The sequence below is a fragment of the Brachycentrus maculatus genome, unplaced genomic scaffold (genome assembly GCF_059751285.1).
Source record: "Brachycentrus maculatus isolate JH-2025_06_01 unplaced genomic scaffold, ASM5975128v1 h1tg000322l, whole genome shotgun sequence".
In the NCBI taxonomy this organism is placed as follows: domain Eukaryota; kingdom Metazoa; phylum Arthropoda; class Insecta; order Trichoptera; family Brachycentridae; genus Brachycentrus; species Brachycentrus maculatus.
In genome coordinates this window covers 911226-1040000 of record NW_028281071.1, presented here as the reverse complement: position 1 = coordinate 1040000, position 128775 = coordinate 911226, and the positions used below count along the sequence as shown (strand labels likewise).

Sequence of the window (128775 nt, the reverse complement as noted above, 5' to 3'; positions counted from 1 at the left end):
TTTCCTGATTTAAGTCGCAATGAATTTCTAGAAAATGGGGTGAATGGTGGTTCACCCTGTGAATAAAATGTAAGCGAGTCCTGGGCAGGATTAGTTGTTGCAAAATAATGAGTGACATTACTTTAGACGACTGAAATCCTGACTGAAATCCTATTAGACGTCCGCAATTTATAAGAAAAATATAAAATATAATTAGCGAAAGTCCCTTTTCTCTGTAATTCTTCCTAATTGGTAACAAAAGAGGATTAAAAGCATTTTTATTCGGATAAATGAAAGTACAAAAGAATTTTTTTATAAAATTACGAATAAATCCATTAATCTTAATTTTTCCCACATTTTTTTCTAACCACCCTTATCACCATATACAAGTATGTTTTTTACAGAATCCTGTTACCTGTCATAGGACTGAAGATGCGTTTTCTCTGTTTATTAATACAATTTGAAATAAAATACACTTTCTAATTTGAATATTTTATTAAATGTAAGTAAACTGAATACATGTATGTACTTTCTTATAGTATATAAAAGTAGACTGAAGGCAGTCGAAATCCTAAATGCTGGGCTGAGATAAGCATCATCAATTCAACTAAGAACGGTGTGTTGAGTTGGTACATTTGACACGAATGAGTGAGGAAAGAACGGTAAACCAAATTTATGAGGTGAATATAGTAGGAAATAGCAGTAGAGGAAGACTGGGGAAAATTTGGCATGATCAAGTTTGTCAAATAATTCAATGTAGTCAGGTCAGGAGTCGAAATAATCAACGGGTATGTTTGGGGAGATACACGAATGTGAAAGAGATGACAAATGTTTGCAAAGATAGAATGGTGTGATGTGTCTTTTCTTTCTGTCTATTAGCTAGTTTATATCTTATATGTAAAACTCTTTAACTCTAGCAAAAAAAAATAATTACTTTACCGGAAGACGATTTGAAAATGTTACTTCTTTTTTTTTTATAAGCAGGTTATTTTTTTTATTTGGGTGGTTATCAGACATTTGGTACAATGTACATATACTAACGTGTATTTCTTCTTTGCCGCCATCTGTCAATCAGTCTTATAGCAATAATTATAGGATTAATGTCTTGTAAATTGTAAATTAATTGTCAGTAAGGAATTAAAATTTGATTCATGTTTGTTCTAATGAATGCATTTTTGACGATGTTTTTTGTGATAAATTTAATTCATGCGTTTATTTTATACTTATCGTATTTTTTTGGTAAAAAATATTTCCTTCGCAGTTTTCTCATTTGGTAATTATTTGAAAAATCGTTATTTTATATTTGTTAATTTCATACTTCCAAAAAACCAATTTTATAAATCCTTCTTTAAATATTGCAGTAGCGTTGTAATATTAGTTTATTTAATTTAGATAAATTTTTTTAGATCAAACTTCGTAATTGTACAATAATTTATCATGCATATAAAACATGTACGAAATTTTGATGGCCTCCAATTTTTACACACGTTCTAATAAGAATATATAGAGTTAGTATTTTACGATGGTGCAATATAATCATCATTATTATCTAAAATTATTATTATTTTCAATCCTTTTAAACTTAAATCTTTTAATATAAATATGTACATACAAACATATATACATTCATATACATATATACATATTTGTCAATTAATAACCAAGAAGCCTGGAATATTATTTCATGCTGACTTCATTCACATTTTTTAATGTTTCCACATCCCAAGTAACCATATTCTGGTTTTAAACCAGTAGGATTGTTATGAAGATATTTTCGGTACTCGTGTACTTAACTAAGATGTAGATAAATACAAAATATTCTATTATCAATATTTATATATATATATATATATATATATATATATATATATATATATATATATATATATAAATATATTTATATAAATATATATATATATATATATATATATATATATATATATATATATATATATATATATATATATATATATATATATATATATATATATATTATATATATATATATATATAACGTGGTAATATTTTCCTTTTGAAAATTAAGTGTAAATAATATGTAAAGTGGGTGTATAATAATAAAATAAACAATGTGTTGCTTTGTAATTAAAGTTTATTCTTAATTTATCTTTATAATAATTTTTATATCTATCTATCTATCTATCTATCTGATTCTGACAGTTAATAATATTATCGGAAGTCTTTTGTTTAATTCTGAGCGACGCATGCGGCATCTGGTGGTAGAACTGTTTTATGTAGGTACTTTTTGTAAGTACTTAATAAAATGTATAGGTAGGTACCTAGTTATTTTATTACATCTCCCCCCTTGGGGATGAAAATTCATAGTAAAATTTTCACTCGTCCTCCGGATCATCTTCTTGTATAAGTTTAGTGATATGATAAAGTTTTTTTTTTTTTTCTTTCTTTCTTTTTTCCTTCTTTTTTTTCTTTCTTGTTTTTTTTCTTTCTTCCTTTTTTTTCCTTTTTTTTTCGTTCTTTTTTTTTTCTTTTTTTTTTGTATTTTTTTTTTTCTTGACCCTTTTAAAGTAGACACAGTTTTTCTCAATCCATTTGTTTTTTTCTTTTGAATTCCTTCATTTTTATTCAGATCTCTTAAAGTATCTTCTAATATAACCAAATGTACAACTTTTAATTGTTCATCTGCATTTTTATTCGATTCTAAAACTGGATTCCGGCTTAGACAATCTACTTCTAAATTCTTCTTTCCTGGAGTATATTTTATTTCATCTTTCGTAGAAGTTTTTTCTACTTTATTTTTATTTTCATTTTTCAAGCACTGTTTCTGTGTTATTTGTATGTCTTCATTTTTATTCTGATCTTTTGAAATATCTTCTAATTTAACCAAATTTACAACTTTTAATTGTTCATCTGCATTTTCATTCGATTTTAATACTGGATTCCTGCTTAGACAATCTACTTCTAAATTCTTCTTTCCTGGAGTATATTTTATTTTATCTTTCGTAGAAGCTTTTTCTACTTTATTTTTATTTTCATTTTTCAAGCACTGTTTCTGTGTTATTTGTATGTCTTCATTTTTATTCTGATCTTTTAAAATATCTTCTAATTTAACCAAATTTACAACTTTTAATTGTTCATTTGCATTTTCCTTCGATTCTAATACTGGATTCCTGCTCATACAATCTGCTTCGAAATTCTTCTTTTCTGGAGTATATTTTATTTTATATTTTGTAGAAATTTTTTCCACATTATTTTTATTTTCATTCTTCAAGCACTGTTTCTGTGTGATTTGTAAATCTTCATTTTTATTATTAATCTTATCATCGTCCTTTGTTTTAAACCAGCATGTTGCTTCAGGGTGATATCGAGTTCCCTTATTTAATTTTTCACAAATCTTACATGGACTTTTATCTTTAATTTTATCACTAGTTCTTAGATTTCCACGTCTTCTTTGATTATCTTCTAATCGTTTTCTTTGATCATCTTCTAATTTTTCTCTCTCACTCCGAACATATTGTAGTAATTGTTTAATACATCTAATGTTTCATAATCCATTTCCATTTAACAAAATTGTCGTTTTATAACGTGGTAATATTTTCCTTTTGAAAATTAAGTGTAAATAATATGTAAAGTGGGTGTATAATAATAAAATAAACAATGTGTTGCTTTGTAATTAAAGTTTATTCTTAATTTATCTTTATAATAATTTTTATATCTATCTATCTATCTATCTATCTGATTCTGACAGTTAATAATATTATCGGAAGTCTTTTGTTTAATTCTGAGCGACGCATGCGGCATCTGGTGGTAGAACTGTTTTATGTAGGTACTTTTTGTAAGTACTTAATAAAATGTATAGGTAGGTACCTAGTTATTTTATTACATATATATATATATATATATATATATATATATATATATATATATATATATATATATATATATATATATATATATATATATATATATATATATATATATATATATATATATATATATATATATATATATATATATATATATATATATATATATATATATATATATATATATATATATATATAAAATATATATATATATATAAATATATATACATATTTATATATATATATATATATATATATATATATATATATATATATATATATATATATATATATATATATATATATATATAAATATATATATATATATATATATATAATATATATATATATATATATATATATATATATAAATATATAATATATATATATATATAGATATATATATATATATATATATATATATATATATATATATATATATATATATATATATATATATATATATATATATATTTATATATATATATAAATATATTTATATATATATATATATATATATATTTATATATATATATATAAATATATAAATATATATATATATATATATATATATATATATATATATATATATTATATATAATATATATATATATATATATATATATATATATATATATATATATATATATATATATATATATATATATATATACATATATATATATATACATTAATATATACATATATATATATATATATATATATATTATATATATATATATATATATATATATATATATATAATATATATATATATATAATATATATATATATATATATATATATATATATATATATATATATATATATATTTATATATATAAATATATATATATATATATATATATATATATATATATATATACATATATATATACATATCAATAAGTCGGGCAAATTATCACAATCATATGCAAGGATTAAACTCATTACTTTTATTAAATTAACTTTATTTTATTTTTTTATGTATTATGTATTCTGTATTAAGAAAGGTGTGTTGAGGTGGTTTGGATATGTAGAACGAATGAGTTAGGAAAGAACGGTAAAACAAATGTATGAGGTGAATGTAATAGGAAAAAGGAGCAGAGAAAGACAAGTGTGCCAAATACTTGAAAGTGGTCAGGTTAGTGGTCGTTATAATCGTCGGGTATGTATGAGGAAATGTTTGCAAAGACAGAGTGATGTGGCGTTCCATTCTCTCTGCCTACCCCTGCGGAGAGGTGGCGTGATGGTTAGTTAGTTTTTTTTTTATAAATTCCGAGCTGGTAAATAGATATTTATTTGAAAAACATTTCCTCGGTGTTATTTGCCTTAAACCTTTCTCCCTATATTGCGTAGGAAGTTTATTGGTTTCACAGGCATTGGGCGGAGATATTGGCAATAAAGAAACGATACGGTTTTTTCAATTTGAAAATCTATGCTAAGGCGATTACCATGATACGATAGAACTCTCGTTTCGAGTAAAAGTTCGAATAAAAGTCTCGTTTCGATTTGTTGGTTTAGTAATAATATTTATCATTTAGCTGTGACAAAGATATATGGTATATTATAATTGTACCAACAAACACATGGGATATTTTATTTCCGTACGAAAAAAGATATTTGAAGTCTGAACGCCCCAAAGCGTGTGACCTACCAATGGCTGGCTTGAGTATCAATATATTATTTATTGATTTTTTTTATTTATTTCACACTTGTATTATACCACTTAATGAGTACTTAGTTTTACATTTCACATGTATATGAAAACGTCTATTTGTTTTCGAATCTAGTCGTGTGTAATGAAACCAAACTCATTAAGTGGCATTACACAAGTGTTTAATTAAAAAAAAAAGAGTGATCACTTGTACAACGATCACAATTGTTTATGCTCCATAAAGCAGTAATTTTAAAAAGCTGTATATGTATATATATATATATATATATATATATATATATATATATATATATATATATATATATATATATATATATATATATATATATATTTATTTATTTATATATATATATATATATATACATATAAATATATATATATATATATATATATAAATATATATATATATATATATATATATATATATATATATATATATATATATATATGCGCAGTGATGTAAGAATGCCCGCCTCCGTGGTGTAATGGTCAGCTTGTTTAGCTACCGTGCTGGAGGTCCCGGGATCGATTCCCAAGGGGGGTGAAAACAAATATTAGTGATTTTACCCTGTAATATTTATTTAATATTACCCTGGACTGGTTCCTGAAGCGCAAGAGTAATCACCTTGCCTTCGTGTAAGATAACAACAAGATAACACTGCGTCAATTCAATGCAGTGCCCTATGCACCATTGGGTGCTGATAAGGGTTATAAGTAAGTAAGTAAGTTGTAAGAATACCATTCACCTATTTTTTTGGATTTCGAAAGATGTTGTTGCCATAAGTTAAGACATTTTTTAAAATTAAATAGCTCTCTATTATTGAACAAAGTTGAGAATCCTGTCCAATTATGTCACATATAATTTGGAAGAGAGTCTGAAATAACGTTGCAATTTAAAAGGGAAGATATTTATCCTTAGAAATAATACAAAATTACATGTTATATTTACACTTTTTATTAAATACCCGCGAAGCTAATATTTTTAAGGTTCTTCTGCAAGTAGAATAGTAAGAAATGGAAAGGTAGATGTGTAAGATATTTCACAAAAATCCATAATAAAAAATTCTTAAATTCATTATTTAATTAGTGGGCATCGAACCCGCGACGCCAGTTTTAAAGTTAATCGTCTGCGTCACGACGCCTGTCACTTGTTTATTTTTAATCTATAGTGAAAAGAAGTATAGTTTTTTTATAATTCCATTAAGTTTTATTTAAATATAATGCAGTGTGTTCTTAAGAGTATAAAGGATTCTAACCTAGAAGTATGTAACCTTTTTTAATCAGAAAAACGAGAATTCAACGTTACTTACATAGTAATAGAGTGATCGAATAGCCCTGCATAGATAATGATAAAACTTATAGGGGTTTAATATGCCGCTAACCGGATATTAGCTTCTTGTTGTAAGCAATGTCGGGGCTGTGTAGGTTTACTTAGCACAGGCGCCAAGAGATTTGATAACAAGGGAGAAAATAATAATATGTTAGTAATAACTAACAAACTTGCATATTTCGTCCCTTTTTATTATGTGGCGTGGTTCTAGAACTGTCGCTGGTCGCAGGTACACATGATATAAAAGTAAACGTTTTGTCGACAATTTATTTGCATACAAAATGGTTAAATAATTAATATACATGATTATTTTTAAAAATATATATATGCCTTATCATGCCAAGTTTCTAGAAGCCATCTTCCATCTTCCTTTATTTCTACTACTTTCGTCTCATAAATTTGTTTTACCGTTCTTTCCTCGCTCATTCATTCCACATTATATGTAAAATATTATAACGTCATTGCACTAAATCATATAATTAATTACTTAAAAGTGCATAGAAAAAATACATATGTACATCAAATATACTACATTCATGCAAGTTTATACTACATTCATGCAAGTTTTACTACATTCATGCAAGTTTCGCAATTCGCATCCGTATGGAAGAGAAACATTGGCTGGGGTTAGTTTGTGAACACATTAAACAGGATTTAGTAAGGAACAATAAGGTTTCACTACGTCAGTAGAAATACGTAGCTGTCCAAGTGATCACTGGTTCCCAACATGTTATGTAGTAAAATAAAGATAAAATTAAAATTAAAGTGCATTTTCATCAGTTAGTTCCTTGTAGCCTAACAACATCACAAATACGAAATATATCATTTATAAAAATATCACAGATAATATTTTATTCATTAAAATACTGTATGTATAAATATTTATAAAAAAATATTACCTTCAATAATAATTTTATATTTACTACTCTATTGCTTTGGTGAGGGACTATCTTAATGCTGTTCTCGGTAACCAAATCAAGTGGCCCTTTTAACAAATATTTCGATTACTCAAAAAATAAAATTAATATTTTCAATATTTTTTTTGCTTAGATGATCATTGGAGTGTCCCTTGAAGCCTGGAGTGAAACCTGGGTGTAACTGATATCAATAGTAAGGTAGAGAAAAGGCAATTGAGATGGTATGGGCACATAGAACGTATCGAACCTAAACACATTGTAAACCAGGCGATCGCCAGGAATCTTGGAAGACCAAAAAATGTATGGATGTTATACACACCGAAAGATAACATGATTCGAAGGCATGTCCTAGGAGACGTTGTATATGATAGAAGGACCTACAACGTGAGGACGAGGAGAGCTGATCCTAAGAGTCTACAAAGATGATAATTTGGGATGGAGCAAAGAAGAATATATATATATATATATATATATATATATATATATATATATATATATATATATATATATATATATATATATATATATATATATATATATATATATATTTTTTTTACGCAATTATTTGTAGAAAATGGTATTTTTTAAATATTTGAGTTATTTAGTTGAGTTAGTTGTTAATATTACATTACAGTAAATATTTACAACATTTTGAGTGTGTCCGAATACTTGTTCACAAATCAAACATGGTCTCTAAGATGAAGAAGAATATGGAAATATTTATATAGAAATATTGAATATGAATAATATTTATTTTTATTATTTTTTGACATCTCATCAAAGATGAAGAAGAATATGGAAATCTGGGCATTTATGGGGCTGACGACCGTCATAGGCTGGTTTAAGTGATCACTTTACACACGTGTAACATAATATGAAAATAACTCCTGTAATTGGAGATAATCCAGATTTTGTGAACAAGTATTTGGACACACTCAAAATGTTGTGGATAATATTTATTTATTTTATATAGATAAAATAATAAGACAAAAATGAGTACCTAACTCAAATGACATATTTTACAGTCACTGATTTAAAAAAACATGTGCATTCTCTTAATATTTCTGCTATCGTATGTGAAACGTCTAAATATTTGCAGTAGGTGATATTATAGATAACAATAAATACACAATGTGTAGATATTTTTCACGAGATTTTATGTAATATTTTGGCGTCGCGTACCTTACATTAGAATTAGCAGTAAAATCACACATCGTTATCTCCATTTTAATATTTACTTCACAATATTATACCAAAGACACGCAAACCTGTCCATCTGAGAGGCTTTGCGAGACATTCAGCAGTAAATTTTCTTTACGTGACATGTTGATTCTTACGAAAATAGATACTTGCGTACCTACCGTTTCATATTTTTATAAAGGTATCTCATTTTTTTTATCAAAAGTAAATAAATCTAAAAATCCAGTATGTTCTGCATTCGCCATTCCACGGTTGTCACGTCGTATGGGTGTGCTATAACGGGGTAGGACAATAACTCACCCTAAATGTAAGTTTACTTTTATTTAAAACATTTTTGGGAGTATCCAAATCATTATTCACAAATCTGGGTTTCTTCACTCAGGAGTTATTTTACATTTTTGATATTTCGTTATGTTGAAGTCCGGGTATTTACATGGTTTATGACCTGTTTGTTATAGGCTGGTAAAATTATCACCTTTCATACATTCACCATTCTGCCCATGATATGAGTGACAACTACACTTTTCGTTTTTTTAAACCAATACATATATCATTAATCTCATGACGCTTTATGATTGTGTTCACGGGAGCCATCTGTGGTTGGTTTAAGAAAGCTTTTATTTTAGTTCCAAAAATTGAGTAGTCCCGTAGGACTTAAGTGCCCTGGAAACCGTCAGTAAAATTGTCAATGTTTAATAATTACCATTTATTGATTTTTAATGATTTTTAAATGATTATGATTATGAATGACGTAAATATTGATATTTTAAGTAATTTACTGAAGATTTCTTCGTAACGTTCAGTAAACATAAATTTAAAAATAAGACTTTACCTGGCAGAAACATTCTCTCACTGAGTGACTGCCAATTAAAATTATAAAACAAAAAAAACAAAAACATTTAATGTAATTGATTTTTTTCATAAAACTTCGTTTTTGTATTTTAAAAACAAGTTTATCTTTCAAATAAATATATGACTTTGAATAGAAAAGGGCAATTAAAAGATACTTACTTATAACCCTTATCCGCACCCAATGGTGCATAGGGCACTGCATCGAATTGACGCAGTGTTATCTTGATCATTACTTACATGAAGGCAAGATCAAGGCCATCAGTCTGGCGCTTAAAAGATAGAGAGTGTATAAAAAAATCTACAATATAAAATTTCAAAATATGTATATATTTTTTAAACTGTGCCTTGAGACACGTCCGGCTTCTTGCTCAGCCTATTGATTTCTGAATTGCATGTCTGCGAGCTCCACCTTAAATAATTTTTATTTTATTTTCAAAACAAATATTTGACAGTTTTTGAACAAGTGATATACTTAAGCCTGTATACGGCAGCCATGGTGTCGATACATGCGTTTCGTCGTGTACGTATTCCTTCATTGGAAGATACCCCTATGTGTGGTGTGTGCGTGGGGTGAGACCCAATGAGAAAGTAAATACTCGGCACAAATCGATGTTCGTGAGATGGAGATAAACAGAATTCATGATTGCGTATTATTGGGAAAAAAAATGTTTACTTATATTTCGTTAACCCTTCGGGAAGTAGGGAATACATACACTATGTAGAGTCTAGTGACTAGACTGTCCCTTATGTTTCAACTTGATTATTTTTAAATGCATTGAAATCACCTCCTTTGAAATAAAATCGTAAAAAGTGCCATACTCGCATACACAGAATTCAATCAGCAGCCGACCGCCGGAGACGTAACATCCCTTCAGGCACGATTTTTCAAAGAATTTACATTGGATTTTTATTTTATTTTTTTAGACCTTTTTTTCTTTAATTAGCTAATATTACACTAATATAAACTATTATTTACAGTTAAGTAACATCATATATATATATATATATATATATATATATATATATATATATATATATATATATATATATATATATATATATATATATATATATATATATATATATATATATATATATATATATATATATATATATATATATATATATATATTTACATCTTCTTAGAGTAAGAAAAACATTTAGTTTTAAATTTTTTCTGATTTTTTTTTCATTCTTCATACATTCAGGCATCTCATCATACATTTTCAAACCCTAATACATTAAACAATTTTGTGACTTGGTTTTTTATTATAAACATTTATATATAAATTTATATTTGAAGAAAAAATATTTTAATATATTTTTCAAACTCCTTACCTCTCAATAACTCTTTTCTTTACAAAACCGTATTATTATTTCTATGAAAAACAATTTTTTTGATACAAAAACGGTGTTTTAAGAAAAAAATCAATTACTTAAAATGTTACAAAGATTAAAGGAAAATAAAGTTGGGACTTATCGGATACTGGAACCTAAGGATTTAAGAGACTTCTAGGATTATTTTTTGCTAAGATTTCGAACCACTGAAATCCTTATGGTGCAATTTTTCATGTCCGTGTCTAATATTTCCCGCGATATAACTAAGGACTGTGGTTTGTAAATATGGTCCCATCTACAAAATAAAAACATAATTAGATAAAGTAGGTAGAAAAAAGTGTTGTTACTTTTATTGTGGGATGATAAATAAAAAGATCTATAGGTGAATCACTAATAGATGTCTCTAAAAAGGGTCTAGTGATTCAACGTTTCGAAATTGGTTCATATACATATATGGAACTTCCAAGAATTTGAGTGGTGTGGTTGTCAATAATGGGTAGAATTGGTGAACGTTACACGTGTGTAAAGTGATCACTTAAACCAGCCAATGACGGTTGTCAGCCCCGTAAATGCCCAGTCTTTCATATTCTTCATCATCTTTCCTCATCGGTCTAAGAGACCACGATGACCCTAACTCGCATTTAACGACATAGTCAGTTCTTACATTAGACCCATGAAATAATGTTGTCTTTAAATATTTTTATCCATTTAAGAATTTTTTGACATCGAAAAAATGGAATTATAAATGACAGTTTATTTATATTCTTATAAGGGCGTATAATGAATATCACGTTCAATGTCACAGTTATAATATCATATTTGTATAGTTTACACGGGCTTCTTTTGTACCTACTGGGTACGGTAATAATGCGACGTCACACACTTTTACCTCGCCATTGAAGGGTTAAATCAAGGCAAAGTGCAAGGGACGCGTTGCAACACACCGGGCGGTCAAGGGTTAAGAGGCTTCGACGGGTTATACGTATTATTAGATTTACTGACGTTGCTTGTTGCACATTGCCACGTAAGGTCATAGACCTTGAAACACTAATTTGTCATTTATAAAATACTAGCTGTGGCTCAGTCTGGTTAAATGGAAAAGAAAGAAAAATCATTGCTCATATTTTTATAAATATTTTTTTGATTTGGCGTTTAATTTGTAGAACGCAAGTGTATCAAGTAGCTTGATAAAATGCCCTAACGCGGCGAAACAATTGTCACGACGAATTTTAATTTTTATATATATATTTTTTAAATAAAATAGATAACTTATTAGACCCATAAAATCATAAATAATTTTATAATGAATCAACGAAGATACTGAACGCAATAATGCTATCGAAAACATTGAGTGTGCTGACGGTAAATGACAAGAAACACGCTGTCCTTAAGAGCAGTGATTAATATTACGTGTGTGTCACTTTTACTTTCAACAGATGGCGCTGCCATTGAGGTAAAAACGTTTTACAAATCAATTTGTTTTTACTTGACATGGTATATAAAAACGTATTTAAATGCGATGTTGTATCAAAATTTTAAATTTTTGACGAATAGTTTTAAAAATTTGATACTGAGGATATCGTGAGGTGGGGACGACAGCGAAGGCGATACTGGAATGAGCATATAAACAGTATGTCAAAAGACAGACTTCCACGTAAACTTCCTTCCCTCCAAGGAAACCCTGAAGGACGCAGACCCCCAGACAGACCTTCAAAAAGGTGGAAAAATAGCAGTCAACATCCCAAGAGCGACAGGCGGAGGCACAAACAGATCCTTAGGATCTGAAGAAGAAGAAAATGAATAGTTAAACATTTTGAAAACCTTTGGATATTTAAGATTTTGAACAAATGAAAATTGTTATATATGTAGATAATGATACATTTATTCACTTCAGTGTAGTGGAAATCGTTTATATTATATATTGAAAAAAAAAGTGTTATAAATTAATAAAATGCAAGACATTTATAAAAATGTGATTTGATCTATTATATGTAGTGATAAATCACTCTTATTTTTTTATATTTATCGTAAATCAAGTAAGCATGTTGCCTTCATCAGATTAATAGTTATTATCACAGTGATGTAAAAGAATTGGAAAAACCAAATAATTTGTGGAATTTTCGCGGATGATATTTTTTTCACATTATCGTGTAAAAATATTGTTTTTTATATGTTTAATAATTGTCGGATGATATCAGAGTGACGATTTGTATTAAATCTTTGCACACTTTAAATACCAGCTCATTAAATCATATTAGTCATTTGTAATTTCTATGTACTCAACGTTGCAAAGATTAAAGAAAAACACTTGTTTTTTACCACTTGAGTTTTATTATAGACTACATGTTTCAGAAGTTAAACTTCCATCATTCAGGTCTATATAATAACTGAATGATGGAAGTTTAACTTCTGAAACATGTAGTCTATAATAAAACTCACATGGTAAAAAACAAGTGTTTTTCTTTAATCTTTGTAACATGTCTTACCACAAAGTTAATGCCGAAACAATAAATAAAATACTCAACGTTGCATATGAATAGGCGCATATTTTTTCTCTATAAATAAAAATAAAAATATTCTCTTACCCTTTCAATACGATTTTTTTTATTTCAATAATTCATGTAATATTTATAGCACAAAATATTTATTGCGAATTTAGTACGACGGGAAGAACAAATATTAAAATAAATGATCACATTATTTATCGATTATTTCAAAATAATAATTCAAAATAATTATTTCAAAATAATAATAATTCAAAATATTAATTAAAATAGTCTTAATAATATTGGTGAGTGGGTCGTATGTGTCCCAACAGTATTTAATACTAAAATAGTAGTAATTATAGTAAAATAGTGGGGCATATAAAATATATGTTGAACTAAAAAGAAAAAAAGACAGGTTTGGACTAGTTTACGAGCATGACCATACAGTACTAAAATCCCAGATCCCAATGCATTTGTAAGCAATTAAATTATTTTATTAATTATTAGAAATTCTCTGGGACGATATGCCCCTACAGTATTGAAAGGGTTAAATATTCTAAATATCCTTAAGAAATTCACCGATTGCATTGAAATTTCGGTACAACGCAAATACGTGCGTATTTTTTATATACACACACTTGTTACAAATATTTTTTACTGTGATAGTTAAACACGAGTTTTTTAAGCAGTTTTTTGACACAATGGCAGCCCCGTCTGTTGAACATAACAGCCACATACGCAATACTAAACATTACCTATGGCTGATAGCGTGCTTCTTGATTACTGCTGTCACTTACTGATTCAGCATTATAAATATTTTCGATTGCATCGTTGTTTCATACATTTATCATACATATTTGCATTGCTTCTCAAGGATTTTGAAATTAAACAAATTAGAAATGTGTGTTTTCAATTTTCTTTATTTTCTATTAAACTACAGCAACTCGTGCTTGGGTATATGTAGCAAATATAATCATATTTTCTTTCCATTTTGTGAATGAAGAAATTCCATTAAAAGCACCCATTTAGAATGAAAAATCTGGCTGAGAGTTAATTTATCAGCGCTAAAGAAAACCAGATGATGTTCATTTAGAAAATACTTAGCGTACCATTTAATATATTTCCCTTCGGACATTATTGTGACGCAATTCGTGATAAATTCCTTTTTATGACCATTTGCGAGCTTCTAAACAAGCAATTATTTCCAACAAACCAATATTAAATTATCATTCTTCGGATCAATTGCAAAAATACCTTAAAGTAACGCATTGTATAAAATCAGGAATGGATTTTCGTCACGATGTTGGTTTAGTGGCTAATAAAGTAATATGTAAAATCACAAGACTACCCATGTACCAAAATGATAAATTGTGTATCAATGTTCTACGTTATAAAGGACTGACATTTTAATAATTGAGTTCAAAATTAAAATAAAACAGTTCATGTTAGAATAGGTCTCATTATTTAAATTACTTGCACATAAGGGCAGTAACGAAGTTAATCCGCAAGCAACAGAGCGAAAATTCATTGAGTTTTTTTTTAGAAACTAGAAATGTGTAGGGTGACACAAAATTGGCAGATGAAAATATATTTTTTAAAACGAAATTCTGGTGATTATAATTTTTAATGAAAAATGCAAATATATGTTTGACATGCAATTTAAAATCGTGAAAATAAACTATTGTTTTTTTCGTTTGTGATCGTTAGAGAGCGTCGTTAATAGTCTTAATCTAGGTATCAAGGACTCCAACCAAGTATTGAGGAAGTCAATAGTAACTTTTTCTTATACCTGGATTCTTCATTAGATTTTTCTAAAATGTGAGCACAATACGTCGTATAGTTTATTTTCAGCAGCAGTTTGAAAAAGGCAGGTGGGTTTAATTTTCGCAACTCATCTTCTTTTTTAAATTAAAAAGCTTAATCACGCCATCCATAAATAACCTATTAAAAACTGCACATTTTTCATTAAAATTAGAGTTTGTTAGATCAAAGTCCACCATAATGACAAAAGCAAACATCCTGTCATTTTGTGCTTATATTTTCGGTAAAAACACCAATGAAGAAATCTATCACAAGAAAATGGCTATTTTCACTGGGGAGAAAATCGTTTTTCATTTAAACTTCACAAATTGTTTGTTTATATCATCAAAAATAAGAAATTTTAAAGTTCATGCCTTTTCAGATTTCAAAAAGAACTGTACTGGTTGTATTGTAATTTATTTTACAAGATTCCGACCACACATACAAACGAAAGAGTTTATGCTTAATAAAAGCCTTCCTCATCCCAACATAGATGTCTCTAGAAACTTTCGCACACTGTGTTTCGAGGTTGATCAATATATCTAGAAGTTTCAAGAATTTGAGTAATGTGGTTGTCAATTATGGGTAGAATTGGTGAATTTTATACTGTGTAAAGTGATCACTTAAACCAGACTATGATAGTCGTAAGCCCTGTAAATGCCCAGACTTCCTACATTATTTATGTCGAGATGGCCAAAATAATGTTATTTATTTTCTTATAAAAATAAGCGTGACAAAAGCTCATGGCTGTACTTACCTATAAATATCACTTATACAGGCTTTTTGAAATCCACCTGTATAAAGTCTATTCTATACTCGATAATCCTAATTACTTATTGCATTATCATATCGTCTCAATAGTATTTTTTTGTAATACCGCGTATATGTAAAGTACCCATAGATACTACGTTATAAGGCTATAGGGTGAATTGTATAAGTACCTACTACATATACTCGTATTACATCGCGTAGACATGGAAGCCAACAGGTTTTCCGGCAAGTAGGGGATGTTTCGATTTTCTTTCAGTACCCCTAACGAATTCGTTGAGATAGGAAGTGTACTCTTCAAACTTAGTTACGCTATAAACAGTTTTTATGTTCTAAGTCAAAAGAATAATAACAATTTAATATTAAATTATTTTAGTGGCGAATTATTTTAACAGTTTTTTTGGAGACTAAGATTTGAGAGAGGTAAGATAAATTAATTTTATATTTAAATAAAAATACTCTTTCATGCTTTTAATTTCTTTGTACTTTTGGAATATTGTTTGTTTGTTTGTTTTTTTTTTGTTTTATTTGTTCGGGAAATGTACAGCTTTACATTTTAAAAAATATAATAAAAAATAGTTACATTAACAATAATAGCATTACATTACATTAACAAAAATAGTTACGTTAATAAAAATAAAGCCAATTAAATAATTCCACATTTATGTAATAATAACGATTAAAACACTAAGAGATAGAATAATTACTCTTTTAAATAATCAAAAGATATGACAGTTAAAAATAATCAAAATATATATTTTTTAAATTTTTTATGGTCAGATAAAAACTTTAAATTTGATTAAAGCTTTTAAAATACTTATCCTCTTAATAAAAATTGTCTTTTGCGTTTTCCATCAATCGATTCAGTACCAATTATTATATTCGCGTTTGAATACATAGATTTTTTAAATTTAAAATATTCAATTTACCTATCTGCTTATTTTAATAAATAAATATTTTTTTAAGTAGTTATCGAATAAATTAAAATATGTAATAATTATTTGCAGTCTTAAGTTAATCATTTTAAGTGTGCCTTCATTATAATAAAAGTTATGCTAGAAACATGATTTTTACAGTAGATTAACTTTTTAATCCGCGCAAAAATCGTTAAAGCATTATGCTTTAACGATTAATAATAATTTTGGAAACTACAGAGCAATTTCAGTGAAATATTTACATACTATCTAACTAACATATGCATAGTTTTTATATTACATTTTACGTTATTTCTTGTTACAGCTTTTAATGTTATTTGAGAAATAAAGAAGGAATTTTGCTAATTTTAGATTAAAAAATTTTCGGGAAATCATTTTTATTGAAATGATACGTTTTACAAAAATTTACAGTATTCTTCAGATTTAGTCCAAACGATCATCCTGTAGTATAAAAATAAATAATTGAATAAAAATAATTAATAATAATTTTGGACAGTTTATATCGTACCTTTTTCGTCAAATAATACCTTAAGGGTGTTTAAACAGTGTGTTTAAACACTTTATAGTTCTACTATGATATTGTCAATTTATGGAATTAATGAATATTGAATCTTTTTTTTTTAAAACTCACATACATACTTAAATATATATTACCTTCGACAGAAATGGTATTGAACGATTATAGTGCACCTTAGATTATTCCAAGCTCCTATGAGCACATCGTGATTTGAAATAAAGGACCGTTTTGTATGAAAACCACCTATGTGGGTACCTTGTATCCACGTTTCTACGTTCGTGTCAAAATTGTCAACCTCGCACCCTTATAAAATGTCAAAGTCAAGCGTTTAATTAAAATGAACATTTTATAATGTAATAAAATATTGATATTGAATTTACATAGGAAACCCCATACTCATTTATGTATTCGTGTATGTATGATATGCACAGTATGTAATTTACGAAGTCAAAATGATCCCGTAGTTTATTTTTTTTTTAAATAACACTTGAATATACCACTTATTGAGTTTTATTTATATATACGACTAGTTTCGAAAACTTACAGATGTTTTCATCTTCTGGTAAAAATTAAAACATCTGTATGTTTTCGAAACTAGTCGTAAATATAAATAAAACTCAATAAATGGTATTATCAAGTGTTTATTTATTTTTTTAATAGTCTACATGTCATTCCATAAAGTTAATGCCGAATCAATAAATAATATCTCTTCATTTTTTTAGTTTCATTGATTGAATTGGCAGTCACTTTGTAGTAATATCTCTTCTTCTCCGTCTTATTCCTCATTGCTGAGGGTTGTGACCCTTGCAGAAGCAATGACTCTTCTCCAGTTATCCCTTGACTACGCTGCACGTAGCGCTCCAACCACTAAGGTGCCTGCTGCTGCCTTAAATGATCGGTCCATCGTGTGGGGATCTTCCTCTCCCTCTCTTTCCCTCCAGGCTACCGATCACAACTAGTCGTTCCAGGCTATCCTCGTTGCCACGCACAACGTGTCCAATGAACTGGAGAATCCGTCGGGTACAGATATTGGCCAGAGTCAAGCCATCCAAGCGTAGTTCTAAAGTTCTCTGATAAATAAATATCATCCATTGATGGAACACAGGCAGCTTTTGACTCAGAGAAGTTTAATTCATTTGACAAATTTTGTGGGAATCCCATTACCTACATACATCGCTTTATCCATTCTTAGCATTTAATCTTTTGCATTTCCATGGCTTCCTTTTCAGCACCTACATAAAAAATAAAGAAGTATATTTCTATTGTAATATTGTCTCGTAATCGACAATCAAATGGATCAAATGGTTTTTAATTTAAGTTTTACTTGGTAAATTCCACGTTTGTTTCAAAATTTTCACGTTTAACATTTTTCTCGTATCAATTATATTATATTTCGTATATTACTCCTGTGTTGTGTTTTTGAAACTTGCTTCTTTAGCTTTAGAATATCCCTCACTCCTTTCAAGAACGTCATAAATCAAAAATCGTCAATTTTCAGCTGTGCATGTTTTCGGAATGCCCAGAAAATGTAATATATCCCAGTAAAAGAGGCATATTTTTACTTAATATTTACCCCCTACAAGGCAGAAAGTGTTGTTTTTGCATTTTGAAGAAAAGGTATTGTTCAATCATTTTTTTAAATATACTAAATATTTTTCAAATGGAGAAAACACCTTCAGATTTTACCTAAAAAGATCTGTTGCACAGTAAAAAGTTCAATAAGTGGCTTGATATTTATTTTTAATACATTGTACTATATTTTTAAACTTTAAAAACGTTCTCCTGAAAAAATCAAGTTTTTTGATTTATGACGTTCTTGAAAGGAGTGAGCGATATGCTAATTCATTACCAAATATTCCTTTACGTCCTCTTATCCAATCCAGCCGTACAGTTTGATTTCTTGCCTCTATTTTTTTTAATCAATGGTTTTTTCTCACGATGTTTTTTAGAAATTTATTAGCTAATAAATTCACATGAAAAATCACAATACTATCGATAACATTCTTATTGAAATATGTAGATAATTAATGGAGATATGAAGATTTTAACTTAAGATATTTTAATAAAACGGACACCGCTATACGTCATCAAATTTTACCTCATCGGGTGTGTTATGGGACACATCCCTTTATGTATTTGCTTTAGAGAGCTGTAATAGTAGTAGTGTGGATACGTTTCTGTAACGTCATTCTTTGCTAACTTACAAAAATAACGTATTTACGAAGGCGAATTTTGTAAAAGAAAATGATGAATGAAAAAATTGATTAAGTGATGTAGGTACTACCAAGTGGTACGCGAGCCAAAAAAGGTTGAGAAACGCTGTGTTAAATGAAGGGATTTAGTTTTAGCTATGGTGGACAAGTTGCACGAATATGAGGGGTGGGCGGGCCGCGCGCACGCGTGGCGCGAGAGCACGCGCGAGCACTGGCGCGAGATGAAGCCGCACTGCCTAACCCTTCAGGGAATTCGCGATAGGTTGAGGGGTCGACCACAGCCCCCGGAAAACATATCGGATGGAGAAAACGGAGCGAACGCGAATAATGACTATTTCCACATATACAGGTAAGAGAAAACATTTTTTCATTAATTGAATGAGCAGTTACTTTGTGGTAAAATCTATCCATGTGTCTGAAAAAGTTCTCCGAAGCGGGATTCTTCTACACCTTTAGCAAAGTTTCTTGCATATTTTAGATTTTTCTATGTATTTAATGTATACGCTTTAAATTTTTTTAGTTTGTAATTTATATGTATATATTTCGTCCGCCTCCGTAGTGTAATGGTCAGCGCCCTCGGCTACCGTTCTGGAGGTCCCGAGTTCAACACGTCTCATAAAAAAATCAACACGTCTGACCCCTAGCGTGGCTAGTTGCGTCCTGTAAATGTGGATTTGAGATCTCACCCTTAATGTTTGTTATTTAAAATATTCCTATGTTTTATTCTAGAAAGAAAAGCAGAAAAGAGCTCGTACGAATCTCCGCTGCTGTGATGGGTATAGAGTTTTCCTACGCTGGAGAAACTGCCTTTGTGTCACCAACGCTACTGAAGATAGGAGTGGCCCACCAACACATGACCCTGGTGTGGGCCCTTTCACCTCTAGTCGGGTTCTTCCTGACTCCCATTCTGGGATCTCTGAGTGACAGATGCAGATCTGTGTTCGGAAGGAGAAGGCCATTCATTGTTCTCCTGTCCGTCGGGGTACTACTAGGTAAGGTCAGGTTAGGGTAACTTAGGTTGGATTATGATCCAGTGCATCCCGCAATTGTGTATATACCAGCATAGTCTGGCAAGCTCTGGCATTCTAGATTTGTCTCTCTTAGAAACCAGTCACTCACTTAGAGCTACTTAATAACTTACATAAAGAATAAACCAAAGTCAAAGAACCAGGAATCTTTTACTGATAATCTTCCACCACCTAACCACACAACAGATAACAAGAACTATTAGTTGATATGCGTGTCGCTCATTCTTTTCAAGAACGTCATATATCAAAAATCGACAATTTTCAGTTGTGCATGTCTTCGGAATGCCCAGAAAATGTACTTCATCCCAGCAAAAGAGGCATATTTTTAACTTAATATTTACCCGCTACAGGGCAGAAAGTGTTGTTTTTGCATTTTGAAGAAAAGGTATTGTTTTATTATTTTTTTAAATATACTAAATATTTTTCAAATGGAGAAGAAACCTTCAGGTTTTACCTTAGAAGATCTGTTGCACTGTGAAAAGTTCAATAAATGGTTTGATATTTATTTTTAATACATTGTATTATATTTTTAAACTTTAAAAACGTTCTCATGAAAATTCAAGTTTTTTTATTTATGACGTTCTTGAAAGGAGTGAGCCATGTATGTAGCTTAGACATCTATGAAGCCTGGGGTTATATTCAACATTAGGTATAAAATGCATTACTGATGTCAAAATACCATAGATGATCTAGTCTGCCTCCCTGCATAGCGGTTAAAGCGTTTCGCTGCAGGACTTGAGATCCCGGGTTCAATTCCCAGGGGAGTTAAAATAAATTGTCACACATTGTTCGATGCATTCCACATAATTTTCAAACACAGCATGTGAAACTTAATCTAAATTGGTGGTTTTTAATTTATATGAGTACCATAGAACGGGGCTACTTGATATCATGACAAAAGTGTCACCTGTCAGGGAAATAATGAATCATGCCGATACATTCATTATTGTAGACCAAATACAGATCTAAATATTTTTTTGTACTGGGCTCAAATAACACATCAAAGTTCAAGTAGCCCCGTTCTACGGTACCGCAAGAAAAAATCTCTGAATATATTTGTTTTATCATTTCAAAGCATTTTCCTGATTTTTTATAGGATTGCTATTGGTTCCTAATGGAGAAGATATTGGCTATGCTATGGGAGATTACTATCCGTACGATGACAATACTTCTCAATTACTTCTGCCTGTCCTCCCTCACAGAATTTCAGCTAATAAATTTGAAACATTAGATGCTAATCTAACCAGTATATTGGAGTCAGATGAACCAATTCCTATTACTCCTCATCCTTGGGGTGTGTTCTTTACTATACTAGGAACGGTATTATTGGACTTTGATGCAGACGCTTGCCAAAGCCCATCAAGGGCTTATCTTTTGGATGTAACATTACCAGGTAGGAGAAATTGACACCATTATACATGTGTATACAACTAACTTTTGTCACTTTACAGAGATGATTTAAAATCTCAAATGGCAAAAGTAATTCACTCTCAAATGCTACATAGTGTATGCAGCTGAATGATAGAACTTTAAATTCTATATTCGGGTATGCAATAACCAATGTAACTTTTATAGTTGCAAAAGTGGCTTAAAATGTTCTTTGTGACCATTTCGGCCACACAGTGCCGTTAAATCTTTCAATGTTTAAATCTCTATAGACAAATATTGGATTAGCCCACAAAAGGATGTTTTAAAGATCACTTTGACTATTGATAGGTAGAAAGCCCTACATTACATACACTTCCATATGGTCTTCCCATTTGAATAACTTAATCATCTCTATTGAGATATTGATAATTATTTATTGTTTTCCCAGAGGACCATGCTAGAGGACTTAGTACATTCACAATAATGGCAGGTTTAGGAGGATTCTTTGGATATGGTCTTGGAGGGATTAATTGGGATGCAACGGCAATAGGTAAAGTTAAGAAACATCTTCAATTATTTACCATAAGAATTTCAATAATATTTAACTAAAATAAATTCCTTTCTGTAGGTATATTATTTGGTGGACATGTTAGAGCTGTCTTTTCACTGATAACAATCATTTTTATAATCTGTGTGAGCTATACAATAACGAGTTTTAGTGAAATACCATTAGACATACTCGAAGATGATCTCCGCATTAAAGATATTATTCACATGTCAAACATTCAGAATGAGGAATCTCTGATTAATAAAAAAGATGAGGAAAAATCTTACGGTACCACAGTCTCAACTGATGGAGGAGTTCCGCCAACAAATGTAAGTGCTTTCATACAAATTCAATTCATTTCATTGGTTGAAATTATTTAAATAATATACTTTTTTTACATCAAAGTAGACATGGCTTATTCATGAAGGACAATTCAGTGATTGGATCCCAAGTTTTAGTGAATCTCATTCACAAATACTGACCCATTCACTAATTTATTCATTCAATAACTCATTAATTTAATGATATTTTTCAGATTTTATACGATTAGCTCTTCCCCCACCAATGTCAGATATTTCTGGACAAAGAGCTAGGTTTTATTATAACAAAATTTTCCCAATTACCTTTTTTTTCTTTTGTTGCTGTGGTGTATAAGATTCTCCCCCCTCGCCATTACAAAAGATCTATTTTCTAATTGATCCTGTCTTAATGACGATATAGACCCACGAGAAGTGATATAAACCAACTGATGGGGATCTTCTAAATGACTAGATCTTACCCACCCTACATCAAAGTTTTTCCAGACATTAATATAAGTGAATATGCTGTACCATTATGATGAAATCATTCATTAGTCTTATTTGCATAACTTTTGGTTGACTTCACACTTTTTCACACATAATTTTGGACAAAGCTAACAAGTTGTAAATGTTATAAGACTATGACTTAAATGTTATAAGACTAAGACATTTTAATTTATAAATACGATATTTTAAATCTTATTTTTATATTTCTAGACGAATCCATTTAGGAATCCTGAACTCCTCAAAGAAGAATATAAGGAGGCAGAAACTGAGCCTCAAACTAACTCAAATACTGATGAAACTAATGACATCAAACAAATAGAGATTGAAGTAGAACAGATTTCCTTGAAGCATTATCTAATGTCCATATTGATAATGCCATTTTCATTACGGATTGTATGCATTACTAACTTATTCTCCTGGATGGCGCATGTTTGTTACTCTTTATATTTCACTGACTTTGTAGGAGAAGCTGTTTTCTTGGGAAACCCAGCAGTGAGTATTTTAAATTTATTTTCTGTAATTGTCATTAAGTTAGTGTTAGATAACAAAACTGAAGTATAATTGAGTGGTATTTATAAAAAGTAGGACAATACATTTTTTACACATTCATCATAAACATGGATCATTCTTGAATGACAGGATCTTAATGACCCTTTTATTAACATTAAATGAGTGACTAGATACCAATTTAGAGTGAATTTTATTCACTAACAATTACCTGTTTTATGGTTTACTAAATAACAGATTCGTCGATATCTTGTGGATCCAGAAACTACAAATAAAAACATATTGATAGCCAAATATTCCATCGACCATAATATGACTTATCCAACGAAAGATCCATTGGATCATTTAAATGATACAGATCCACAGATACTGATCTTCTGGGTGAATGGATCTTTCTCACCTCTAATTCATAAGGCAAAAATGCTTTAAATTTCACAAAGAAATCACTAATAGAGTAAATAATTACAACAATATGAGGCAATTATATAGAAAAGATTAACTAGGTAGAGTTTGGTCAAGAATACAATAGTGGTTGTAAAATTATTACATTCAATAGGGAATCATTAATTTCCCGACTACAGACTCCAGCGGAGGTGACATCCAAAAGTCCCAAGTTTTAGTCCCAGCTGAGGAGTAGGCAGTTACATTATTTTAAGATATGATGATTTCAAATGTAGTAACAATTTCCTCCATTATTTAAGAAGTATATTTACAGCATTAAGAGTAGATTTTTAGAAACCTAACTGTAGAATAGAAAGTAAGATTATTGAAAATAAGGATTAATAATAAATGATAATACTATTCTTTTTATTACGCAGGCACCAGAGGGAAGCTCATCAAGAGATCTGTATGAAGAAGGAGTTAGATTTGGTTGCTGGGGAATGTCAATGTACTCACTTTCATGCGCTTGCTACTCACTAATTATTGAAAAACTGATAAAACGCTATGGGTATGCATGTAATCACGTATTACAGTTACATATTAATACAGCTTATTAATCAAAAACTGTTTATTCTGGTCTATTTCAATCCTCGAATATGGTAAATGGTTTAAAAAAATCAATCAGTTCTTAACTGTGACCTATCATTAGAAGATTATCCTTCAAATCTATAATATAATATTATATAAACCTTGGCACCTTCATTGTCATTGCTATATACCGCTTGCTAGGTCAACAATGTATGGCTTCCCTTCGGGTGTGACGGTGATTTAATATGAGGCATCGTCCACTAAGAACACAATATTATATTTTTTCAAACGCATAATCTACGTGGCTTTATACTTGCTGTAAGGTTAGTGAGTCAACTAAGTGAGTCTATTTACCTACAAGTTCAAGACAAAAATCGATTGATAGTAAGATAATAACTTTTTCTTTTTAAACTCAACATAGAAAATACCACTTATTATTTTACTATACTTTGACATAAGTTTCGATGATTGCATCATCTTTATCAATATTAAAGTGTTTGATAAAAATGTTAAGGGCATATATCACTCACTCCTTTCAAGAACGTCATAAATCAAAAAACTTGATTTTTCGGGAGAACGTTTTTAAAGTTTAAAAATATTTTACAATGCATTAAAAATAAATATCAAGCCACTTACTGAACTTTTTACCGTGTAACATATCTTTTAGGTAAAACCTGAAGGTTTTTTCTCCATTTGAAAAATATTTAGTATATTTAAAAAAAATAATTAAAAAATACCTTTTCTTCAAAATGCAAAAACAACACTTTCTGCCCTGTAGCGGGTAAATATTAAGTTAAAAATATGCCGCTTTTGCTGGGATATAGTACATTTTCTGAGCATTCCGAAAACATGCACAACTGAAAATTGACAATTTTTTATTTATGACGTTCTTCAAATGAGTGAGCGATATATAAAAATTAGAAGTATTTATCAAATAAAATGGATATATATTAACACAATGTTACTCTTGAATAAATTAATTAAATTCGAAACTTGTCTGTGATAAATATCACTTATTGACATTTTCAGGACATACATGACATTTATAAAAATACAGTAATTATCTTAAAATAATTAAATAATTAAAATAATTCTCTATGACCTACTTCAAGGATGAACATTATTATTTTGTTTTATTTTTAGTATTAATTTTCAAATGAAATAACTTTTAGGGCCAGAAAAGTTTATGTTGGAGGCTTATTGACTAACAGTTTAGGAATGATGCTCATGGCTTTGACTAAACACAAGGCTGGAGTTATAATATTTAGTTGGACCGCCGGAGTGATGTATTCAACTCTATTTACTATGCCATACCTACTTGTGGCACATTATCACGCACAAGGAAAAGTAAGTTTTCTAATCAAGTATGAATTTTCTGTAAGATGTTTATCTTCTTTTACAAATGAAAATGAGTAAAGTCCAAAGGGATGTTATACTAATGAAAAGTCATGGTATTAAAAGATTAATGACATTATATGTTCATACCTTTCCAAATTTTGACAGAAATCAAAAGTCCTGAATTACAAACCATTAATTTTTTAAACAAACGAAATACAGTCGAACCTTGATATAAGAGACTTAACATAAATGAAACCTATTTTAAAGAGATCTGGCTTAAAGTCCTGTTGATTTACCCTCTGTAAAAAAAAGCCCAGTCCAGGGTAATATTGAATAAATATTAGAGCGAAAAAAATCACTTATATTTATTTGACTCCCCCTGGGAATCGAACCCAGGACCTCCAATACGGTAGCACAGCGTGTTGATTAATACACTACGGAGGCGGACTGGTACCTGAAGTGGAAGGCTGATCACCTTTCCTTCATGTGTTAACTATCAATATACTCTGTGCACAATTGGGTGCGGATAACGGTTTAATAATAAAAAATTAAAAAAAATAAAGCATGGTTAAAATAGGGACCTCTTTATAAGAGAAAATGTCCCGGTCCCTTGAGCTCTCTTATATCCAGGTCCGACTGTATAATTACTTCTCCCTCATAGTGATTTTACTTTGGTTGAATTAAAAATGAACTCATCAATAATTATCACCATCTTAAAAGAAGACAAACATCCTCAGCTAATTGACCCAATAAATTAAATTCTCATTTTTAGTTTGAAGTAACCCCTGATGGAGAAGGAAGACATGGCACCCAACTCCGAGGGCTTGGAACCGATGTGGCTATAGTGAGCAGTATGGTCTTTTTGGCACAGTTTATACTGTCCATGTGCATGGGATCAATAGTTACATACTCTGGAACTACGACAGCTGTTGTATCGGTAGCAAGCTGCCTGGCTTTCTTCAGTGCCGTCGCTGCAACCCAGATCATGTATCTTGAGCTTTAAAATGACTTCAAACAGTCAGTCTTCACAAGTAACAATTTCTTTACCTATTTACAGTTGACTTAGATCTATGAAAACTTTAAAACATAAATTGAGACATAACCACTGATGAAGGAGTATGTCCGATCCTACTTTTTATGTATTATTTTAAAATGATATTTAGTCCTCAACTATTGCACATAATCGATTCCTGAAATGTGTACAAGAGTTGAGTTGTAGTAAAGTAGAGCGATGTAAAAATAAACACTGAAAAGCATTTTAAAAATATTAAATTAATAATATAGGCAATATTTGATATAGGTACATTTTGCAAATGTGTATTAGTATTTCGTGTTTTTATTGTGAATTCATTTCAAGATATGAAAATTATTTAATTTTCTTATACTACTTTAATTTTCTATTCTTGCTGTTTCTGAAACACACCACGATTTTTATCTATCTTTCATCATACGTGAGATATAAGCAATCTCATCATTGAGATGACATTCTTCCTTGGACATTTCTTCATTGGATAAAAGAAATCAAGATGCATGAAAGCTTTGTCCATATTTTTCTTCATTGATAGGTCCATTATTTGTTGATAGACTTTTAAAATATGATAGGTTTAATAATAATTCTTTATTCTGACACTAAGAGGTAGATGCAATACAAGTCTTTCATATTTTGATTGCAAATATACAAAATAATATATCGCATTTCTTGACATTATTTCTTTTTTAATTCAAGTACTGTTTTGTTCTAATAAAATTAACTACTAGACAGATTAAACACGCTGCAATATGATATAAAACGTCACCAAGAAGTGGTATCTAAATGATTTTGGAATATTTATATATCTTTTTTTTTAAACAATTTGTTCATTATAATAGCACAAATTATAATATGTATTGTATTTAATTTAGTGTAGATATTAGTAGATTAATTTTAATACTCATAGCAAAGAAAAAAAATATACATTTATGAGGTAGAGGATACGAAGGATATTTAATGCTTATGTAATTTAGGTAGATATATAATATTTTGATTATATATCTACCTATGATATGAATGTATTTAAAAATGTATGTAAATACAATAATTAATAAACTGCTTATACTGAAAGTTCGTAATAACATTATAAGTGACAATGAAACTACATAAGTTAGAGTAATACTCCATTAAATGATAATAAATTAATCACTATAGTAACTGTCTAACCAGAAATTAATTGAAAAAAAATACTAACTGAAAACTATATTAGAAGATACAGTATTATTAAGTCCTAAATGTTTTTTATATTAAAGAAATCTGATTCTATAGCGAGATTAATGATTACCATAGTTCAAAAAGAGCAGTCGTATTGATAGAACACTTTTTAACCATATGCTTGGACCATGGAAGGGCGAAGATGCTGCCTTAGCTAAGAAATTGTTAGTTTTATCTATTTGAGGAATTAGTCAAGGGAACCTTGAGGAATTGATGACTGTTGACAGTTATCTGAAAGAATTTTTCGGTGCCATTGATTGAATTCCACCCAATTGTTTTCCTCTAATAAATCTTATAATCGTCTTTGAATAAAATCATTGTTACTTTTGTATTTAGGAAATGTTATTTTTGTCTGACTTGTTGATTTGTTTGATGTCATAAATATATTATTATGTATTTCTGTATATTAGTCATATATCAAAATGTGATTCACACTAGAGATTAAGTCAAGTTTTGTATGCAGACCACTCTTAGATAATACAGTTGAAAACATTCTCTTTCATACTGTAATTAAATGTTGCATTCATTTGTTTCTCTTGTTAATTTTTTGAATCAATAATATGTACACATTTTTATATATCATATGATTCATATACACTTTACATCGTAGCTAGTTAAAAATAGATTATCATTGATGAAAAATACAATATTTATTTAAGTATGAAATAAAACAATGTACATATTATATAACAACGTATAACATTATATATTTAAATATTAAATATTTATCTATTTACAAAAATATGGCATGTTTTATTTTGAATTCATACTTATATTCTACGAAATCTAGTTCTCAATTTTGAGTTTTGAGAACTTTCCCTTATGAGTTTCAATGTAATTTTGAAGATATTCACACTTGATTGCAACCGAATAGTCATTTTTCACAGCATGTGAAAAAGCTTCCTGGAAATTATAAATAAAACAGTTACAATTATTATTCATATCAAATCAATACAATTATCGTGAGAATATGTTGTTGGCAGAATGGTATATTGACATAACTGTCACCATCCTTAGTATTAAAAAGAAAAAATATTGAATATTGTTTTAAAAAAAAACAAACAAACAAAAAATATTTTTTATACAATCTTACAAATAAGTCCAAAATGTAGATTTAGCTGGGACGTATTCTGATCAAATCAGGAAAATCCTGGCCATATTGGCATACATATTCACAAAGTATACTACGGCCAAGCTCACAGCCGTGGTTCGTATTGTGTTAAGGGCAACACATTGTTTGCGGGTAACGCTTAAAAGTGTCTTTTAACTGTTGATCGAGAGCGGGAGACACTTATAAGCGTTCTATTTGCTTACTTTTGGCGCAAGACGCTAAAAAACATTATACAGATCGGAATAGGGTTTGCGGTTACTTGTGATCAGTATACGACCCTAATTAATATACTAATTAGGGTTGGGGTTGTTGAAAAAACCGCCAGACAAAAGTATTTTGCGCATTTTTTTATGAAAAGAAAGAATGTTTGAAAAAAAATGTTAATAAACCATTTCATATACAAGCATATACTGCTTTAGGCCTGCTTAAAAAAATTGCAGTAGGTAGACAAACATGAAAATATACATATGTTTACTATCACAAAAACCACTACTTTTTTCTTACCTCAGCTAGAACTTTTCCTACACCTTTCCCACGGAAAACTTCTGGAACCTCTGTATGTAAAAAAGTCAACTTTCGTCCATGAACATCGTAGTCAACAGTTGCAAATTCTAAAAGGAATCAATCAAACAATCAGTGATATTATCCAGCATCAGCATTGAGCTGTGGCATTCTCAACACTTGTAATTATTACGTACCCTATTTTTGCATTCAAATGAAAGAATATAGAAACGTCATACTTTTTAAATGCGTTCAATGCGTATAAAATAATGTGAAAATTCATAAATTTTTGAAAACCCATAACATTGCCCAAAATCAAATTCTACTTTTTATTTCTTCTTCAAACCCTCATTCACACCCGATGGTGCATAGGGCACTGCATCATATAAACAAAGTGTTATCATGATCGTTAACACATGAAGGAAAGGTGATCAGCCCTCCGCTTCAGGTACTAGTCATGGGTAATATTAAATATGACAGTGAAAAAATCACTTATATTTATTTCAACCCCTGGGAATCGAACCCCGGACCTCCAGTACGGTAGCCGAGCATGCTGACCATTACACTATGGAGGCGGACATGAATAACTTTTAGTTTAAACATCATAAATAAGTGTATTGTGTTTTCAAAATACAAAAACCAGCTACGAATCCTTATCTTTATTCAACACGACTCCTGTCAACGCATGGCTACTATATTTGTACGAACACGAGAGCCGTGTCCAACGCACAGAATGTGTTAATGGGCACATACTGTCAAATGAGTATTTCCAGGAAACCAAAGTAGACATCCAAGTTAAATTAAAAACCAATCTACATTATACTTACCACCATTCATTTCAATATAAAATTGCTGTTTTGATGAATCGTGAGATACTTTAAGACAAGATGTGGAGAAATTGGCAAGTTGAGAACGAGTAAGCATTTTGGACTGTGCTAATACATTAGACAGTTTGCCTAAATTCATAGCTTTTTTAGATTTCAAGACTGAAATAAAAACAAATTGTTACATATTTTATTATATTAAAAATAAAATCGAATAAATTAAACATAACGTATGTTTTGAGCATTCCGCCAATCCTTAAGATGCTAATTCAATAATTCTTAAAGCCATTGATGAATAGCTGTAATAATAATAATAATAAGAATATTCGTTACGAGCTTCAGAGGCCGAAATCACTGAAGAAATCTGAGTATGAGTAACAGAGAATTTTGAATGGTGACTTCAACAATGTTTAGAAAAACGTGGTGGCCAGCCATTTGAAAGATATTTTTTCCAAAAAATATATTTTGTTGTAAAACTAAATTATATTTATAATAAAAATGTACATTTTTGAGCTAAGTCGTATTGTATCTATAATAACAAAACCGTCAATTCCCATTGCAGTACCCTGTACCAAAGAGTAACTCATTTGCATCCCTGTACAAATAAACCGATACTGATGAATAGTAATAATTATATTAAATAAGTTCAATCATTGTATTTAAAATTCAGTTGAATACCTTAAAAAACTGGTTCACAGATTCATCTTTCCCGACACAAAAAACACACAAGTTTGACAGTTCGAAGTAGAGATTTTTGATTTAGTGTTTTCTATGGAAAAATATTATCGCACACGATCTTATAGAACAAAATAAATTTCCTACTGCATATTCAAGCCGAAATAAAATTATCATCATATGTAGATATTCTTAACTAACTCTGAGTGATAATACAGTAAGCCCCCCTACAACGATGAGATCGGTCCCTTGTTATCTGAGAGAATGTTATAGGGGCCATAAGTTTTTTATGTGTCGGGTTGTGGTCCCGTGGTTAGCTGTCGCGGACTCTTTAAGTCAGAGTTTCTCGGTTCGAACCCACTCTACCACAATTTGATACTTATTTCTTATAATGAGCCGCTTAGGCTCACAGAAATAGTATGATATTGAAAATTTTGTGTTAATAATAAAAACACAAATATTTCTCTTTTTTAATAAAAAATAATGAAAATGAATCATAATAGTGATTTCCACTTGTTGAAAAGTAAAAATACCATTTTAAACATTAACTCCTTATAATGTTCCCTCCGATAACGCGGTACCTATCTTAATGTTATAGGGGGGTTTACTGTACTCCATGCCGAATTCCGAATCTAAAAACTGTAAAACAAAAAATTACCCGTGTGCAATAGCCTTATCTATTTTTTTGAAACTTCAAAATTAGCGTTACCATAGTAACCACTAGTATATAACTTTGGTAACCACACGAAACATTTATGGCAGCACATATAATAACAACAGTGACGCTATCCTAAATTGTGATTCAAGTCATTTATGTTATTAAATTATTATAAACAGCACGTCATATAAGGAAAGCTTAAAAATAGGTGTATAAAAAATAACAACTATAATTGATAAGGAAGTAAAACGTAATGATTCAACATTATCCTGAAATTTGTGTGATCAAATTTCAAAATGGAGATGGATTCTGCGAATGGTGAACTATTTTATTACTGTAAGGAAAAATACTTTGGCAAATTCCAAGATATTATCAAGGAATGTCTTAAAAAGTATCCCGATGAACCGACATATTTAATGCTAAGTGGATTTGCTCTTATCTTCAATGGCAGATATCTCGAGGGAATCCGAGAGTTAAATGTACTTCAATCCCACGAAGATGTAGCGCTCGCTGCAATAATGTGCTCAATTCATGCGCATAAAAAGTGTTCGACTATTGACCGGGAAGCTATTGAACACCTCGAAGTTCGTCTCAAGGAACGAAGGAAGAATGCTTCGAGTTTATCCCTTTACCACGCCGCTGCATTTCTTTTGTTCACCGAAAGATTTGAAAAGGCCTCTGACTTCATAACAAAAGCTTTTAAAATGGATCCATCTAATTCTCAAATCACAATATTGAAAGGCTGGATAGAAATGTCTAAAAATGAAATCAATCCTTCATACAAAATTGCTGAATATTTTGAGGCTGCTCATGTTATAGAAAATTTTGCCGCCAAACTGGGTCTAGCAAAACTAAAATATTTACAAAAAGAGCACTCGGAAGCAATCAGTTTATTGGATAAAATAATTGATCAGAATCCCAAATCCGAAATTGCGTTCATTGAAAAAATAAAAAATGAGCTTTCACTTTATAACTGGGATCGTGTTTTAGACATCAGTAACCAAGTTTTAACAACTAATGATGAAAACCTCTCCACTTTGAAATACAAAATATTGGTGATTTTATGCAAAAAGGGAGATTGCATAGAAGCCGCCGATTTGCTTAACAAATATTATGATATTTTAGAGAAAAAAGAATCTAAGAATTCTTATTTATTTCACGATGCTTCACAATTATTTTCGAGAGTGTGCGGAAGGTCTAATACCATTTTGACACAAGTTTACAGGTTTTCTAAACACGCAGCGGAACTCAATCCGTTGAATACAAAATACCTGACTGAATTAGGGTATCAGTGTTACATGCAAGGTAAAATTGCCGATGCGAATCACTTCTTCAAATCTGCTACTAAGGTGGACGATAATTCCATCGAAGCTCTTTGTGGACTCACATTATGTCAAATGAGTGAAAGCGGCTTCACGGAACAAATAGAACAGCAAATTGAGTTGTTGAACGAATTAATGGGCAGTAGCAAAAAAGATCCTTTGTTGCTGTTCATGACAGCTAAGTTAGAAAAAATACCGGAAAAAGCAATGAATCTTTTGAATGATGCAACCGACATACTCCTTAAAACCAGTCTCTCTGTTCCTTATGGCGCTGAATCCTTAAAAACCATGAATCCTGATTTGATACTTTCAATCAATAAAGAATATATAAAGTTTATACCCAAAAAGCCCTCAGTTGTTATTGATTCGCTGGTTTTTAATTTTGAAGAACTATTACCGGTTGCTGTGAATCGAAGCTTGTATTTACTAGAAGCTGTTATAAAGGCTTGTCCAGGATTGGTGTCGGCTGTTTATCATCTAGCCAAACTACAATTCTTCTTTGGAAAGATCCCTCAATCTCAAAACAACATTTCTAATCTATTAGAGAACATCGACCAGACGTATGCGAATGCGCATTTGTTACTCTCCCAAATATACATTCAACAGCATATGTTCGAAAGAGCTCAACAAAGCTTGGAAGCTTGTCTCAGTTATAATTTTAAAGTCCGAGACAATCCTCTCTACCATTTGCTCCATGGTGTTATTTTTAAGCACCAACGGAAATTCAAGGAAGCTCTATCCTGTTTTGTTTCTGCAATCAATTTACTAGACTCTAAACATCCTGGTTCTATGAGAGCTAAAGGGAATGCCGAATCCGAACTTAGTCTCCCGGATAAAGCTACACTGTACTTAGAACTGATCAATGTCTATACAGAACTCGGACAACATGCTGATGCCACCAAGACTATGCAGGTAATTAAAAAATTGACATTGCAAAAATATCACCGTCCTTGAAAATTTCAATTATTTTACTGGACTTTTACAGGATGCTATAGAAGAATTTTCATACACGAGTGAAGAGTCACGACTTGCGATTTTAAATGCAGATCTGGCTCTTAGAAAATCAGATGTAGATCATGCTATCGAACTGCTTTCTGATATTAAACCGGGACAGCCGTACTATCTTCAGGTTTGAAATTGTATTTTTTTTGCTTTCTGCTTGGTTATAATTTGACTGCATAGTTTATATAATTGAATTTATATAATACTAACATACTTATCTCAAGCAATATTTTTCTTAAACATTAACATCTATATTTTTTAGGCTCATACAAAGTTGGCTAATATATACTTGAAAGAGAAAAATGACCGTGCAATGTTTGCCACATGCTTCAGAGAAATAGTTGCCAACCATCCCGGTTCTGATGGGCACACAATGCTTGGCGATGCTTACATGTCAATCCTCGGTATGTCTTTAGAAAACCCGATGAAGTATTTTACAAAGAGTTCTCAACATATCTCAACATTTTGGTTTTCCCTTTTCAGAGCCGACGCTTGCTGTGGAGGCTTACGAAAAGGCAATACAACAGAGTCCTCAAGACTTGGCTCTGGTCGAGAAATTGGGTATTGCATTAGTAAAAATGCACCACTATGAAAAGGCAATAAGACATTACAAAGATAGTATAAGAATACTAAATAATCAAAAGTTAAAACTTGATTTGGCAAAACTTTTTATAAAGGTGAGGAGCTTTTATTCAGTATGTCACTCTCAATTGTTATTGACACTTCATACGATATTAAGGTGGAGACTGACCAGAGCATTTTGTCGTAACATAGCGTCGTAAAATCGCTCGCGGCGAGCATCCGAAACTATGTATAAACTCGCATCGTAACATGTTACGTTACGACGAAATACTCCAGTCAGTCTTCACCCTTAGAGTTCAGCTTAGACATGATGCACAACATATTAACCCAGAATAATAACTTAATACATACATATCGCTCACTCCTTTCAAGAACGTCATAAATCAAAATACTTGATTTTTCAGGAGAACGATTTTAAAGTTTAAAAATATAACACAATGTATTCAAAATAAATATCAAGCCACTTATTGAACTTTTTACTGTGCAACAGATCTTTTTAGGTAAAACCTGAAGGTTTTTTCTCCATTTGAAAAATATTTAATTTATTTATAAAAATAATTAGATAATACATTTTCTTCAAAATGCAAAAACAACATTTTCTGCCCTGTAGCGGGTAAATATTAAGTTAAAAATATGCCGCTTTTGCTGGGATATAGTACATTTTCTGGGCATTCCAAAAACATGCACAAGTGAAAATTGACGATTTTTTATTTATGACGTTCTTGAAAGGAGTGAGCGATATGTCAAAACAGCTAAAAAAATCTAATATCGATCCTGTGGTTAATGTGGTTTCTAGATGTTTACCTACTATAGGGTCCGCCATCTAAAGTTTTTTTTTTCAACTAGTGCTTATTTCGTGAATGGTTACACTTAGCTCATGTCTGATTTGACAGATAATTAGTTTTATCCTTCCGCTGAGCGAATATGGTTGTGTATACGCTTGAACAACGCTGGGAAATATTGCGACATTACTTTGAAAATCATGGTAATGTTGCAGAATGTGTGCGAAAATTGCGTACGGTTTTTGGAAGAAGAGAAGCACCGTCAGCTCCGTATGTTCGTTATCTTGTGAAAAAAGTGAAAGAAACTGGCATCCTCATCGATAAACCAAAGCGTGAAAAGCCAAAAACAGTGCGTACACCCGAGAATATCGATGTTGTGGCAGAAAGTGTGCGTGAAGCGCCATCAACATCAATTCACCGTCGTTCTCAACAATTGAACATTTCGGAGACATCATTGAGACGAATTTTGCATAAAGACCTTGGTATGACGCCATACAAAGTCCAATTGGTTCAGGAGTTGAAGCCAACTGACCATCCAATGCGTTTTCGCTTCGCTGAGTGGGCCTGCGATCGACTTACAGAAGATGCCGATTTTGCCAAAAAAATCATCTTTTCGGATGAAGCTCATTTTGATCTTGGCGGGTATGTAAACAAGCAAAATTGTCGTATTTGGGGCACAGAAAACCCGCACGCATACATTGAAAAGCCGGTACACCCAAAACGAGTCACTGTTTGGTGCGGATTTTGGTCCAGAGGCATAATTGGGCCATTTTTCTTTGAAAATGAGCAAGGAGTGGCCGTTACAGTCAATGGCGATCGTTATCGGGCCATGTTGAACGGATTTTTGTTCACAAAAATTGAAGAGGAGGATATTGGCAACATTTGGTTTCAACAGGACGGCGCTACGTGCCACACAGCCGAAGCTACGAAGTTTTTTTTTTATAGCATTTTCAAAAAAAAAAAGTTATTTGGCGGACCCTTTATATCATACCTTTATCCATATTTGTAATAACAGGCAAATTAAGCCTACAAAAATAGTACTAGTAGCCTACAAATACAGTTGAAGTTTTTGTTTGTGTAATAAGAGTATAAGTGCTCATCTTTTCACATTTTCATTTCAGCTGAAACAATATGATAATGCGGAAGAAGAGCTCGGTAAAGAACTGCGTGAATCGAATTCTCAAAATGTATCAGATTACATTTCTATGAAGTTTCTCAGCAAAATCCTAATGTTGCTAGCTAATGTAAGGGAGCAAAGGGGATTGACTGATGTCAATTCTCGTGCGACTATCTCGACACTTAAAGAAGCCAAAGATAATCAAACAAGACTAGTCAAACGCGCTATTTTAGAGTCACACGGTAATTTTATTTTTAATTATAAAATACATTTATTGTTATACAACTTGGACTGATCAAACAAAGAAGAGAATTAGCGAGTTCCTATTATTCTTTCAACTACAACAACTATGACATGTCAAAATTTTCTGTGCCTACGACATTATTAACATTATTATTAACTTGACAAATTTCCGTGGTTGAATGTACGACTTTCCTATTAATTTTACTAATGAACATTATGTGTTTTTATTGTTTCTATATTGAAACATGCAGAGACATCTTGTGTGTAATTATGACACTCTAAGATATGACATTCAGGGACATCTCTTGGGACAATCATGACATACAGTAAATTCCGCTTAATTATGACACAAAGGGCCCAGAACATTAGGCCCAATAGTTTGGCTCCCATACTTAACTGAAGGGAGAATATAAGAATAATGAAGGGAGATGAATATACTTATTTAAATATGTATATTTTATATTATTTTTTGACATCTCATCAAAGATGAAGAAGAATATGGAAGTCTGGGCATTTACGGGGCTTACGACCGTCATAGGCTGGTTTAAGTGATCACTTTACACATGTGTAACATTCACCAATTCTACCCATTATTGACAACCACACTACTCAAATTCTTGGAAGTTCTATATATATGAACCAATTTAGAAACCTTGTTCATGAATCACTAGAACTTCACTAGAGACATCTATTGGTGAGATGTAAAGAAGCTTTTTATTAAGCAGAAACTCTTGTATTAGTATGTGAGATCCGAAACCTGGATTATAATCACATACATGAGAAACGCCAGAAAATACCATTTTCATTTTTATCATTAAGCTTATAATTTGACCAGATAATTTATTTACAACATTTTGAGTGTGTCCAAATACTTGTTCACAAAATCTGGATAATCTCCAATTACAGGAGTTATTTTCATATTATTTTTTGACATCTCATCAAAGATGAAGAAGAATATGGAAGTCTGGGCATTTACGGGTTTACGATTCATGAACAAGGTTTCTAAATTGGTTCATATATATAGAACTTCCAAGAATTTGAGTAGTGTGGTTGTCAATAATGGGTAGAATTGGTGAATGTTACACGTGTGTAAAGTGATCACTTAAACCAGCCTATGACGGTCGTAAGCCCCGTAAATGCCCAGACTTCCATATTCTTCTTCATCTTTGATGAGATGTCAAAAAATAATATGAAAATAACTCCTGTAATTGGAGATAATCCAGATTTTGTGAACAAGTATTTGGACACACTCAAAATGTTGTAAATGTATATTTTATGTTTTATTAAATTCGTGCACAAAAACGCAAACTGTAGGAAAATAATAGACTTAAAATACAAGTTTGCCCTTTCCTCAAATACGTTAAATCTCACATTCATGTAAGAAAATTATTTTAAAATATATTACATCTGCAATGTAGTGTAGTGCCTTGATGACAATAAATATGCATCTTCTTCAAACTTTAAACCCTCATACGCACCCTTTGCTGCATAGGGCACTGCATCACATAAACGTAGTTTTATCTTGATCGCTGAAACACATGAAGGAAAGGTGATTAGCCCTCCGCTTCAGGTTCCAGTCCAGGGTAATATTGAATAAATATTAGAGTGAAAAAATCAATTTATTTAACCCCCCCCTGGGAATCGAACCCGGGACCCCCAGAACGGTAGCCAAACATTCTGATTATTACACTACGGATGCAGGCATAATAATAGGACAGGCGTAATATGCATATCGCCCTAAAATGACGGTAAACATTGGAATTCGTGAACAAACATTAGGACGCACTCAAAAATTTGTATTTTGTATGTGTTTAATTTATTTTATTTTTGATAGAGGATATTGACGAGGAAAAGAAGATTTTATCGGAAATATGTTTTTCTTTGGCTACGCATTATGCATCTGGCAAATCTACAGACTTGGCCATACAGACTTACAAAGAAGCATTACAGTATGATTCTCAAAGCCCCGTCGTTCTTCTCGCCCTTGCCAAACTCTATATGCAGGTATCTATGGTCAAATAATCATATGTATGTTTAAAATATAAAATTAAATAATATGCATAATTTATGGAGTGCATTTTTGTAAAATATTATTTCATGCACACTTCATTAATTTAATGTAAAGAAAAGCAGATTTGTTTTTATTTTGTTCAAAATTAAGTTGTTTTGTTCTTCAACTGGTTTTCTCTTGTGGCGCAAAGGCATACTCCCAAATTTATTACATTGGTTGTGAATCAATAAGATATATTTACCTTACCATTATACATAATGTGCGGCTTTTTTATAGATTCTCTTAAACAGTATTATTCATGACAAAGTTTACATTCTACAATAAATTTTCAGATGCAGCAGAGTAATATAACTGAATGAATATCTTGATATATATTTATATACAATATTAAATTCCCTTAAATGATTAAATAATATTTTGCTGTTTCAGGTAAATGAGGCAGATCTTTGTCAACAAACTTGTTCCATATTATTGAATACGGATCCAGAAAATGAAGCTGCATCTGTTATGATGGCCGACTTGGCTTTTAGAAAGGTATTATGCCTTTATTATGAATAATAAAAATGTATGACTTTTGGGGTGCTGAATTTAAGGAAAAAACTAAATCAGTATTTATTTTTCTTTTATGTGTGAATAGGTGGACTTTGAAACAGCTGCCTATCACCTGAAGCAACTTCTAACATCCCAACCCACATATTGGACCGCTTTGGAACGATTGATTGATGTCCAGAGAAGACTGGGTAGCCTCGAAGATGTGACTCCCTTTCTTAATAAGGTTTTGGAAACCGGACACATACATGAACCAGGTATCTTTAGTAAAGTCGGTTTTCTGCTAATAATCAAGTATTTCTCCTAATAAAACCCGGCCATTAAGCTGATTGGTAAACATAACCAATTTCAGAAATTTGCTATATGAATGGTCTCCTTTTCCGAACTTTGTATGTATAATGATTCAAAAGGTTTCAGCATTGCAACTGGGATATCATAATCGCTTTTGCTTATAACCTCATACAACAAATTAAATGAGGCACATTACAAACAAGTATTTTTAAGCATGTCAAAATATACATATATTTCTTTTACATTTTATTACGGCATTGTTTTATGGATCTAATGAAGATATTAAATCCAAAAAACATCTTTCAAATTGATTACATAAATCAAAAGACCATTTAAAAAAACTAAATTTGTATGGACAGTTCCCAAAATTATCATAGTCACATATTTTATAACTTTATTAAGGGATTGTTCTCTTCATGATTATTTTGAATACTATTCAAAATAATCTTTTTTTTTCAAAATATTCAAACTAGCAGCATTTTAGCCCTAAACCCATCACAATCTCAATATTTATTTCTTAGATCTATAATCACACGTACGTTATAATCACATCAAATGCATTTGTAGATTTCGTTAATATTTCAGTTAGGTTTGTCACTGTTAACACACTTAGGACGGGAAGGGTATTTCTACCCATTCGGTTGATTGATGCTTAAGGACGGAAAGGGTATTTTTACCTTCTACCCCGCCTCATTTCAAAGTCAGAAAAGAAGGAATTATTTAATGTTTTTATATGAATATGTATAATGTACCAATCTCTTTGTTAAGGTCTAAATTATATTTGCACAATTATCAAATCCCGTCGCCAGCGGTCCGCAGGCGTAAAAACACCTGTCCGAAATGTTTAAGAGATTAAAATTATGATTTTTACATGGCACACATTTCCAAAATATGTACACTATCTTTGAACATATTATGTATAATTATCTATCTTTCTATCTATTTGTTTAGGATTCCTTTATTGCTTGGGCTTAAAGGCTCGCCACAGTGGCGACCCAAATGCGGCTTTGCGTCAGTGGGGGAAGGCTCGTAGTGCACGGGGCTCGTGGGGGCGCATGGCAGCCCTCGGGGTGGTCAGGGTGTGCCTGGCCCCCGGAGGAGAGGCCATGCCACCACCGCTCAACGACGAGGGCAATTCCGAATCACCAGAGGATGTGGAATACAGGTAAAATAAAATAAAAGTGATAGAGAAGATAAAAGAAATACAACTATACTTAAGTTTGATACATTAACCTTTCCCATGCTGATCATCCAAAAATTCCGCATGATCCGAAGCGAGATATCAAAATATCCCAGTTCATATTTCTAAAAATTATAGTACTGAGCTTGTAACTCGAGTCATAGATTCCACGTCCTCTTCAGCGCGCCGCCAAGCGCCAATTGGTGGCGGCCATCCGATAAGCGGGAGGCTTAAAACGAAAGCAGATTTATCTAATTGTCTCGCTCTCTCCTTGTGGTAATACCACATTTATTAGAGTGAAAGAAATAACATGTCATTAAAATTGACATTCTGATATATAAGTACATAGAACTTGCAGTACCTACTGACTTACTGCGCTTTTTAACGAAAACAATATTTTGAAACATTTAACGATTTGAAAATGTAAAAATAAAAAATGGAAATTCTTCTTTAATATTATTGTTAAGATAACGAAAAATAAGTAGCTCTTGTAATACTAAAGTTATAAAAATAAAATTCGTATATGGGGGATTAAATCATTTCCACCATAATATTTTCCCCAATTCATTCACAGTGAAGCGCCCTTGAGGTAATATTTTACGAAAATGGCGCTATATAAGTTATCCAAATTTATTATTATTATTATTATTGCAATACCCCTGTTCGAGCCGGCTATGTTAAAAAGGGAATTGGCCGCCCTGTTTATACTGATTATTTATGTTAGAAGTTCTAAAGTATATATCAGTTCAAAGAATATTTTTCCTATTCAGGGACACTCGATCCTTTGCATTGGGTATGGCAGAACGACTCCTCGGGGAACTGAAGAAGGAGGGACCAAAGGATCCGGCTGATGCCTTAGAGCTGAAGTTGCTGGAGGCGAGACTCGCCCTCGCTGGAAGGAAGAAGTCTGCTGCTGAAGCCGCCCTCAAGAACCTGCTCCAACTAGCTTCCGAGGAAGGAGGAGCCGATGACGTCGGTGTGGCTGTCACTTTAGCTACAGCGTAAGCAAACTTTGCTAATGTCATATTTATATTTCAATGCTTATCAAAACTTCACCACCATAAAATCTTAAATGCCCTGAAGTTTGAAAGAGTCGAAAAAAAATAAATTATGTTTTACTTGGTAAATACCACTATTTCTTAAAATCTTTTGTGACACATGTTTTTAAAAATTATGCGGAATGGATTGAAATACGTGTCACAATAGATTATAAGAAATAGCGGTATTTGCCAAGTAAAACATAAATTAAAAATGGATAGATATTACCACAAAGTGACTGCTGAATCAATTAATGAAAGTTTTATTTTGAAATATCTTATATTTGCTTCTAGTTGGCGGTGTGTTCAAGATCAGTTTTGACTCAAAATACATACAAAATACATTAACGACGCCCATTAGTGTAGACGCTCTCTTCCTCCGAGAGTCCTTTAATTTTTAATTTTTTTTTGAAAATTAACAGAACAGTTACATAAATACATGTACATTAATGAGTAATAAATAATAGGTATTTGTAACATTCCAGTTACAAAATTTCATATATATTTAATTTAATATAAAAACCTGGAAGAGGGACGGGAGGGAAGAAAGGGAAAGATCAAAGCTCAAGTCCAAGACAAATTATGCGAAAATTGGGACACACCTTGATATGAATATCGACATACTTTGTAAGCGATCTCACTACTGACAATGTCGAGTAAAACAAAATTCTCATATTCATCGTTGACCAATTTTGATGAACGATAAATATGGGAACCTTGAACATTCCACGTCTTCCTGTTTCAGTTATCTGGTGTTGAAACAACCGCAGCGGGCCAGGAACGCCCTAAAGAGAGTATCCCGAGCGTCTTGGACTCCTGAAGGGGCAGACTGGCTGGAGAGGTGCTGGCTACTCCTCGCCGACTGCCTCATAAGCGCCGGAGGCAGCAACACCGACGCTGCTAAGGAGCTTCTGGACAAGACGCTGCGTCACAACAAGTCCTGCGCTCCGGCATATGAGTACCTGGGTATGTGCGATGGTGGTCATATTTTTGCAGTTACTTATACAGTTTTCATTCAATTCAATTTATTCAATAAAAAAATAATATATACATAACAAGCAATATTCAAAGCGTATATATTAAAAGTAAAAGTAAGCAAGAAGACTTAAAGGTGTAGAAGAATCCCGCTTCGGAAAACTCCTTCGGACACATGGAACAGATCAATATTCAATGTGATATTGTACAACATAGCGTTAGCTCTTCCTACAGGCATAACCATCGGCAGGTTGGTCCTGTGTATAGGAATGTGAAACAATCTATGCCGACGCTGTCTTAGGTAACTATCGGGAACATACAGACCAATGCTCCGGATAATTTCAGGATTATCGATCAAAAATGCGTACTTAAATACACATTCCTTCTAGTCTCTAAACTATTGTAGCCAAGCATACCCTGGAGAAACTGGGTCGGGTAGAGCCAAGGATAATAGCCGTACTCTCTCATGTAGAGATACCTCAAAAACTTCTTTTGGACTTTCTCTACCATAAGAGAGTACTTAAGCTTCATACTGCTGTGAAGTTCATCTTGTCACAGGATATGTCTTATATACAGTCGAAGTCGGTTATTACGCGCAAGAATATAGCGAGATTAAGTATTATTTTTTTAATGTATTAATGTAATACAGTTTTGTTTTTAATTGAATTAATTTTCTAGACATTTCTACTTTACAATCATAAAATTAATTACGTTGTTCTCTCCAATAAAGAGACCAAGCTCTTGTGCTTGGAGAGGGACTTACACTTTTTTATTGTTCATGTTAGTGGGTTTGTTGTATCTTTGAATTATGAATATCTGGAATTGTTGTATCTTTTTACTGTTTTTTTTATGTTTTTTTTTCTTTCGATCATATGAAGAACCATATTAGTTTATTATTTTTTCTTACATATTTTCACTTTAATAACTAGCTACTTCTTGGGTATATCGAGCAAAAATATTGGAAAAAAATCTTGAAACTGGTAATGTGTCGTGTGTTTAATTCGACGGTAATGTGTTTTAATTCGACTGGGCAGTTAACTAATGCCGCCGGGATCGGATTACGTTTATGACAATGGTTAAAATACTTAGTACCTTATTGGAGTTTACCCTAACAACATTGAAAAAGTATCAACGCAAAAGATTAAAATTGCATATAAAACATTCAACCTTTATGAAGTCAGTAGGTACCATATATGTAGCTATAAAAAAATGTGTATGCAAATAGACATTTCTCCAAATGTTAGTAGTAGTAAAGTATTGTAGGTGTCCATACCCTGAAGGAATGTGGTTGGAAAAAGGTTAGAAAAAAGGATATTAACAGTTTTATCTCAAGTAAAGTCTATCATCATAACTTTTTTAAACTTCTTTTAGCTGCACTGTCCGAGAAAGAGCAGTCATATAAACAAGCTGCCAAGTATTATGAAAATGCCTGGGAATATGGAGGTCATGGGAATGCATCTGTTGGGTACAAATATGCGTACAATCTACTGAAAGCTAAGAAGTAAGTAGGGAATTGATTTACCCTTTTATTCATATTTTTATAATCTTACAACAATCACCCGTTTATAGTTTAGATAGTAAAAATTTCTTGTAAATTATAATGAAGAATATTTTATTTCCATAAATATATATTGGTTCAATTAAAATGTGCGTTCAATGGTTACCGCATTTAGTTACCATGCTGGAGGCTCAGGTTTCGATTCCCAAGGGAGTAAAAATAAATTTAATTGTTTTACCTCTTTAATATTTATTTAAATTACCCTAGACTGGTACCTTAACCGTAAGACTGATCACCCTACCTTTATATAATTAACGATCAAATCATTGCATCAATTTGATGCAGTGTTCCATGTACCGTTAGATGCGGATAACATTCAGTAGTAGTATTTGGCTTCATTGGTTGAAGTTCTCCTAGCATTTTCTTGCTTCAAGTCATCAGTATCATTTCTAAATTATCTTCTTTCATATGTCACTTAGACATATGTACATGTGATTGAATAGTATTTTTTATATTTACGCAAATTGCAGATTTTTTCAAGCTCTGAATTTCCCAAGGTAGACCAGTTCATCTATGACGAACGATCAACAGGGAGGAATTTACATGTTTTATGGGTACTTCAATAAAAAAAACCTTTATATTTTGTTGTTAGACATCCATGTAAACGTGAAGAGGTTGCAGCCACATTTCATAAACACCGTTTTTATTATTATTATCATAAATGATTTTTCTACTGACCCGCTGGAATAATTTATTCATGTATCAATTGAATGCTATGCCCTATGCACCAGTGAGTGGGGACAATGGTAAGACGAAGAAAAACATGCACCTCTCATGGTGGTATATTTTTCAAGTTTAATTTTTACTATAAGTCAACCATGTTCTTGAATCACTAGAACTTCACTAGAGACATCTATTGGTGAGATGTAAAGAAGCTTTTTATTAAGCAGAAACTCTTATATTAGTATGTGAGGTCCAATTCCTGGATTATAATCACACACATGAGAAACGCCAGAAAATACCATTTTCATTTTTATTATTAAACTTATAATTTCACCAGATAATTTATTTACAACATTTTGAGTGTGTCCAAATACTTGTTCACAAAATCTGGATTATCTCCAATTACAGGAGTTATTTTCATATTATTTTTTGACATCTCATCAAAGAAGAAGAATATGAAAGTCTGGGCATTTTGGGCATTAATGCCCAGACTTCCATATTCTTCTTCATCTTTGATGAGATGTCAAATAATAAAATGTGGTAAATAAATTATGTGGTCAAATAATAAGCTTAATAATAAAAATTAAAATGGTATTTTCTGGCGTTTCTCATGTGTGTGATTATAATCCAGGATTCGGACCTCACATACTAATATAAGAGTTTCTGCTCAGTAAAAAGCTTCTTTACATCTCACCAATAAGTCATCCATTTATAAAATTATTTATTGTGATAAACAAATGATAAGGAATATGACTCGATGTTTCAGATATCCTGAAGCAATAGCTGCTAGCAGGAACGTTCTGATTGCCCATCCTGACTGCCCAAAAATAAGAAAAGAGGTGTTTGAGAAAGCCGCTAATCACTTACGCTGTTAGTTATTTTTAAAAGTATTTCCAAAATACTCTGTAACTGCCATTGAATTTCGATTTCACGTACTTTTATTTAACTGACTTATATGATAAGAGATCCGTTTTTCACGATTTAGCTGTTGAATCAATGTTTTACTGTAATCTTAATTCCGTCCAGTATATTATACGCATAATACATGTGAATTTGTAAGAGCCATTGTGATTTTAACAATTTGTATTCTACATTCTGTCATATTAAAATAAAATGAAATGAAATTAAAGGCTTATTTTCTTTTTTTATATTAGTATAGAGTTTGACAATGCAAAATAGATATGTACATACATACAAAACAGATATATACGTAGGGAATGTGATTCGTGATAAATACATACTGATGATTATTGATAGAATACCATTGAGCATTTGCATATAGTACTGTTTGGGCATATACAAAACATTCCATCTATCATTGGCTGGATTTAGTGATATACTGCATTCACCATTCAACCTTTCATAAAAAAGATTATTTTTTATGCTGAAGTATTTATTATTATTAATATAGTAAAAAGAAAAGATAAAAAAATGCACTTCGATTTTTTATGATGATAATATATTTAGTAATAAATGTAATAAATAATTTAATTTTAATAACATACAATAAATATTAAGTAACAAATAATCACCATGGAAAATAATAAAATAAATTAGGTTAATACATATATTTAATTTCTTATTAATTTTGTGTATATTGAATTATATTTGTAATATAAACATATTAAAGTATCTAATTAATCTTATTAACGAAACAACTATAATATGAACAATTAATCTATAATTTTATTAAATAAATAATTAATGGTCCAACATGACTTGCATTGCAATAATCACAAATAAAAATATAAACAATGAAAATTTAAAACGGTATAAAAGCAAAAAGAAAGTTTATCCATTAATGTGATAGGACATAAATTTATTATTTGAATAAAGTAAAAATAAAATATTTACAATTTTTCAAAGTTAAAAAATAATTTGGGTAATCCTTTCGTTTTTTTATTTTTTTTTATTAATTTATCAAATTTTTTGCATTCTTGACGTTTCCTGCATTTTAAATTTCCATTAGCGGTAAAATATAAACTTCACAACATAATTAATAACAATACACTAAGTATAGACCTTCTATAAATAATATTAATAATTTAATAAAATGAATCCTATTACATTATAGGAATGGCTTCGGTGTTTCTCGAACTGATGAATTTTGAAAGAAATTTGGATCGATGTAAATCTGTAAAAATATTTACAAAAATATAATAATAATAATAATAAAGCCCTTATCCGCACCCCAATGGTGCATAGGGCACTGTGTCATATTAACGCAGTGTTATCTTGATCGTTTACACATGAAGGAAAGGTGATCAGCCCTCCGCTTCAGGTACCAGTGCATGGTAATATTGAATAAATATTACAGTGAAAAAATCACTAATATTTATTTTACCCCCCTTGGGAGTCGAACCCAGGACCTCCAGAACGGTAGCCGAGCGTGCTGACCATTACACTACGGAGGCGGACAAAAATATAAATAAAATTATTATTCTATACTGTTTTGATATATAAACGGATGCTTTTTAGGAAGTTAAAGTTGTTGGATATATACAGATCAGTATCACATTGACATCTTGTCACCCAGTGGCTTGCACAGTGTTTTTAACCTTCCCCTCCCGGTGATATATATATATTTACTACAACTGGACTTTTAAAATGATAATATCAATATAAAATATAATAGAAACGGGCTCAGAATTTTTGTATTCCTCCGTAAAATGATCACATAAAATAATGTATTATGTGAAAGTATAATATAAAGTAATATAAAATTATTCATTTGCAGCGACGGAAATAAATAATTTGTAAAAAATCAGGGATAAAATCACCATTACACGCCGAAGTTTTTTAGCACCGTAAGGGAAAAGTTAATCAGGGTATCCAGTAGGGTTGGGTTAGGATAAGGCATAGTAAGTACTGGTTGTGTTTCTATATGAAACACGAGGAATCCAGAGTAGGCACTGCTTTTCTGTTTATATGTACGCCTCTGCTGTCACCTCGTTTATGTTGGCGTGCATTCAATGAATTTTGGTTAGTGGTTAATTGTAAAAATGAGCACATTTTAGGCTACGCCTCAGCTTACATTGCATAAAATGTCTGTCATAACCATGGAGCTTAACAAAGAATAAGAAAAAGGGAGGAAACGGGGAAAATAAATTATTGGGAAAGTGAGGGAATCAGAAACCGTGCAATAATGCGCAGTATGGTAATGGTTAAATATACACTTGAGATTCCTATCCAAGCTCTTCTAATTGCCATATCTAGTAATAATTAGCCTCTAGGAAGAAGCTGTTTAAAAAGGCGTTTAGTGATCTTTTAATATTTTTTGAAGTTATTATAGAAAAATATTTAAGTGCAGAACGCCCAACTGTGGCACCCTACGTCTTCAAGCTCTAGTGTATTTCTGAATGTGATTTAGATAGGAATGGAAATACATACTGTTAAAAATGTCCAAAGTAATATTTGATGATTATAGTTACCACAGAGTGCTCTCTTCATTGACTGTTGTAACTTTCCTCGTTTCTGAGAACCTGATGAGCCACTTCTCTACGTCTTCCATTTTATTTCTCCGCCACTGGATTCTCAATACTGCTTGTTCCAAATGTTTCATTATCAACTCTGACACATTTTTCAGATCTTTCTTGTTACTGGAGATGAATCTCTTGAACTGTTCAACATTCCACATATAAACATCAATACTATATTGCAAATTATCAATCAAAATAATGTGAATATGGAAAGAAGTGTATACTGTTTTTGGGTGTAATTACTGTGCATTAATACAGATACGGTAGAGACTTTATATATCGAAACATCCAGTAATCCAACATTAGTTCAAAAAACCTAAAAATCTACTTCAAGAAGTGTGTGGGTAATGATCTGTCGGTTGCAAATTTCTGATAACTCGTTGCTGAGCTATGCATTGTGATTTTGATGTCTAGCTGTATAGTAAACTGTACTGTGTAATTAATAAGTAGAACAATTTGTGAACTTTATAAAAATAAATAAAATGCACACATTGTTTTTAATCACTCATTTTGATGCTTTATTTCCAACCGGTTTTAACAAATACCTCCTCTTAAGAAATGGATAGATACTTATAAATATAGACCAAAATAAAAGTGATTGAAAGTAAAGTTTGTGTTTTATTTATTCTTGTAAACTTTATAAAAAGCCACAAGTATCAGCTAAAAAAAATCCAAAAAACAAATTTATTTTATAAATTGTATTATGATTGTTTATATTTTACATTCAAAACATATTATGGTAACTTTTTTCTAAATGTTTGATAAAACAAATGTTTAGTAAAATTAATGCGTTTTAAAATAAATGTAATTGTACCTGTCTCAACTCGGTTTCGGTTGATATTCCACGGAAAGCTCCATCTACTACGGATTGCAACATCTGTTCTTCCATCAGGGCATATTTGGCATTCACTTTTTCCCAGTGAAATACTATAAATCTGAATGCTATTTGTGATGTTACATCGCTTTCAACTCCGCTCCAAAACGCCGGTGTAAGATGGGTCTGCATCGTTGTTATAGAGTAATCAAACAGCCTTAAAAATAATGAAGTATTAGTGAAGAAATACTTGACCTAATGGCATTAACCAGCCCGCTTTTGCTATGTCAATGAAATATGTATGAATAAGTAAAGAGTATGAACATACAGTTCATTTTAGTCTATTTAACAGCAAGTTATTTTTATATTTTTCAAAATATTTTTATAACAGTTATTTTTTAATCTCATATTATTTGATGTAAACTGTATTCAGCGGAGCATTATTGTGGCTCACCATGGTAAAATAAAAAATAAAAATAGAAACTGCACATTTGTTATATGTATGTATTTTTTTTTAAAGGAATAATTCGCGAAGCCTCTGTATTCAGAGGCTTGTCTGCAAGTAGGATAGTAAGGATAGGGAAGCTTAATGTGAAAAATACATCACAAACACCCAGACCATTTGTAAATAAATCTTTCTTGAATTTATATTACACTTGGCGGGAATGGAACCCGCGGCGCCAGTTTCGCAGTCGAGCGTCTACCCAACTATGCCATGGCGCCTGCCTTAGTGTAGATTTAATTTCCATAGTTTCTTACTTACAATTAGAAGCAACAACTCTTGACTTTTCATGAAATTATATACTGTTTTATAAGTTAATTTTTTTAATAACTTAAAAATATGCACTTACGGATATAAAAGCCAACTGTTTCTAGAAGATGGTAGAGCTCTAAGTATTTCCATTTGTACCTCAGGATCATTTGAGTTTTGGTATCTCTTGTACATGAAATCATATTCTTTCTTACTACCGAGTTGAATAATAGTTTTATAAACAGTGTACCGAATACTGAACCTGATTCTGAAATATTAAAAAATTGCGATTCATTATTTCTGAAAGATTGGGGTTATATTATGAATGCTGATGATCTATCATCTATTTTATTTATTATTTAATGTTGTCAGTTCATTTAAATAGGCAAGCTTTTTGTAATATGAATGCTAACCATTTTTTTAAAATAATATATTGTTAATTTCATACTGTTAATTTTATTTGCTATACACCATTTGAGATTATGTGTATCAAAATGTAGTGTTGCCATGTATTATGACCTGAGAAAGAGAGAGAACAAACTCCCTAAGGCAATATTGCCAGTAGGAAAAACAAAGCAAAACTATTCCTTTTCTTACTGAAAAGTTAATTATATGATTTTTTTAATTCTGTGGAAAGCGTTTAAAATATTACTTACGGATTAACTTTGTCAGGATCTGTTTGGTTCACCCAGCTATTATACTGCTTCCACGCCCAGTCAACACATTCCTGTACTTCCATAAGGCAAGCCCACTCTATAAGCTTATCTCTCAACATGACGTCTTGAGTAGTCTCATTTCCACTCGGTTGGTAACTGAATTCTGTCAGTGTAGGCATTATGAGCCTTGTAATGTAATCCTGTAAATATATAACTTCGTCATTACGATACCACTCATGCTTAAATTATAAGATAACCTTTTGTTAGAAGATCTTTTTCTACCGGTATCCATATCTAGTGGTGCAAAGATCATTCTATTGCATTAATGCAATGTATCTTGATAATTTATTGCGTGAAAGTAAAGTGATTAGTCCTGTGCTTCTAGTGCCAGTCCAGGGCGAATTTATTACATAAAATAATTATAAGGGTGTGAAAAATCACAAGTATCCTCCTGCAATACCCAAATGTGCTAACCTTATACTACTGATACTGGTCAAAGTTTGAACCTTATATAGCCGTTTAAAATTAGAGAGTAGATATATTTAGAGTTTGTGAAAATATCAGTTAAAGGCTGTTTTTTTTATGAAAATTTAAATTATGGGAATTACTCTTTTATTTTACCTGGAACAAATAGTAGTACTTGCTTCTCTGCATAACCTGGTTTAAAAATGATAAATTGTCTAATATTGCTTCCCAAGGAAGAATTTCAGTCTCTTCCCCGATCATGTATTTGGAGATATCGAATGGAACGCTATAATTCAATTGGCCCGCTCTTGCTAAGTTAAATGCATCATCCAATATTTGCGCTCTCGCTATTGTTGGGAATTCCTTGAATCCATCATCCAAAGCATACTGCAATCTCTTCCAATTGGTAATATCATAGTTGACTCTATAATGCCCTGAAAATAATATTATTTTAGTTATTTACTACCTTCTAATACTTGGAGAAATGGCAACATCTTTTGGGTAATAAATCAACTAAATAAATAAAAGGACTACAGCATTACTTTATTTGTACAATATGTAGTTGCTTCACCTTTTAAGAAAGTTGTAATCTCATAGTTATTATCGTTTGCTCTTACCTATCCCCAATACGTTGAAGTAAACCCAGGTATCATTAGCACTCTCCGGTAACTCAATAGTCTTGTGATCCTTTAAAAGCCATTCTTTGGCAGTCGTCTCCCATGTCTCAGAGTCGGTGTTTCCTATCGCATATGATATAGGAACATACCACATCTCTTTTGTCATTCCTTTTTGTGGATTGGATAGGTAAAATCGATTCTGTAATATATTTTTACTGAATTAAACCATTGGTTATAATTATAAGAAACCAACATGTTCAAAATATCACTTGGATCTTGAAAACTAAATATGGCATTTTTATTTAAAACAATTTAAAATTTGTTGAATATTTTAATTAAATTAGACAACTGTTTTGGTAACAACATAATAACAATACTTATAAAAGTAATTAACTTTATTTTTTTATAGATTTCCAGGTACTTTGTATGAAAATGTATTTTATATGCAGTGATTGTATTAAGGTTTTAAACTTTTTTTTAAAAATATTTCTTCATTAAACGATTTAAATATGCACCACTATCCCATCATAGGAACACCTGATTACCAATTACATACTTGACATATTATAACATATATCTTAATATGTATATTGAATATATACACATTACTTATTAGTACCTGTGTTAAAGACACCGTTCCATTGACATAATTTCTTGTCGCGTTTATAACAGGGTAACCTGACTGCAATGTCCATGTTTTCATTAAATCTGATATGCTAATCTTTTCTGGGAGAGTTGAAGTATCGTTAGCAGCGTCAGTAAATGCCATCCACAAATCATTCTGCTCTGCATTTTTGAATTGCCTATAAAAAAATTTAACATTTGGTATATACTAAGCGTATAAATTCTCTCAGTTCTATAAAGCCTTTCGAATTCCACAGCGTAGAAAGACAAATTAATATTTCTAAAGCCTATACAGGCACATAAATATCCGAATCTTAGAATTTGGTCAATCATTTCACCAAAGTTTATCAAGAATTTATTTATTTATTAAAACCATATCCGCTCTCTAGGTGGAGCATATGGAGTTCACAAACTATCTCCAGGCTTTTCTGTCGGCTGCCAGCTCCCTTGCATACTCCCAAGTCAGATCCGCGTCCCGAAGTTCTGATGAGAACTGCCGACGAATTGTCAGCAGTGGTCGTCCTGGGCGGCGTGAACCTGATGCCTTGTAAAAGAGGCAAGCTTGATTAAGGCTCTCAGGAGGCATGCGGAGTACATGGCCAAGCCAACTGAATCACCTTTTCTTGATGACAGTTGTGACCAAGATTTGCTGCGTCCTACGCCTTATCTCTTCATTCCTTACAAAATCAAACCACCGCATGCCTAAACTTCTCCACAGACACCTATTCTCAAAGCTTAGTACACGGCTGCTCTGGGCCCTTATAAGGTGCCATGTTTCACAGCCGTATAAGAGAACAGGAGCAAAAAGCTGTCAAGAATTTACTTGACTGTTAAAAATTAACTTACATATTACATTAAAAACCTATCCACTATACGATAACTGTTTGGGAAAAGAGAAGTGGAGGGAAGAGATGGTGAGGGATAGGAAAGGTGTTGCTATCCTGAACTGAAAATTTTCCCCAAAGCGGAATAGAATAAATACTTAACAGACAATACATAAACAAGCATGCAAGTATTTAAAAAGATATTGGTAATAATTCTTACCATTTTTCCATGTACTGAACCAAACCTTCATGAAAAGCTTCTTCAGTCAGAATATGATTCAACATTCGCAATAAACTCGCAGCTAAAAATTACAAATTACATTTAATATTCATTAAAATATTCCCGGGTCCAACTGTGGTGGCATCCATATGTATCCCACCATGTTTTAACCCTTATTTGCACTCAAAGGTGCCTAGAGCACTGCATTGTATCGGCGCAGTCTTATCTTAATTGTTGATTACATGAAGGCAATTTCAGTCCTGCACTTAAGTACCGATCCAGAACAATAAAAAAAAAATCACTAGTATCTATATTTAGTCTCCAGGGAATTGAACCCGAAACATCCAAAACAGTACGGCTGTCCAAATTTAAAACACAGTAAGGGACATTTTTTTTGTAGTACGTTTTTATTGCATTTGCATATTGACTAAGTAGAATCTACTTAGTCCAAAAATGCAAAAAAAACGTACTACAAAAAAATGTCCCTTACTGTGTTTTGAGTTTGGACAGCCGAGTATCTTAAAGCACTAATCACCATACTACATAGGTGAACAAAAGCATTTAAACATAACTTTTTTCCATTCTTAGTACTGAGTATTCTCAAATATAAATGAATAATTAAAATGACTGGAACCAAAAAAAAAACAGGGTTTCATTAACCATCTTTTAATATAATTTCCTTTTTTTTTTAATTATTGTGTTGAAGGAAACAAAAAAAGTGTAACGTTCCAGAGTCAATTTTCTAGTTAAAATATTGTTATTTTATCTGTATTACCTTTAATATATGAGATATCATCAAATATTTGCCCAATTTGTGTTTCATCATTAACTAATGCGGACACTGGCCGTGTTGTCTCTAAGCAATCAGATACCATCGTTTGCATTCTATCTAAAGTGAATTGTTCCAACATGCCCCAGCTTGGCTCAATCTGAAATTTGAGGGTTGTTATGCCAAATTCTATATATTGTGAAAATAAATGTGTCGGGTTGTGGTCCCATGGTTAGTGTCGCGGACTCTTAAGTCTAAGTTTCTCGGTTCGAACCTACTCTAACACAATGTTATACCTATTTCTAATAATGAGCCGCTTAAGCTCACAGAAATAGCATGAAATTGAAATATTTGTGTAAATAATAAAAACACAAATAATTCTTTTTTTTTAAACAACATCTGAGTTGTTTCAGTAAACTTAATTTTTTCTTATTCTATGTTAATTTAAAGATTAAACCCATTGGTTTATATGTTCGATAATATTATGAACACCCAATAATTAATAGAACACAGAGAAATCTAAGGAATGTCACTTCAGGATGAAGTGACATCCATTCTATATAAATACATATATGGATTTTTTTTATCTGTACAGACAATAATTTTAAAAAAACACTTCGTTTTTTACCACTTGAGTTTTATTATAGACTACATGTTTCAGAAGCTAAACTTCCATCATTTAGGTCTGTATAATAACTATTATAATAGTTATTATACAGACCTGAATGATGGAAGTTTAGCTTCTGAAACATGTAGTCTATAATAAAACTCAAGTGGTAAAAAACGAAGTGTTTTCTTTAATTATTGTAACATGTCTTACCACAAAGTTAATGCCGAAACAATAAATAAAATATCTGTACAGACCATGAGATTTTCAAAAATAGCAAGCATCTTACTAATTTGTTTATACTCCTTGTGCATTTATATTTAAAAGAAATTATGTGCGGTTACAACTGTTATATGGATATTTTGGAAATACACGCATAGAACTCTACAGGATATAAGGATGATTTTAAAGTATTTTAAATTAAAATTTCGCCTGGTAAATACCACTATATTTCAAAATTCATTGTGATATATGTTCAATTCAATTAAATTAAATTCAATTTATACAAAAAATTAATATATACATTACAAACAAACATTTAAGGTGTTTTGATGCATTCATTGATACAGTGTTTGAAAATTATGCAGAATGCATCAAAACAATTTTGATAAATTGTGGTATTTACCATGTGAAACTTAAATTAAAAATGGATAGATATTATGACGAAGTGACTGACAAATTGATTAATTAAATTAACTTTTTGTGTTTTTTATCCATCCATAATTTCAAAGTCATTTCTGTTTACCGTTTATTGGCTGCAAGTCAGTAAACAAAGTTACAAGGTTTGTTAATGAGTCAAATTGGGGGTGAAAATGTAGCAGAAAAGTTTTTATAATTAATATATATAAGATATGATAGATGCTTCTCTAGCCAGTGAATCATACACCTAAGTAACTTCACTGCTAACTTAGAATCAATGAAATGTATAAACTTATGCCTCTAGCGAGATAGCGAGTGTTTTTGCCTAGAATTTTCACTCATAAATTACATTAATTTATAGTAACTTTAAACATAAAGAGTAAATCCACTCACGAGAAGGGATAGGCTATGAAACTTATAAAGTTGAATCCTGAGTAGGGTCATAATAAACGGTTGTGATAAACATTGTCATTTGTCTATTAATTAAGTGGGGATTTGGCTAAAAAAACTCTCTAGGAATTGAATTTATGAAATTATTTACCGCATTTACTCCAATGTATTCCAGGTAAGTAGCAAACCCTTCATTAAGCCACAAATCATTCCACCACTTCATTGTTACGAGATTACCAAACCATTGGTGAGATAGTTCATGGGCCAACATCGTAGCGATAATCTTCTTTGATCTTGTTGAATCTGAATCTGGATCTAGTAGTAAACTTGGCTCACTAAAAATTAATACTCATCATATAATAATAAAAATAGCAGATAATATTCAACAATCACCGATTGCTATATACCAGTCTCCATAAACAATCAACCAAGAGTATTTTACAATATTGAAATAAGTTAAATATTCACATCCATAAGCTTTCATGTCTCATTGAATTATCAATTATTTTGTTTTCTTCTTCCCTCATCCGCACCCAATGATGCATAGGGCACTGCATCAAATTAGTTCATTTTAAGTTGATTATTAATTAAATGAAAGCAAGGTTATTATAAGTCTTACGCTTCGTATACCAAAACAATGTGTACCCTTTTACTCCTACCCACACACACACATACACACACACACACACGCACACACGCACACACACATACGCTCACACACACCCACCCTATCTTCTCTTTTATCTCTCAAACAAATGCGTTCATAATATTTATGTGGAATTATTTAATTGACTTTTATCACTGTCAATCTAACTAAAAAAAATATGTACAAGCTGTATACTTCCCAAACAAATCAAATAAAATAAATCCGGCAAATGCCCTGTCTTTCGTTTTCTTCCTCATCTACATATCGTAGTCATACACGAGAAAGTGACCAAATGCAATTTTTACTAAAACGTGATCATTGACTATTTGATATGTTACTGGCTTAATATTGCCCTGAAAAAATTCCCAAAGGATTTTAAACTTGGAAGTATAATATATTGACTTGTTAAAAATAACTAACTGCATTGATGTTTATTTTCTTGCCAAGCAAATGTGACTTAAATGGCCCTCCTGAACATTTTGCGTTTTCTTAGTTAGTCACTTTCTCCTGTACGACTACGATATGTTGAGACATCAATTTAAAAAATTGAGTTAGAGAATGTTTTGTACTGTGGGACATCATTATCTTACCTAAACGTTAACATCCCCCAGTTCTCCATCGCTCCAGACGCAAAATCAGGAATCCCAAGAATGTCGATCTTAGGCAAAGCGTACGGAACACCGAAATATTTCATGTAAAATTTGAAGATCTTTGGTCCGATCTCGGTGGCATACTTGCTCTGGGCGAGTAACTCCTTCCTCGCCCAGACTCTGAAAGGTATTGGCGTACCTCCCACCAGAACAGGTTTAGTTTCCAGGTACTCCAGGCTGGACACGGAATAGGCCACCAAGTACGGAGACATTGGAATGGACCTCTGGAAATGGTTCCACACCATGTCTTCGTCTTCGCTGTAAAAGCAATAATATTTATGTATATTTATAATAGAAATATTTGTACTACATTTTTGAGAATATTTTTTTAGCGCAACTGGTCAAATAATGCATGTACTATTTCAGAGGTGGCCAAACTTTTTGTGCGGGTGACTTTTTTTAATTTATGGGCTGCGGTCTAACAGCATTGTATGTAGACATGGGCAATATTTTTTATTATTATTTCAAACTCGACTCTTTAAAAAAAGTCGTCATATTATTCTGTTTTTTTAATTTCGACCATTTAAAGCTCATCACGCCAGTCGGTTCTCAAAACTGATTGCGTATTAATTACTTCCGAACTGAGAAAAAATAACAATACCATTATTACGGGGCTCGGGTATAGGTAATAAATAATAACTCGTAATTAGGATGCAGTCGGTTTATTCAACAGGTCGCCATGACAGTACAATGACAAGTGTGTGCAGTCTTCCCTGCCTCAATCTCATAAGGGATAACGTAAACATTCCCCGCGTACACCCCGCCCTGCCCCTAGCGGGCGCTTGGGGTCATAGTTCATGTTGCTAGAATTATTGCGCCGTAACACCATCGTAATCAGATAACAGATACGAAAGAATATCACTTACCCATTTGTCACATCTCTAAAGTATGAATGATCGTAAGAAAAGTAGTAATTAAAAACAAAAAACAAGTTTAAAATTAAAATAAATGTCGATAATACGAAAACATATCGTAGTCGTAGAGGAGAAATTGACCAACTAACAAAACGTTAACTGTTCAAAAGGGCAATTTGAGTCACTTTTGCTGGGCAAGATAATAAACATCAAAGCAGTTAGTCATTTTTAACACTTTATATTTAAATTACACTTCCAAGTTTAAAATCGCTTTGGGATTTTTTCAGGGTAGTAAGATATCAAATAGTAAATAATCACGTTTTTGTAAAAAATGCACTTGGTCACTTTCTCTTGTATGACTACAATATTTGCAAGAGAATAATAATTCCTTCATTTAAACCTATGTATTAGTTTATAAACAAAGCAATATCTTCTATTATTTTCGAATTATTAACAACGTTAACGAAAATACATATGAACTTTTTTCCCTTTATTAACAGTCGTAGCCAATTTGTACATAATATATTACATGTATACTTTACGATAAAATAAAATATTTTCTCTTTTTTAGTATATCATTGATTCGAAAAGTACTTATCGAAACAAGGATGAATATAAAAAACAAGGAATTATGCATAAGCCTTAAATATTGTAATTTTTATTGCTTTATAGTTCGGAAGTGACATATTCCGGATATCGATATGCTCCGCGAAATCATTACCGAGGTTTATTTCATACAAAAAGATGCGCTGGAAACATGACATTGCGTATTTTCAGGAAGCTTTTCATATTGTATATTTCATATTTTATATACAGGCGGACGACTAGAAATAGTAACGCGTTCGACTCTTTGGCTACCCCTGTAGTATGTGAACAAACATCAACAAAACTGATACATTAATTTGTGAACACTGTGAAACAGGTGAAGAGGGTATGCAAATCATCGGAAAATAAATATGAATCCGACATTTATGTATATCTTTGGGAGTTCTGTTTAGTGCATTCATTTAATAAAACAACATCTTATCATTCGAACAACTATACACTGAACTCCATTTTTACACGGTTTGTTATACGATTTCAAAATAACACGGTGCATAAAAAAGAGAGAAAAAAATCGAACAATCATTTAGTAATGCGTAACAGTAATTTGGAATTTTCTACATCCCTTGCATGTATTGTAAATACTACTTAGTACTTCTGTACGCAGAGATATCGCTCACTCCTTTCAACAACGTCATATATTTAAAAAAAACTTGAGTTTTTAGGAGATCGTTTTTAAAGTTTAAGAATATAATGAAATGTATTAAAAATAAATATCATGCCACTTATTAAACTTTTTACTGTGCAACAGATCTTTTTATGTAAAACCTGAAGGTTTTTTCTCCATTGGAAAAATATTTAGTACATTTAAAAAAAAATTAAACAATACCTTTTCTTCAAAATGCAAAATCAGTACTTTCTGCCCTGTAGCGGGTAAATATTAAGATAAAAATATGCCGCTTTTGCTAGGATATACTGCATTTTCTGGGCACATAAAAAACATGAAAAACTGAAAATTGTCGATTTTTTATATATGACGTTGAAAGGAGTGAGCGATATATGCTGAAGGCAGTTAGGAGAATATTTTTATTACCTTTGATTTTTTTAAACATTTAATAAAAATCAAGGTTCAATAAGTAATAATATATTTTATTTCTTGATATATTTAGAATTGATTTTTATACAAGGAAACCTATCCACCATAATTTATATTTATTTTAGTTTACTTTTTTACACGGTATCGCGTGGAACTTATCTGCCGTGTAAATGGGAAAATCAGTGTTACTCGATTTTCGCCTATAAATTGCTCACGGCGGACATCTTGCTGATTGACAGACAGCTCATGTCATTTAGAATTTTCAATGTTTTCGATTGTGTTGTTGATCCACTGCAACGTGTGGGTGCATACAACTAGTTTTAAATAAATATGTTTTGTTTTTACTGCTCAAACATGAATCAGAATTTGTTAAAGCTGTAGGTCTGTGGATCACTTGATGGGCTTCGAATAAATTTATCAATTAATTAATTATTGAAAGCATATTAATTTAGCATACTCACATGGGTTCTTCCGCCATGAGTGGCATATTTGAATGAGCGGTCATGTTGGTTGGTGTTGCAATACTTATCTCAAACATTGCTTTGAAATTTGGTTCGTCGAAACATGGGAAAGCTTTTCTCGCGGATGTTGGCTCAAATTGTGTCACAAGCAATGTTCTGAAATTAAACCAATTGAGATCATAACATATGAATTTTCCTCTAACCCTTATCTTCAAGCAATGCTGCAAAGAGCCCTGCATTGTATGGAAGCAGTGCTATCTTGACCGTTAATTATAATACAAGGCTATCAGTCCTGCCCTTCAGGTACCAGTCTAGGGTGATCGAATCTGGGGCCTCCAGCACAATAGACAAACATGCTGACCACTACACTATGAAGGCGGACGATATATAAATAGATATAATTATATATTATAAATACATTTTTTACATAGATATACTTAATTATAAATATTTTTTTTGTTTTCTGTTAAAATCAAATATTTGAAGTTTATATTAGCACTTTCAATATATTTATATTTTTAATATCTATTGTATTCTCTCGAGTTCCCAATATTATAACCTAAAATAAATTATATACCCACACACAGGCCATGCCTGTGTGGGATTTTTCTTGTATTAATATAACTAAAAAAAATTGTACTTGTAATGTAATATATTGTTAAATGCAAAAAAAAATAAAGAAAAAATATTAAGACCCCACTTGACGCGGGGGATACTTTCTGATTAGTTAAGCGCTAAACAAGATCATCTTAACACGTAAATAATTGTACATCAAACACGTACTGTTATGATATTAAACGCGCTACGATCATTACGAAGCAATAAAATCATTCGCGGTTTTAGGGAATCTGCCTAATACTACTGCAAAATCAGTATTTTTTAGTAAAAAGCGTTAAGCGGGGTTTTACTTTATGACAAAAAAAGAGAATTTTGCCTTACTCTTGGGTATTATTGTTCAGAAAATCGCTCCTATAAAATCCGGTCAAAGAGTCGTCTATCACTCCTGAGAATGAAATTTCTAGCGTGTAGTTCACATTCGGTTTCAAGTGAGATTCCAGTGTGAAGATGAGTCTATCGATGGATGGATTTAACTCTTTGGAAAGTATCTTCATACGTCTGTTCTTCGTCTGCGACAGGAAGTGAGTTTCATTCAGGGGATGTTCGCCGTGTGAATCGTTGGAAGGAGTAAGAGAAAGGTTGAATCTCGGCGCTTCTTGTTCCGAAGATTCATCGTAATCCACTATCACATTAGCTTCAGTTGTGCTTTCGGTGTCGTTACCTACGCCTTCGGAATTTGAGCTACTCATGGCTCTGATCATGTTCTCTTCTTCTAGTGTCGTGCTAGGTAATTCTGACGATTCTCCATTTGGCGTTTCGGTGAACGTCGAGGTTTCGCCCTCATCTGGACCGGTTGATCGACGAGTTCTATCGGTAGTTTGATTGGCAACCCTTATAGGAGTGCTGATTAGCTGTTGTTCTGTTAAAACTGTGTTATTTCGGATTTCTAGATATTTTGCGTGTAACGATATATGTTTGATATTAGTTTTGCGCGTGAATAGAGTGATCGAAACATTTCCTTCGAATGTGAAGGTTGTATAATTTGGTTTTATTCTTAATCTGTAATAAGTTGGTATGACATTTTCGAGAAGGCGAACCTTATCGTCGACATTTCTCACGTGAATTTTTCCGATGTTCCATAAATCGTCATCTTCAACCACTGCCTTTTCCTGGAATGGGAATAATATCATAATAGTTTGATCGTCATGAAGAAATAGTTGGTTTTACAAAGAATCCTTTGAATATTACCTCATCTTTGCGCGGGACATAGAAGTGAACTAAAACGCCGACAATGGCGGCCAGCGCGATTGCAGCCAATATGATGGCCACTAACCCCTTGAACGTGACAAAGAATCCACCTTTTCTCGTGTAAGTTAGCGTGTCTCCGTGTGCCGAAAGGAACTCCTGTCTGCTTCCATTGAAATTCATCTCTGAAAAAATAATCATTATTCAAAAATGATAATTTATCAAGGCCTCCAATCAACGGAAATGAAACAGCTTTATTCTGAGCAGTACACAAAATGCAGACTATGAAATTCAGGACAGAACAAACACAGCTGGTATTAGGTTCGGCAAGATTTAGTCATTCATTAACAGGTGCTGAATTCGATTATTTTCTAAGATTTCTGCGTGTCACTTTATGGAATTTGATGAAATAACTAGGTTTACGATTTTAAATATTTTAAAATTCACAACCTTTTATGCTACTTTTTGTTGTTACCTACAGGGCCGCCCTTAGATGTGAGATAATTGGGTCGCACAGGGCTATGCGTTTAATATTTAACATTTGTTCTGTTGTGGTTTGTTTATTTATCTAACCATAGAAATATTTTTTTAAATTCAAATTTAACTTAGTAAATACCACTCTTGTATTTACTTTAATTAAACTTTAATTAAAAATGTATAGATTTTACCACATAGTGACTGCCGAATCAATTAATGAAATCATAAAAATGATGTTGGGATTAACTTTATAATAGCCTAAATCAACTGCTAGGAAATTGAGCAATTAAGAGAAATGGATAGATGTTAAGGAACAGTTTTTTGGAAATTTAATTTCGCTTATTCTTTATACCCTTTTAAAACGTGAATTATTTAGTAAAATAATCTCAAATTATCAACATAAAGACAGGCAACCCTTCGATAAGCAACTAAATTAGTTATCGGCAGACTATCGGAGCCTTAACGTCGTACCAACACTAATTTCGGTGATAGGGCCTTCGCCGTTGATCTATCCAAAATTCTGTCGAATTAAGATCCAAACTCGAGAACCACTTTTTCTGGATTTCTTATCCATAGTAATTACTCTAAATTGTAAAGCGCCCTTGAAATGATTTCGCACAAAAACGGCGCTATATAAATTGGCATTTTTTTATTTATTATTTTTTTATAAAAAAAAAAGATAAATATTTGTGTTTTTATTATTTTCACAAATATTTTAATTTCATTCTATTTCTGTGAGCCTAAGCGGCTCATTATTAGAAATAGGTATCAAATTGTGGTAGAGTGGATTCAAACCGAGAAATTCAGACTCAAGAGTCCGCGACACTAACCACGGGATTAGAACCCTAAACTTTTTATAATTCTGAACAAAAATTATTATTATTCTGTATTTTCTTTCACCTGCGTCTTGGTGGAATATGGCCACACTCTTCTTCTTCTTCTGAGGGGTGGAAGTTAGCTCGATCTCCCGGAAGTGGTTGCTGCACAACGACGGCTGTTCCGGCTGTCGCCCCCGGCAGTCGCAGTTTTCTATTTCACTCTGCATGGGTCATTTGTTGCCATCATGAGACGGCTAAACTGCGAACGTAATGTTAGAGCATCATATATAACTATCAATAGTAAAATTTTGTTGTAAAACAATGAAAGGATTGATTGGCTATGTTGACTTAAAAATCGCTTAATATTTTTTAATAAAATTTGCTTATAAGCATGTGGTTTTTGACGTCCTAGTTAGGCAGTTACACAGTGAAAATTAATTTACATGGGTATTTACGAATATAGATTCGAAAACGATTATTCGATCATTTGACTAGATCGAGGAAAAAATACTGTTTTTAATTTAAGATTTACTTAGTACATTTTGTTAAAATCTATTGGGACGCGTGTTTTGAAGTATTCCGCATAATTTTCAAACACCGTAAGTGAAGCGATGGTTTACAACATTTTGAGTGTGTTCAAACACTTGTTATTGTTATTTTCAAACACCATATGCGGAATGATGATGAAAATGATGCGGAATGCATCGAAACGCGTGTCACTATAGATTTTTTTTTAAATACTGGTATTTAACAAGTGAAACTATAATTAAAATGAATAGATATTACTAAAAAGTGACCGCCGAATCAATTAACAAAAATCAGTCGCCCGGTTAAGTAATCGAATTAAGGTGTAAAATTTTATGATGGTGAAATTTCTTTCCATATATAAATATAGAATCCATTTATAAAAAAACCGCAGTTTTTCAAATACTAAAGGGTGACAACTATTTAAATCTAACAAAAAATTTATCATCGAGATTCTCAAACGATTTTTCTACTCCAAAATGCAACACCAAGCAATTTCAGCAAAACTTCAAATATTTGCCAATCAAACATTTCAATAAACTCCCTAAAGAAATAAAAAAAATAGATGATATAAAAATCCTTAAGAAAAAAATTAAAGCTCTATACATTTAAATCTTAAAAAAAAAAAACTATAATATCTTTTATTATATAACATTAAACCACGAGTGTAAGTCCCTTTCCAAGCACAAGAGCACAGACTCTTTTATGGAGAGGCACAGCGAATCGAAATATAAAAGTTCTCCATATGTATAAATTATTCAAATGTTATTATGTTATAAATAAAAATGTAAATATATTAAATGAATAAAAAAATAAAAATAAAAATATATATATATATATATACATATATATATATAGATATATATATATATATATATATATATATATATATATATATATATATTATATATATATATATATATATATATATATATATATATATATATATATATATATATATATATATACAGTATCTACTCAATGAATTAGGGCCACCCATTATTTTTTTGAATACTCTGAAATCTTTTGGATTATTATATTTATTTTACATAAATACTTTAAGTTTTCTATTGACATCTAATATCATGTATATTACCTTCAATAATATGTAAAATATACCTGGATTATTTAAGCCTTTATAAAATTTCAAACCCTTTTTCTGAGAAAGGTCCCTAATTAGCACAGGTAGACAGATAGTTGAAAGTTCAAAAAATAGTCCTATCTTATTTATTAGTGAAGTTTCTTGAGTTCTGGTTGTTGTTTTGTTCAGAGAAGTTATATAGTTATCGTGTCTTGTGAAAAAAACTTAATTTTTAATTTTAGTTCATAAAGTATAATTTTTTTTTGTAAACACAAGTGTTTTTTTTGAAAAGGACAAAATGGGAAAAAGTAAAGATATTTCCGAGGAAAAAAAGTCTAGTGTTATAGTGCTACTGAAATTAAGAATACTATCTATTAGAGAAATTTCAAAAAAAGAAAACGTTTCTCGTCAAACAGTGGACTAAATTTCAAAATCAATAAAAAATCAGTCACCCGCCACCAGCAATCGGCGAAAGAACTGTCGTAGGATTAGAAAAACAACACCGAGGACTGATTGAAAAATCGTTCAAAGTGCCTTAGAAAACCGTAGTGCATCAGCAAAAACATTAAAAATAAAATTGGAAGAAGAGGGTATAAATATATCGGTATCAACACTGAGGCGACGTCTTTACGAAGTAAATCTGAAATGCAGGCGCCCTGTAAAAGTACCAAAATTGACACCACGAATGAAAGCGGATCGATTAAAATGGGCCAGGCTACATCGAAATAACTCGGTAGATGATTGGAAAAAGGTATTTATTTAAATTGAATTTTCAACATATCATTTTAGTAAATAAACTTATATATTTGAATTAAACTTAAATTTTCATTATTTTTCAGGTCATCTTTAGTGATGAGTACCGGTTAGAAGCCGTGACAGAGAGCCGTCGATTCGTCAGGAGAACACCAATGGAACGTTACGATGAGGCCTGTGTGGTAAAAGTTTTCAAACACCCCCCTGCAACAATGATATGGTCATGTATTATTAACAATTTACCTGGGCCGTTGTTTTTCGTGGAAGGAATAATGAACCAAAATTCCTATAAGCAGGTCCTCGAACGAATTTTATTGCCCTTCTACCATACACTCGACCCAACAGAAGGTCCATACACCTTCATGCAGGATGGGGCACCTTGCCACCGGGCTAAATCAATAATAAAATTTTTGTCTAACAAAAATCTGCCTTTGCTCCCCTGGCCTGGAAATTCTCCGGACCTTAATCCTATAGAAAACGTATGGAGCATGTTAAAAAATAAGGTATACTCATTTCCAAATCCGACAGTAGACTGTCAAAAAAAAAATATTAAAAAAATTTGGTCAGAAGACGAAGAAATAAAAAAACATGATAAAACAGTGCATTTTAAGTATGCCAAAAAGAATTGAGGCAGTTATTTCTGCCAAAGGTGGAAATACTAAATACTAACTATATTTATATGAAAATATATGCATAATTTAAGCGTAATAAAGTGTTCATGTGTAAATAAAATTCAATGTTGTTTTATTCAAGGTTTTCTCTGAGTTATTCCTGTTTGAATTGAGAAATTGCGCGAAATTCTGCGTGGCCCTAATTCATTGAGTAGATACTGTATATATATATATATATATATATATATATATATATATATATATATATATATATATATATATATATATATATATATATATATATATATTTGTGTAATGTTTTATTCCGAAATCATCCGGATACACGCTCCCAAATATTGTCACATGTTTAAAGTGATATGTGTATCCTTCCGCGCACAAAGCGTGCTCTTTACATTAACTGGTTGGAATGAATAAAAACCGCATTTCTTAGACTGACCATAAAACTGGTGGTAAGCTTTGTACAAATGACCCAGAGAATATCTGAAATGAGGGTCACGAGTGCGCGAGATAAAGAGTTTATCAAAGGTCATAATTGTTTATATGTAGGTAAAAAAAGCATAATATTTGGGTTAGTTTTTTTATTACTATACAATTAATACGTAATTACACCACATTGAAAAACATAATCTGTGGTTTTAAGTTTTTCTTGTTTCTTTTGGAAAAGTTATAATTTACATCGTTTTATGGCAATTTACAAAATTACTATTTCTAATTTGAAACGATAATTTATTTTTTTAAATTTCATTTAAAATATATTTTTTGTTTCTCTTAATACACTAAGGAAGTATTTTTCAAATAAATTTTCCAAGGAAAGGGTATTTTCAGGAGTGGGTTGGCGGCATAAAAAGACAGATTTTCTGTATAAGTGGTGAATAAATGTTAATGTTTTTCCTATTTTTTACTTTTTTCAATCAAATATTGGCGAAATACATTTATGTTTTAAAATGTTTGTGTTTTTAAATACATTTATGTTTTAAAATGTTTGTGTTTTAAATGTTTGTGTTTTAAAATCGCCTCAGAAATCGAATCAAATGAAATTACAATGACTTGAAATCTACGTTTGACGTAAAGCGCCTCCCTATGTTTTTTTTATATCTGAAGATCTTTCTATTATAATATTTACGCCTTTAAAGAACTCGTTATTTATTTCATTGATTTTTTAAATCTTTAAATTTTAGGAAATTTTGAATTTTCAGAAAAGGGGAAGAAATAAGTGTTATTCTATGTTTTTCCTTTTTTAAAAAAACTCACATTGTCACTTTAAAGGGAAAATAATATAATTTAATAAAACCCTTATTCGCACCCCAATGGTGCATAGGGCACTGTGTCTTATAAACGCAGTGTTATCATGATCGTTTTACACATGAAGGAAAGGTCATTGTCAAGATTTTTTGTCAAGCCATTTATATCAAAATGTGATGAAATAAAAGTGTTATTCTATGTGATTATTTTTTCAATATATATAACTAACATTGTCACCTTAAAGGGAAATATACACCCATTTGTTGTCAAACTACTTACATGCATATTATCAATTCTGCATGAAATTTGTCCGTTAAATGTATAGGAGATGTCTTGGGTAATTAAAATGCAAAAATGGCGGCTACAAACTTTTCGCGAATCGCTAAAACAAATTCAAGGAGACTACATGAATATTCCTCAATTATGCATGTATTGTCTCACTAATGCGACTTCTCGAAAATATTAGACAATACAATAAGTATTTATACCAAAGTGTCACCGCTGCTTCAGTGCCTACTTATGTATGTAAATTAATATAACACATAGCTGTATTCGGCTCATTATAAAAGGTACAAAACAAGAGTATATTATATACACACATATCTGTACTTTAAAGTGAGAAAATACACAGTAATAAAGTTATTGTCTGCGTATTGTTTTTCTTTTCGGGTAGCAACTGGCGATGAGATGAATCCTCTTAACGTTGTGGTCTCGTGGTTAGGGTCGCGGACTCTTGAATCAGAGTTTCTGGGTTCGAACCCGCTCTACTACAATTTGATACCTATTTTTTATAACAAGCCGCTTAGGTTCACAGAAAAAGTATGAAATCAAAGTATTTTTTAGACAAAAACAAATCAATTTTTTTTAAACAAATAAACTTAATTATTTGTTAAAATAAAACTTCGTGGATGCATACTAAATACATATATATCATATTATTACATTAAATAATCTTTAAATTTTGCGGGATGTATAAATTACGAGTTTTCTAAAAAAAAATACGACAAAAATCGTTTAATCGTGATCGGGAAAATTTCAAAAATCTACAATAAATTCGATAACAACCAAAAACTATTTTAGCTTTATGCATTTTTGTTAATGCGTTTTACTTTTAGCAACGAAAAAACGATTCAAATCTTTGATCGCTTATCTGTATCCAAATAAATTCATTTTTAATAGGTCACAGACAATAGAATATAATATTTTCCACGTCAAGTATTAATAAAAAAAATTTATCTGCAAATTGCACCGTGCAATATGCAATTATGATGTACCTACCGTATTATTTACGTACAAACAATGATATACTTTGAACATGTGGTACCTACCTTATAATCAAATTACTTGCTGCAAAAGATGTCTGTAAAATTATGCAACGTGACGCATTATCGTTAATAGAAATAAAAAAATAATAATCGCAAAAGACGTAATTTGTGTCATATTTGACCTATAAAATCAACCTGCACGCAAATCGGTTATCGTTGTATTTCAAATATTTATTTTATTTATGTTATCAAGTGTGATTTTTTAATTAGTTAAGTTTGTACCAAAGAGAATTGATAATATTTTTGGTAATATTCTAATAAATATTATGAGTACAGTAAAACCTCGAAATAACGGACCTCTATTTAATGGACTTCGGATATAACAGATTAAAAAATCCGGTAAAGTGTAAAAAGTCTAAAATGTTCTGTTAATATTTTACACGCTTAAATTCAAATGTCGCCGCATGTAAACAATTTTTATCGGCCATGATAATCATGTCATACGTCTAGCACTGAAATTTGAGACATAATGCTGTAGGGGAGAACCACCATGAAGAGAAAAAAAAATATCTCCTTGCTGTAAATACAAAATCAATACACTGTTTCAAAAACAAAGTATGAAGTTTTGTAGAGTATTCATTACTTTTATAATTCCTAAAGTGAAATTTGAATTTTCCTGTTAGATTCTAAGTTATGGACAATTTTACAAAAAATGGGAAATTTTCACTTCAACAAGCACAAATGTTAATCGTAATGTGGAATTATATTCGTCTGTCTTTACCTAATTTGACAGGTTCTGGAAATAAAATACAATTTAATGAAAAAACTACTATATTTCAGGAAAATTCATTTATGAAAATTAATAAAAACATGTTACAATGATAAACAAGAATATAAAAATATGGATATGGTTTTAGAAATATATCCATATTTGTATACTATATGTATCCATACTCGTAGACTGCACCTAGCCGGAGTAACAACAACACTGCCAAAAGTTAAGTTATCAGTAATAAGGTTACATCTTGACGATCTAATAACATTTATTATCCATCAGATAACGAGGTTCAACTGTGTTTTAAGCATTGTCGTAATTTTAGAGAGTTGATTTTAAAAATAAACAAACAAACAAAAAGAAAGTGAGAACAAAAAAATCGATTCCTTTTTCAAAGCAGGGTTACAAAAAGCAAGCGCGTCGATATCAAACAGCAACGTTACTTCACGACGAGTGTCCATAGACAAAATATAAAACAGAATTTTGTTTGTTTTATATTGTTTATTTATGTATATTTGTTATTAAATGCAGTATTCACATTTAGTTTTATTTATTTACAATAATTTAAACATATTTTTATATAACGGACTTTCGGCTTTAACGGACAATCCTTTAAAGGTTTTCCCCTCCCCCCAATTAGCCCGTTTTAACGAGGTTTTACTGTACTTACTATTTAACCTACATTATTTTGGTATTTAATCAAACCTAAAAAGCAAATTCAGCGTTATTTTTTATTCTTGTGCAAGATTTTTAAATCGTAGATATATTTATGGACACGATAAATTAGAGATCGTAACACAAAAACCTGATGATCCATTTTCGGTTTTAGATGCGAATGATTTTGCCTAGAATTTTCACTCAGAAATTATCTTCTTCTTCTTTTTCAAGCCCTTGTCCGCATCCGATGGTGCATAGGGCACTGCATCATATAAATGCGGTGTTATCTTGATCGTTAACATATAAAGGTAAGGTGATAAACCCTTCGCTTCAGGTCCAGGATGATATTGAATAAATATTAGAGTGAAAAATCACTTTTATTTATTTAACCTCCTTCCCCTGGGAATCGAACCTGGGACCTCCAGTTCGGTAGCCGAGCGTGCTGACTATTACACTACTGAGGCTGAGAACTTACAGTAAATTAGGAGAAATTATAGTTTACTTAATCAAGAGTAAATCTTTTTTTTTTTTTTAAACTTCTTCCAAGAATTTGAGTAGTGTGGTTGTCAATAATGGGTAGAATTGGTGAATGTTAAACCAGCCTATGACGGTCGTCACCCCGTAAATGCCCAGACTTCCATATTCTTCTTCATCTTTGATGAGATGTCAAAAAAATAATATGAAAATAACTCCTGTAATTGGAGATAATCCAGATTTTATGAACAAGTATTTGGACACACTCAAAATGTTGTAAAAAGAGTAAATCTACTCACGAGTAGGTATAGGCTATAAAACTTATAAAGTCGAGCCTAAGTAGGTCATAACAAGCGGTGTTGCATAAGCCGTAGATTTTAGAGTCACTTGGACGTTATGTAACTCAAATAACTTCGGTTTTAGAAGATTTTTTAAAAGTTGTAAACATTGTTAAGAAGAGGCTTATGCTCCCGTTGATCGCTATATATCGATCGTCAGAGAGATCGTAGATGAGATATTATAAAAAACAAAAAATCACTATACCTACGATACATTCCATTGGTTACATTATGAACTTGCAATGGAGTACTACTACTATGTACTACCATCACGCCGTTTCACCGCAGGGGTAGGCAGAAAGGATGGAACGCCACACTCTTCTGTCCTGACATACACTCCTCGCCTCCTTCACATCCACACATCTAGTCATACATGCCCTCCGATTACGCAGACTTTTGACACCACCAGATTTTAGGTTCTGATTGATCTGATCGTACCAAGTCTTTTTCGGTTGTCCTCGTTCTGTTTTCCCGCTCACAATCGCCACATATATTTTCTTAGTCATTCTCTCTTTATCCATTCGTTCCACATCTCCATACCACCGTAAAGAACTCCTCCTAATCTTTTCAATTATTCCTTTTTTAGCCTTACATTCCTTTTTTATATCTTCGTTTAAAATTCTGTCATACAATGATTTTTCCACACATTCGTCTGAGGGAGCGCACTTCAACAGCGTTCACTCTGCTTTCGTCCTTCCTTTGTGGCAGTTCCATGTTTCGCTTCCATACATTAGTGTCGGTACCAGCACGCTGTTGTGAACCGCTAGCTTGGCTTCCATGGACATATTTTTATTTGCAATCACTCTGTTCAAAGCACCATTTAATATATTCCCTGCATTCACTCTTCTCTCAATATCCTTATCCACTTTTCCATCCCTTGTGAACATGCTTCCTAGATATAAAAATACTTGCACCTATTCTAGGGATTCATTGTGTACGATAATCTTGCATTCTGTAGTATCTTTCTCTCTTTCAAACACTATTACCTTTGACTTACTTTCATTCATTGCCAGATCATTTTCCATATTACTATTAGTTGCAAATCTTCCGCGCTGCTCGCTAGCAGTACGGCGTCATCCGCCAGTAGGAATATCAAAAAAAGTTTTATTCAAATCGTTGTTAATAAATATGGCATTGGTTCCTTAGTGCTCTCCCGAGATATGTATCTGCTAAATTATTCAATTTCAGTTCCTATTTCTAGCCTTTAGGCCGGAAATTTATTAGTCCCAAGGAAATAAATTACCCTTCTATTTCCGATGTGCCATATCACTCACTCCTTTCAAGAACGTCATAAATCAAAAAACTTGATTTTTCAGGAGAACGTTTTTAAATTTTAAAAATATATCACAATGTCTTAAAAATAAATATCAAGAAACTTATTGAACCTTTTACTGAGCAACAGATCTTTTTAGGTAAAACCTGAAGGTTTTTTCTCCATTTGAAAAATATTTAGTATATTAAAAAAAAATAATTAAACAATACCTTTTCTTAAAAATGCAAAAACAACACTTTCTGCCGTGAAGCGGGTAAATATTAAGTTAAAAATATGCCGCTTTTGCTGGGATAAAGTACATTTTCTGGGCATTCCGAAAACATACACAACTGAAAATTGACGATTTTTGATTTATGACGTTCTTGAAAGGAGTGAGCGATATATGTTCATGAATCCTATTAAAATTTGACCTTGTACCGAAAATTTCATAAAATGAAAATAGGCCAGCCTCTTCCTGTATCCTTTAAATTTCATCCAGTTAAAATTAATATTTTTCTATTTCATTACTATCTCTGTGCATCAATGTAAACGCAACTCGTTTCATTGTTTTCAACTATGTATAAAAATAGATATGTATTTGTAAACTATAATTATTTTACATTCATTATACTTTCGTTCATTGAAGAAACGTGATGTCAATTAGTTTTTGTTATTAGTGCAAATTGCAGTTTTTTTCAAGTCATGACTAATATTAGATAAAAATAATATCGTTTTATACTCTGTAAATGTGAAGTACGCGCGATACACTATATGCGCTAAATGAAATGGTGTCCAAGGCGAGTGACATAGTTGTAATTTTAACTGTTTTTTTGTTATGTTAAAAATAATCCTTCAATCTTTCGATTATCTTAAAATATATAGGATGCTAAGTATTTAAAATTTTAATAGTATTAACATACCTTCCTTCATTTAGTTGTAAGAATAATACGCTTACTATCATTTAATGGTTTAGATCTCAACAGTTCAACTCAGAATGCGCTCAGCTGCGCTCTGAGCAGCACGTGTCAACACACTCAAATTTTAAAAATGATTTATATTTATTTTTTATTTTTTTTTGCTTTTTCGAAATTATATTGAAAAATATTTTTATTTCAAAGAAAAACTAATTTTTTTAATTAATATTCATAAACGGTATTTTAAGAAAAAAAAACTAACAACGTCAAATCGCTCACTCCTTTCAAGAACGTCATAAATCAAAAATCGTCAATTTTCAGTTGTGCATGTTTTCGGGATGCCCAGAAAATGTACTATATCCCAGCAAAAGTGGCATATTTTTAACTTAATATTTACCCGCTACAGGGCAGAAAGTGTTGTTTTTGCATTTTTAAGAAAAGATATTGATTAAATATACCTGATATTTTTCAAATGGACAAAAAACATTATGGTTTTACCTAAAAAGATCTGTTGCACAGTAAAAAGTTCAATAACTGGCTTTTTATTTTTAATACATTGTATTATATTTTTAAACTTTAAAAACGAACTCCTGAAAAATCAAGTTTTTATTTTATTTATGACGTTGTTGAAAGGAGTGAGCGAAATGTTACATGGATTTAGAGAAAGTTATGTTTCTTCTTAACGAATACTGGGTCTTAAAAAAAATACCCCTGATGGACACGGTTAATTGGGAATCTGTCACCTCAGTTTAAATTCCTGCCAACTTCAAAAATAAATTAAAAGATTATTTTTCTTTCAATTCGTCTGAGTCTTGTACTATATTTTCATACCTTCCTTCGTTTTGTTTTAAGAATAATACGCTTACCATCTCGAGGTGCAGAAAACCGAGAGCATTTCGACGAGACGCTGATTAGCCTGTGTGACTTTCAGGTTTTGTTCTATTTAAATGTGCTGCTTTTATTACCAGTGCGTGTAAATATGTACATAGTTAGCATTCATCGGCGATGGTGGCTGATGAATTGCTTCTTAAATAATAACCAAGTCGTGCGCTTACAATGAGCCATTTCAGTAAACAATAAGGTTTTGTAAACACCTAACAGAGAAACTTGTGTTTGAACGAAATCGGATAATCACACCACTGGTAACTCATGTGCATGTTTGAAGAAATATTTACATTTTTCACGTTTGTAGGAATAAAATATCGAATCGGAATGCATAAGATCCAATTTTGGAATCCCTTAGTTATCTACAGATTTCAATAAGAATCGTACCGATAGTCTTGTGATTTTTCATATCAATTTATTAGCCAATAAAAACACATGAGAAAAATCCATTGTATGAATGAATTATACAATGGATTTTTCTCATTCTCGTACCATACATAATATTTTTATATCAGTTTAAATAAATTAACATAAGAACGTCAGATTAACTTTAAAGGCAACTTTTTAAGCATTTCGTTTAAATTTACCACAAAAAGGGTAACATTAACATTTATAAGGGCCGATAAAAAACTATAAAAAGGGAATTTGTATAGGTAGCTCACTACATAAGTTCAATTTCTGAAAGTAGCTCACTTATTGAGTTTGGAGACCTCTGGTCTAATTCATATGTTCCCAAAGTTGTCTGAGTTCCGACCCATCTATCATTTCATCACGGTATTTTCCGTAACTTAAATTTATTTAAATTTTTAGGAATTATAAATATATGAATGAAATATCAAATTTATCACTTTCTATTTTTTAAATTCATGTATACAGTGGCGAGGGCCCACTCAATATTCGCTCGCGACCCATAGTTTGGAAAACCATGTCTCTTAAATATGGATTAAAAGTCTCATTTTAAATCAAGTAAAAAATCTGGTTTTAACAAACAACATACGAAAATAAAAACAATTTAATTATAATTTCAACACGATACTGATTTCTGTTTTTTTTTTGTTAAACCTATCTGAAAACCCTGTCAAATGGGTGTATCTCGAAATGAATTTTTATTGATTGTAAAATATATAGCATCTCAGTAACTTTTTTGTGCATTTTTAATTAAAATTTTACTTAGTAAATATGACTTTTACTTAAAATCTATTGTGACACGTGTTTCTATGCATTCTGCATCATTTTTGTTTGAAAATATTGGAATTCTTTATTATAATTGGATGGATATTACATTAACACAAAGTTACTTTTTAATAATTTTTAGTGAATTAATGAAACTTTTTTATGGATTGCTTTGCAGTTGTTGTTGAAACTGCTTTGTTTGTAAGAGATGTCAAAATAATTTAAGATGTAAAAAGTGTCACGTCATATTTAAACTCGTTAGTTAGCACATCGTCCTGATGGCGGCTAAAACGTGGGTAAATAGGAGTTTCGACGCACAACGGATAATTTCCTAACATAAAAAAGCAATAAGAATATGACCGGCCATGAAATCAATGAGAAATTTTATTACTAAAATAGGCACACTGAGTTTCTTAAAAAAACATTGACATAGCTTACATAAAGATTTCCTAGCAAAATTTTCACATTTTACGAAAAGTGCATTTTAGAAGAACGCCTCCACGTGCAAGGAAACAATGGTTATTTCTTTAAAAAAAATAGCTGCTTTAAAAAAATCTTAAAAATCAGTCGGTTAAAATAAATGGTATAATTTGGCTGAAATGCAAAATTTTGATGCTGCAGCACAAAAAAAATCAAAAAATAAAAATAAAAATATTCAATGCTTTGGATATTACCATACATAAATTTATTCAATCATTGATGCTATTTTAAAAGTTCTTTGGTATTAGTACTAGTAATATAATAACGGTAATCTTTTACAAATCCAGACTTTTATAATCTACATTAGGATATAAATCGCAATAATATAAATCAAAATATTTTTTCCATGTATTTTAAATAATAATTACACACTTAATTCCAGCTTGACTAAGCGGTGAGTGAACTAGCCATATTTTGTTTATTACTACATAGTATTATGAAATAAAATAATAATCATAATAATAGTATTGATTTTTTATGGAATCCTTTTTTTAATGAGTCATATTATTTTACGTTTATAGATATGAGTTTTGTTTCACATTATTGCTTTAAAATAAACGGTAGGTAACAATAAAAACATTTACAGGTATTTTTATTTTACATAATTTAAGTAACGATAAATAACGGTAGTTTATAGGTTTACACTATCTTAAGATTTAAAAAATATATATACATTTTTTTTGCTTACAATTAATTACACAATGATGAATGTTTTAGAAATTTAACCGTGCCAATATTCAGATAGTTACCTAATGCTATCAATTTGAAATTCTCTTTTCTTGCAATGCATTTAATAAAAAATTATATTGATAGAACTTATCAAATATAAATGGAACTATATAATTTGTACAGCAGGCTCATCAAAAATTATAACATATACTTTAATTAAATAAAATGAAAAAAAATACGTTTTTATATTTTTGGAAATATCACTTTACCGATAAAAATTCATATTTTTGTAGCATAAAGTAGAGAAATTCTATATCATATTTAAATCAATGATTTATATTAAAACCAGGCTTAAAATTGTGAGAAATTTATATCTTAATCATTATCTTAATAATCCATTTGATTCCCATAAAATAAATATTAAGACTTCACGTGCCTTCTACGACAACAATAATTTTCATTATGATACGACCAAAATTAAAATTCCTTAAAAAAAAACTAATTAAAATGACACTTAAATGAAAATGTAATTAAAATGCAAACCACAATTAAAAATGTACTTTTTACATCATACCTTTTATTGTATACACCGTCAAACACAAAAATACACAAAAAAACTCGGTATAATATTAGGATTCTTTAAAATCTACTTTATAAATCCTGGAAACTCACTTTTTTGTCTATTTGATACTCAATACAATATATTTTATTATTTTTATGTAAAATGTTTGAAATGTTTTTTGACGGTACGGACCCAGGTTTGAGGTCTCACTACCACTCGATTCGCGTTCGAACTGAACACTATTTTCAGTACATATTGTTTCACGCGGTAAGCGGTTGAAAAGTTGTACTTTTTCACCAATTGCGCTAGGACGCTAAGAGTCCATGTGATGTAAGAAATAAGTACGGATATTGGCGTACTGTTGTATAAACAATTACGATTTACATAATATTACGCATTAATAAAAATTTAAAGCAAATTATAAACAAAAATTGTTGCGTAATAATGAACAGTTTTTGTAGATAATACAGGATTTATGTAGGAAAATACTCGTGAATGAAGAGAATGTTTTCGTTACGATTATGATTATATTATTTCAACATTTAGTACCTATTCGGATTGGTAAGATAAGTATGAAAAACTAAAATTTCAACCGCGTTTGGTCTCCATATGTCGTTTTTTTAGCATTACAAATGATAATATGTATTATATTTATTTATATCAGGAGAAATGTCGAGTTTCACATACTCTTCATATAAAGGATATTTTAATACTCTTTTTTTGTTTATAACAGCCCATTTCATTCATAATTTTAATTTGCAAAATCAGCTTTATCGAAAACGGCAATTTCAAAAGTTGGCAATAATTTTCGTTAGAGCAGAAATGCCTTATTTCAATGTCGGTAATGCTATAGATTAAAATAGCGTAACCAAAATATATTATTGCTGTACTCTAACCACTTAAAATTTAAGTGGTTAGAGCGTTGGCTTAGGACTATTGAGACTTTACTATGAGGTGGTATTAAGCGCCCTTAAGGTAGTATTTTACGAAAATAGGGCTGTACAAATTATCCAAATTATTATTTTTATTAATTTTACGAATCTAAATTTATAGATTTTTCTGTTTTATTCGAGTATTGTGCTGTATGTTGTGAAAATAGGGAAATAACGTTCCTTTCAAGTGATTACCTTATCATACCGATAGACCATAACGTACCATGTATAAAATTACAAATTACAAATGAATGTAACCTTCAATTTCACAGATGCCTTGAAAATAATGTTCTACATCATCTGAAATTAAGACGGTTAGGTGTAAAACGTATCACCAATGCTACCGTATTAACAGTACACAGGGCCGCATCATCTATTTATTATATTAATTTTGTTATTATTCAGACCTGACGATGGAAGTTTAGCTTCCGAAATTAGTAGTCATTAATTAATTCAAGTGGTATAAAAACAAGTGTTTCTTTAATCATTTTAACATGTCTTACCACAAAGTAAATGCCGAAACAATAAATAAAATATTATATTAATCAGTAATGTCTTTCGACGCCCGATTTTTTTAATGAATGTCTATTGAATTTTTTTGTTTTTTAGATTATGTGTAGAAAAAAAAGTTTTTTTTTAAACTCTTAAACTTTCAACAACTCTTTTCTTTTCAAAATCATATAATTATTTCGTAGAAAAACTTATCTTGATTTTTTTAATGAATGTTCATTGGATTTTTTTGATTTTTAGATTATGTAAAGAAATTTTTTTTTTAACTCCTCAACTTTCAGCAACTCTTTTCTTTTCAAAATCATGTAATTATTTTGTAGAAAAACTATTTTTTTTCAATACAAAAACGGTGTTGTAAGAAAAAATTAATTACGTTAAATGTTACCTGGGTTTAGAGAAAATTAGGTTGCGACTTAACGAATACTCGTCCTAAGGACTTACCTTAGGTTTGGAGTCGAGTAAGTGGAGTAATGGCGAGTATGTATGAGGAAATGGATGAATGTGAAAGAAGCCAAGATTGTTTGGTTGGGCGTTCTATTCTCTCGGCGGTTTTTCTTCGAAATATTTTTTTAGTTTTGAAAAGAAAAGAGCTTTTGAAAGGTAAGTAATTAGTTATAATTTTTTTTTTTAATTTCTTTTTATACTCTAAAAAACCAAAAAAAAATATCCAACATACATTCTTTAAAAAAATCGGGCGTGAACAGACATCGCTCACTCCTTTCAACAACGTCATATATCAAAAATCGACAATTTTCAGTTGTGCATGTTTTCGGAATGCCCAGAAAATGTACTATATCCCAGCAAAAGAGGCACATTTTTAACTTAATATTTACTCGCTACAGGGTAGAAAGTATTGTTTTTGCATTGCATTCTGAAGAAAAGGTTTGTTTAATTATTTTTTTTAAATATACTAAATATTTTTCAAATGGAGAAAAAAAATTCAGGTTTAACCTAAAAAGATCCGTTGCATTGTAAAAAGTTCACTAAGTGGCTTTATATTTATTTTTAATACATTTTATTATATTTTTAAACTTTAAAAACGATCTCCTGAAAAATCAAGTTTTTTTTATATATGACGTTGTTGAAAGGAGTGAGCGACATGTCACCTCTCCGGTAGTGTCCGGTGGAATGAATTCTGTGCTTGCGAATATCCCCTTAAGCCGGTCCTGTCAATCAATTATGAATCTTGTTGATTTGAGGCGGCTAGTAGTGACAATGCTTTACGTGTATGTTTGGTCAGTTTGTGTTCTACTTGTATCTTGTATTGACTTTAAAAAATGCTTTTATACATCGTAATAAGAAATAATACACCAATCTATTTTTTTAAACGAGATTAAATAAATAATTTTTGAGGTCCCTTTATGTAGCTTTTCAACGCGAATTGATAGTAGGCGTAACGCCATAGGGTAATCGCCTGGCTGCGAATCTGGCGTCGCAGGTTCGATTCCCGCTAATTGCTTACATTTATGTTTATTATTATTATTATTAAATGACGGATATCAGCTGACTAGCCTTTTGCTTGGTAAATGATTAGTTTTCTTCTGGAAAAAACTTCCATATTCTTCTTCATCTCAACAAAGATCTCGATATAAATTTTGGAAGTCCGTAAATTTTCATGTATCATTTGATGAAACAATACTGTAACTCTTTTCGGTTTCAAATATGTGAGTATATGAGTAGTAACAACTTGCTTTTTTATATAAATATTTTTAAATCTTCAACCTACTTGCATTATCAATGAAAGCGTTAAGTTATGAAACTATCTTTAAAAGAGCAGTCAATAATTGGGTAATGGTCATCATTCTCAAATACCGTACGGTGTTTGAAAATGATGCGGAATGCATCGAAACAATTGATTTGAAAAAAAAGTGATGTTTACCAAGTAAAATTTAAATTAACAATGGATAGATATCACCACAAAGTGACTGCCGAATCAATGATGAAGTTATTATTATTATTATTTGTACAGTCGCATTTGTTGACATCGATCGTTTTTAAACTACGATTCTTAGCTGTGTGTTATCAAAGGAAGCTTTTAGCTAGTCAGTTTTACATAACTACGTTTTTCCAATCATTTTCTTTCGTAGTTCATGAAGTGGGCGCTAGATGGCTCTTGAAGAAAAAAAAAGTTTGCTAAATAACATTATTATTTTCAACGTATCAATCGTAATAACATATTTTATAATATTCAATCTTAATTTTTAAGTTCTCCTTCTTATTTCTCTTCATGGGCCCTCTTTCCTCTACTGCTGGATATAGACCTCTTCCCCTTCTTTGCATTTCTTCCGATCGGTTGCTGCTTGCAGCGAGTTTTAACCCCTCACAGCGACTATGTCGTCGGACCATCTCTTTTGGGGTCTTCCGACACCTCTTTTGTTCTCCCAATGTCTCCATCCATTTTTTTAAGCTGAGTAAGTAAAACAATGTAAAAAAAACTGTAGTACATCCTTAATTAAATAAAACCAATAAATATTGAGTGTAAGTCCCTCTCCAAACACAAGAGCTTTTCTCTTTTCTGGAAATAAGATATTTTATATGTAGAAATATCTAGTTAATAAAATTAAATGTAATATTTTTTGTAATAATATTAACGAACAAAAAATTATAAAAAGAATTATGATTTACCTATATCTATCGATATCAAATATAGAATTGGTAATTCCATAGATTTTTCTATAGTTTTTTAACCTCAATAAACTCGTGCACATCAATGGTATCCTGCCCATGATTTTACGAGAATGCAGCAACCCCAAGTGTTGTTATTTCTCGTTTTCATTTCCAATAGTTTTCCCCTCCGTTTCCTTTTCCGTTTTCCTTCAAATATATTGCATTCAAAATCCAAGAATCTGGATAGTCTAGATCTGGTTCAATCCCCTTGCTTTCGTATAGTTAGCGATCGAGTTAACATCGGTCTAAGACCATTTTGTATAAGGCCACTTTTTAGAGTTCATTTTCTTTATCACGACAACACGGCTAGTTTCGAGAACTATACATGTTCTCATCAACGGATGAAAATAAAAAATAATTTGTATTTTCACCTGTTAATGAAAACATCAGTAGTTTTGTCGTGTATACATTAATTACCTTATATAATTGTTTTATTTTTATATTCAAATCATCATTTTATTCCGCTAAGTTCATACCAAATCAGTGATAAAATCCTTATAATTATCAGCTTGATTAAAAAAAAATATGATTTTTAATGTTTTGAATATTGAAAGTATTAACTTTGTGAATCATATTGATACATTATTTTGAGAAGTAAAAAGACTTTGTTTTTTGATCCACTCACATTTTTTAAGCTTTTTGATGATTTTTAAAGCTAAAATTAGAAAAATATGATGAAAAATTTGAAATTTGAAATATCAGCAACGTTTTTGGCAATTATATTATATAAATATAAAATATGAAAAATAGTAAAACACATTTTGAATGTCGTATTTATTTCTGACAAAAAACATTCTGATTCAATAAAGTAATTCTGAATAATTTGTAGATAGAACGCCCATTACATTCACCAATATAAGCAATTTATTTCCATTTTTTTCTTCAAACCCTAATCCGCACCCAATGGTGTATAGGGCACTGCACCGCATTGACGCAGTGTTGTCTTTGTCTGCATCCGTGGTTTAACTCCCGTTTTGGAGGTCTTGGAGATTCGATTCCCAGGGGGGGATGTTAATAAATATTAGTGAATTTACACTCTAATATTTATTAAATATTATCCTGGACTGGTCCCTGAAGCGCAGGAGTGATCACCTTGCCTTCATGTAAGTAACAATTTAAAGAATTTATTTACATGCTTGGCTATAATATAATATTATAATTAAAATGTAACTTTGTTTTAAAATCCCTATAAATATTTTATTATAACTTAATTATAATGTGTACCGGTTTCGAAGCTAACCGCTTCTTTATAGACATTATAATTAACTTATAATAAAATATTTATAGTGATTTTAAAACAAAGTTACATTTTAATTATAAAATGGAAAATCACAAAGTTAGTGCTTCAAATATATATATTATATAATACAATAATTTAGGATAACTGTTTCATATTTCATGCATATCCTAATCAGATACACGGTACTTCCTGATTGGCTGAAATTACCTTCATCATCAAACCCTTATCCGCACCCTAATGGTGCATAGGGCACTGCATATAAACGCAGTGTTATCTTGATCGTTAACACATGAAGGAAAGGTGATCAGCCATCCGCTTCAGATACCAGTCCAGGGTGATATTGAATAAATATTAGAGTGAAAAAATCACTTATATTTATTTGACCCCCCCCCCCTGGGAATCGAACCCGGGACCTCCAGAATGATAGTCGAGCGTGCTGACCATTACACTATGAAGGCGGACAAAATTACCTTACTTAACGAAATTACCTTACTTCATTAATCAATTGATTACTTAATTTCCTTTCGAGCAAGGATATTCTACGACATATAACGTTGTGCATACACGTTTGTATTTTATATTTGTATGACGTATTTCCACTTGCTATAATTTATGTCCTTTATTGGCGGGTGACCTGATCGGTTATGTAAGACAGGCCTTGCAAATATTTTGATCCTTCCACTACTTGCACGTAATTTATGACTGCTTGACGCACTCACCTATAATAATATAATCCTCGGCCACATTATGTGTGGACTTACAATTTGGCTACTTGTCAACATCCGTTCTTGGTACCTCACATTAAAAATCTCTTTCTTACGCTTCTTATTTTCAACAGGGTTGTCTGTTTACTGATTTTTTTAAATAAATAATATTTTAATTATTGTTTTGGCATTCACTTTGTGGAGATAAAATTGTAAATGAAAACACTTGTTTTTAACCACTTAAGTTATATTTATTTTAACGAATCATTTCGGAAGCTACAGATGCTTCGGGTCTAAATGTAAGCTATAGAATAAATAATTATCTGTGCTGTAAGTGAGGAGGTTTTAACTCGTTTTTAAAACAAATATAGCTCAATTGGTTAAAAACAAGTGTGGAGGTCCTCAAAATGTTACATTTCCATTATAAATTATTTTAAGTGACCAGGAATAATAACTTGTAAAATTGGTACGTTTTGGTACGATTTAATGATCTCATATTGGTTTAACACAGGATTGGTCACGTTTTGTCGCAACTTTAATTGATATTTCGATAGAATACAGTATACAGAACAGATTTGCATTTAAAATATTTTTTTGCAATATTGGAAATGTCACTTTTTGGTGGGGACCTCCACAAGTGTTTTCATTTACAATTAAATAATATTTCATCCAAATAATTGTTATTTAACTAAGCAATAATCATTTTTATTTATTAAATGTCCAATCGAACAAATCTCCTTTTTTCTGGCTTCATCCTAACTTACATATCATCTTTGTAGAATATTGGGATCAGCTCTTCTTACCCTCATGTTATAGGTCCTTATATGTGGACAAGATCACCAAGGCCATGCCTTTAAATCATTTCATCTTTCTGTAGCATCCATGAATTCCTTGGTCTTCCTCTTGATGACTATCGAGGAAGATCCATGGCGATTACCTGGTTCACAATATGTTCAGTTTCTATGTGTTCAGAAACTATGTGTTCAACATCTACATATATTTACTGTTCACTCTTGGGACCATCAAACCTTCGTTTTGGTGAAGAGGGTATCATGGTTGTGTACTAGTGGATTTTTATACTTTCGACTAGTTCGTTGTTCAACAATGATATTCATCCACAATTTTCCACGTACTTGAAGTGACATGATATGGTTATGTACAAATTTGTATTATCCCTTTGATTATACAGTGAAACCCCTATTTTACATTTTTTAGGCACTGAAAAAATAACTTATTAAATTTTAAATGCGGGTATTGAAAAAAAAACATTTAAATTTTATTTTATCTTTTGTGAAAATCATGCAGATGAGATTTTTTGTACACAAAAACCCAAATGGAGGTAATACATAATTAAGGGTTTTGAAAAAAAACTTTTTTTGTTAAAATTGTAATGACTTAACGAATAAAACAAACAAAAAAAAACATAAAACTGCAAGTACAAACTTGTATTTATTTAGGGACATTGAAAGCTTTTAAATGTAAATTCACAGTAAAAGCGGGAAACAATTTTGTTTCACAATTTCAATAAATTTCGCAACTAAGTTTAAATAAAAATTGCTTTGCATGAGGAGGTCTGTCAGGAAGCCAAGATACTTCTGTATGCGGTGGGACAGCTTTCAATGTTGCTATAACTAATTTCAGCGCACCATTCACTCTGCTCCGAGCATTGTTCAAACTTATCCTTTATATTCCCGACATCCCTGATGATGATGAGATGACGGTGGCAGCCAATAGTCTTGTTTACTCCTCCACACCTCACGTACGGCTCCTGGACCCCTGCCCTATTGTACGGAGAGTTGTCCCCTCCGTCCAACTAATGGAATGATTGAGCAATTGAGGAACGAGTCCTTATAGGATCTGATTTCATACAGCGGAATTTGCGTACACGCTTCACCAAAACTGATTTGCACCAGTCCGTGTGTTTTTAACACGTTTGAATACGCGATTTAAGGAAGAATAGTAAAACAGATTTATGAGGCAAATGTGGTTGGTAAAAGAAGCAAAGGAAGACCGAGGATAGCTTCGCAAGCATCAAGTATTTTAAATACTTATGATGAGATCTTCTTATTCTTCTTCTTCTTCTTAAGCCTTCTGTTCTCCACTGCTGGATAGATACCTCTTCGTATTTTTCCCCATTTTTCCGTCTATTGATGCTTGCAGCCAGTTACTACCCCCCACAGCGGACGGTCCTCGAACCATATTTTTCAAGGTCTTCTGACGCCTCTTTTACTCTCCCAAGGTCTCCATCTCAACATTTTAGAGGTCCATCTTGTGGGATCCTGTCTTGCAAGATATTATCGATAAAATTGAGATGGTTTGGACATGTGGAACGAATGAGTGAGGGAAGAAAAACAAAACAAATTTAGGCGAATGTGTTTGGTAATAGAAACAGAAAGACCGAGGAAAACTTGGTATGGTCAGGTCAGGAATCAGAATAATCGCGGGTATGTATAAGGTGATGCATGAATGTGACAAAAAAACATAAAAAACAAGTAAAGCAAATTAAAAAAGATATATTTGCAGGTCAATATAGCTTTTTCCACATTACTGCTTACCACTACAGCATGAAGACAGACTATATTAATATGTAATTAAATGTATAACATAAATATAGTATTTAGTATCGTATAATAATGAGATGTTTATATTGAAAAAAAAAAGTTTATGATTTGCCTTTTTGAAATATCATTATTTGAATATTAGAAGTTTGTATTTATGTTATGATATAAGTGTCTAACTTTATTTAATATTAAAACAACATGTTTGGATTAGTACGTGTTTATTTAAATTGATCTTATTTTCAAATACATACATGCTAAATTATTTAAACATTTTCATAAAATTAATTACATTATTTTAAGAGGTAGGTTATTTTTTAAGTAAAATTGTGAACAATATTAATAGGCTTAAAGTAAAGAAAGTAAAGTAAAGAAAGACTTATTAGTAAAGAAAGACTTAAAATATTATGTTGACAAAACATAACTTATCTCCAAAACTATCAAACTAATACAGTACTAATACAAGATAATATTTTGACTAGTAAAATGTTTTAAAAGATTGTTTAAAAATGTATAACTACTTTCAGTTCTGCTTGTAGAGGATCAAGATTGATATAACAATACAAATTACTATAGTTGGTTTGATTGACCAGATTATTGCAACCGCCACCGCTCTCACTAGGTCGCCAACTGCCGCAAGCTGCTGTTCCTTCACTCAAGGTATTGTCAAACATATTTTCTAAAACTAATTATAGTTGCTTTTTTATTTGTACTCATTACTGCAAAATGTCTTCGATTCTAACCGGTCGTACTGACTTCTTTAGTGGTCGATTTCCGAGAACGTTCTCTGACCAAAGAAACCCACAAGACTCTCGTTGCCGGGTCGCATACGATAAAGTAAATGAAGAGGACAAACCCTTGCAATGTAGCCGTGAGACAAAACAGATACGAAAAAAGTATCTGATTCCCCGTTACGGCCAACAATCCAAATATCCACGACAAACCCAGTAAGAAAAATAAAAGAACCGAAAGCCGAAGCTGAGAGATCACCATTTCGGGATCTACGGAACGCCGTTTGCCGTCTGGACCTCGAAGAATTGAACGCATCACCAGCACGAATACCGTCAGATTCGTCACGACGATACACACCACAGGAACTAATACTGTGAAGTAGAGATAGAGCCCTTGGGGGTAGCATAAAGCGGAAGGATCCCGAGACATTTCCGGGGGAATTTCGCTCACGGATGCGGTAGATTGAATCGGCGAAGCTACATCCGGCGGCAGATAAGCTAATGGATTAATTATCAGTAGCATCGCAACGGGTATTATAGGAAGTCCCCAACCTGCTAGTGAAAATTTAAGCATAAACCTATTGGGACGCTGGACTCCCAATACTCTAACATATCGCGCGAACTGTAAAAGTGCCGTCAACAGCATCCACATAAATGCGGCCAGTACCGAATAATGAAGCATCGCCCCTAAAACTATGCATTCCGTATCATTTACGTATGGAGCATCTTGCGATACCATCATGATAGACTGTAACGCTATCGCCGCAGAAAGCTGAAGCAACACTTTTGATCCCGCTTTTTGCCTCCAGGCTGGGAACACTATGGCAGTAGCCGCAATCCCAGCGACGCCTACCAAAGATAACGAGCATCCGACTAAAGTAATGGCATTTAACGCAGGGCCGTGGTAGTAGAGGATGATAACCTCCCCAGAATTGTCTCCATTTCCGCGGTATCCGAGTACCAGTTGGGCGAAATGAGTGAGATGCAAGCACGCGCATACATCGAGATCTTCGTGACTCGCCAAGTGATAGCAACCTTGCCTCATCCATTGACCCCCGGGACTTCCGAAACGACGACTTCCGAAATCCCAATACGCGCACGCTCTTTCGGTACTGGTGTTTTTATCTAACCTTCTGTATATCATCATGACTGGTAAAGGCAAGTCCGACTCATATCCGGGTACGGAAACGCTTATAATGCGACTGTTAATTATATCCTTTTCTTCTTTCGTTTCTTGAAACATAACATCTCTGTAGAAAGCTTCGACTAGAATTCTCGGGGGTGCCGCAATGTCGAATGTATTATTTGATTGATTTAATTGTTGGATAGAATCGATTAAATCTTGAGACATCCAAGTTGCGACTTCTAAATTCGGAATAGCTAAAACATCGTAAATGGTCATATTAGATTTCAATGAAATAACATCTAAATCTGTAAATAGTGACGAATTGACATTCGGTTTACGCGCGAGAGCCACGCCCGATATATTGTTAATATGTGGACACGACATGTGCGTTAAAAATTGATTCGTTATCGCTATATCAATGCCCGTTATATCGAATTCTGTTCCAGTACTGTTTAGTGCAATTTTCGATAAGATCGTATCTACGGAATCGAGAAGCATATTTGAAGAATTCATTGTTTGAGCCAAACTTAGGAAATTCTCATCGACATCCATTAGACTATCAATGGCTTTGGCTATGTTCAATGAATCGCCAAGTTCTATGAGACTGTTATTAGAATCGGACATTTCCACAATAGTTTTGAGGGACATGGCCAGAAAATAGATGTCAGCTGGAATAAGATCTTCCTTATCTTCTAGAAGTAATAAAAGATCATTTGTAAGGAATAAGGATGTCGTCTCCGGATCCGTGTGTCCTTTAGCTAGACTGTACAAGAAAGTTGTCCTATTAGTAGGTTCATAATTTGTACTACAGTTTCCTTCGACAATTCCCCAAAACGCTCCTTCTAGAAAGGTTCCCGAACAACGTCTAGTCACGGGTAACCCGTTACTTTGCATACAGAACTCCTTCGGCGCTACATTTTCTCCGATCGACGTAAGTTCCCAATTAAGCGAGCAATCCTCACTTTCTGTAAACGGTAGGCAGTATTCAGTACTGCGTATCGAAAGAAAATCGTACTTATTACTCAGAGGAAATATGGATTCGCACATATCGAGTAAAACAAAATATGTTATTACTATCTTACACTCTTTATCGTCACAGACATCGCTGTCGATCAATTTAACGCCTAAGTGCATTGTCGCATATAATGAAAAATCAGAATCGATGTTACTTATTTCCATAAATTTTGCAGTTCTCACATTTAATAGCTTTCTTATACTTTCCGCTTCGTGTTCCCAATTCGGTTTACAGGTAGATATTTCTGTGCAAGGAAAACAAATTTTTATGTTTAACACAAAATCATGCCTGTCCGGTTTCTGAGAAGGAAGAACAATTTTCGGAGACAACACTGTATTGAAATTATTAGAATTATGACCTTCGCACCAATATTCTCCCGACTCGTCATTTACTCTTTCTAATTCGTAAACTGTTTTCTCTACTTCGTAAGTGCGTTCGCTATCAAAATTCCTACTAAAGAGTAATTTCACTTTTCTGTACGGTTCTTCGTCGATCTCAATTCTCTGTGAAAATCCTTTGGCATTCGTAAAACATTGCACCCCTGGATCTTCCGTGTCTTCTTTCCAGAGGCTTCTCGGATTATAAATGATCAGGTGGATCGAATCGTGATCGGCCGTAACGTGAAGGGACATTTCCGCCTCTTTAAAATCGATTCGAACTTGGCATGCCATACAATACAATTTGGATTTTTCGTTGAGAAGTAGCCATCTGTTCTCCTTAACCAGAACTCCTTTTTCACTCGTAATATTGTCGAATTTCGTTTTAGGGTCCCAATTGTAAAACGTCGCAGTAGTATTAGGGAACCATACGTACTTATCTTCGGATCGCATCAGACCGGTCCAGCACATGTCTGACAATTTATATTCATAGATATCCGCTAATTCCCCGGCTAGGTGACTTTCGACTTTGCTCAATATTTGTAACGGTTCCGGGCAGCTCGAATCTAGAAATTGTTGCCACGTCGCACCTTTGGATCTTATCTCGAGGCCGTAACACAGGCCATCGTTATATCCGTACTTGGTGGTTCGATAGCCATTCGGACAGTGTAAAGGTAGCAAATGACGCTTCTTGGATAGACATAGCGCTGGATACTTGAACGAACAGTTTTCCGTTTTCAAGGAAAACTTGTCTAATTCCAGTAGCATGCAGTTTTGATTGATGGGAAAGCGCCCGAAATATTTATTTCCGGTCTCCACTTCCTCTCCCCACTTATCTCCAGGCAGCGTCCAGACTAGGGAACCGAACGGAACTAGTCTTCGGGCAGGTAACCAAACGAGTTTCCTGTCTTCGAAATACAACTTACTCAACAGCGCATCCAGATCTTCAGACTCGAGGTCGAATATTGTGAACGACGACCCCGAGTTGAAGCAAGGATATTGCCAACTGACCGCCTCTGACAGTTGATAGCAGAACTTGATTTTTCCATAGTCGTCAAGAGTGGAACTGTATCCGGGCGGACATTGCTCCAACGCGGGTTTGGATTGGGTCGTAAAGCAGTCGGGAACCTCGTCACGTTTGGGAGACCATCCTGAGAGGTTGCAGGCTCGCGTTATGAGTTCTTGCGACTCGGATATACAAAGCGGAGTTGAATCCACTAGTTTATTATCACCTCCGACGGTGCTTGGCCACACCACAGGATTTTTCTCATTTGTTGACTCTTCTGCACAGATCTATAAACAAAGAAACATTATTAGACACATAGCGACTTTCAACAACGTCATATATAAAAAAAACTAGATTTTTCAGGAGATCGTTTTTGAAGTTTAAAAATATAATTATTAAACATTTTGCTATGCACCAGATCTTTTAAGGTTAAACCTGAATGTTTTTTCTCCATTTGAAAAATATTTTGTTTATTTAAAAAAATAATCAAACAATACCTTTTCTTCAAAATGCAAAAATAATACTTTCTGCCCTGTAGCGGGTAAATATTAAGTTAAAAATATGCCGCTTTTGCTGGGATATAGTATCTACATTTTCTGTGCATTCCGAAAACATGCACAACTGAAAATTGTCGATTTTTGATATATGACGTTGTTGAAAGGAGTGAGCGACATGCGATACAATTTTATGATACCTTTTTATGATACCAGTTAATTTTGTGTTGTGAAATGGATTCTAATCCCTTCTAGTAATAAAACAAACTCCCTTATTTATCTTGCAAGTACCGCCTGGCTCTTATCAAGAACCTACATTATTACCGGATAAACAAAAGTGTCACTTGTTGCAATATATAATATTATGTGCCAATGCATTAGACTCACCTTGATGTCCCCGTCTGCCAAAACCCAATCCACCAGCAAAAAATATATAAATAAATTCAAAGCACTAAACATATCTGAAAGAAAAACAAAAAAGCATTTTTAAATTGCTGTAAGAAAATATTAAAGAACCTTATTTTTTAAACGGGATGGTCCTGTAAACCTTTTAAAATAAGCAAAAATATGTCCTCTTCCATTGTATAGTGGTTAGCGCGTCAGGCTACCGTGCTGGACGTTTTGATTCCCAAGAGGGTTAAATAAATATTAGAGGTTTTCACTCTAATATTCATTTAATATTACTCTGGACAGGTACCTGAACCGTAGGGATGATCACTTTTCTTTCGTGTATTTAACGATCAATATTTCACTGCTTCTGTACGATGAAGTGCCGAATGCACCATTAAGTACAGATAAGGGAAAGAAGAATACAAAATATGTAGGCACCTCAAGTTAACAACATTTCCAAAATACCACTCTGTTCAATTTTAAAAATAAAAATTATTATAAAGCTATATAAATTACAAAAGTGTATACCGCATCGGTCCGATGAAGTATCCTATGCACAAGTGAATGTGAAGAAGGGTCAGTAAATAATTATCGAATGCAAAAAATATATTATATTATTGACTACAAATGCGGTATTTTATTGCAAACAATTTTTTATATAAAAAAAACACCTTATAAAAAGTATATGACTTCTTAAAAATCGACGTTTTATCACTATGAAGAAAAAGTGTTAAATTTACCATGAAATAATTCCTGAAAATAATTTCGGTACCTGGTAACTATAAAAGCTTTCAGGGTAATATTTTATCTTTTAACAGATAAAATTGAGTGGAAGTACGCTATGTTTTTCAATATGGGTTGGTACGTCCACTTCAATACCTCACTTTATTATTTATCTACATGCGAGTATATATCATAATCATTAACAGTTTTTCATTTACTGAAAAACTGTATATATAACGTTTCGTTGAAAACTGAAAATGGTTTTAAAAAAAAATTTAAAGAAAATAATTACGTAAATGTAATTTTTTTTATCTTTTCGTGTTTGTCCGCCTCTTTAGTTCAATGGTCAGCACGCTGGGCTATCGTACTGGAGGTCTCGGGTTCGAATCCCAGAGGGGGATAAATAAATATAAGTGATTTTTTCACTCATAAATATTTATTAAATATTATCCTGGACTGGTACTTGAAGCGGGTGGCTGATCACCTTCCCTTCGTGTGTTAACAATGCGTTTATATGATGCAGTGCCCTATGCACCATAGGGTGCGGATAAGGGTTTGAAGAAGAATATGTTAATCCCACCAGTAATCGAATCTTACAATGCTGTGAAAGCGGACAAATATTACACAAATTGAATGATCGTTATTGAAATTAATGAAAAAATTTGCAGCAATAGTTTGTTTATTGTTTATATTTTTCACGCTGATCAATATCATAAAACCTGAAAATCTAAATTAAATATACTCTTCAAGCATGACGTAGCTTTAGCGTTTACCGCAGTTAAATAACACGGCTATCTGCAGAAGAGATATTCAATGTTATATTTCAATTTTCTTTTGTTTTGACTGGAAAAATCGGGAACTTAAGTTGGAATCACAAAAGGGTACCGACTATACAAACGTGCACAGATAAGTAACCCATGGCATCCGTGCGGATTTTTCTAAATCCTGTGGAATCTCGAAGGATCTTCGTGGGATTTTCAATATTATAAGCGTGCATATTTACCTTTTGTTAAATTATAAACTACATACATATACTAACAAAATTCCAATCAAAACACCAACATAAAGAATTAAATGGTGTAAAATGTTAAGTTTTTTTGTTAGTTCTATGAAACTCAAATCCCTTTTATAAATATAGTATGTTTACATATATTTAATTTATTATCTTATATTTCTTATATTTCAAACACATTTCTAAATTGTCTTTGTATTTTCAATTTATTATAATTACAATGTTAATGCTGCTTGTGGACTTTTACATACACGAGAGTTGTTTCTGAAAAGTTCACATGATCACCAATGATTAAATTGATTTTATATGTTAAATGTTAAATCAAACACTGAGTTTTTAAGCTGTATTTTATTGTTAAAAAACACTAACTTTTTTGTGACAATTGTTTCGCCTGGTTATGGCATTTTCAATTTCGAAATTGTGGTATTTACCGAGTAAAACTTAAATAAAAAATGGATAAATATTACCACAAAGTGACAGCCGAACCAATTAATGAAATTATGTTTTGCATTTAAAAAATATATGTTTTTTATGACATGTTTTGCTTGAAAATAAACAAATAATTATTTCTTCGTTTAATTTAAGCTGTCTTAAATTGTTTGAGGTATAATGTGAGTTTACTTATTAATAAAAATAAAAATAGCAGGTTAATTCTAATAAATCATTCTAAATGATTAATTAGGAATTTTAAATTTACATATTAAGATATGCAATTTAATTATTTTAGCGTCCAAATTATAATGAAAATTCGTTTAAATTCATTGTTTGTACCTGATTTTCAATGTATTCCAATAATTTCACCTTGTCTGCTGATAAGATTTCGAATACGCACTATCATTTCACGGGGCAAATATTGATTTTACAATAAAATTTCCAAGTCAGAAAAAAAATGATGCAAAGACTTCGGCAGTGTCCATTGTAATGGGTGGTGCAACGCAATGTTCCGGGTACTCCTGTGCGAGATAAGAAATCTCTCAGCGTGTTTACATTGTTTTATTACCTTATCCGGAGATGAGATAAAGTGAAACACCGAGCCAAAATAAATGCCTAAATACACATACCTATTTGTATTATATATTGACGAGACGAAGCATCTATTGCTTTTATATGAAAGAAGATGGAAGTCTAAGCGTTCCAGAACTTACGACTTGGCATGGAATCTCACCTATGTACATATATCGAACTGGAGGAAGCTATATACGGACTTCTTATATATGGAAGCCATATATGAATTCACAAATTCTCAAATAATTTAATAAATAATCTCAGTAACATGGCTTTACGCTAGTGTTTTTGCCTAGATTTTTTAAAAATAAATCATAATAAAACCCTTATCCGCACCCCAATGGTGCATAGGGCACTGCGTCATATAAACGCAGAGTTATCTTGATCGTTTACACATGAAGGAAAGGTGATCAGCTCTCCGCCTCACCAGGTATCAGTCCAGGGTAATATTGAATAAATATTACAGTGAAAAAATCACATATATTTATTCGACCCCCCTGGGAATCGAACCCGGGACCTTCAGAACGGTAGCCGAGCGTCCTGACCATTACACTACGAGGCGGAGAGTTTTTTAGCCTCATGAATTACACGAAATTACAGTAACTTTAAACATTAAGAGTAAATCCACTCACGAGTAGTATACGCTACACAATTTATAAAGTTGAAGACTAAGTAGGACCATGATAAGCGATGTTGCATAAGCTGTGGCTAGATTTCAGAGTCACTTGGACGTTAGGTAATTTTTAAAAAAAAACCTTCGCTTTAGTTGATCTGACGAGGGAATGGTTGAATGAATGAATTGAAGTTTGGCGATTAATATTGTATTCATATCAAACTATAAGACACCTTTATTGACTTGTTGGGTACCAAAATTAAACACGGTTAATGGATTGAATTCTGCTTTGTTTACATATATGATATGTGACGCGTTTCGTCTTATTAAGACATTATCAAACACGTGAGATGGCAAAACAGTGTTTAATTTTGGATATACATATTACCCAAGAATTCAATATGGAATTCTACCAACTGTCTGCAGTTACAACAAATAACTTTTATTGACTATAAATATTGTCATCATCTTATGAGCTCTCCGATTTTGTTTTGCATACGTCAATACATTACGATGTGTGAGTATGTATCACACATCTAGCTACCGCATCTATGATGTATACATCTTGTCCTGTTTTCCGTTCAGCAGGATGTGGATCATTAATATGACCTTTATTGGGACACCCGTGTTATGCTACTTGAGGCACGTACAACAAAGGATAATGGCCGACATTTTAGCGTGTTTGGCCGAGCTTTTAGCGTGAAAGCTCTGATAATTAATAGCGTAAACATCGAAATTGATATCTATGGGTACTCAGAGCTTCCGATTTGTATTTATCAAGTATTGAATAAATCGCGGTTGACATCAAACTTTTCCTTTGAATATTTTAAGTGAATACCTACAGCTTAGTCATCACAGCAATTTACAAAAATATCAATATTTTTACCATTAAATATTAAACACTCGTATTAGACCACTAATTAAGTTTTATTTCACACGACTAGTTTCGAAAACTACAGATGTTTTCATCATCAGATGAAATAAAACTCAATAAGTAGTCTAATATTAGTGTTTATTTTTTAATAATCAACATGATATTCCACAAACTTAATGCCAAATCAATAAATAATACGAATATTTTTACTGATATCTCAACGTACATAAAGAAGTCTATTGAAATAGGAATACGGAAATCTAGGTATTTAGAGGGCTTACGACCTGTATTTGGCTGGTTAAATTGATACCTTTGTACACTGTAACATTTATGTTATAATATGTTATAAAAGACGGCAATAGCTAGCATCCGTGTCACGCAGTAATTTAAAATTATAAAGTGATAATTTGATTTTGTACAAAGATAAAAAAAAAATTTTTGTTTAAATATAAGTATATGTATTTTTTTACGTAAAGTAAAAAAATACCAATTTTTTATATTGTAAGTTTTTTTGTCAATATAGATTGTAGACAGCCATGTTTTTTTAGACATTCAAATATAATAGCTATCGCATTGTTATAGCACCTTAAATCAAATGAGTAGTTGTTGAGATAATCGTCAAAATCTGACACAAGAGCCGCCTTCTTTATGACGTCAAATCTAATCTCTAAAGCTCTTTTACCCTTTTTTGATAGTCACCTCGTGACTCATTTGACCATAAGCAGGTAAACCGACTTTTATCAGGATCGAAATTTTATTATTATTTTATGTAATTATTAACATATGTTTGACTTTTTAAACATGGATGTATGTTTTTTTTCAGGAAGGATAACAACCACGAAAATGGTGGCACTACGTGCCACGCTGCTCCTAGCCGCCATAGCCTGTGTTTCGGCCAGTGTTTTAAAAGCGAATAGGGTAATCAGTTTTTTTTAATACACACATACCATATACGTACACATCCACTTTTTCACTTTCATATTCATCATCACCCTGGACTGGTAGCTGAAACGCAGGGCTGATCACCTTGGCTACGTGCAATTAACGATCAAGATAACACTGTGTCGAAATAATGCTGTGTCCTATGCACCACCACTGGATGCGTATAAGGGTTAAATGAAGAAGACACATACACACATAATGCTTATGAAGCAATTATAATATTAAAAATCTATGAAATAACACTGCAATCGAAAACATTGAAAATGCCAAGTGACAGCACCTATCAAGAAGCACGCTTTCCGCCATGAGCAATATTTTTTTGCTGTTACTTTAAAAATATGACGCTGCCATTGCTGTATAAACATTTTTTTCCCCAAAAAACATGAATTTGAACAAACACAAAAATTCGTTTTTTAAAATATTTTTCGGCTGTTCCTATGGGTTTTTCTAAACTTTCTTTTTTTCAAACTACCTCAAGCAAACAAAACAAATACGATATCATCAAATCAGTCGAGCTTTTTTCAATCTTTTTGCAAAACTAACGCGATAAACGATGATAACGTAATGTAACGCACAGTAATTAATTTTGTATATGGCGCAAAATTTTTCAACAAAAACCTGGTAGGAAGATGAAAATCAACAATGCACCAATCCTTATTTATGTTTTTCAGCCAAATATAATTCGACTGCCTCGCAGCATCGATCTGAGTGCAGCGCACAGTTTGATCAATGAACCCAAGCTGGACGGGGAAGTAGTTCCCACAGGATACAAGCTAGACCTGGAGCCTTACATCGGCGATGGCATCTTCAAAGGAACTGTGCTAATCAACATCACTTGGACAAAGGATAGTGATGAAATCTCTCTTCATGCTCATCAAGATCTGCAGATCCTTCACACAGAGGTCCGCGCCAAACTGAAGGATCCTAAGTACGTTTATTTACTTATTTATTTTATCATATATATAATTCGCCTCCGTAGTGTAATGGTCAGCACGCTCTGCTACCGTTCTGGAGGTCCCGGGCTAGATTCCCAGGGGGGGTGTCAAATAAATATAATAAATTTTGATGATCAAATAAAAATATCAAGATACGTCAAATAAAAACAAATAAATATAATAAAAGTGATTTTTTCACTCTAATAAGGGTTTCAAGAAGAAGAATATATATATATATATATATATATATATATATATATATATATATATATATATATATATATATATATATATATATATATATATATATATATATATATATATATATATATATATATATATATATATATATATATATATATATATATATATATATATATATATATATATATATATATATATATATATCATTACATGATATATTTATAATTACCACAAATATAATGTTTGACTCAGGTGATGAATGAGTGAAAAAAGGATAGTTATGAGGCGAATGTGGTTCAAAAACTTGGCATGATCAAGTATTTCATATTTGTACTTAAAAGTGGTCAGGTCAGGAGTTGGGATAATCCTTGTGTATGTACGTGGAATAGGTGAAGATTGTGTGCAAAGACAGATTGGTGTAGCATTCTACTCTCTGCCCACCCCTGCGGAGATCGGCGTGATGGTTAGTTAGTTAGATGAATGATAGACACTACAAGAGCTTAAATTTTCCAATATCACATTACAAAGATGAAAAAGAATGATCTTCCAATGCACTGTTTTACAATTATTTTATTTTTTATTTATTTTTCTTGCAGTATCCCAAGCGAGAATATGACGTCCCTCACAGTTACCCGTGCGGATAGGAACCCAAAAAGACCCATATTTGTAATTCACTTATCCAAGGAAATTGTGAAGGGAACAGTGGGAGATATTGAAATGTCCTTCGAGGGTAAATTAGAAACAGAAAAATCAGAAGCTTTCTTCAGAGCACCCTCTGTTGTCGATGACAAATCCAGGTATTTACACAAAAAAAGCTTTTTCATTAAATATTCAGGATGAATCTGATCACCTATCTCATCCTTTTACTTCGATGATAATTTTCTCAACCAGGTACAAAGCAAAGATCTTAACAACTTTATGTTTCGGTTTTTTTCACAAAAGTATAACTAAAAATATCAGGTTATTTTAATAAAAGATTTTACATAACTAAATAAAATGATCCAGTTCAAAAAAACAATACAGAAGCAACAAAAATGTAAAAAACTTAACCCAATAAAAAAACAAAACAACTCTAAGTATATAATAATGATATACAATAAAAATAATATTTAAAAGATACAATTTGATAATTTTTCGAAGAATTTGCAATAAAAGGAAGTGACAACTAGCGAGCTCAGTTCGGTTGTTTATAACAACTTGAAATGCACGAGCAGTCCTCGGGTTGTCACGATACAACACATGGGTCATCCACAAATACTCCTCGTTCAAAAGATTTTTTTATGTTTTTATGTATTGATTTTGACACCCCTAGCTACAGTATTAGTCTAGCACTGATAAACATTGCCCAATTTATGATACAGAATATTTTTCAATATTTTTCAAAGTTTAAAAATTACCCAACAGATATGGCAAAATGGATATGGCTCAAACCAATTCCCAGCCAGAGATTGTTGTTGGGTGGTTTTTTCATCAACCGTGACCCTAATTATACTAAGACAGACTGCCGCCCGACCCTCAGTATATAACCGTAAACCCAATTCCAATCTGTACCAAAAAAATTATTGCGATTTACTAAAAGTGAGCAAATAGAATACTTATAAGCGTCTTCTGCTCTCTACCAACAGTATTTAAAAGACACTTTTAAGTGTTTCCCGCAAACAATGTGTTAACGAATAAACCCTTGTGTTTTCTTTAACAATGAGATTTTTCGTATAATTTTACAGTATTACATTAATGTAATGTATGGTATATTATTGTTTGTGTTTTTAGATCAACCGTTGCCCTTCAACTGAGGCCAAACAATGCAAGGAGAGTATTTCCGTGTTTTGATGAGCCCGCGTACAAAACTCCATTTGATATCAGTATTTTAAGACCGGCCCATATGACAAGCTTGTCTAACATGCCCAGACATCATTGCACTGATGAAACGTGAGTAAACATTGATGTGACACAGGGCAAAAGCAAATGTCTATGATTTTTTGATGATCATGGTTTCCTATGTATTGTTTGACTGAATAACAATTATAACTTCTGCTTGCTTATTTTAGACATGAAGACTCGACTTATGTGTGGGACCACTTTGAAAGAACTCCACCAATACCCACATTTGCAGTAGGACTTCTCATGGCTGATGTACAAGCTGTGAATTCTACAAAAATCACCATGTTTGGACAGGAAATCAGTAAGTAAATATTTATAATTTTCTTCTGATCTATGAATATAAGTATAACCAGTAGTGTAGTGGATTCAAACCTAATATATACACTAATTATATTAAAGGTTTAAATCGAACCCTTTATCTTAGGTTGATTTTTTACTATTATTACAGACATTACTATCTGGGGCAGATCTGACTTTGCACCTGCTTTGGAAGGAGTTATTGAGAAAGTAGAAAGGACATTCACTGAAATCTCTGAGTTTTGGCAGCTCGCATTGCCCATGAGCAAACTGGACTTGGTCGCCCTACCCAACTATCAAGGAGTAAAGCCCGCTGATAACTGGGGACTCATCATTTTCAAGTATATAATTTATTTTAAAATATTGAATGCCATTCTCATATGTTGCATATTTTAAATGATTAACCCGGCTGTAGAACTAATGAGTATAGTAAAATTCTGCCTAACATGGCGGATACATTCAAATTAGTTCCACTGATAAACAAAATGTTTAAAATTATTTCTTTACTTCTAAAATTACAGTATGTGTTAGGTAAAAGTATTTAAAATACTTTTACCTAACACATACTGTAATTTTATAAAATAAGCCATGAGACTAGATGTGAGCATGTACACAAAAAAATTGTCCTTGTGTTTGGGGAATACTAATACTGTATGCAATTTCGGGGAATCCAAATACTACCATATAATACTGAAACATTATTAACATATTATTGGCGGACGGTATTTCCATCAACCCCAGTCCTAATTAGTAGACTAATTAGGGTCGGGGTTGATGAAAAAACTGCCCACCAACAATGTGTGAACACTGTTTTTTCGCGCACTGTACTAATGCAAATAAAATGCTTATAAGCGTCTCCCACTTTCTACCAACAGTATGTTAAAGACACTTTTAAACGTTTCCCGCAAACAATGTATTAAGAGGGGTTTTAGTCAACTATTATTGGTGGCCTATTGTAAAATTGTATAATCGAATATGATAATTTCTCTAAAGCCCAACTCTAACCAATAGAAATCTTTGAACAAAGGGGTACTTCTGAATCCTCCCTTTTTATTGCTTAAAAACCCTTTCAATGAAAAATGCTTTTCTTAAATTTGTATTTTTTTAATGTACAAAATTGATAAATTATCATTGTATGAGTGCTCATTTGTTCAGTTTCTTGTTTATGCATTCCAGGGAAAGTGAATTATCTGCCCGAGGCTACCTCCAGATCGCTCAAGAACTGAACTACCAGTGGTTAGGAGGCCTTGTCACTCCTGCTTGGTGGAGTGATGCCCACATCAACAAGGCCCTCGTTGGATATCTATCAGCTGCCACGGCTATCAAGGTTTATTATTTTTACTTAATCCTTGTTAAGAAGTTTAAAAAGGCATTACTATCTATTCATATAAGTAAAAAGGGAAATTAAAACCACTAGATCCTACACAACTGCCTCCGCACCATAAATTGTATGACAAGACAAGGCAAGTGCCAGTCATAGTACAGCAAAAACTCCAATAACTGTAATGAAAACTACAATTCGAAAATATTTCAAAATAACAATGACTTTTAAATAAAAAAATTGATAATCAAAATTTTTTTTAATGGAAATGACTTTGGAAACATCACCGTGCATCAATTAATTTATTTAAAAAAATGGTTTTTAAATTTTAATTCGAAATATTTTAAAATATTGGCCCTTCAAATTTTAATTTAAGAGGTTTTACGGCAGTATATTACTTACATATCTCAATTATTGTTATTGAATACTTTATATTAGTGATAGGTAGTTTCAAATGTAATTTTATGTTTTAGATTGACAATGGCTTGGAAATGGATGGAAAATGGCCAATGACAATATTATACTCGCTGTATTACGAATTTAGTAAGCGCTATCCCCATTCCAGGATTACAGGAATGAAACAAGAAACGACGTGCAGTAAGATTGAACTTGTGTTCCGTATGCTCAACTATACCCTCGGAGAGAAAACATTCTCTAAAGGCTTACAGAAGTTTATCAGTGAAAGGTAAAAGATAAAGTTTCTTGCATTTACAAAGAGTTTAAATCATTTGTAACCAATACAGTATTGTCCTAATGTGACATTTTAAACCCTTTTAAGACTATTGAATTTTCTATATGGATATACATATGTGTTGAAAGCACTTTCTTAATTGGTGATTTATTTTTATTATTGAAGATATATAACAATATAGTATACCTAATAAACATATGTTTTGATACATTTATGTTGAATCAATAGGAAGTATGGAAATTTCACATCTGATGATATTTGGAAAGCGTTAGATAATATAGCTCATGAAGAAAAGTCTATTTCCAAAGATATGAGCGTTGTTGATATTGGATCATCTTGGATTACCAAAGACCGTCTTCCAGTTATTTCTATTGAAAGAAACTATGAATCAAAAACTGCAGTAGCACGACAGGCAAGTCATTTTATCAATTTCTCTTTGCGTTCACTCCATGCAAATTAAACAATGAGTTTAGATGTTTATTTTATTTCTTTAGAGGGTATACCTCCGAGAGCGTCCGCATGATGTTCCCGGCCAAGATAAGCTTATCTGGTGGATTCCGTTGGTAATTGTAAAAGAAGATAATTTGAACTTCATCGATACAACTCCTCAAGTTTGGATGAAAAAAGAAAAAGAAATTAAAATAACCAAAATGCCGCCAAATGACAAATTTATCATTGTCAACCCAGAGGAAATTGGTAATATTTTACTATTATTCTTTAACTTTGTTATTGAAATGTAATCCGGTAATATATACTTTATTTATTGACGTTTCAACAATTGCATTATTATTATAAGAGTAAAAGCTTGTTAATTCGAAATTGAAGGGAATGAATTCGTATAACATTTCCAATAAGGAAATAAATCAAAATTACTGTTTTTTTTTTTTACAGTCTATGTTTCCAAAGTATTTCGTATTTTTTTTTAGTAAAGAATTAAACAGTATTTGTAAAATAAAACAAAAATTTGAGTATTTTTTTTTCATAAATATCACATACTTATTCTTATTTTAAATAACTAGTGAATAAAGAGTTTTGTTCGAATACTAAAAATTTTTTTTTTCATTACTGAGAAAGGTTTTTTTTTATTATTACGATTTTAAAATTATTTTTGTTACAATTAATCAGTTTTTACTTTTGTTGTTTGCATATTGTTATGAAAACATGTACAATAAAATAGAGGCATATCTTCTTCATTTACAAATAAAGAATATGGAATGAGACATGAACAAAATTAAAGAATAACTTTTATATGATATTTTGTTTACAGGTCCTTTCCCAGTAAACTACGATGTAAGAAACTGGAATATGTTGGCCCAATACTTGTCTTCGGATTCCCGACTTGAGATTCCCGTGTACACCCGAGCCAAGCTTCTGCACGATGCCTGGAACCTCGCCTACGCAGGAGACCTTAGTTTCGGTACTGCTCTGAACATGACCCTGTTTCTAAAGGAAGAGAGAAATCACCTTGTATGGGATCCTGTATTCACAATGATTGATCATATTGGAAGACATATTGATTCTTCTGAAGTTCACAAAAAGTTTGAGGTATTAAACAACATTTTTATAGCAAAACAGAATTTTATCATCCTATATGCTTCCGTTATTTGAAAAAATAAGTACATACTTTGCACATTACATTAAAAATTAATTATCCATATCTGCTCCCTAAGTGGAGCATATGGAGTCCACAAACTGTCTCCAGGCTTTTTTGTTGGCTGCCAACTCCTTTGCATCCTCCCAGTCAGATCCACATCCCGAATTTCTGACGAGAACTGCCGACGAATTGTCAGCAGTGGTTTTCCTAGGCGGCGCCGATGAATGCGCGAACCTGATGCCTTGTAAAAGAGGCAAGCTTGATTAAGGCAATATTATTATAATGAATTTTATTGTTTCAATTTAGACTTATGTCCGCATGCTTCTCACACCACTGTATGAAGAGTTAGGAGTCCAAACTAGTGATGATGAAGGATGGAAGATTAACTTACGAAGCTTATCAAAGACATTCTTGTGTAGAGCTGGATATAGACCGTGTATCGAGGAAGCTCAAACTGCTTTCAAGCAGTGGATGGATGCTGAAAATCCCGATGAAGGAAATCCGTAAGTTGACTAATGTAAAAAATATAACTTCATATAGCATAATGAATAATGAATGAATAATTTGGAATAGTTTATCACAATTGATCAGAATTTTATAAATATTCTCAGATAAAATTTTAAAAAAGTATTTCTCATGTGATATATACAGAAGTGTAAATTGCTTTTATCAATAACTTTTTTGCTTTCAATTTTTTTTTGGACTTTAAATAATTTTTTCTCAAGTTTTGATATTCCTATTTATGTATTTATAGGGTTCCCAACCAATATATTTGCCCTGTATTCAAATGGGGATCTCAAGAAGAATGGGACTTTGGTCTCCAGAGGATTATCAACTTCCCGCCCAGTAGAAAGGCGAGTGAAAGAACTTATCTCTTGAAGACGCTGGCTGGCTGCCCTATTACATCTTGGAAAATACAGAAACTACTAAATATTACCATTCTAGAAGAAAACGGAAACTTTACCGAAAATGATATTTACCTCATCTTCAGTATGCTCACTGGTGGATCTCGCGGATATACAACACTCTTCGATTTCCTTCAAGATAATTGGGATACCATCAAAATAAGGTAAATGTTTTTTTTTTACTTATTTACGGCTTGAAAAAATACAAGTCAATTTCGCATAATATTAAATAATACTGTATCCAACCATTACCCAAAATATTTCAAACAAAATGTATATCAATGTCATAAATACAAGTTTTTACCCAGATTATGATTTGTCATTTCTGACATGATTACAGATTTGAGAACAAAACAAACCTTTGGGACAACTTGATATCATCAGCGACAAGTGTATTTACTACACAAGAAGGATTAGATATGGTAACCAAACTATATGTAGACCGGCAAGGAGAGTTTGGAAGTGCTGAACATATCATTGAGAAGTCACTGAAAAATATTAGAGAAGAAACCAAATGGAGTGATGATAATTTACCAGTTATTGAGAAATGGCTCGACAATTATTTGAGTGCAATAAAAGTAGAAGATAAAAAATTTATTGGATATGAACAATGATCAAAATACATAATTATTGTATAATATGATACAGATGTATAAAGATTACTACGTGATTGGGTTTTCCAATAAATTTATTGTTTAAGAAAACATAATTTTCTAATAATATTATGTTTACATATTGTGAATATACTTTGTATTTATTTTATTCCTTTTCACTGTGTAATAATAAAGCATTTGTACTTTATTATAAATGTTTTTAAATGTCCCCAATTTTATTATTCATATGCTTTATTGCTGTTTTCTGTTAGAATATATATATATATATATATATATATATATATATATATATATATATATATATATATATATATATATATATATATATATATATATATATATATATAATATATATATATATATATATATATATATATATATATATATATATATATATATATATATATATATATATATTATATATATATATATATATATATATATATATATATATATATATATATATATAGAGTCTTAACAATCAGCAAAAATTGACCCTTGAAAAAAACCAATTCCTGAAGTGGAAGATATTTATATACCTCGCCCTCTATATTCACCAAACCTTGCTTTGTCTGATATTTTCTACTTCGATTTATGGATTACTCTTTTTAAAATTTTTATTGCTGTTTTCTGTTAGAATATATATATATATATATATATATATATATATATATATATATATATATATATATATATATATATATATATATATATATATATATATATATATATATATATATATATATATATATATATATATATATATATATATATATATATATATATATATATATATATATATATATATATATATATATATATATATATATATATATATATATATATATTTATATATATATTATATATATATATATATATATATATATATATATATATATTATATATATATATATATATATATATAGAGTCTTAACAATCAGCAAAAATTGACCCTTGAAAAAAACCAATTCCTGAAGTGGAAGATATTTATATACCTCGCCCTCTATATTCACTAAACCTTGCTTTGTCTGATATTTTCTACTTCGATTTATGGATTACTCTTTTTAAAATATAATTTTTATAATATGGTCGATGCTGCAAATTACCTCATCCGATATTTTAATTCAAAATCACTATATTAAAAAAAGGAGTATAGTAAATTATCAAAAAAGGTAGGAAGAGAGCAATAATGAATGATTATATTATGTAATTTTAGCAACATTTTTTTTAAAGAAAAATTTAATGCGGTATGGCAAAATAATGGTTCAATTCCTGGTCCACTTTTTTTTAAAAGAAAAATGGAAATATTTGTGTTTTTATTATTTACACAAATATTTCAATTTCACAATATTTCTGTCAGCCTAAGCTGCTCATTATTAGAAATAGGTATCAAATTGGGGTGGAGTGGGTTCGAACCGAGAATCTCTGACATAAAAGTCCGCGACACTAACCACGGGACCACAATCCGACCCACTTAATATTTTTTAAAGTTTTTGTATAAAATCGATTACCCTATCCGCTATATTGATAAGTAGGTACCTACGTTACATTTATATCGATAAATGTTCAAAATCGAAACATATTACACCCCTAACGCCCGAAACTGTCAAATAGGCTCAAATATCTATGGTAAACTTCTGACGTAAAAACACCAGGTTGAGCGGGATTTGTTTTTAAAATGTATTTTTAAATGCCGTTATTTTCGTTTGGATTAGTGAACATGATTGTGCGTGATTGTACATTTAAAAGTAATTTACTGACGATGCGCTCATCGTTCCAAAATTTAAAATATATTTTATCTTCTGAATTCAAAGGTATGTATTACGATATTTTAGAATACATTTTTTTATGTTAGGTGAGGTTCTCCACACTTAACTTTTTATTGCAAGATTAATTTGATATTTCGATTCATAAGCTGAACACCTAGAAAGTAACGCGTTCAATAACTTTAAATGAAAGTAAAGCCCATATACTTATATACATTTGACCTTAACCTCATTCTTGATTATATTTTTCCAAGTTTTTATTTGGATGTTTATTTATATATGATATTAATTGAATAACCATTAAAGAAATATATTCTCTCGTTTATTTTGATTTACTTATTTTGTATTAGTTGCAGAAATATAAACAATTTAACATTAAAAATAGAATAATTCATATTAAACCCTTTTATCATTTTTTTTATTGGCTGTGTACCTCCTCAATTATTTTTAGTTATTTTCCTACCTATTAAATAATGTTTTTTATTTATTTATATTTTATTTAGTTTCCACACAATTATAGTATCAGATTAAAACATAATATTTTCTTGTTTGTCAATGTAAGAAAATAAATTTTCACATCAAATTCTTCTTATTTTTTAGTTTGTTTAACCAGGGTAAATAATATAGACTGATCATATCATCCATCACTTGTATCTATGTATTATAATTCGCTCATAATATGCTTTATATATTTTTGTACTGTTCAAGATGAATCACACGTCAGCTATTAATGGATTTAATTCAACCAAATCTACATCATTCGATCCAGAAACTATTTTATCATTGGATAACAACACTTTGTCTTACGCTATTTTAATTTTGAATAGACCCATTCAACACCCAACGAATTTTCTAATTCCGTTTTGGAACAAAGGTTTGTATTTATTTCACTTAAACATTAGTACAGTAAGATAAACAAGATAATGTAGCAATTTAAATGTAACTTTGTTTTAAAATCACTTTAAATATTTTATTATAACTCAATTATAATGTCTACCGGTTTCGAAGCTAACTGCTTATTTATCAAGAGTATTAATCAGTCCTGATAAAGAAGCGGTTAGCTTCAAAACCAGTAGACATTACAATTAAGTTATATTAAAATATTTATAGTGATTTTAAAACAAAGTTACATATTAATTATAATATAGAAAATCACAAAGTTAGTGCTTCAAATATTAAAAAAAAAAGATAATGTAGATTTCACACTCAATTTTAATGGAAGGCGGTTTGAATAGCGGGTAGAAATAATCCATAAGGTTATAAACAATATCCACCTGCATTCTTTGGTGTGTTGAAATCTACATTATTTATTTGAATTTAATCATCACGGGTAGTACCTACCACAAAATTTCTGTATCATAACTTTCAATAGTAATTAAAAAATGGAAAGGATACCTTTAATTGCGGTCTGTGTGGGGTTGTGGTCCCGTGGTTAGTGTCGCGGACTCTTTTGAGTCAGAGTTTCTCGGTTCGAACCCACTCTACCACAATTTGATACCTATTTGTATTAATGAGCCTCTAGGCTCACAGGAATGGTATGAAATTGAGGTATTTTTGTAAATAATAAAAATACAAATTTTAAAAATAAAACTTTAAAAAAATAATAAAGTCATTCATGATTTTTTGGTTACTTATTGGTTACTTATTGGTGTTACTCATATTACATGGAATATACCACTTTATCATGAAAATAAATCTCATTTAGATTTTTTTTTCTTTGACCCCTGCCTGCAACCAAATGGTGCATTTGACGCTCTACCGAATCGACGCAATATTAACTTGATTATCAATTACACAAAAGGTGATCAGTTCTGCATTTTGGATCTGAGAGAGAGTAGACTCTATTTAACACATTGTTTGCTGGAAACACTTAAAAGCGTCTTTTACATACTGTTGATAGAGAGCGGGAGACGCTTATAAGCGTTCTATTTGCTTACTTTTGTTAAAATACAAGACATCAAAAAAGATTTTAGATATCAGAATTGGGTTTGCCGTTACTTATGATTAGTATACGACCCTAATTTGTTTACTAATTAGAGTCGGGGTTGATTGAACCGACTGACAACAATATGCTAATTATTCAAACTCGTATAAGCTAATATGAGTTTAACATACATGCCACTGAGAATCAGTATGAATTATTCTAACGTCCGGATACTTTATTATGTTGCTATTGTTTGACAGCATTTTTTGAACTCATTTACTAAAAACATTTTAGCTGCTTTCCGGATTACTGTCGATGGCGGGACCAACAGATGGTTTTCTTATTTACGTGAAAATAATATATCAACCACAGATATATCAAATGTTGATTTTGTTTCTGGAGATTTTGATTCAATACACGACGAAAGCCTGAAAGCAGCAACACTTCAAAATGCAAAGGTGATAATATAATTTATTGAAACGGCATTCTGAATTACAGTATTTTACTATTGCACTATTTACTCATGTAGTTGTCTTGAAACTTTGATGATTTATTTTTGTAAATGTGTATTTTCTTTTGACTGTTTGTCAATATTTTATTAAAACATATTATGAACATATTCCTATCAGATAATACTTAATTTCTTGTTTTAGATAATTCATACTCCTGACCAAAATGAAACTGATTTCACTAAAGCCCTAAGACTTCTGGCTGAACACTCTGCTATCCAAAATATTGCTTTAGGTGTGTATTAATAAATTATTTATTCTTCTTCTTCAAACCCTTATCCGCACTCAATGGTGCATACGGCACTGCATTGTACAGAAGCAGTGTTATCTTGATCAATTAATACACGAAGGAAAGGTGATCAGCCTTGCGCTTCAGGTACCAGTCCAGGGTGATATTAACAAATATTAGACTGAAAAATCACTAATATTCATTTTGACCTTCTCGGGAATCGAACCCGTGACCTCCAGAACGGTAGCCAAGCCTGCTGACCATTACACTTTGAAAATGAACTTTATTAATTTTGATAACATTAAACATTGAAGTATTAGATAAATATGATATACAGAATAAAAAATATGTTTCAGATGCGGTTTTTGTTTTTTGTCAAACATCTGGCCGATTGGATCAAATTATGGCAAATATAAATACTATGCACAAGTGCATAACATGTGATTTGGTAAATGGTGTTCCAATTTATCTTCTATCTGATTATTCTTTGAGTTGGTTACTGCAACAAGGAGAAAGTACAATTAAAATTCCAAATTCGCTGCTGGCCAGCAAACACTCGTGGTGTGCACTGGTTCCATTTGGTGGCGATTGTGACAATATTACTACAAGTGGACTTAAATGGAACCTCAGTAAGTGTTTCATGCTTATTTTTACCTATAAAATGTTTTAGGGGTATTTTTTTATAGAAGTTCAATATGATATATTCATTAGTAACCATAAGCAGTATTTATTTAGTTTATACATACATTTCATACTCAAATCTTGCAAATCTTGGTCACAACTGCCGTCAAGAAAAGGCTATTCAGTTGTTTTGGCCATGTACTCCGCATGCCTCCTGAAAGCCGCCATCAAGCTTGGCTCTTTTACAAGGCATCAGGTTCGTGCCACCCAGGACGACCACTGCTGACAATTCTTTGGCAGTTCTCGTCAAAAATTCTGGTCATGGACCTGACTTGGGAGGACGCAAGGGAAACTGTCTCCAGAAAAGCCTGGAGACAGTTTGTGGACTCCATGTGCTCCACATAGGGAGCGGATATGGTTTAATAATAATAATATAATATATTCAAGCTAAAGATAAGATAGAGTGTTGGTTTTTAAAGAACACCCATTTTTATTTAGTAAAATTATATGTATATTTTCAACAACAAAAAGCTATTCCAGTTAAGATTTAAAAAAAACAACAACAAAAATTCAAAACAAATATCATTCATGCTATAATTTACAAAGTTTAAAAAAATATATAACTCTATATGAATGTTATAAATGAGCATAAGAGCTTAAACCGGCATTTTAGTTACTAATTGAAGTAATATTTATTGCTTTGCAATGAGAAACCACAAAAACATTGAATTTAAAATTGATATTTACTAATGTATGTATTAATATTTTTATTTTTATTGTTTCAGAAGGTTCTAAGATGGAATTTGGTAAATTAGTCAGTACTTCAAACAGTTTTGATGGTTCGTGCTCTGTGCGGATTAACTCATCTGGTGTATTGCTATGGTCCATGAACATTTTACCCCTGTTTGCCACACTATATGGCCTGCCAGAAGATGAAGACAGTTGATAAATTGAAATAAACATAAATTAATGCAACATGGTGCTTAAACTCCTTAAAATAATTAAATATTTATGTACATATGTTATGTTGCATTTGCATATGTTATGTGCTTGTGATAGGTTATTGAGTTGCATATGTTGGACGACAGAAGTGTTAGCTCAAATTTAATGGGACAATGGTAACCCATGAAACCCGGGGGCAAGTTTCCTTGCTGCTTTGGTCCATATTAATCAAAATTCAGCTTACTAGCAAACCTTATCAAAAATCACTCGCAAAGGAATTAAAATTTACCATAAACATAAAAAAATTACCTGATTATCATTAAAATTTGAGGATGTTCAAAATAGTGAAAGTTATACTATAATAGTTATTAACCATTTCCTTACGGTGCTAAAAAACTTCCATGTGCACAGGTTATATGTATTTTGTATACTTAATGAAAATGTGGTTTGAAAATGTGAATATTCCTAAATGTAGCTTTTAATGACCATAGTTGAAGTTGAAATGTAACAATTTTGTCATGTTAGCTCTGGTAAGTATCTGAAAATGAGAAGAAAATACATCGCAAGTAGCCACAATAGCTAGCGTACCGACACGACCGCCGCTAAGATGATCTGTGCACTACACACGCAACAACATGTGTGTATGCACAAAGCATGCCACGCACGCACACACTGAGAAACGTGATATTCTCATTTTTAAAGTCGAGTTGTAGTAAATACATATCACCGGGAGGGGAAGCTGAATATAGAAGGTTATTTATTATAATATATATTACACTGGCAATACATATTATAAGTTAAGGTACCACTGTCTTTTTGTAGATACATCATTGGGAGTTTTATTTGTTTATGATACTTTTTTGTTGTGTTCAAGTATCACATTTATTAATAACATTGTATTGTAACACCGTAACCATATTTTTACCATATATACATATGTTGCGTTCCTGTTCGGAGGAACAAATTTAACATGACTTAATTTAACTGACTTAATGTTCCCATGTCACATTTAATATTACTTAATGTTGATTTCGCCCTAATATATCTGTTTTTATTTAAAATTTAAATTTATTTCAATTTGAAATTCATTACCACATGGATTGTTTTAAATGCAAATACTTATTTTTAATTTTTAACATTGAGATAGTGGGTAAATAGTTTTTATTAAATGTCTTTTAAAGTTATTTGATATTTGTTAGAAAATGTTATGTGATTTGAAAAAAAATATTTATAAATTGTCAAGTTTTAGTTTTTATTTACAACATTCTGCCTTACCCGATAAATGTCTACATATGGGGGTGTAAAAATCACTTTGCAGTTGACGATTGATATACTTGATAATAGTAAAATTCCTGAAAAATGAGAAATGAAAATTATTTACAACATTTTGAATGTGTCCAAATACTTGTTTATAAAATCTGGATTATCTTTCAATAATATGTTTTAATACTATCACATACTAATATAAGACTTTCTGCTTAATAAAAAGCTTCTTTACATCTCACCAATAGATATCTCTAGTGAAGTTCTAGTGATTCAAGAACAAGTTTTCTAAATTGGTTCATATATATAAAACTTCCAAGAACTTAAGTGTGTGGTTGTCAATAATGGGTAGGATTGGTGAATGTTACACGTGTGTAAAGTGATCACTTAAACCAGCCTATGACGGTCGTCAGCCCCGTAAATGCCCAGACTTCCATATTCTTCTATATCTTTGATGAGATGTCAAAAATTATATGGAAATACTTATCTTCAAAATATTAAAAAATTGGTCACAAAATAATTGTTTTGACTTCTGCAAAATAAAAATGCAAGGTGGTGCTTCTGCTTTTATACCTTTCACATTCTTTACTCCTTTCAACTAGAAATATCTGATGGTGTTGGCTATGAGGAAACCGACTCTCGGGAAATAACAAATAAGGATATTATTATAGGTTTGATATGTGCACAATGTACAAATTGGTAAGCAAATAAATAAGAAGAAGAAATGTTAAGATTGAAACAAAAATTAGTAGTAAATTCAAAATTATTATAAATCTCCTTCCTGTTCTTCAGTTATATCAGAAGGGGGATTCTAGAATAAATATTTTATTTTGCATCATGCAATACTAAAAGCTATAAGGGGTGAACAAGTGGCCATATTATATTAATGAATTATGAGGAGACACATCTGTAACACATTTAATGCAAGATGATCATCAAAAAAAACCAGACAAGCATTCTGGTCGCCTTTTGGGCGTATATTCCTCCGTAACATACTTTACAAAAAACATAACTGACTGAGCAAATATAATAAATACGACAATGTTGCTACTTTTTTATCATTGTCTTAACTATGGCTCACCAGATATTATATCAATTCTTTATTTTAGTGCTTTCACACAAACATCATGGTTAGATTAACGCCGAGAACATCATAGTCTAAGCTTAACTCGAAGGTGCACAGTTTACACCCGCGCTGTGCCAGGCGGGTTTCCCGCAAGGCGTTGGACCCTATGTAGTTATCTAGTCTAAAAATTTATTTCCCACCGATAGAAAAGAAAAATGAAATATTCATAATTAATTAACATTCCATAGAAAAGTAAAATGTTTAAAATTAATTTACATTTTAGGGTTTGTATATGCAAAACCATCATTGCTCCAACTTTAGCAGCCTTAATGTCCACTCGGCAGTTTTATTATCAAGCCTATCTAAATCACAAATTAAGAGTAAAGTAGGTTTTGTTATTATTGAGCTTCATCATTAATCTCAGGCTCTATATCAGCACTATTTCGTCTGAGGTCTCAAGTAAATCTTTCATTTGGCACATTTGAAACACAAAAAACGTTAAAATCCAATAGACTTCACATCAAGCAATGAAGAGCCCTTGAAGTCGTCAAGAAATCACAAGCAAAAAAGTCGAAATGGTTGTTTTTTCACATAACTTATTTTTGTGCTATAGTAATTTATTATAATAACTGTATTTAGCATCCATTCCAAATTACTATTTTTTTACCTATTTTTTTAAGTACCTACCTTCTTTCTGATGTTTACCAGCCCATCTCTAAACTTCACGCTTGTAGCCGTTCGTTAACGAAATTGAAAAATGGTTTCTTGCGGCGAACTGTCATGTCCAGTTTTACGTCAGTTTGTTTTTGTCGTTCTGTCCGCTTGATCGCGTGTTTGAGTGAGTGTGCTAATTTTATTGTTTCTTTCAAATTATAAAAGTATTCATATATTTTACCACATTTTTCTTCCAGTATTAGTTAATTAGATATTTATCTCATGTATTATAAATAAATTCAAATGTTTTCATTGGGAAGCGGTGTATTTTTAACGGATTTTTTTGCTATTTTTGTTTATTTATATTTATCACTTCATTCAAATGTACGAGTGAATGTTTTATCTGATTTTTTTTAAATTTTAGAGCTTGGTCTTTTTTTTTAAACTGATTTTTAAATTTAAATTAATTGTATTTAAATAATCAAAACGATTGTGCAGATTCGTTTCAGTTACTTGCAAAAATCTTAAAGCTTGACGTTGATCTAAATTTATGCGAATTATTTATGAGAGCAACTGAATAAGTGTTGTTTATTTGCAGTGATTTTATAGTGTGGTGTGTTGAAGAAAATATTTAAAATGTCTGACGTCGAAGAGAAAATAGTGATGACACCGAAATGTAAAACGGCGAATTCGACTACCCTCATTGTCGAAAGGAGGGCTGTTCAACAAGCCAGCGATAAAATGCATGTTGCGGGGGGAGATCACACAGGCATAGTCATCAATAAAGAACAAGTACAAGGTTCGTAGATATTTATTTTGTTTACCTTTTATAACGTCTTCCCCCAACTTCAGTAAATAAGTTCTACAGGTATTTTCAACTGTATGGGAAAGGAAAATGAGGAGGGAAAATAGCTACTATAGGAGAGGGAAAGGAGGAAAGAATTATACCTAAATTGACCATTTATTTTTGTTCTCAAAAGGGGACATTAACATTTTTTACGTAATAGTATGTATATTTAAGAAAACACGTATTTTTTCATAGTTTTTATTTATCAATAAAAATAAGAGGAATGTTGATAAAGAAGATAAAGGAAATAAATAATTTAAATTTGAAAAAAATTATGTTGTTTTATATTTTTCTGATGAACAAATTTTCTTAAGTATAAGTGGGTTTGCTTTTTTTTTATTTGTTGAGCAAAGTTATATGAAACGGCTAAACTACAAACTACCGTCGATTTTTTGCCGTTTTTTTATTATTACCGTGTATTGCCTTTTTTTGAAATGGGACATTTCGACGTCCCGAAACTTTACTTGGGGACAACGGGACAGGCTACCTAAAAACGGGACGGTCCCGTTCAAAACGGGACGTATGGTCACTTTAAGTATACCCGAACTCGTACTAGCTTGTGTAAGTTCTACACTGCTAATTATACGAGTCCCTTGTTGTAGTTCCGCTTTGCATAGTTATTAGGAAGGAAAATATTACCATCTAATAAATTTCTGTTTTGATCAATATTACCCCATTACCTAGGAGTTTAAAATTATCCAGACAAACTCTACTAAAATGTTTGTAAAATTATTATTTTATTTTACCAAATTTCATATTTAATGTTGATGTTTTTGTCACTCATGACTCGGTCGTTTGTTGCGAAATTGCATTAATTGGAAAATTACCTAAGGCAAAAATAAAATGCTATAAAAAAAATAATGTGCAAGGAAATGGGTTTTATGATTACAAACTACTGGCCTAAAAATCAATTGTTATCACAAATTAATATTATTCAAAAAGCATAATTTACTTTTTAAAATATTGCATTATATCCCAATTTTTGTTTGTTTGTTTTGTTTCATGATCGTTACTTTAGGTAAATACAAAAAGGGTACGAATATGCTAATAATATAATAAATTATCCTATAGCCTTGCCTTAAAAATTTCTATTTTTAAAATTTTTATAAAAGAAATATTTGTGTTTTTATTATTAACAAAAATACTACAATTTCATACCATTTCTGTGTGAGACTAGCGGCTCATTATGAGAAATAGGTATCAAATTGTGGTAGAGTGGGTTCGAACCGAGAAACTCTGACTCAACAGTCCGCGACACTAACCACGGGACCACAACCCGACACAAAGCGATATTTAGTTTGTCCAAATACAGCACAAAATAATAGCATATCACAACATTATGCGCTTCTGTTACAGTTATAGGTATCTAAATACAATTCTTGAATTTTACAAAAGTGAATAAACTGCATATAGTGGAATTGTATTGAACTCCGCTTTATTTGTAAATTTTACGACTGAATGCAAATGTCGCTCGGAGGAACTTCCTGTTCCGTTTTACCCTAGTTATATTCCTGCTGCGAGTTTTTTGGTTGTTACTTCAATGTCGATTTTACTTCTACTCCATCAAGAGTCAATTTCCGTATGAGTAGCAAGGAGAATAAAAAATCAAACATCTAAAATTTAATTGATTCCGCATTCACTTTGTGGTAAAACCTATCCATTTTAATTAAATTTTTACTTAGTAAGTAGTTACTTAGTACATACGATGTTTGAAAATGATGCGGAATGCATCGAAACACGTGTCACAGTAGATTTCAAGAAATAGTGGTATTTACTAAGTAAAAATTTAATTTAAAATCTCAATGAACGATCGAGGCCGGGTTGTAAATATTAAATTATATTTTATGAGGTATATGACTGCAATTATTTTTATAATATATGTATCTTCTTCTTTAGACCCTTATCCGCACCCGATGGTGCATAGGGCACTGTATCATATAAATGCAGTGTTATCTTGATCGTAAACACACGAAGGAAAGGTGATCAGCCCTCTGGTACCTTAAGGTATCTTAAGGTACCAGTCCAGGGTAATATTGAATAAATATTAGAGTGAAAAATCACTTATATTTATTTGACACCCCCCCCTCCGGGAATCGAACCTGGATTTATACTTAAATATGTATATAAAGTTCAAATGTAAGGTGCAAATTAAATTGAATGTGAAATTTTAAATTATAGGATATTTGTTGATTTATAACCCCCAATTCTTCAATTATTATCAAATATATATTATGAAATAACAATTTATCAAAATGTTGTAAAAACAACAACCAAAATTCTTTCAGTACATAATTACGGCTTGTATTTTGTAATTAATTATCGGATTACCGAAAAAGCAGTGCACTCGCCAAATATGTACACATGCACTACCAAATAATACTTTTTACTCATTACATCACCGTTTATTGATTACCCGTAAACATTACAAATATGGCTCTAAGTGATAAGATTGATATGTTATCTACGCAATCATAGATTGTATATTATGTATATGTATAAGAGTGGTATTGCCTTACCGTGTGATTTTTTTACTTCAATATTTTAATCGCTTTCATGAGGATGTTTCTGCCAGTGTCAAGTATTATTTTTATTTACTAACAAAAAATAATAGAAAATAATCTCGTATTTCCCAATTTTTTTTTGGATAAGTAGAATATAGTATGGTTTATATATTGCGCTTAGAAAAGTTATTAAATTTCTTTAATGTATTATTTATTTCTGACACTGTTTGATTTTTGTGATTCAACTTTTGTTTTGCTTTAAATTAATTAATCAATTTTCCTTTAATATCATATAATATACAATAATTGGTTCATACCAAGCGTGTCTTACTTAAGTAATATCCACTTCTTAGCACTTTTTGCACCTCTGAGGTCAAGAATGTAGGCAATCATGCAATATGCTTCTTATGCCTATTTATTATACCTGTTTATTGTTTTTATATTTTGCCATGTATTAGTTTTGGTTATTGAAAAAAAATCTCTTTGTAACTTTTTTATTTGTGTTCCAGTCTTGTTAACCTTAATCCCATATCCCGAGAAATAGAATTTTTCTCATCGGGAATATTATTCATATGACTTATGTATGTAATATGTTTTAAAAAATAAATAAATAAATTCTACAATTTTTGAAGTTATGTATAAAAATCTGTGAAATAATAAAAAGTTATCTTTCTGAAATCGTAAGGTCAAGAAGAGCTCTGGCAATATTTGAATATTTTATTGTACCATGGCAAATTTGTTTAGCTATATTTTATCTTATCTGTGTAAGTAAGTAAAATGTACTCGCTTTTGCATTTAAAAACCAGTTGGACCGTGTTTTGCATTAATGTAACAAACGGCATTATCACAAAAAAGTGCGTCTTGATGAAATCCTACCGAAATAAGAATCTACCTTGTCTTACTTTATGGTTCAAATTATTTAAGTATGTACTTATGTCTAGTCCATGTATTTCTACTTTCTTTGAGATTCGATATAATGTCACACTCCTGTGGTTTTTTTTTAATATCACGTAATTTTGGAAACTAAATAACAGGACGAATGTCTCCTACTAATTACTTACTTACTTACTTATTACTTACTCTGTCTTTGCAAACATTCTTCGCCTCTTCCACGTTTATGCATCTCCTCATACACACACACACACACACATATATATATATATATATATATATATATATATATATATATATATATATATATATATATATATATAAATATATATATATATATATATATATATATATATATATATATATATATATATATATACATATATATATATATATATATATGTATATATTGCAAGGCGAATTACAGTTACGAAGAACAAATTTGAATATAATTTCTTGCTTTTAAATAAACGATAAAAGTTAATGTCCCTTCAGATCTACACTAGATAAAAAAAAAACAATCAAGCATGTATATCGCCGCAAGTTACTTGACTTTTAAATGCATAACGTATCCAGTAAAGTAAATCGTACTTGTTATTCATACTCTGTGTGTTCATTTATCTGCCACTGACCTTGTGTTTTATTTTATCAATCTGAGTTGCCTATCTTTGCAATTACTTTCAGTAATGTAATCAATCAAGAATTCCACACTTTGAATGTGCCCAGCTGTTTCTGCAGGTCGGCTCTTTTGAACACATTTTTGTGTTTTAAGGTATGAACACATTTAACCGTGTAGACTTGGACTAGTACTGAAGAATTCGGATTCTGCATAGTTTTTGCTATTTTTAAGATATCGATATAAGTAAAGTATATCCGTATAAGTACTTCTATACGGATGTAATGGCCTTGCCATTTCTCATTCGCACTTTTATTGTCCTTTTAGAAAGTCGAGGGACTTGTCATTTGCTTGCAATATGTTGTCCAGCCTTAGGTTCGAGATGCGTTCCCATGGCCATAAATCGGTACAGCATTTTATGATTCCCTACCCTAAAGCAAGAGGGTTTTTAACATAGTCTAATTTGGTATTTCGTGAGAGTCGGGTGTAACATAACTTAACAGAGCTGTTTGGAAGCACATGAGTATTGACTGTCGTATTGTTGTTTTTAAATAAACAAATATATAAATAGTCAATACCGTGTTTTAATTAATACTCGCTTCAGTCCAACCTGCCTCCTGACAAAAAGGGGACTAAAGTGTCCTGTTCAATGTGGACGTCATCGAGTGCACGCGTACGCTGATCACAAAGTGTCTTCGCGCACGTAGCGCACGCGACGCGACCGTCCATAACATTACACGGAGTTGAGACGTGAACCCTCAAGATCTGCACTATCAACCGGTTGGAGGCAAACGAAGTGTGGCTACATCGTATTGCATGGACCGATATGGTCAACAACGTGAATTTGCTCAAAACAGCAAGAGTAAGAAGACAGTTGCTGACTCATATCAAAGTCCGGAAGGTGTCCTGTATGGGGCATGTGCTTAGAGGAAAGATGAACGAGCTATTGCACCTAATCATAAAAAGCAAAATAGAAGGTCGACAACGCGTGAGCAGAAGACAGATCTCATAGCTTCGGAATATTCGAGATTGGAATCAGAATGTTTATTAATCTCAAGTGATAGTTAACGTCATGGAGACCTGACATGACACGTACAGAAAATGGAAAGTAAAAATAAAAGATTTTATGAAAAATTACAAAATATTTCACGCGTCGAATAGATATGATTCATGATTACAATCCGATTAAAATCGGCAACCAATGAAACACATTGACAAACTATTGTATTATAGATGGTGCCTGGGCGACATAAGAGTTTCACTGAGTCAACTCTTCATTACTTAAAATACATAATTTCCGTTAATATTTTTAAGTACATACACACATGTTTCAAATCCACCGGGACTATTCGGAATATTCCCACAGTCTTTTTTATCGAACATTATTCCACTAATTTATGGCATTTGCATGCCCATTGTGATACGGTGACATCACCAGACACCACGTTTAGTGACCTTGTTATCTTTATACACTTTATAGGTCACAAAGTTAAGTGTTCCACCCTGGCAAAACTTTTTAAAATTGAAATTTATTTAGAGAAGTTTTCAAAAAACATATTTAAAGATTTTATTTTAACTTTATGCTATAAAAATCCTTGATGTCAAAAAATAAACTGTTTATTTATATTTATAGGTTTGTAATATCAAAAGTTTTTACCTATTTTGATTTAAATGCACTATTTACTTCATTCGCATAAGAACTAGACGACGATTTAACCAATTTTTGTTGCATTAAACATACGCCTTTGAATTTCGCCACCTATTATTAAATTTTATATTTATGGTATAAACTTTTACTTTTTAGCGTTGCGTAAAACAGTCGAGACTCAACCATTAACACATTTACACGGTGCAGTCGTTCTGGACCATACATGGCAATCTTCGCTCTATTCTGTCGAGTGCCTCACCTGTGACTGCCTCAATGTCTTCATACTTTATTCATTATTTACTACGAATGCTCCACCTCACCGTAACAGTTAATTGTAAAGGTTTTTTTATAATATTTTATCATTGAGTCGTTTATTAACCCTTTATTTCCGCTTTAAAATTAGACAAAACTCTATTTGTGAATGTAATGAGACGTCATCGCAAGATGTTCCTCATTTAGTCTGGATATGTCCAATTTTTTTTTAAAAGAAAGGTTAAAATTGGAAACAGAACGTGCGAAAGAAGGCACGCAGTTGGCAAAAATTGATGAGGCAATAGGGCATAAAGGTCTTTCAGATTTAGTGTTGTCTTATTTAGAAAATATGGCAACACGAATAAGACGAATAAATTAACTATGTGACAAATCTCGACTGATATAAAACATTGAATTCATTGTATCTGTTGTATTGTATCTATTGTATTGTTTTTAGGGATCAACCTTATTCATTTATTATTTACTATACGCATTCACTTTTTTCAAGATATATAAACTGAATATGCTAAAAATCCTTCAACATAATAAGCAAGGAGAATTTTCTTGTGCAACCAATAATTTATTTTGTTTTAAATTGAAAACGTATTTACTCTTATTTTTTATTGCCTAATACGGTATTCTAATTTTATCTATCACGTAAATTGATTCTCATCCCTGTTTATATTGGTTGAGAATTTTCTTAGGCAACTAATAAACAGGGGTGTGCACTCCATATAAGCAGAAAAGCAGTGCCTATCTTAATTTACCCGCGTGACATATAAAAACGCAACCAGAACCTACCCTACCTTACTTAGTAGTACCTAGCTTACCTTACTACCTACCTCTACTGTCTACCCTAAGTAATTGTCAATGCGCGCCACTGCTAGTAAATATTATCAAAAATATATGTAATACCCCATGCTCAGCAAAATTAATTACCACTGGAATTGTTCGATTTTCACGATATTTTTACCTACAGTAACCTAATTCTGAAAATAAAATTATGTTAATATTTCAGGGTGATCCAAATAAAGGGTTAAGGTTCCATAATATATAATCCATTATTTGAAGAAAAAATATTGTGGCTTGAATCGTGGTGCATAATGATCATAATTATGACTACCTTATGATGGAATTTCTCAAATTTGATGAATCAAAGTCACGAATGTGATCCATCGTTCCACAACCGGAAAACGGGATTGCATAATATTTTGTAAAATCGTAATATTGATTAATGTATTGGTACTCGTTCATAGTGATCAATATTTGTGCATTTTTTAGCAAATTCTCTAGGATGACGTATTGCACAAGAACGCTGATTTTTAACAGCATTTTACAACAAAATTCTTGACAAAACGTTTATTTGGAATTTTTAAATTTTGAAAAAATTAACGCGACTGATATTCTATATGAAACGAATTTATGGTTTCATTTTTACCATGATTGATCAGTAGTTACTTTTCCTAATGTCGAATGCTGAAATCGGTTTGTTATAAAATTAGATGTGATTCGAGATACAGGCAGAGAAATTTTACTTTTAACATTTTCAGACAAGTACCTATTTATTACTCTCTTCAAAACACATTTGACCTCGGAAAACTCTTATTAATCTCACAATTATATGACTAATGTAGTATTTTAGGATGTAGGAATGTAGTTTGTAGGAATATTAATAAAAATATTGCCTTCATTGCGATATTTAAAAAATTAGATATGAAATATCTGACAACGGAGATTTTTAATCAAAGCTTTTTCCTGCAATAGGTTGATACAAACGTTTATGTATCTACTAAATCTGAGATTTTGAAACCGAGATGCAGCTTAAGTATTAAGTTTATCATATTTTTTATAAGATTTATTAAATACCATATGTATTTATAAGCTTAAATAAATAATTATGTCCGCCTTCGTAATGTTATGGTAAGCGCATTTAGCTATTGACCTAAAGTTCGACTCCCAGGTAGTTAAAAATAAATATAAGTTATTTTCACTCTCATTTTTTTTATCACCCTAGGCTGGTATGGACTGGCGCAGGACTGAGCCTTCATGTAATTGAGAATCAAAATAATTCATGTAATTGAGAATCAAAGTAAAACTGCATTGATACGATGCACCATTGGATGCAGATAAGAGTAAGAAAGAGGACAATTAAATATTTTTGGCGCAGAAATGATATATTTTGCACAGTCAGGCCGGAAAACACGTAGAAGTGTTGGAACGTTCCGCGACCTCCCAGGAGCCGAGGAGTATAGCGTGATGGCATAAAACTAGAATAGTTTGCCCGTTTGCCTTTTCGCCTGGTACCCGGTGACCCGTTACTAAACCAGAAGAACCTTTTTACTTATGTAGAGGGGAAAATCAATATACCAGCATATCTGGCTCTGAAACAAGAGAACTCTATCCGCACTATTTGGTTAGGGATTACGATCAACAATATTTGTTGGGCCAAGTGTCAATACTAGGGAATGTAATACAATATCGAAGGTAAGATCCCTTGTGTACAAAAGTTGAAGTTTATCCACTTGGTTTATTTGGGATATATTATACGTACTTATATAGTATTGTACGTTTTATTTATTTATTATTATTATTGAAGGAATAACCCGCAAAGCCTCTGTTTTAGAGGCTTATCTGCAGGTGGAATAGTTAGCAAAGGGAAGGTGTATGTGAAAAATACATTACAAACACCCCGACCTATTAAAAATGAATATTTCTTGAATTCATTTTACAAATGGCGGGAATCGAACCCGCAACGCCAGTTTCGCAGTCGAGCGTCTACCCGACTACGTCACGGCATGTACCTGAAACTAATATCTAGTACATATAGTTATAACACTCTCCTTATCATTCATCGTTCACTTTGTTTACTACCACTTTTCAAAAAAGTTATTTTTCATTATCATTTATGTTAAAGCACTATCTATCTTCTGAGTGCAAACAGCTATATGTACATATTATAAGGTATCAAACGTTTTGACCAATGTTACTTGTCTGTTTTTGGTTGAAGATTTTGCGTCTTAGCAATAAGCCCGCCAATATACTTTTTTTCTGTAAATGAAATTAAAATAAATATATATTATTTACAGTTATTCGATATGTTTATACCCGGATTTTTTTTTGTATATTATATACAATTCAACTAAGCTTCTTCGTAGTATTTACTTTGGTTACGCCTAGGTCTAGTTAAACCTAGTTATACCTGGTTAGATGAAGATCCAGAATCCCAACTTTAATCGCGTTTTCCATGCAGACGATTAATCGCGAGGGAATTGTGATCGTTTTGAAAACAAAACATTCTCCAGACTCGAGTTCCGGATGGTGATGACTACCGTCGAGTAAATTTTAATTATTTCTTTTGGCAAACCGCCAGGACGACTGCGCGTGTCTCTAACCCCAAGACTGGAGCCGAAAGTTGATGTTTGCTCTTTTAGTATCACCTTTCAATGCATGAAGTTAATATGTTTGGCAACTATTACCTTCTCACTTATTCATATTTTTTTACTATTTTTGTCTCAATTTTATACGTTTGGACATTGGTTTATTTCTAAGACGAAATATCTTCCAATATACCAAAAATAGACTAGTGATACTGGTCAAGGTTTGAACCTTATACAGCCGCTTGAAATTAAAGGCCAGATAGTGCTTGTGCATAAGTATCAACGAAAAAATACATAAATTACAGTTAATTAATTGCAGTACGAATAAACAAACAATTACAACATTTTGTTCTAGTTGAACTGTATATTGATTAAAATAGAGAAGGGAAAGGAAGTAGAATTAGGTAAGGAGTTAAGGGGAAAGAGGTAGAAAAAACCAAAGAAGAATGATAGAAAGACAGTTGGAAATTTAATTTTATTGATTTATATATCTATCAATATACTGGCAGAAGATGAATTTCTTCCTCTTCCGTCATATTAGATACCATAAAAGAGTAATGTTCTTCAAAATATGTTTTAACCAACATATGCTTAGTAAATGGATCCAATATTTTTTTTCAAAACTTCGGACCCAATATTAATATCAGGTAATATAAGCCAGTAACCGATAGCATATTTCCCTCATGTTACAATGTATCATGTATTTTTTTCCATTATCAAAGTCACTACAAATTTGAAAACTTTTGACACATGATATGTTAAAATATGAATCATTTCTTTCCAGTATCCGATGTCACAATTAACGATTGGTGACAACTAGTCCAGATTCACCACGATCATGGACTTTCCGTGACAACATAAAAAACGGGGAAAACATTCGGTAAAAACTAACGGTTGACTAAAAACGCCTACATTAACTTGGTATCACAATCTATATTATTGTATACGCAGTGTATACTGTATACTGGTCGTTTTAATGTAGATTGCATGCTAAGTAGCAAAAGCATTTACATATGCATAATATTATTCATGACCCGTGCCCAAGTAACAGTGGAAAGGTCGCGGTGAGACTCGCACCCCTGCTTATAGACTATTAAAAAATATTTATTATTTCATTCGGTTAAAGCTCGTTCGAAAAAATGTTCAAAGAATCGCGAGTGTTTTTGCCTAGAATCTTCACTCATGAATTACATGAAATTATAGTAACTTTAAACATAAAGAGTAAATCCACTCACAAGTAGGCATAGGCTATGAAACTTTTAAAGTTGAAGCCTGAGTAGGGACATGATAAACGGTGTTGCATAAGCCGTAGCTAGATTTCAGAGTCACTTGGACGTTAGGTAATTCAAAAAGTTCAAAGAATTGGTCATAACTGAGATTTTACCGAGAACTCATACATTATTTTAAGTTAAGTTATTAAGTACTACGAAATCGGCAGACAGAAAAATATATTCTATTCGTGGATTTAATGTTTCAATTATCATTTATTCTCTATCACGTAAAATGTATCTTTGATTTTTTTTGACATCTCATCAAAGATGAAAAAAAATATGGAAGTCTGGGCATTTACGGGGCTGACGACCGTCATAGGTGAATGTTACACGTGTGTAGAGTGATCACTTTACACACGTGTAACATTCACCAATTCTACCCATTATTGACAACCACACTACTCAAATTCTTAATGGATATAATCCAGATTTTTTTAATTTGTGATTGGAGATAATCCAGATTTTGTGAACAAGTATTTGGACACACTCAAAATGTTGTAAATATCTTTGATTTGGTCAAAATACTGTTATACCTGCAAATTTAAAAAAAATGTGTGGTTACGCTTTTACAGGTAATATCCCTTCGTGCAGATCGGTTCAATCAATATTGATTCCTGACCACTAAAATCTATAGTTGTAAAAAAAACACACTCTTTAATGCCAAAAAATCTCATCTTTAATATTTTGAAGCATTGACAATTGATTGAATGAATAACCTGTTTTCAATATTAACAAATATAAAGCTAAAAATTGCAAAAAACATTTCGACAAAGCTCATCGTTTCTAATATTAGCAGTATTCATGGCAAAAAAACTAAAAATATCCATTATTATGTGTCTAATGTGATAATAATAACATTTAAAATAGAAGTGACAATAAATTATAATAATCGCCGTGTATGTATTAGTAGATGCATGAATGTGAAAAAGGCAAAGATTGTGTGTAAAGACGGATTGGTGTGGCGTTCTATTCTCTCTGCCTATCCCATCGAGGAAGCGACGTGGTGGTTAGTTAGTGTTGATAATTGAGAGAGGGGGGAGGTGTCAACTGTCAATAATACTCTTGCTTACCCTACCTACTTTACGTTTTTTTCCAGAATCAAAAATGCCACAAGTACTGTGCTAAAATGTTCAATCATGATATTAAAATTGTATTTGACTATTTACCTTATTGCTGTAGTAGTCCTCTCGTGTTTTTTTGCTGTTGTAATGTTTAACATAACTTTCATCGAAATTTGCATAATTGAAAATTATATTTGACGTTTTATTTATTTTAATATTGGCATAGGAATGTCACATAAAATATTAGAAATATGTACTTTTTAAAACTAACTAACTAACCATCACGCCGCTTTCCCGCAGGGGTAGGCAGAGAGAATCGAACGCCACACCACTCTGTCTTTGCAAACATTCTTCGCCTCTTCCACATTCATGCATCTCCTCATACACACCCGACGATTATTACGACTCCTGACCCGGCCGCTTTCAAGTATTTGACATACCTGATTGTGCCAAGTTTTCCTCGGTTTTCCTCTGCTTCTTTTTCCAACTACATTCGCCTCATAAATTTGTTTAACCGTTCTTTCCTCACTCATATATTCCTCATGTCCAAACCATCTCAACACACCTTTATTAATTATATCGATAATACTTATCTCAGACTTGAATTCTTTCCTTATTTCATCATTAGAACATCTATCAAACATCGTTTTACCACACATTCGTCCGAGGGATCGCATTTCGGCTGTACTTTTTTTACCTAGCCATAATAAACTTTAATTTTACAGTTGCATCGGTGTCACTTACACAATCGGCTTACTTATGTGACATTTTGATAAATATTCTCAATTTGGACACAAATGTTAGCAGTTTGTAATGATCTAGCCGTCAAACGTCAACTATAGCACAATGATTTATAATGAGAGGTGAGTCAGACTCAAATCATTCAATAAGATAAACCTTGGTACAGTCGAGTCGGGACACGAAGTTAAACTTATTTTTTGACATCTCATCAAAGATGAAGAAGAATATGGAAGTCCGGGCATTTACGGGGCTGACACACGTGTAACATTCACCAATTCTACCTATTATTGACAACCACACTACTCAAATTCTTGGAATTTCTATACATATATATCTTCATCTTTAATGAAATAATATGAAAATAACTCCTGTAATTGGAGATAATCCAGATTTTGTGAACAAGTATTTGGACACACTCAAAATGTTGCAAGTCAAACTTCACATTGAGAAGTGAGTACGAGCGAAGTGCAGTTTACCGAACGGTTATCTTTCAGTAAGAATGTCACGTATGCGACTATTTATAACATGTAGGGAGTGTAGCTTCGCTTTATACTTAGACGAAATCTTCATTAAAACTCATCAGGCAAAGGGTTAATGCAATTAGTAAGGGGGATTGTATGTCTCAAATGAATATTTCAAATATAAAACGAATTTAATGACAACAAAGAAAATATGTATGAAATATAAAAGTAAAATCATTAATTGATTCGGCAGTGTCACTTTGTGGTAAATCTATCCATTTTTAATTTAAATTTAACATTATTTATTGATTCGGCATTAACTTTGTGGAATGACATGATTATTTTATCAAAATTAAACACTTGAATAATCCACTTGATCGAGTTAGAAGTAAACATATTAGATAGAAGCGGTATTTATGAAATTTCTTGCGGTGACTGCGATAAAAAATATACTGGCCAAACTGCGAGAAGTCTAAGAATTAGAATTAGAGAACATCGTCGTGGACTAACAAGTAATTATTTTTTGCTAATCATAACATGGAAACTAACCACTCATTTGACTCTCATACACATAAATTATTACACTTTGTTACAAATAAAGATCAAGTCATGAATAATTTAGAAAATTTAGAAATACATTAAAATTTAAATTCAGATAAAACAATAATTAATAATATACTGTTTCAAAATACGTCACCATTATTATCAATGTTTCCTTTTACAAAAAATGTTGTTCCTTAACACCCCTACCTATATTTATTAACCTATATATACACCTAAATATATTTTTATTCGTTAGTTTTAACTTATTAAAACATAAAACGAACCCCTAATTGATTGTAATAATTACGAATATATTTTCAGTTGGTAGCTGAACAAAATATCGTACTGAAGTTTTCATTATTTTCCAAATCAATGCCCCTGAATTCACTAAAAAATACGAAATCAAATTAGTTTAATGGATTTATTTGATAAATATAATCTTAAAATCCACCATTTAGCAAAGTTAATAAAATATAATAAGTAATTAGAATTTAGGATTTTTTACGCAGTGTGTGGAAGTTTTTGGTAAGGGAATGTAATTAATTGTGAGTATTTTAATGTTTTAGAATTTAATAAACCCTGATGATGACAAGGTTCTTGCCGAAAC

General features: G+C 31.6%; 8 protein-coding genes across 16 annotated transcripts in view; 5 read left to right on the top strand and 3 right to left on the bottom strand.

The window, feature by feature from the left end:
- The first annotated feature begins 9194 nt into the window (after positions 1–9194).
- On the top strand, positions 9195–28398 carry lovit (loss of visual transmission). Its single transcript, XM_088268389.1, has 10 exons — positions 9195–9253; positions 19985–20204; positions 20585–20847; positions 21980–22276; positions 22700–22801; positions 22880–23127; positions 23815–24096; positions 24930–25060; positions 26253–26427; positions 27191–28398. Exons 2-10 carry the CDS (start codon positions 19993–19995, stop codon positions 27419–27421), a joined length of 1941 nt encoding a protein of 646 aa, XP_088124515.1. The 5' UTR covers positions 9195–9253; positions 19985–19992; the 3' UTR covers positions 27422–28398.
- An 892-nt stretch (positions 28399–29290) lies between these two features.
- Positions 29291–31936, bottom strand: LOC148304412 (protein NATD1). Its single transcript, XM_088268396.1, has 4 exons — positions 31778–31936; positions 31103–31261; positions 30279–30385; positions 29291–29566 (listed from the first exon to the last, which is right to left on the bottom strand). Exons 2-4 carry the CDS (start codon positions 31239–31241, stop codon positions 29450–29452), a joined length of 363 nt encoding a protein of 120 aa, XP_088124522.1. The 5' UTR covers positions 31242–31261; positions 31778–31936; the 3' UTR covers positions 29291–29449.
- Positions 31937–32502: 566 nt separating this feature from the next.
- LOC148304411 (tetratricopeptide repeat protein 21B-like) lies at positions 32503–46755 on the top strand. Its single transcript, XM_088268401.1, has 13 exons — positions 32503–34666; positions 34740–34883; positions 35019–35160; positions 35240–35433; positions 37242–37479; positions 39315–39484; positions 39921–40025; positions 40129–40297; positions 41283–41496; positions 42282–42512; positions 43294–43514; positions 44895–45024; positions 46511–46755. The coding sequence occupies exons 1-13, from the start codon at positions 32729–32731 to the stop codon at positions 46617–46619; spliced, it is 4005 nt and encodes a 1334-aa protein (XP_088124527.1). The 5' UTR covers positions 32503–32728; the 3' UTR covers positions 46620–46755.
- An 878-nt stretch (positions 46756–47633) lies between these two features.
- Positions 47634–77865, bottom strand: LOC148304410 (aminopeptidase N-like). 2 transcript variants are annotated; one of them, XM_088268402.1, is made up of 17 exons: positions 77637–77865; positions 64030–64206; positions 62656–62837; positions 61789–62576; positions 60850–61005; positions 57836–58153; positions 56751–56934; positions 54970–55123; positions 54195–54276; positions 53146–53329; positions 52527–52725; positions 52066–52343; positions 51445–51644; positions 50889–51056; positions 50038–50254; positions 49176–49363; positions 47634–47878 (listed from the first exon to the last, which is right to left on the bottom strand). In XM_088268402.1, coding segments are annotated over exons 2-17 (3444 nt in total). In that variant the 5' UTR covers positions 64175–64206; positions 77637–77865; the 3' UTR covers positions 47634–47877. The 2 variants fall into 2 exon arrangements, with proteins under 2 accessions (XP_088124528.1, XP_088124529.1); XM_088268403.1 differs by having other exon boundaries at positions 47639–47878; positions 64030–64201.
- Positions 77866–84540: 6675 nt separating this feature from the next.
- Positions 84541–93094, bottom strand: LOC148304409 (uncharacterized). Its single transcript, XM_088268409.1, has 5 exons — positions 92983–93094; positions 91372–91445; positions 86992–90777; positions 85271–85490; positions 84541–84614 (listed from the first exon to the last, which is right to left on the bottom strand). Exons 1-5 carry the CDS (start codon positions 93092–93094, stop codon positions 84541–84543), a joined length of 4266 nt encoding a protein of 1421 aa, XP_088124535.1.
- On the top strand, positions 86856–105172 carry LOC148304408 (aminopeptidase N). Its single transcript, XM_088268404.1, has 15 exons — positions 86856–86895; positions 96425–96519; positions 97215–97471; positions 98279–98479; positions 99453–99611; positions 99731–99864; positions 100012–100201; positions 101037–101187; positions 101655–101866; positions 102101–102284; positions 102367–102568; positions 103140–103417; positions 103773–103969; positions 104221–104535; positions 104712–105172. Exons 2-15 carry the CDS (start codon positions 96445–96447, stop codon positions 104983–104985), a joined length of 2829 nt encoding a protein of 942 aa, XP_088124530.1. The 5' UTR covers positions 86856–86895; positions 96425–96444; the 3' UTR covers positions 104986–105172.
- A 1475-nt stretch (positions 105173–106647) lies between these two features.
- Positions 106648–112218, top strand: LOC148304407 (thiamine pyrophosphokinase 1). 2 transcript variants are annotated; one of them, XM_088268352.1, is made up of 6 exons: positions 106648–106799; positions 107460–107625; positions 108970–109133; positions 109329–109419; positions 109770–110042; positions 110820–112218. In XM_088268352.1, exons 2-6 carry the CDS (start codon positions 107460–107462, stop codon positions 110978–110980), a joined length of 855 nt encoding a protein of 284 aa, XP_088124478.1. In that variant the 5' UTR covers positions 106648–106799; the 3' UTR covers positions 110981–112218. The 2 variants fall into 2 exon arrangements, with proteins under 2 accessions (XP_088124478.1, XP_088124480.1); XM_088268354.1 differs by having other exon boundaries at positions 110823–111127.
- Positions 112219–114050: 1832 nt separating this feature from the next.
- Positions 114051–128775, top strand: part of LOC148304405 (uncharacterized) — an 87458-nt gene continuing 72733 nt past the window's right edge. For 2 of the 7 annotated variants that reach the window (XM_088268362.1, XM_088268360.1), the window contains exons 1-2: positions 114051–114143; positions 114558–114758. In XM_088268362.1, coding sequence (XP_088124488.1) covers positions 114596–114758 — 163 coding nt within the window. In that variant the 5' untranslated portion in view covers positions 114051–114143; positions 114558–114595. Of the gene's footprint in view, positions 114144–114457; positions 114759–128775 lie in introns of those variants that run through there. The other 5 variants (XM_088268364.1, XM_088268361.1, XM_088268363.1 and 2 more) reach the window with 3 other exon arrangements.

What these genes read in the sequence shown, in the direction of transcription:
- lovit (XM_088268389.1), top strand. Translation starts at nt 19,993, where the DNA reads ATGGTGGACAAGTTGCACGAATATGAGGGGTGGGCGGGCCGCGCGCAC. An exon ending in GTCCGTCGGGGTACTACTAG is followed by an intron (nt 20,848 to 21,979) that starts GTAAGGTCAGGT and finishes GATTTTTTATAG; the next exon opens with GATTGCTATTGGTTCCTAAT. An exon ending in TTGGGATGCAACGGCAATAG is followed by an intron (nt 22,802 to 22,879) that starts GTAAAGTTAAGA and finishes TCCTTTCTGTAG; the next exon opens with GTATATTATTTGGTGGACAT.
- LOC148304412 (XM_088268396.1), bottom strand. Translation starts at nt 31,241, where the DNA reads ATGAATTTAGGCAAACTGTCTAATGTATTAGCACAGTCCAAAATGCTT. An exon ending in TTATATTGAAATGAATGGTG is followed by an intron (nt 30,386 to 31,102) that starts GTAAGTATAATG and finishes GATTCCTTTTAG; the next exon opens with AATTTGCAACTGTTGACTAC. An exon ending in TAGGAAAAGTTCTAGCTGAG is followed by an intron (nt 29,567 to 30,278) that starts GTAAGAAAAAAG and finishes TATAATTTCCAG; the next exon opens with GAAGCTTTTTCACATGCTGT.
- LOC148304411 (XM_088268401.1), top strand. Translation starts at nt 32,729, where the DNA reads ATGGAGATGGATTCTGCGAATGGTGAACTATTTTATTACTGTAAGGAA. An exon ending in ATGCCACCAAGACTATGCAG is followed by an intron (nt 34,667 to 34,739) that starts GTAATTAAAAAA and finishes GGACTTTTACAG; the next exon opens with GATGCTATAGAAGAATTTTC. An exon ending in AATCTACTGAAAGCTAAGAA is followed by an intron (nt 45,025 to 46,510) that starts GTAAGTAGGGAA and finishes TCGATGTTTCAG; the next exon opens with ATATCCTGAAGCAATAGCTG.
- LOC148304410 (XM_088268402.1), bottom strand. Translation starts at nt 64,174, where the DNA reads ATGCAGAGTGAAATAGAAAACTGCGACTGCCGGGGGCGACAGCCGGAA. An exon ending in CATATTCCACCAAGACGCAG is followed by an intron (nt 62,838 to 64,029) that starts GTGAAAGAAAAT and finishes TTATTTTTTCAG; the next exon opens with AGATGAATTTCAATGGAAGC. An exon ending in ATGTCCCGCGCAAAGATGAG is followed by an intron (nt 62,577 to 62,655) that starts GTAATATTCAAA and finishes TTCCCATTCCAG; the next exon opens with GAAAAGGCAGTGGTTGAAGA.
- LOC148304409 (XM_088268409.1), bottom strand. Translation starts at nt 93,094, where the DNA reads ATGCACGCTTATAATATTGAAAATCCCACGAAGATCCTTCGAGATTCC. An exon ending in TGTGCACGTTTGTATAGTCG is followed by an intron (nt 91,446 to 92,982) that starts GTACCCTTTTGT and finishes TTTTTCTTTCAG; the next exon opens with ATATGTTTAGTGCTTTGAAT. An exon ending in CTGTCCCACCGCATACAGAA is followed by an intron (nt 84,615 to 85,270) that starts GTATCTTGGCTT and finishes ATTGTGAACCAG; the next exon opens with GTAATCGCCATGGATCTTCC.
- LOC148304408 (XM_088268404.1), top strand. Translation starts at nt 96,445, where the DNA reads ATGGTGGCACTACGTGCCACGCTGCTCCTAGCCGCCATAGCCTGTGTT. An exon ending in CAGAAGTTTATCAGTGAAAG is followed by an intron (nt 101,867 to 102,100) that starts GTAAAAGATAAA and finishes TTGAATCAATAG; the next exon opens with GAAGTATGGAAATTTCACAT. An exon ending in AAACTGCAGTAGCACGACAG is followed by an intron (nt 102,285 to 102,366) that starts GCAAGTCATTTT and finishes TTATTTCTTTAG; the next exon opens with AGGGTATACCTCCGAGAGCG.
- LOC148304407 (XM_088268352.1), top strand. Translation starts at nt 107,460, where the DNA reads ATGAATCACACGTCAGCTATTAATGGATTTAATTCAACCAAATCTACA. An exon ending in AATTCCGTTTTGGAACAAAG is followed by an intron (nt 107,626 to 108,969) that starts GTTTGTATTTAT and finishes AAAACATTTTAG; the next exon opens with CTGCTTTCCGGATTACTGTC. An exon ending in TATCCAAAATATTGCTTTAG is followed by an intron (nt 109,420 to 109,769) that starts GTGTGTATTAAT and finishes AATATGTTTCAG; the next exon opens with ATGCGGTTTTTGTTTTTTGT.